Genomic DNA, 117,350 nt, shown 5'->3' with positions numbered 1-117,350 from the left:
GGATCACCAAAGTCCAACTCCTGGCCCTGCACAAGACAGCTCCAAGGCTCACATCATGTGCCTGAGAGTGTTATCTGAGTCCTTCCTGAACTCTGACAGGGCTGGTACTGTGATCATTTCCCTGGACAGCCTGTTCCAGTGCCCAACCTCCCCTGGGTGATAGAGACTCGATTGTGTCAGCCTTACTAGCACAGCAGGCTTTCTGCAGAGGGGCCAGGCTCTTAGCTGGTAGTGATTTATATAGCCAGAGATGGTGATGGCCATCCATGCTTGGATGAGGAGCATTTCTTGTGGTGGACCTTCATGCTGGCCTGGAAAGCTGATGAGAGCATGAAGACAGTTGTACCACAGTAAAAAGGAAACAGTAAACAGCTGAGGAAGGGAAGTACCTCGAGCCTTTTCAGGAAATTCAAACCTCCAAGGGCAGCAAGGGAGCAGCCATGGGTTTGGGTGATAGAGGAGCAGCTGGAGGTTTAAACCGTGTCTCAGTGAAATCCACTGCTGTGTGTGATGGCAGCCAGCCTGCTTGGCAGGAGCAAAGGGCTGTGTCAGTTTGCCACTGCCACAGCACAAAGGCTGCCTGTAACCTGACATGCTGGCACAGGCTCCTTCTCCTCCCAGGTACCATTCTCCCCTCCACCTCTCCCGTCTGCAGCAGAGCTGTGGCTCCCAGCTCCTACCTGGTACTCCCAGTCCTGTCCCCAGGGTACGAGCTGGCTGACATCTGCAGAAAGAGCTGCCCACTGATGTTCATCTGTGCTCTGGCTCTGTTAGAGCAGTTTTCTGCCTCACCACTCATGTTGTTGGCTGAGCTGTGCTATGAAACTAGGACTGCAATAACAGAGAATTGCAGTTAGGACATGCCTCAATAAAAACCCCTGTGTTGTCTACTGGGCACCACACAGCCTTAAAATGGCTTTAAATATCATTATCAGGGCAATTTTTCCACACAGGAGCACTGTTTAAGCTCTCTGTTACACTTTGTCATCCTGCCTAGTGCATAAAGGACAGACAGAAGCCTTACTCAGTGGCCACTTTGTGCAGAAGGGCTCTGAAAGGCTGTGGCTGCACAGGGATTGCCTGTCCTGGAGCATCCCCAGGGAGACCGAGCTGCCATGGCAGGGCCACCTCACCGCCTGCACAAGGCTGCAGCTGCCCCTCTGTGCCCCTCCTCTGCCCTCTGCCAAAGAGCAGCTCACTTCAGTGGAATACCTGGCAAATCCTTGCTCTGAGGACTCCCATAAAGTGGCTTTGTGGAGGCAGTGAACAGCCCAGAGGTGGCTTCAGCCCCTCCGCACATGTCCCTGCAGCAGCGTCTGGCGAGGAGCCGTGCTGCCTCAGCTGCACCTGGGCATCAATCCCCCATCCTCTCCTCTTCCTCGTGCTTTGAACGGGGGCTGGGCAAATGGTCCTTTTAATCCCCTGGGCAGCCTTCTTCCCACATGACTAACCCTTCTGCATGCCTGCCATCCGCCTTCTCTCAGATGAAAGTGCTGGCACTGGGATGCTGGCTCCCTGCTCCCTGACTCCCTGATTCCCTGGCTCCCTGACTCCCTGGCTCCCTGGCTCCCTGCTCCCTGACTCCCTGCTCCCTGCTCCTGACTCCCTGGCTTCCCTGCTCCCTAATTCCCTGGCTCCCTGCTCCCTGGCTCTCTAGCTGCGAGCTTCAGCCTGTGTCACAGGGGCTTTGCCCATGCTGGGACACATCCCTGTCTGCAAGAGGAGCCTTTCATGAGATCCTCGTGTCCACTCTCTCGGGGGACCAGAGCTGTGTGACAGGGAGGGGGGCATCTCTCCCCCTCTGCAGGCACACACCACCCATCCAGCTCCATCTGGGCCACCAAGGGCCCGTCCCAGCACCAAGCCTCAGCCTGAGCATCAGCATTTTGGGCTTAGCTGGCTCATCCTCTGCAGAACGAGAAAGGGCAGATGAGTGGCTGGCCGGATTAAATCCCTGCTGCCCAGCAGCAATGGAGGTAAAGGCAGCAAGTGCAGAGCACAGAGACTCCCCACCTGCTGCACCACACTCAGGAGCTCTGTCTGTGAGGGAGGAAGCCAGGGGAGGCTGCTTCCTGGAAAGCACCCACCTGGTTCCACTGCCAGCCACCGCCCAGTGACCTCCTGGGGCACAGGGGGCTTTGTACCCCACTGGGCCGAGCCTGGGACCAATGCCTTGGACAACTAATCTGTACCCCTCCATAACCTCCTGTCCCATTTGCTCCCTGTTTTTCTTTTTCAGACCTAAAAAAGCTGTCACCTCCACTCAGCTCCATTGCACTCTGAGGTTGCCACAGGCTGATGGCTGTTTCCCAAGTCAAAGAGTGCTCAGCATTGCCAAGGGACAGTGCCCCGTGCACAGGGGCCAGCCTCAGATCTGAGGACATCAGGAGCTGTGTAAAGATGCTGTCAGTTTCCTGAAGCGTCAGGAAACCAAAGTGTTTTTGCAAAGTTTAGAGAAAAGCTTAGAAGCGGAATGATTTTTAGGAAGATGAGTGTACAAACTGGCAGGTTAAATCAGGGTATCATAAAGTGTTACTTTGAAGGATAAAAATCAAAACCATACACTATAAAGGCAGAGGAGAGGCAACCACTCAGGTGCACAATGCTCTGCATCCCTTACACTTTGCTCCTTACAAAAAAAAAACACCTTGCCCCAACAATGAAGGGAAAGGTATTGATCCCCTCAAACATGGCTTTGCATCCAAGTAACATGTATTTCTCACTACAGTTTTACTAAGCAAGTGGTCCCAGTTCATTTTACAGTGACCATGTGCTCACACATCAGCACCTGCAAAGTTGTTTAGATACAATATTATCAAGAATGTTAGTCCAAAGTCTAAAATTGTGGTCCACAACTGATAAAAGCTACATAGTGTCATTTGTAGTAATTGCAATTCAAATTATGGGAGAAAAGCAAAGGTGATGGAGAAATAATGCAAGAACACTCTTGCAGTTTCTCCAAAATTAAATGCTTTCCATTTAGTCATTGCTGTAGCTAGCAAAATGCCTTGACAGCTACAAATTGCCACCTCTAAGGGAAAGGGAAACATGGTAGGAAGGAAGAGGACAGACTAACAAAATCAAATTTTACTTTTTGATCTTAGATCAAGTTCAGTTCCTACTGAACCTGCTTACTTTACTCAGAACAAAGCTGTATCTGGGCTATAAGGGCAAAATTACTCTGGACTGATGCAACATCAATGCAGACACAAAACATCCAGTTAAAACACAAGGCTTTCGTGCAAAGTGCATCCACAGTGCTAATGTATTCACAAAACTGAACGTACTGATGTGTTTGTGCTGGCAAGAGTGACCCACTCATCACTGTCAATGTGCTTTAGTTCAATGTGGTTTGAAACATAGCAAGTTCAGTCCATCAAATTAGGCATAGGTAACTGTGCACATTTTTCATTAGCAATTGGCTGCTTGTAGGAAGCTGTGGTGTCACTCCATTGCACACCTCCCTTCTTGCATGCCACATTAAAAGGAAACAAAAACCATGAGAGGCCAAAAGGAGCTGCTCATAGAAAGCCAAGCACAGATTGTTCATTGCTAATGGACTGTGGACAGTTGGTCAATGCATTTTCTATAAAAACCTAGCATATTTAAAGCAGCTTATTTCATGAGTCACAGGTTACTGCACTGATGAACTGATCAAATTTCTGAGGCCATCTGAGCCATGTTTTAAGAGTATCTAAAATCACAGACTCCCACTTTTCACTGAGTTGTTTCACGTCTTTGTTGCACTTCTTCCCTGACCTCAAAAGTAATTTCTTTTGTTTTCCCAAATGTGGGAGTTTACACATGAAAAACTCTTTCTGGCAAGATATGGTAACTCTCCTTGGTTGGTCAAAACTGGAACCCAGTTATTGAAAGAAATTATCCAACCAAAAGTTCTTGTGGTAATACTGTGATTTGTATTAATTTGGGAATTATTTCGTACTCACAGTGATGAAGGAACAGGGCTCGAGACTGCCCTTAGACTTCTTGAGCCCATTTCACACATCCTTTTAGTGAATAACAGCAGCAACAATGGACTGACTTCCCTCGAAATGTAGAATAAAGGTGCTACTTTATGAAGGCTCAGCCAGGAAAGAGTTGTCCAAGAAGATCAGTATGACAGAAGCAAATGTTGTACTGGACAAACAGGAGCAGATAGTATGCATGAGGCCCCTGAGCACATCCCTGCAGGCTCCTCAGCACTGGCTGAGCCCCAGGGGAATACCAGGTCCACTTGGGAGTACCAAGCTGCAAGGTGAGCTGATAGAGATGTTCAGGTCTGAGCACCAGACAGACTCTTTATACCAATGTTCTTCAGCACTCCAAATGTCTGGCTAATGACTGACAGTGTAAACAACTTACTTGTGCATGATTTGTGCTCATTCTGGTGTAGGCATCAATGCTGTCTCTCAAGCAAGCTGAACAGAACTGTGAAAGTCCTTTCTGAAATGTCGACTTGCCAGGGATGTGGAGCTAGTGATAAACACTGCAGATTTTCTTCAAATAGAACTTCTCTGAGTTTATTGCTTCATTTGACTGAATTTTCCTTTTTCCTCTCTTTTCTTAAATACAGCTCTTGAAAATGAAACAATTCAGTCTTGGGCACACCATGCACCTTTTTTCAAGACTCAGTGGCACAGTACAAAAGTAACTGAAAGCAGAACCAACTCATTGTTTCAGGAAGCAGTTCACCATATAGTCTATATTACTTGTTACTCACTTTCCTGTTTATTATCATGGGTTGGATGCTGGTGGTTTAGAGAAAAAAAAAAAAGTGGAATTTACATAAAACATGTGGGCCAGATCCTCAAGGGATATAAATTGTTGTACCATTTACAGGCTCTGGAGGACAGGCTGTACCAAATCAAAGTGTCAGTGTCCTTTGTTTTCTAATAAGATCCTACAGCACAGACTTGAAAAAAGATTTATTTCTTTTGTAGCACTGTGACCTTGATTAACCTCATTTGTAGTGTCTCTTTCAGTGAAAGAGCTAATTCCTACACTGACTTCAAAATATTGCTAGATGTAGTATATGGCTGCTCATGTATCATTTGCTTCTCTCAAGCCATTTTCTGTCAGCAGAGAGGCAAGCTAGGTGTATGCTCTGGGTGATTCCCATACCATCATTAGCAGAAAATTAAGCCAAACTGCTGTAAAAGGTGAGCTGTCAGGAAGACACTGATTAAATACTTACCACCACAGTCAGCACACATTGCATAATGTCTTGTTTACAGGATTTCAATTTGTTTTCAAATTGGTGGCCAGTGCCATGGGCTCAACTGAACCTTCACTCAGGCCTTGAGAAGTATGCTCAGATAAGCTTCGCCCTTTTTCATCTCAAGATAATTTTATTTCAGTATCATATAGTACAATACAGGAAAACAACAATTCTTAATCTGTAGCTTGAGGTTGCTCTTGCACTACTAAGCTGTTCTCACCAAAATCTTTCACAGGTTCTTGCAGAGGTGCTGCAGACACAGCAATCCATTGTGGTCACACTGAGGTGTAGCTATCTTTCATGAAAAGAATGGAAAAGTGTGAATATTTAGAAATGATGGGATCTGAGTTACCTCAATAAAACTTTGTCTGCATGAGAGACCTTGGAGCAACAACTGAGGCAGTAATAACAACATTGTACTGTATATTTCCCCTCCAACACTGGCAAGCTTCATCTTCAACATTCCTGTGAGAAATACATCCACATGTTGTGGATGGTAATTTTGAAGCACTGAGATATTATCACTAATAACCAACTTTATTAATCCTTTCCAGAATGGAGCAGCACACACTAGGACACAGAGATGATGCAGTCTTTGTCCAGAGGGACCCACCAGCAGGACATCAAAGGCAACTGTGACAAATGACACCACTATGCAAATGATTAGTGGGTTCCATGGCTTTATTTTGTATTTGGCCTTCCTCTCTCCTGCCTCCCCTAACCTTGGGCTTCCCTTGCTCAGCTTTCCCCCTTCACCCTGCTGCTTTCCCTTCTCCTTCCCATTCCTCCCTTTCTGCTGACACTGGTCCTAAGAGCCAGTATTGAGACAAGTCAAAGGTGCTCAATACAGCCAAAAGCCTGAAATATTTCCACCCTGGGAAACAAGAAACCTTTGAACCCTTCAGGACACTGGATGGTCCTTTATGAGCACTTTTCACTCTGTTTAAGCCTGTTCCTGTTGGTGAGGAGTCTGATGAAACAATCCTAATAAGCAAAGAAGTTTTCCAATATTGCCTCTAGACATGACACTGGAAACAGGATGGTTAATGGTCAAATCCTGCCTCCAGTGATGTGGGCAGATGCTTAGTGACTGCAGATATTGTATTTTGCTTCAACATGCTTCCTTCATCTTTTTACAGTTACCCACACACAAAACTCTCCTTTTCTGTTGACCAGTGCTTCTGAAGACAGCCAGAATTTTATCACTTATCCAGATCAGGTGCACCAAACTCAGCAGTTGGTGTTTCACACTTTGAATCCTTTCAAAAGTTGTCTACCTATCACATGAACATGAAGGTTCATCTGACCCCAGGCTGGCTATGTTGGAAATCTACTATCGTTTTATTATTAAAAACTGTAAGCAAGACATTTCCAGAGAGCTGTTAAAGACTATTTACAAGGGCATGTAGTGACATGACAAGGGGGAATGGCTTCAAACTGAAAGAGGGCAGGTTTAGATTAGATATTTGAAAAAATCCTTTCCTGTGAGGTTGTTGAGGCATTGGAACAGGTTGCCCAGAGAAGCTGTGGATACCCCACCCCTGAAAGTGCTCAAGGCTGGAGTGGATGGGGCTCTGAATAACCTGGTCTAGTGGAAGGTGTCCCTGCCCATGACAGGGGGATTGGAATGAGATGGGCTTAAGATCCCTTCCAACCCAGGCTGGCCTGTGATTCTATGATTTAATGAGAGCTGGGCCACAAAACACTGACTGCACCTGTGGGAAATCTGGCCTTTGTTGCAACTTTTACTTTCAACAAATTTCAGAGTTTTGCAAATTTCCAGTTCACATAATTTGTAACCTTGACAGTTAAGTGAAAAACACTGCTAGTACCAGATTTTTGCTAGCCCCAGAGCTATATATGATCCAGGTATTTTGACCTGGTCTTACAGAGGCTGTGAAAGCTTTTTTGTTTCTCAATAAATGAAAACTTTTATGCACTGATGACTGTTCCATCTAAAGGCATACTACATAGCAGCAAACAGAAGTAATTTTACAAAGAAACTTTTGCATATGGCTTGAAAAAAAATCCATCAAGAATTGACAATGACAGATGATCTCTCCAGTGACATTCAGGAATAATGCAGTTTCACATTTATGTCAGGAAAAACAAACAATGGAAATATTTAAATAATCATTAAAAATGAGATGCCTGGCACAAGGCAGGTTCCAACCCTGTTCTGCCAAACATCTTCTGGAATCTTTTCTGGATATTATCTGAGGCCTTCTTATTTGCATTGCTCATGAAAAAGAACTGTAATGGAAGTTCACCCAAACAAAAGGTTCTCTCAAGGGAAATCACGTCAAAGGACATTTTTCTTGTCTTCATGTTTGACATTCAGGAGTAGTGATGAGAAAAGGCAGGCACAGGAGTCTTTCAGAAATCCACCAGAGAGCAGTGGCAGCATTTCATAGGGATGTGAACCGGTCATCATCTGCTGCAAAGACTCCATTAATGTGGCCTGCTTTTAAATCCAGTGCTTCACAAGGAATCCCATTTTCTAGTGTCACTTCAACTTTCTCTTCTAAATTTTCTCTCTCTGTTGACTCTTTATTCTTTCTAAAAACAAGAAAGAAAAGATCATCTTATTCAGTTGACCTGTAGCATTCCACCATGATCCCACAGAAAGAAAACTGCATATTTAGTTAGAAGTTTGTCATAGGTTATGCTCCTAAAGGCACAACCCAGTGTACTTCCTTGCTGTAGTAAATACACCAGATGGGTGTATCTAAATGCAATAGCTGGGAGACCCACAGATTGGAAGCCCTAGTTTAGCAGTTTGAGCTCAGAACTGGTGACCAGAAAACCTTAAGTAGACATGTTGCAAGTACGTTTTAAGTATTATTTCACCTTCTTATTCTGCGACATGACTTGAAGGTGCAAAAGAAAAGCTGGAGCAAAACAAAATTTGAAAAAATCTCTAAATCTGTTTGGGTTTTTTTACATCAGAAAGGTCTACACTAAGCATGTAATCTGACCCTGCAATGTATGTCAGAGATCACACCCCATGATCCGTACAAAATAAAACATATTTTTTAGAAACAGATCAGTCTTAGATTAACTATAGCCTCCAAATGTGGAGACATCCATGACATCCATGATTACCTTCCTCAGAATATTCATGATTACTTTCTTAGGTAATCTCAATGCTGCAAATCTGCATTTTTTTCTTCAAATTTCATTAGTAGCCACTTTCCTACCCAGTATTTTATACTTTTGTTTTCTAGATCAAACAATTGCATGGCTTTCACTTTTCCAGACTCCAGCTGTCCCAAAAACATAACAGTGGTTGAATAAAATTCTTTACATTAAAAAAAAACCCTAAAAAACATTATCTAAAATACAATCAATTAGAAGATATAATAAACAAATATCAGGTCGTGATGTTCCTTTAATTCCAGATTTATTCTGACCTTGGGAACAATTAGTTCATAGTTGAAAAACCTGCTGTACTTTATGGCCTGCAGCATCAGCGGTTTCAGAGGACAAGAAACTCAAAGGTCAGGTGCACTGCTTCTTCCTATCTCACAACATGCACTGTAACAATCTGACTCAGGACAACTGTAAAAATCTGACTCAGAGTAACTGTTAATGACAGAGATATTAACAATAATAAAATTTTATAGGCCTTTGGGAGATTCTTCACATTACAGACTTGTTAAAATAAACTTGGGGTGTAGTAGCGGAAACCTCTGTCCTCTGGCTGCTCTTACACTGATAAAAAGGAGTGTTCCTTAACACAAAACTGTGGGGGCAGAACATAAAAGTTACTAAGAAGGAGGTTCAAAAGAAATGAGAGGAGTAGAAGATATGTGAAACTCATTACCAGAGGAATTCAGAGAAGCTAAAAATTTCCATGCATCCAAGGGTGACTCAACACCTTAAGTTAAGGGAAGTTAAGGGAAGAGCAAGTTAAAGGAAGAGAAAACATACAAGAAGACCAAATCCAGCTCAGGGAGGCCCACACCCACAATTTAATTCCTAGTAGAACTAATACAGGGAAAGACTGTGTGCTGACTCTGTTTTCACTCTTCCCAAGGCAATTTTTATGGCCCCTGCTGCAGATAGGATTTTGGGGGATAAGGGGAGACTTTGGGCTAGTTCAGGATAGACTGCAGAGGATGATCCTGCCCTGGGCATGTGGCAAATCAATTGCTGTAGGGGGAGGTGTCCTATTGCTGCAAGGATAGGAGAACAAACACAAGGCTGGGAGACAGTGTGTCTGACCCAGCAGAATTCACTGTAGGCACTGAATTCAGCACATCTCTCACTTCAATAAATGATGCATGAGTCTAACTCAATACTGAAACTCTTCCGTAAGCCAACTCCCCTTCCCTGACACCCTGAGCATGGACAGTCTGGAGCACGTGCTTTTGGTCTTATCTGAACTGAGGTATTTACATGGCATTTTAAAGGCCTTTAAAGACAAAATGCCAGATTTATGAGAAGATGACACCATCCTAGGGGTCAGATTTCCAACACAGCTTACTAGGCAACAGGGATCCCATTACGTAAGCTCTGGACAGATCTCTAAGAAAACTAATTATTGAACATGCTGAAGCCTTTGAAAACCTGGTCACTTACTTCACTGTCTGACAAAGAGATCAGTGCTTTTGAAATCCTTTTCTCAGATATTTTTCTTTTTCCAAGAAGCCAAATAAGCCAGACCATCCCTTTTACCTTTCCAGTCCTTGCAACAGTAGATAGAAGAAATATATGCCTGGTTTACCCTCTCTCTTAGTTCCTTGCCCCTGCCTGCAGATGTTATTGATGTGAAAGGAGGGTTACAGTTCAGCCACAGATGAGCCTGCTCTGAGGAAAGGTTTTATGTAATGGTAGAGTAGGGAAACAGAGGGAGAAGTGGAAAAAGCATAGCAACTAAAAGGACAAGAGCATGAGACAGAGAGGTGCAGAGGCAGACAGCAACAAGCCATATTAATGGCAGTGTGATGATAAGAACATGCAGTTTACACCATATTGAGGGGAACTGCTCAAGCTCAGCTGAGTTATTTTGAAAATACAGGGGGAAATCCTGTCTTTCAGCATGATATGAAGCACAAGTGATTATTTTAGCTAGAAAAATCCCAGCTATTTATCCTAGTTTATTTTATTACACTTATGTGAAATGTTCAAAGACCCCCTTAAATTTAGCCACTATAAAGAAACAAAGAGCCATGGTACCACAAAGAGCAGGTTTGGATTTCAGGTAGCAACATCACTCAGTTTTACAGAAGAGGTTGCCTCTGTTTAGGGCCTGAAATAATTCAGTCCATGCAACATGGTTGTGATAGGACTTTCACGACCCACAGATTCCAAATACCTTCCCAGACTCTCTCCCCAACAGCATCTTTCATTTATTGTTCGCTGAGTTTTGTGATGTTTTTTAGAAAACAGAAAGGGGTTTTGGAAATTCATGTAACTCCTCTGATTGAAAAATATAACTGAAGGGGTTCTGACTACACTACTAATGGTTCTCTATGAGAAGCACTTAACCTTTCCAAGTGTTGTTCTTCTGAGGTCTTTTTATATTCTTCAAAGTAATAAAAAGGCAGGAAGAAGAAGTCTCTGCAACATACCACTTTTTATAAATTAATTCCTTTTTCTGATATATTTGGGGATACAATCCATTATACAGTCAATAATTTCGATATTATCTGGTTATCAGCAGGAATCTACTGGTTTTCAGTTCTTCTGTTGTTCCTGTATGATCTATTGCCGAAGTCATAATTTTGTGTAAACCTAAACTCTGTGGCAGCCAAAAGCATGGTAGAAGCTGAACTTCTATGGCAGAATCTCAATTCAGCTGAGAAATTTCTATTCCTTATGCTCAACTCAGAGCCAGCAGAGGTGTCAGGATCAAAACTCCACCTGCTCTCTGTGTTGCTCCCACATGCTCACACTAGGGAAGGATGAATACCCTTCTCTTCTTCACCAATGCCACCAGGGCAGAAATGGAGAGGAAAAGAGAGTATCTCTCTCCTACCCTACCACCAGAAAAACTCCTAAGCTCATGGGGAGATCTGCCCAGGAACCTGTGAAGGGCTGCGTATTTTGAGCTCATCAGGACATGAATGATAAATGAAACCCTGCTCTGTTCTGGTGAGCAGGCCCCCTTCAGCCATACATTAATCATTACTGTGTGCTCTACTGAGTCTTCTCCAGCTGCAGCAGCACAGTTTTTTTAGCCCTACCAGTTTTTGACACTACTGCCCTGGAAGGGACACAGTCACTGCCAGCCTTCCCCCTCCTGGTAGCCATGTGGGTGGCCTGTGAAAGGAGACTCACCCCTGGCACAATGAACATTCACAAGAATGACATCAATTGCCTTTTTAAAGCTCATCTCTAGTTAGGTGGCCTCCAGGATCATAGTCTTACACTCTCCATTTCCTCATTACATCATAAAATTACTAAGGCCTTACAGTTAAAAATTTTAAGTCTTTTCCTCAGAAAAGGAGAGATGGGTTATCTTTGCCTAGCTAGGGAAGGATGTACAGCATTATCTGTCTGAGGCTGCTCTGAAACACAAAACCAGCTCAGCTGACCTAACTAATCAGTATTCCATTAAAACAGAAGAAAGGCTAGGCTGCTTACTTCTTGTGTTTCTGAATCCCTGAAACAATGAGAAAAACAATCCCAGCCACAATGAGACAAAGAACAACACCAAATACTATAAGCCAGACAGGTGTAGATGGTTCCACAGGAGGTGATAAGGTTGAGGTTATCTTCAGGAACTGCAATGTTTTGTCACTCAGTAGGAAGGCATTGTTGATTCTGTTCCGGTTCATCCTTCAAGAAAAAGAAAAAAAACAAAAAAAACCATCACAACTCTTTATAAAGGTATTTTACAAGTTAAAAAGATAGTAGAAAATAAAAGGATTTTTCATGAATATGCTGCAAATTAGGCAGGGCTGAATGTCATCCAGCATGATGAAGAAAAGGATGTTGTCCACCTTTAGGGGATCAGCCTCCTCTCTCAGGCAACAGGACAAGAGGACATAGCCTCAAACTGTACCAGGAGAGGTTCAGGTTGGACAACAGAAGAATTTTCTTCACTGCAAGGGTGGTTAAGCATTGGAAAAGGCTGCCCAGGGAGTTGTGGAGTCATCATCCCTGGGGGTGTTCAAGACACAACTGCTCATGGCACTTAATGCCATGGTCTGCTTGACACAGTAGCGGTTTGGTCAAAGGTTGAACTTGATGACCTTGGAGGTCTTGTCCAACCTAAATAATTCTGTGATTCTGTGATTTCTGTGATTCTATGATGTTGGCAAGATTACACAGACCTTGACTATAAAAGAGACCTCAGTAATCCACAGACCCCCCCACACAGAACATTTTGAGCACCAGACTTTTGTATGCATTTATCTGAAAAACTGGGAAATACAGATGAGACCTGAAGTACGATATTATTATTTATTTCTGGTTTGAACCATGTCCTGAAGACATAGCACGTTGTAAGCTGTAAGGCTGGCTCTGTTGCCTTGCTCATGCAGCAATCAAGTTTAGCACAGGAGTGGTAGATCTACCCTTCAATGCTTGCAGGATTTACTTACAGCTGCCCCCTAGTCCCTCAAACTGAACCATCCTGCATGTTATGGACTGGTACATCTGCACCTGCTGCTGCAGATTTTCTTAGATCCATGAGGCATAGGATACAACCTGGTCTGGAAGAATCCCCCTATTGCCAACATGTCCTTCTTCCCTGCAGGATGCAGCTAAAGGGATTTGTACTTTCTACTTTTTTTTTCCATTTCTATATGAGAAACTGTAAGTCTGAGAAATATGCTTTTTCACAAAAGTAGTACAACTGCTATCCTTTAGTGGATATCTTCACCCATTTTCAATGCCTGTAAGTGTTTCACTGCCTGTAAGATATTTCTGGATCTAAATCTATACAGATTTAAGAGTCTTTAGAAGTATCTTTCATTAGCTTTTTCAAAATATTAAAAATTTTTAAGCAAATGGATTACATATATAGATCTTGAGAGATTCTTTTTGATAGCAGTTGTATGAATTAATGTAGCTCTTTCTTGTATACAATTAAATTCATTTACCACAAAGCAATTATTTCCTAAGAAAAGATGTATGGGAAATACGGGTAAGATTTAACAAATTTCTCTTCTTGGAAATGATAATGTTTGGCTGTCCCTTAAACAGGAAGTTCTTAGCCTTAATGGAAAGCCAGCATTCCTGGACAGGACTGAAAGCCATGGCATGTTTTAAGACTCATAATTCCGTAAGCTGTCTGCCATTTGGAAAAGATTTCCTTACTGATATGAAAGGATCATTGTGAACAGCTGAAATAAGCATTGTTTACCCTCATCTAGTGCCTTGAGTTTCAGAATTATGTGCTGAAACACATGCAGGCAACTACAAGTGCATTTCATGTTTACATATGCATAACTATATCTCGTGTATATTTATGCAAAATCTTGAATATCATACAGAGCTCTGACATTGTTTCCCTTCCTCTTTATTCTTACTTTGTAGGAATCTCATACAACAAAACTGTAGTCCATGACTAGTGCTATGTGCTACCCTAGCATGAAGAATTATAATAAAGGTTTTGTATGGAAGCCTGCAACCAGAAGCAAGTGAACAAAAAAAAAAAAATTAGTTTTATAGACCATTTTATTTCTTGTTTTTAAATTAGGTAGGAATTAAAACTTTTCATAAATAGCATATTCTTTATCAGGTGACAGACAACAGTTAAAAACCAAACAATAACACCATCCAATTTCTGTGCCAAACAGGGAACATAAAAGACTTAAATAAATCAGCTTATGCTACTGAATGTATCAAAGAATAACAGAAATGCAAAACCCCCGCATTCCAGCACTCTTACAGAGAGCTTCAGTGAATAAATAATCTGCTTCCTCCACTAATGCTATGAAGCTATTGTTTGGTGTCTCTGTAGGAAATAGTTTAATCTGCTCATAAGCTTAAATTAATCTTTCCAAAAGAACGCATACTCATTCATCAGGAATTAGGCATTACACCTCCATTGCGATAACACGAATTTTCAAGACAGAACAGAATGCCTGAAAACAAAGAGATCCATTTTCCACTCCATGCTTGAGAAATATATGTGTGTTATGCTGCTTGAGGGACTCATCCCTATAAACCCCTGGTGCAGTTTTTTTTGGACCATTGAAGTCAGATTATCCCATTTTTTTCTTTTTCCCTTGTCAGCTCCAAATTCTTCCTTTTACTTGCTCCAGAATGTGATAGTAGAAGGCAAAGTGATTTGTAGTGCACTGTACTTTGTACAAGCAATGCTCAACTGAGATATTGACTGGCATTCTAGAAGGAGCTGGTATGAAAAGAATGTGAGCACAAGATTGCTTAAACCAAGCTGGGACACAGCCAGCTCTGCTCATGAGGAGTTCACACGAGCTCTTCTCACGTGAAAGCTGACTTCTAAATTAAGTCAGATGAATTGTTAGTGAGAAGCACTGAAAGGGAGCCTATGGTCATTGGCCCAGGTGTAGATGTGCACGTACCATGCAGTAAAAGCTGAACTCCATTAATCCCACCCAGAAAGTGTGCCCTTCCATCACCTGTCTCACTGGGAAATGTGATGAGAGCTGGATGAGAGCAGTGTGCCACACACTGGACAGCACATCACAGGTGGGGCTCTGGAAAGGGATTCGATTTCTTCAGAGTCTCCAGCATCAACAGAGACTCTTTCCAAAGTTATAATCCCAAGGCTCACATTGTTTGCATTCTGTGGGACTGTTAAACATCCTCTAATCTCACATTCATTAAAGAGTACTGTGCCCTCAGTGTTTTAGCAACTTGGATTAGTTCATCCTTAAAGAGGCAGAGTGCTCATTCATAAAAGGCCCAGAGAGAGAAAACATCCTCAGAAGACAAGGAAGAAAACATTGCAAGAGCAGTGACTGTACCTGATGGCTGCCTCTACCTCACTTCCAGGAACAGTGGTCACATTTTTGGAAGAATCTGTGACCACAAACCAAAAGGACACCCGGTCTGTCACATTGCAGAGCAGCACATTGGAAATTCTGCAGACAGTTAAAACAAAAATCATCATTAAAGAAGCGTGGAAGGAATTATTGAAATGTTCTAGATTTTCTTAAAATATTGCTCTCAATTAAGGGGGAAAATTTCTTATTTTTAAAAAAGCTAACAGTTAATACTCAAGAAAGAAATACCACACACACATCTCCCATTTCCAATATGATTTTAAAGAAATCAAGCTTATGAAGACCAAATCAGTCTTCAAACAAATTTCTAAATCTATTACAGACTTTCGTGGTCTTAGACATACATTTAGCATAATCAAATGAAAAAATACATATTTGAATAACAATCATCATTGGCTATGACAAAGGCCATATAATGGAGGAAGTGCATTGGTGAACTAAGAATTCGAGTTTTGACAGCCAATACCACAGAAACCAGTCACTGAGAATTGCCTACGTGATTGTTAAGTGAGTGCAGTTCTTCTACAAGATACATTTGTTGGAGGGAAGATCAGTGCAATTGATGTTATAGTTTTTGATATCTTTGTTCACAGTCAGCCACAGAGTGCATGGAACAAGTTTAATTTAGTCATTATAGTGGCACCGGCCTCTTCCTTTTAGCTTATGCTGTATCAAATATTTATATTATCTACTTTAAAGGAAGATTTTTCAGTTTCATGTGAAGTTAAATGTGGAGGGGCACAGGCAGGCAGCTTCTCATGGCATACTAAGAAAATAGTCTGCAAAGTGCCTTTTAAACGCTTTTTTTTTTTCAGATTTCTACTGGTAAATGGTGGAAACATCAGAAAACCCTTCTGGAATGACACAATCACGAATATTTAAGCAGAGGAAGTGAAAACCGACCCGTTCCAGGACTGGGACAGGGCCCGGGCGCGCCCCGCGCTCTGCTCGGCAGCGCCGCCTGCCGGCCCCGGGCAGCACCGCCCCGGGCCCGCGGGAACCGGGACTGGGGGCACTGGGGGCACTGAGGACACTGGGAGGGCTGGGGGCACTGGGGGCACTGGGGGAATTGGGGGCACTGGGGGCACTGGGGGGACTGGGGGGAATGGGGGGAATGGGGGGGCTGGGAGCACTGGGGGGACTGGGGGCACTGGGGGCACTGGGGGGAATGGGGGGAATGGGGGGTCACTGGGGGCACTGGGGGGACTGGGGGCACTGGGGGGAATGGGGGGAATGGGGGGAATGGGGGGGCTGGGAGCACTGGGGGGACTGGGGGGATTGGGGGCACTGGGGGACTGCGGGCAGTGGGGGGACTGGGGGTGAGAGGGACGGGAGGGAGAAAGAATGCCCATGCCTGGGCATTCCCCATCCAGCCAGGGATCTGCTTGTAAGGCAGATCACAGTGCCTCATTATGGATATTTTGTAGAAATGTTTTACTTCCCGATGGAAACTTTTTTTGAGTGATGTTTTGTGTGCACCAGGTAGTGCAATAGATCATTTTACAGAGGTCTGTCTGTCTATCTATCTATCTATCTATCTATCTATCTATCTATCTATCTATCTATCTATCTATCTATCATCTCTCTATCTATCTCATGAATCATAGAAGTGTTTTGGCTGAAAAGGACCTTAGAGATGTATTCCAACCCTCATGCCATGGGCAGTGAGCCTTCCACTAGACCAAGCTGCTCAGAGCTCCATCCAGCCTGGCTTTGCATAATGCCATGGAAGGGGCATCCACAGCTTCTCTGGGCAACCTGTGCCAGTGAGTCACCACCAGTAAAGAATTTCTCACTAATATCTAATCTAAACCTACTCTTTCATTTTGAAGACATTCCCATTTGTCCTGCCATATGCCCTTGTCAAAAGTCTCTTTCCATCCTTCTTGTAGGCTCCCTTCAGGTATTAGAAGGTGCTACAAGGTCATTCCAGAACTCTCTCTTTTCCAGGCTAAGCAAACTAAGTTGTCTCATCTTTTCCTGGAAGGAGAGGTGCTCCAGTCCTCTAATCTGAAAATCACAGAATATTCTGAGTTGGAAGGGACCCACCAGGATCATTAAGTTCAACTCTTATGGGAGTGATCCACACAGGGATCAAAGTCACAACCTTGGCATTATTAGCACCATGCTCCAACCAACTCATGGGAGCATGCCCATGATTTCATTTTGGCTCTTTGGAGCCTGCTCCAACAGTTCCATATCCTTCCTGTGCTGGGGACCCCAGAGCTGGATGCAGCACTCCAGCTGGGGTCTCACCAGAGCAGAGCAGAGCAGAACAGAACAGAGGGGCAGAATCCCCTCTCTTGCCCTGCTGGCCACACTGCTTTGGATGCAGCCCAGGATGCAGTTGGCTTTCTGGGCTATAGGCATCCATTCCAGAGACATATGAAATAAAATGGAAAGCACTGATTTTGCAGAGCCAAAATGACCACTTTTACCTCTCTAGAACAGTATCAATTTTACAGAGAATTTTTATGGATAAAAGAGGAAAGCCATCCTCTGGAATTTGAAAAGATGTTCACATCAGTTGCTGGCAACAGTCAGAAGATGAAAGCAGATTTATTCTTTGCAAAACAAAAAGAAAGCACAAAATTTACAGGAGAGGGGGAAAATGCCTACTTTTGGCTGGTGGCTGACAAACTCTTGCTGACTTCACAGAATATTTAAAATTGCAACTGCAGAGGAAGTTTTCTGTCTCAGTGTTTATAACAGTAGGACCCAAAAGTTCATGTTGCCAAAGCTCCTAAAGCTGCAGTTTCTATGGTGCAATCAAAAACCGGGCCAGGTGGAAAATGTGAGTTGGTGTTGCCCTACAGATGTTCTTCAAATGGGGTAAGAAAGATTGATCCCCAAAGAGAAAGATAAAGGCAGCCAAGGACTGGCAGAACACTCTGACTGTCATACCCTCATTCAAGGACTCTTCAAGCCAGGGTCTCCCCTAAATTGCCATGTTTTTTTAGCATGAGACAAGTCATTCAGTCACCACAGGGGTAGCATCTCTCTGTAGAACAATCAGCACTGAAAAAAGGGGCAGCAAGGACTGCACTAGGATATGTAAATTTGGCTTCTTTTCTTTTCCCTGTTCTCTCTAAAATCCCTCTCAATTACAAGCATCCAAACTCTGGTTTCACCATCACCACTTTTTCATCAGGGGAATACAAATGCCATAAACCCTTCCAGGCCCCAAAGAGAATAATCCCACTCATGAGAAGTTCAAAGGGAATGAGTAAACACCAAAACAGACTGGTTCAACAAGCACCCATGTGGCAATTTCTGTTCAGTGGTGCCCTTTTTTTTCTTCCATGCCATTTGCTTGCAGGTTTGATTCACAACACAGATGCCATCACACTGTATAGATCCGAGAAACCTGGCTGCTCCAGGCACTAATGAAGGGTATTTGTAAATATATATATGTGCACATTTTTTCCTTTCCTTAGCAGTTGATAGACTTTTCACATGGGATTATAGGAGACTGTTATCATCAAAATGACAAAATCCTGGTTTGGCCTTATGGCACCATGGCAAAAGTCCAAAATTGCATTTCCTTTAATGCACCAGTGAGTAGAGTGCAGGAAACCCTGGCAATTCCTTGGCCTGAAACACCATCATTGCTCCTTATGGAGATTTAAATGATTGCTTAGGGGTAAGAAAGAGCTGTCAGAGAGTCAAAGGGAGCTGAGTGCCCACAATGGCTGTTAGCTCATGGAAGAACCACAGTCCCCAGGTGCCTATCTCCAGCTCTCCCAAAAGCATCATGCCTCTTCCAACACAGGGCTCTGCAGCTGCATCTGCAAAGAAATATTGTTTTCCTCCCAGCAGCCATGGGATTACTTTGATTTAACAGCTTTACTCCAGACTCTTTATTTTGTTGTTCTAAATGGTCACAATATTTTTAGTATCAAAAAATAGCCTGTCTTAGGAAGATGGATAATGTTGATGAATTTTTTTTCTGATCGCTTCGTAAGGAAAATTTCAGCTTTTTTTATCTATAAATGGGAGAAAGATGTACCAAAAGTAGATTCTGTTATTTGAATGAAAACAAATGTGTTGACATTCTTTCTGCTCTAAAGATTAACTAGTCTCAGGCCCACAAGAGATGCATATTATTTCAAATGAGTCACAGATTAGAGAAACCAGGGTTACTAACACAGGCTACAACAATAATTTTTTAACACTGAGAGATCAAAGGTTGCCTTATGTAGTTCATGACCATATGAATTGAGAATGAATTGAAAGGCCATATATAAAGTGGGAAATAATGGGGTAATAATTCTCCATTGAAAAAGAAATATCTATTTGTAACTATTAATAGTTACTGAGTAATGTGACTGATTGTACCTTTCTTCTGTTTTGTGCAAACTTGAAAATTTGACAAGCCTTTCAAACATTAAACACTGCTCCATGATTTATTAAATTTCAGTTTGGAAATTAACTTTAGAGAGCTCGAGATGTAACGTGCAATCCTCCCCATTCTGTGCTGGGTCATTCAGTGGTTACACAAGGGCAGGAACAGCACCAGCTGCTGTTTGCAGCAGCACATCGAAATGCTTGTCATCACAGCCTGACTTTTATCCACCTCCAGAAACCTAACAAGAGGTGACTTCAAATATCAAAAATTATGGGGCAGACTGCAACAATGGCTATCCTGATCCACCAGACAAATTATTCTGGGGCTTGATACAGTTTGCTGAAGTTAATGGCATTTGTGTCTCATGTGGAAGTTAGTTGCGGCTGTGAGTTACTTCAAGGCTGTGAGTGTGTTAGAAATTAATGAGTGTGTTAGAAATTAATGAGATTTTAAAGCAGAGGTTTGTCACATCCTGGCTATGGCCACATGCATAATTTATACCCTGGCAGAACCGGTATTTAGTTACATAAAATAATAGCGATCTTTTTCATAGGTTTTATTTTGAAAAAAACTTCAATTAACCAGATGCAAAATTTCCTTAAGTTTAGATGCTACCAGAATGCAATCACAGGCAATTTGTTTGTCCTTATATGACAGAATAATTGGTCATTGGTCTTTTACATCTCCTGAAGAAAATCTGTTGACTTTTTCCTGCAAAAGCTCATGTAGTGAAATGCAATTTATTTGCCAGCAGTGCAATGTAATTTATTTGCTACAAGCTCCTGCTTGTGCCTCTCTCTTCACCACAGTGAAGTGTCCTCACCAGCTCTGCCAAGGGGCTGTTCCTGTGCACAGCATCTGCTGCTCCCTCTGGGATGCAGGCTGCTCCCATACCTCCATGCCTGCTACAGAGGGGATGGAGCAGGACTGCATTCCTTCCTTCCAGCTGCCAGCCACTCCTTTCCTTTGTGGGGAAAGGAGTGTGTTATTTCCAGGACATCTAACAGGATGGAGGCTTTCACAGCCTTCCTGCTCCATGTAACAGGCAGATTATTTGAGGTGTACTGGGAGGTTCATCCAACCTCTCCACCGCTAAACAGGGATTCTGAGGTCCCTTGGGATTTGAGAGAGATCTGTGCATAGGAGACTCTTCAGCCTGTTGCCTAGGAAGTTGTGTCAGATCTCAAAGCTGCACAGCTCCACTTCAGGTGGCATGCTGTCTATAATGACTCCAAAGGTTTCTCTAAGTCCTACATGAGTTATCAGTTGGACTGATATTCTCCAATATACACCCCATGAGGGGTGTACCCAAGTTATACCCCATGAGAAAGTCAGATACCATCCTAAAAAGAGGCAAAGAGCCCCACAGCAGGCTGATTCCAAATATTATACTGACTTCTCTGACCAACTTAGTAGCAGGGAATTAGTGATGTATGCAACACCACCTCCAAACTGGAGTAACACTGGCATCATCATATTTGTCCCTAGGAAAAACTCTCTAGATAGGAAACTGAATTAATGAGTATAAATTCTATGATTGCCCAGAGTGGGTACAGATAACTGCCATTAAAACTTCTACTCCTTCCATATTGGCTTGATTTTTTCCCATTCCTGCAGCAATCTTACTTTAATCTGCAGAAGACTACAGTGTTTGAAGAGAAAAAAGATCACTTGCTTCTGACACAGATTTTTGCTGTGTGAAAGCAGCATGACTTTGAAGGAAGAGAATAATTTTTAAAAAGGACCCAGGACTAAAATAAGTATACAAAAGTGAATCTTCATGGAGCAGATGCTGAATGAAAACTCTGCTGCCTTGAAAACCTGAGAAAAGCCATACATAATCATCTGTAATTAGCTTGTATCTTGAACTAATTTTTTTAAGTGCCATTTTAATTGGGTTGAGTAGCACACTTGGCTGTTTTTGTTAAGCTTGATGTAACAGCTCTTTTGCTCAAAGGAGACCACCTCTGAGGAATAAAAATGGAACAGCAGGAATCAAACACTCCTATCACATGGAGGGGGAAATCCTCTTTTATTTAAGAGAAAGGCAGCAGCCCCAATAATCTTCATGAAACTAAAGTTAACTAATCTTTTCAAATGTGGAATATGCTTCACCTGATGCAATGACAGCCTGAAGCAGTTTTATTTTTAAGTAAATTGAAAACCTTATCCTTGTTAGCCTACCAGAACTGTCAATATTTCATTTCGGACTAAAAAACAATAAAAAAAATAATAGGCCTATGGAAATGCACTTACAAGGTTTTTCTTTTAAGAAAGATAAGAACATCCTGAAAATACAGCTTGCTAAGTGCTCTGTCTAATCTGGTATCTAATTTCATAGAGTAGCAAGGATCAGAAGCCAGCAAAGAACATTCAATACCTCAGAGCAGATTTAATCCCAAAACCAATTAAAGGCTGATTTCTATCTGCACTACAACATCTGAGACTTGGTGATGGTAGGTAACTCAGCTGCTGTGATACCAGGAATAGGAATGCAGAGCACAGCACTGGCACAGCCATCCACCTCCCAGAGCTCTGAGTCAGCTCATCTTCAGCACAATGCTGAAGCTGAGCTCTAAGGAAGGATGCACCAGAGCTGCTCCCTCAGAGATCTGGGCTGCCTTTCCTGACCTCCCAGGGTGTCCCTTCACCTCCTCCCAGTACAGTCTCCAGAAGGTGCCAAATCTTCCTGCTGCATTCTGCTGAAAGTGAACTGGCACCACCCCACTGAGATCCACAGGGACACTGGTTCAAAGATTGAACACTGTTGCAATGGAGACGGTGTGATGTTGAATATGTAACTGGGTGTCAGAAGTACAGTGGAACAGCCTGCTTTTAGAATCTCTATATAATGATCTCTCCAGCTCAGTACAGCAGAGGACAGGTCACTACATGCAGCATCGTTAATATGTATGAGGCAAATCCAAGCAGATGCTTACTGAGTTGTGCTCTTGCTGGAATATCTCCTCATTGCAAAAGCCACCATTGCTTTGAAGAGGTACTCTTCATTAGCATCCCAGGCATACTGTAAAGGGAGATGAAAAATAATTAGTTTCAGCTCCAGTGCTGGCAGTACACAGAGGGAAAAGAGTTGCTGTACTTGAAATGCTGTATTGATCAAGAAAATGAATAAATTCTCTGGTTGTGCTAAGAAAATGAATGCCCATTATTTAGTGAGGACAAAGGACTTTTTCTAATGGAAAAAAAAGTGTAATAGAAGCTTTAATATAAATAATATAAACTGCAAAGAATGTTTCCAAAAATTGAATTAACTGAATATTTCTGAAAGCTGACCAAACTGGAGATGTAAAGTTTGTAATACCAAAGACTAGACATATTATTAGAATTCTCCCCACACAACTGCACTCATAGCCTTGCCTCTTTTGCTAGAGAACTCAGTTAAAGTAGAAAGTTTAAATTCACCCTCTAAGACTATTTGGCTCTGGCCAAAAATAATACTAAAAAACCATTGTTTAAGGTAGTCTCTGGGAGTTGGACATTAGGACACCAGGAAATAAACTGAGATTGCAGCCTTATTGCTGCACACTGTCCTGATTACAAGACGACTCAAATATATTAAAAATTATTATACTGCATGTGAGATAAAAGAGAGAAAATAGCATCCTTACTACCTCAAAAAGAAGAAGAATGTAGGCTCAAAAAACTATTCTCTGTTGTCTTGATGAAAAATCATGCTTTCATAATTTAAGTTTTCTGGGACAGCTTCACTGGGTTCCCCTGGGCTTTCACTCACATATGCAATTCTAATGACCTGTAAGAACTGCATCTATTACATTCTCATAACAGGAGCCATGACTGAGGCATACTGATTGAATTTCTTCCCCTTTCAGCAGATTACAAAGATTATTAGTTTCTTGGAATTATGTTAAGGGAGGTTAGAAACAGCTTTCTTCAGTCAGTCAGAACACAAATCTAATCTTTAACTTTCAGCATAAAAAAATCTGCTCTGTAATCATCCAAACCAGAAACCCAGTGGTGTGGACACTTAGCTCTGTCCTCAACTTGGACCTACTTTTTATGGTCTTTTATAACACATTCAAAAAACAGAAATGTACACCAAAAAGCAGTAGATAGCATTGAAAATTCCAAGTCTTAATTCTGGTTTTTAAATTCTGATTTTGGGTGCACGGAGATGCAACCTCTCCATAAAAAAAAAAAAAAAGAGAATCCAACTTTCAGGTATCTGCAGCCCTCATCTTGTACTGGCATCCTGGGAAACTGAACAGGGATGGATGGAGTAATTTAAAGGGCAGAAAATTATCATATTTATCATCCCTAGATGAATGTTGAGTGAAATGGGCTCTCTGAGATGAGACAGGACAGGGACAACAAAGCTGAGGCAGCAGACAACTTGAGCAGCACCAAAGTGCAGCTGCACTGCTGAGAACCTGGGCTCTGACTCATCACTCTTGCCTTGTGAATGAAGGGGATTGTGATCATACTGTGATAAGCTTGCCAACCTGGGAACTAAAATTGAAAAAAAAACCCAGAGAGAAACTCCTTGGAAAAAAAGTTATAAAAGTATGTGTTTTGATCCCACTGCACTGATGAAAATGTGACAGTAATGAGAGCAACTAATACTGAAAGAGATTGTATAGTAAAGGAATTAATACAGATTGGAGCCATAGAACTCTTTATCATCATTTTAAAGATATCTGTATTTAAACCATGAAGCACAATTTGCATTACTAAAAGGGAAGATCTGTTTTTTCTCTGTGTGGCACTATTGACTGAATCCCCACATGCCATCTGCAGTCTTTGAGAACAGGTCCAAAAGGACAGAAAAGACGTCATTTGTTAGCCAGTGAATTAAACCAGCTGTAGAGATAATTTAATCAGTTGTCTTGAAAATAGATAATGATGAAGCACATTCCATTTCATGCTCACATGGACACAAATACAATGCAGCACTACCAAGTGCATGTACTCAGTATGTTTATGTTTAGTGCAATGCATATATCCATGCACAATTTGTCACAGCTCTCATAAATAATGCAGCAGCCTAGCACTTCTTTAAGCCAGAGTAACAAAAAGGGTATCTCAAATCAGGGAAGATAATATATAGTGAGGAATTCCAGGCCCAGTTGAAAGAGTAGGCACTTCAAGAGTAGGAAAAGAGACAGAATAAACAGAAAATTGTGAGAAAGAAGGGGAGGAGACTGGCAGAAAAAGCTCAGCAGAAATCAAGGGTCTGCCTGAGTCAGAAGATATTGCAGACAACCTTGTGGGCAGAAGGGCAAGAAGACCTGAGAAAATGGAGACTAAACAGGAAGTAGAGGAGATGGACATGGCTGTGGGCTCCAGGTGAACAAGAACCTCTCTACATGACTGCATACAGGAATATACAAGGGGGAGGTAACATAATGAGGAGGAAAAGTAAGGCCAGAACAACTTTGAGCTAACTGTATGAACTCAGGACAGGTGGGCATGAATTTCCAGAAAACTGTTTCTAATCAGCAGCTTTCTCTGATCAGAGGTGCAAAGAAACCTTGAATGATTTGGATTGGAAGGGACTCTGAAGATCATCTAGTTCCAACCCCCCTGCCATGGGCAGGGACACCTTCCACTACACCGGATTCATTCTACGATGGGGCTTTCTCAGCTTCATCTTTATCCTCCAAATGCAAAGGCCTGGAGCACAGCTGATAACTGAGGATGTCCCTGTGCACTGCAGATATTGATGCACACTTTCTGCTGCTCTAAAGGAAACATTAAATATGATTTGCAACCATATTTAAATACCATTTGGAACCACATGCTGTAAACATAACTGTTATCAATGAAACACTACATGATGGTATCGGAACTGTTAAATTTACCATCTTCATTGTGCTACAAAGGGACCAACACAAAAACATTGTCTCAGTTGTACTTGCATCCTTTATAAGTTAAGGAGGAGCAGAATTGGACACAGCTAACTGTGAAAGGCAGTCTTAAATGCCTCTTGCTGAATGAAGATGATGAGATAATGCATGAAAGATGATGAGATAATGCATGAAAGATGAAGAGTGTAGGTTGCTGATGGGGTGAAATGCTGTAATAGTGCTGTAAAAGACCAAATTTAGGATATGAGAATATAATATTACAAGAGTGCACTGAGCAACCTGGACTGATTTCAGTGTTGACCCAGCTTTGAGCAGGAGAGGACTAGAGACCATCCAAGATCTCTTCCCTCCTGAATGGTTCTGTGCTTAACTTTACAGCCATTCAAACTGCAGAGTGGCTACAGACACACACTTCTGGATCCCATCTGGTGGCAAAACACAAGGTGTATGTCAGCCTTCCTCCTCTTCATCCTCTACCCTGGAAGCAGCCTGAATACAAGAACCAGAAGGGAAGTGCACTGTCTACTTCAGCGGGCTGCATTCCCTGAGGAGCCAACTCTTTGACTCTTATGGTGAAAATGAGTGGTGACACCAAGTTAGAGAGACTTGTCAGTGCCTATCACTTCCTCTCACTCTCTAGTTGCCTCTGTCCCTTTTGAATTTTCTCTCTACCCCTCTGCTGGTTCCATGAACAGAAAGCAACTAGTGACTAGCAGCTATTCCAGAAGCCACTCATAAAGTCAAAACCATCCTCAGAGAGACTCATAAATCACTTTCCATTTAGGCCTACAGGCCCTGTGTTTCCTCCCACAGATCAGCAAACAACACCTCTGTCAAGTACACACATTATTTGCAAATAAAATGATAACAGCTGAATACCTATTGCATCAGAGCTGGTCTTTCCAGCTCCATTGTGATAAGAACTAAATAAATACACCAAATGGAACTCCCTGCCTCAGAGTACAGCTTACCTGGTGAACAAATCAAAAAATGGTGTCCTGTTTTCATCAGTCTCACACACAGGGGATGGAATGCACTGCACCATGAGAAAACCTGCACCAACCTATTTCCTATGACCCTGAATGTACACTGGAATTATTCTGCCACTCCTAGAGAAAAATTTCCACAGCATCTTGGCTTTCCATTATCATGGAGCTTCAAGTGACCTGGAAATGAACCAAGCTGACCATGTCCTGCTGTGACACAATGATAGTATTACACTTCTCTTTGCTAAAATAAACAACACAAAGAAGTAAAGTGCCCCAAATTCTTTAATGAAATGAATTTCAGTTTCATAGTAGTTTCAGTTTTCAATTTCAGTCATTCACAGAGAATGACTGTGAAAAGGAACTACTACCACCTGTGTATTTAATAAATGGTTTATTATTTGTGGATGATTTTCTATGGCATCATCCCACTTTCAGCAAACTGTTGTTCTAAAATACTGTTCTTGACTGCCCCATTCTTTGAGCTTTCACACACTTTGTTCTATGACATAAACAACTACAAAAAACTAATAGACTCCTCAGTTATGGCTTTTTTTCCCAGCAATACAAAGTGCCTTCAAGGGTAATGATTTGTCTCATACCCTTTTTGAGCAAAAAACAAAAAAAAATTATAAATGATCAAACAACCTCCCCTTATTTTGCTACAGCTGGAAGAGGAAAAGGCACTAAAAAAGGGCATTACCAGGAACTGCAATTTTTTTTCTTTGCTACTACGTTGAACCAAGATTAAATAAAAATACTAGCACTTATCATCAAGGGGAGCTTTAATAACGATTTTGACATATTTTCAGCCATAGTATTACTCTATTTTTAATACTTAAAAAAAACCCCTAGGCTCGCACTATTGTTTAATTAAAGTCTCCCACCCAAGAGAATTTACTTCACTATGAATTTCGAGACATTTACTTTAGCAGGTATCTTAAATATTTCTTTGTATTTTGTCTGGGTTATAAAATTACCAGTGAAATTTCAGTCCCTGCTAATGTTAGTTTAAATTACCTGATCTTTCAGGGTAATTTTACAACAGCTTCTCCAGTCACAGGGAGTTTCTCATATCACCAGTCTTTTAAAACATGTAACCTACTGCTTTTTGTTTCCCAGGGCTCATAACATGATCAGACTTACAGTGGACATGACTGTCCAGGATGTTTCATACCTCATTTTCTGCTGAGCCCTCTTAACATGCTGCAGATTTGTTCCAAGTATTCAAAACTACTACAAAGTACTGGGCTCTGACATACTAAATATGCTTTAGATCAGGAGGGACCACTCAGTCATCTAATGTCCCAATCTCTTATGTAGCTCTCATTGCTCACACCAGTATTTCTACATTAAGCCCAAAGATCTGAATTAAGCCACAGCATTTCATGAGACAAGCCTGTGCACCACAGGCAGAGAAGAAAGGCCATGATCTGCAGCCCTCCATTAGCAGGGAATTGATGAGACATGCTTGAATGATCTCTACAGTTAATGCTTGTCTGAGAGCCGGATATAAAGTCCCGTTTCATAAAGACCTAAAAATCTTTTCCTGCTTCTCTTCCTAGACATGCAGACTTTACAATTAGTACTCCCAAGCAGAAGTACTTTTCCCAAAATGCAGACTTACATTTATGCAGCACTTCTCATGTATAAAGTGTAACATCCCTACTGCTTTTCCAGGGAAAAAAAAAATCTTTGACCAGAAAATTATCTTTATGAACAAACAAGCTTTATATTTCTCCTAAAGGAAGACATTTCAAGAAGTGGGCTAGTCAAATGTCAAGAAATGGAGGCCTGGATCATGACATGAGCAAACTATTACAATTAACATTGCAGAATAAATTGCTTGCATTGCATTCACAAATTTTACAGTATACATTACTTCTATTTTGGCAGATATTGAGTTAGGAAGAATATGTGAAGATATTTTACTTACTGCATTATCTCCCAAAGCTGTTTTGATACTAATCCGTACTTTGAAAGCATTCTGTGCATCTGACAAAAAAGAAAAAAGCAAACATATTGGTAGTCACTCAAAATAGGATTTTAAATCATTTACTTCCCTGATTATTTCACAAATGTCAGTTTCTAAATGTGTCTTAGGAAACCACACGTTTAGGAGAACAGAAGTTACCTGCATGAAAATAAATCCAGCACGGTCTCAATGAGGTTTACAATGACCTCTTGAAGTGCAACCAACTTCCATACTTAATTTGCAAACTCATAAAAAAAGAAGTGAATACTCAGCATTTCAATCTTCAAACTGAAGACCACCAGTTAAAATAAAAATCTTAGAAGCTGGCAGCTTTGTAGTCTAAACTGATAGCTACTTTACCTAAAGCAAGATGGGAATCAGCTCCAAATCTTACCTGGTTTGCAGAGCTCAGCATGAGCAATGGCAACTACAGAAAGTATAAGCAGCAAAGCCCGTAACATCCCGTCAGCATGGAAACGTTGAGGCAAAAAGAAGTGAGTCTCCCCTGTAAAGCACTCTTAAACTTTGTGTGACCCAGGATTAAAGCATCAGGAGCACAAGCGAGCGACCAAGTAAAAGGTTTAATAATTAACCCCCGTTATTTTAGCTAAAAACAGGCACTAGAAACAACTGTGTCTGTTAGTTATTTACTACCTTTCTCTGTAGTAAAAAAAAACAAAAACAAAACCAAAAACTGCAACAAGTATTTAATTGTCCTTATTCCTTTTTAGAAAAATATAACATTTTACAGAGTGTTCCAGGCCAATCTTTTTTTCTCACAGGCGTAGTGTCAGACACACAAAGTGTCTGTGGCATGTCACACCAGAGCATCTGGCAACTGCTCCCACAGCAGGTGAATCTGAAACTTGGCTGCCACTAGATCCCAAAGGAAGCTGCCACCTTTCTTCCAGGGGAAACTGTCTGGCCCCACTGAGGGTCCTTGAGGACAAAGGAAGACTGGGCATCCTTTTCACCTCACCAAAAGAAATGTGTGATGAATATAGAATACCTGGACCCAAAAACCAGGGCTCAGGCATTGCCCCTCACTTTCCCTGTAACCCACAGCCCTTGGAAAGGGCCAGCCTGATGGGCACAGTGCCAAGTACCCCCATCCAGCTCCACTCCTGTGTCCTTGCTCAAGCCCAGCACAGCAAATGCCTTGCTCTACACAAAAACACCTTACATCTGAGGCATTGCTTTGCATGAAAAGAACTGCTACATATAGGGAGAAATACTTTTTTCCTGTCAGAGGCTTATTATGGTAGCAACTAGAATAAGCAGAGGTGCAATAAAAGACTTAGTAGGAAGCATGTTGAAAAGGAATAGATTTTTGTTTTGTAGACATGACCCACTGTGTATATGTGTACACACGTGTGAAAAGATTTTAATGCACTCTCAACTATTAATCAAATGTTTAGCAAGACAAATAAATAAATATGGAGCAAAAAGAATTCAGAAACTGAAATGTATTGCAGGTATTTGAACAGTGTCTGCAATCTAGGCAGCAAGACAGGATTACTTTATTTCATTATGTTGCTGTATTCCCCCTGTAGCCACTCGGATAAATGGTTAGTTCCTACCTTGAAGATCACTTCAGATTTACTTTCAGTTGGTCCTTTAGCACCAAGAAGTGTGTCTTGAGACTGCAAACCCAAAGAGCTTCACATGAATGACAAACAGTAAGAAAATCTGACTTAACTGTGGGCTGAATTTATGAAAAACAATAACCAATATTTACTGCATTAGATACTCAGACTTTTAGGTAACAGAGAACTTACTGTTTCAGTAATTTAAACTGGTTTTATAGGCCACTGTTAAAGGACTTGATAGCCCATCTTTAAAAGTCATTCACCAAGTTGATTCTCAGGCACCTCTTTGCTCTCACTAGGCAACCCAGCCTGGGTACAAAACTATTGGATACATTATCTGCTCAGATGTTCAATCTAGGCCTATGAAAACAAAAAAGTGATGCATTCATTTCTAATGACAGCTTAAATTAGCATGCTGTGTGTATGCACATCAAAAGGAGCACACTGAAAAATATACAGATATATGAAGGACTATCAGGTTTCTGTAGCATTTTTAACTTAGAAAAATCTTAAAAGAATGTGAATGCAGTCAGTTTCATGGTAAATTCATGTGCATTGCTTCAATAGCAAACACATGAACTTTTTTGTACCTTTGGGGGAAACACTGAAGAACTTGGCAAGAGAGAAGAAAAGCCAAGCACTCTTTCCCTGCTGCCAGAAGTCAAATGGAACTGAATGTGATACACAGCATCACCACTTCTTCCTGCTGTAAAACACCACAAATCAGTTCTTCCCCTCAGAATTGCACGGAGCCAGTGTCAAAGTACAGCAAAGGGACACAACACCCAGCAGGAACAAACTCAGAGGACATGACTGGATTCCCTGATCAGAGCTGCTGAATTCCAGCCAGGATGGCTGATTTTCCCCAATTTGTCTTGCTGGCAAGAAGCAAGACAAATTATTTTTTCCAGCAGAGAGGGGAGGAGGCCAGGAGAAGAAGCAGTGTGATAAACACCCCAGCTCAGAGCTCACAGGGAGAGCATCATGCAGTTGATATATACGTGCACAGCAACGTGGATGTGTGCCAAATGCATCCAGCTGAAGACCCACGTGCATATCCAATTGTACATGCACAGAGTGCTGCACATCAGCAACCAATTGCTACACATCTATAAATCTTCTCCCAAAGCCAGCACAGTTTTTAAATATGCCAGGTGGACATGCAAGAATACACCAGGTGTTAGCAGGAAGATAACTTTGCTTCAAATTAAAGGTATTTTTAAATAGTGTCTTAAAAAGCACTGCAACTTTTCAGTTTACAAATGGAGTATATCTGTATAATCTAAAAGGACAGACAGGCATTCTGCCACTTCATATCCTTGTAATAAACCTACATGCATGGATAACTTTCTGCAGCCTCTCTGCTTCCATTTTGGCCAGATACACAGCACTGTTAAGCACGTCTGCATTTGTGTGCCACTGATTAATCAGTCAGGCATCAGTTTGCTTGAATAAATTACAATCTTCAGGCACATATGCAAGGCATGTTTTTAACTGACTGCTTTGTGAGGTGTTAAGATTTCTAAGTAGTTCCTCTTTTATACTATCTTTGTTTTTCTTAATACTGTGGAGCTACAGGTCATAGCCATGAAGAACTTCATGCACAATCTGCATTCCATAAATATCACTGAACTAGTGCAAAAAATTATTTCTCTTATTGTACCAAATGAATTTGTTTGCCTCGTTGAAAATAAGAGTATCTCTGTAATTCTTTTTTCAGTACTTTTTGACCTACAGAAGTTCATGTATAATCTGTATGTACATATTTAAAAATACATCAAAATTTGGACTACTGAACAAATCAGGAGAAATTTGTTGAAAAGTCAAGAAAGCATGTGACTTGGTAAAAAAAACAAACAAATCCCTTCAATCTTCTCCATGTGATTAGCAAAGTACTTTTTCTGCTCCTTTCAATGTCTTTGAAATGGAAAATCCCAGGGCAGTAAAATATTGATAGCTATTGTATAAGTTAATTAACAACTATGGCTAAACTTAACCTCAGTTTTCAAATTTGACAAATTAACAGTTTTAAACTCTGAGAAAGTTAATCTTTAGTCTCAAAGAGTTGTGTCCAATTCTTAAGAGGAAAGAGTCCATGTGTGACTGTCAGCTTTAGTCACTCATGGAAATGTACCTGGAGAACTGCAGACCTGATCTGCAGTGGTGCACAGTGCTGTGCAGTTCCCTGGGTGCAGTGGAAATGACAAAACACTGCATTGTCACCTCCAGAAGACATGGGGGAACACGGTGTTGAATGAGGACTGCCCACAGTCATCACTGTAACAGTGCAGAAGTGACCTGGCTGTCACCAAGCTTTTATCAGCGCTCACAGAAGCAGAGACAGTGAGTGAGAAATCATTTAGCTCTGCAGACAGCAGTGCAGGTGGGGCAAGGATGCACTTGCCAGCATTCCCATCTATCACCTTGGAAAGGGCACTTTGCAGTGGAAAGCACCAAGGACAGCCCACAGCGGGGCTGGCACTGAGAGTGAGCAGAGACTTCCAGCATGGAGAGGGTCGGGGGGAGGATGGTGCTGCTGCCACCCCTTCATTGTCACGTTTATTATACAAACACACCAAGAAGTGTCAATGAAAACTGACCCATCCCAAACCCACACTTCCTGGATGTCTCCTACTTAGCACATATCCTCTGGGTCAGACAAATCCAAGCTAGTGATTTTACTGACATTTGACTGCCCCTTGTATTTTCTTATTTGCATTTGCATCGTCCAGGAAAAAAAACCAAAACCAACAGATCTACAATTCCATGAGGAAAGGTGCCACTCTCCTCCTGGAGCATATGGCAAATATTACAGTGAGGACAATTTTACATAATTTGTATGCTTATCAAATGTATCTTTCTTTTTTCCACAGAGGGCTGGGGCATACAACAAAGAGAGTGAACCCTTCTCATCTGCTTATGTGACTCTACAATGGCAGAAAATACAAGAAATGGAAACCAGAAGAGCCACAGGGAAAGGAAGTTCAAATGTGTGCCAAAGAGAGTCACTGCACTCCAACAGAGAGCTGCTCTACTGTGCATGCACAGTTCTGAGCATACATCTGGAAAGACATGGAAAGACACCAAGAGATTTGCAGTGCAAGGTGGGACATGCATGGTAGTTACTACATGCATGGTACATAACTACAAGTTGTTCAGATAAAAGTTTCTCTTTTCTAGGCTTTCCATACAGTACAATCTGTGCATCCAGTATTGACCTTCTCATGAGAGGGATCATGTGGTACTGGACCATGAAGGAGTACTTTTCTTTAGAAAATATGGAAGAGTGAGTTCCGAAACCTGAAGGTTGCCACAAAAATAAACTATGCTTGTGAAGGCTTGTGGTCTGTAATTCCAGTGTAAGGACTAACAGCTACTGACTGGAATGCAGTATTACTTTGGATATGTGAATGGCTTTTGCCTGGAATTGCCATATCTTTTTCTTTCTGACACTCTAACAATTAAATTGTATGGAAGTCTGCACCTACACTTGAAAACCAAGCTGCTATATGTGTATAAACTAATAAAAATAAACAGAGAAAAATGCAACTGTGTATCCTTGTTTTGAAAAGAATGACAGCTTTTTCCAGCATCATTCTGGATATCTGTAATAGCTGTTATGTTTTGTGTTTTCTTAAAATGAGATCGTACTTTTAATTGCTGAAATATATAAGCTTAAGATGGTGCCTTCCCCAAGAACATTGGAAAAATGCCATGATGAAGTGTAGCATACCAAAAGAAACAAATGATAGAATTTCTCAATTTTGACTCATAAATAGCTTAAAGGAAGGTTAATATTATGGCATTTCCTCTGTTGATGGGAGGATGAAAGCTATAATTTCTTAATGAAATAAGATTATGAAACACTTGGTTGTTTTTTTCAAAACTTTCATGGGGGCCAATGGCTCATCAGCTGTTAAATGCCCAATACTGCCATCTTCTGTATCCAAGAAACAGCAAATTATGTGTTACTTTACATGTATGTTCTGCACAAGGAGCAGGGGAAGTACTCCTGATGACAACTCCTTAATTTTAAGAGAGTCTAGGATCAGGCACATGGTTAAGTAACAGCAGAGAGGTCATGGTCTGAATATTCATTGGTCAAGTGGCAAATGTAACTGCTGACTACAGCAGTCACATGCTTGCTTTGAATAACTTCACTAAGCTTCAGAGTAAGAAAGAGGATACTCATTATGCTGTTAATGAACAGCACAGTCAATTAGTCAGATTTTGACAGAGCCTGCTGTGGGTGTGCTTCACCGTCAGCAGCTCTGGCTGTTTCTGCAGTGCACTACCTCCAGGATGTAAGAAATAAGCTCCTACGTTGTGGTTTAGGAGAACAATTTAGACCTTAATCAACAATGTACTTTATTAATGGCTATGCAAAACATGCCCAAATGAAAGCTACAAGCACACTGCCTCTGAAGGCTGCAATCTATCACTCCTGTCACAGAGAAATTGATTACTGACAACTTGCATATTTCCTCCCATCACACCCAGGAGGGTCTGTGTGGAAGAGTTTCCTGCATGAAATGCATTTATAATCAGGTCAGGTACAATGCCTCAGAGATGATGATGGGAATACATCAGCAGTGTGAGCTAAATTGATCAATACACTGGAACTGTGGCTTCCCCCAGCTCTCAGAGGCTGTGGGGTAAGCAGCCATGCTCACAGCAGCCAAGGACACAGTGAAAGCTCACCTCATGGCAGGCACTGAACACCCTGCTCCCGCACACAATTCCCAACACAGTCAAGACAGCTCCCACACAGAGCACAGGCTGTAGGCAGGGAGTGACTGCCCGGTACTGCCATGTGCACCAGCACCCCAGGCAAGCTCAGGCACCGCTGCACGGGCACACAGGTACCCAACAGGACTGAGGACATTGCACAGTCAGGAAAGGCTGAGGGAATTGGGCCTGTTCAGCCTTGAGGAGACAACCGAGAGGAGACCTCATCAACACGTATTAATATTAAAAAGGAGCTGTCAGAGGATGGGTCCAGCAGGATTCGTATTCTCGGCGGTGCCGAGCAATAGGACAAGAGGAACAGGCAGAAACTGATGCACAGCAAATTCCACCTGAACATGAGCAAGAACTTCTTTAATGCGTGTGACCAAGCACTGGAACAGATTGCCCAGAGAGGGTGTGGAGTCTCCCTCACTGGGGATATTCAGGAACCGTCCGGACACAACCCTGCGCCCTGGGATGGCCCTGTATGGGCAGGGAGGTTGGAGCAGATGATCCACTGTGGTCCCTTCCAACCTGATCCACTCTGGGATTCCGTGACAACGGAACGTCCTCTGCACTCCCTCGCTTGCGGTCCTTGGGAGAGTTCCGTAAATGAGGCTCCTCGGCGCTGCCTTTCCCTGCCCTCAGTGCCGTCTTTCCCTGCCCCCGGTGCCGCCTTTCCCTGCCCCCGGTGCCGCCTTTCCCTGCCCTCGGTGCCGCCTGTCCGTGCCCCCGGTGCCACCTTTCCCAGTCCCCGGTGCCGCCTTTCCCAGTCCCCGGTGCCCCCTGTCCGTGCCCTAGGCCCGCACCGGCCCCGCCGCCCTCAGCCCCGGGAGCTCGGCGCACGCCCAGCCCCACGCGCGGCCACCGGAACCGATTGCGCGCCCTTCCGCCGCGGGGTCATGTGACGTCCCGTCGGTCCCGCAAGATGGCGGCGCCCATGTTGGTGCCCGAGCCCCCCCTGGGGAAGCCGAGGTGAGGCCGCGGCCGGGCTGGCGCTGGGACCCCCCTGGGCAAGGGGGAGGGCCCGCGGGTCCCTGCGGAGGGTCGCGGCCCCGTCCTGGCCGGGACCGCCCGAGCGCACGACGGCCGCGGCTGAGGCCGCCCCGTGGCCGGGCCCGGCGGTGGCGCAGCCCCGCGCGGCCGTGGCCCGGCGGGACGGGGTGAACTGGGCTCGGTGGTTCTCGGGACGGGAACGCGGCCGCGCTGGGGGCGGCGAGCGGGCCCGGAGCGGCGGAGCCGCAGGCGGGGGTCGCTGCCGGTCCCGTCCCCGGGCGGATCCGGGGGGAGCGGGGCCGCCGTGCCGGCCCGCCCCAGCTGCGGCGGGGCGGAAGAGCGATCCGCGCCCGGGAAAGCGGCGGCCCTGGGAGATGTGCGGAACAGCGGAGGCTGCGGTGCGGGGAGGGAGCGGCCTGTGCGTGCCCGGGCTGAGCCCCGTCCAGCCCCGGCGCGACCGTGGGCAGGGCAGCCGTGCTCACAAGGGGATTGCCCGGCCGGGGTCTGCAGGCGTTTGCCCAGACCTCGCTCCGGTGTCCTGCGGCTGGAGGAAAGGCGATGCCCAGCCCTGGAGCGGCTTGGGCGCCGCTGCTCCTTGCGCGTCCTCCCTGTGCTGGCCTGGGAGTAAGGGGAGTCCCTCCGTCCCTTCCTTCCTTGGGTTTCAAGAAAAAGAAGTTCCCAGGACCTGGGAAGGAGCTTCTCGCTTGTCAGCCTCAGGCACTTGCTGAGGGATTCGATCCATTTCAGGCAGGGACACGAGGTGAGAAGCGGCCAGGCTGGCCGGGGCAGAGGCAGAGGATCCAGGTGTGACATTGTCTCTGTGGGCAGGCACTGCTGCCGGGACAAGCACCGTGGTGTCACAGGTGTGCAGGTGGTGAGGATGTGAGCAATCCTGAACAGGATTGGAGATGTGCGTGAAGTTCTGTCCGGCTGAGTTACACTTGTGGAATCTTTTAAAATTACACACTCCAAAAGGGGAAGGTATTAATCTCCCATCAGCATTTGGTGTGGCACGATGACAAGAGCAGAAGATGATCCCTCCTTCCTATTTCTCAAATTATCACCTGCCTAGGAAGAGGAAAGATAGAATGAAACGTGACAGAAAAGAGCTTGATGTGAAAATGCTTTTAGACATTAGAGGTGTTTTAGCCATAGTGAGAACATGGTGCTGCTTGTAGGCAGCTGTTCAAAGGTGTCAGACAAGCAAGGAGGAGTCTGGCCAAGCTTCTGTAGCAGAAGAGCCGTGCTGAGCATTGTCTGTGGGGGCTGTGGAGTGTGTTTTGTTAGCTGTGCATTGAGACTGCTGCCTGTGGAAAATAACAAAGGAGAAAAGAAAGGACTTGAAATTTCATGTCCTGTAAAAGAAAGACTAGAATGTGCTGAAAGTTGGACCAAAATTGTAGGGTAGGAGATCCCCAAGTTTTTCTCCCTTATCTAGTGACCAAGTTTCAGGAACTGAAGGAGATTTCATGGAGTTGGTGATGATATCAGGTACTGCAGAGCTTAAAAAAGATGAGACCCCATGTGTGGTGTTCTTGCTGCTGCCCATGTGCAAGTCTGAACAGCACAGCCACAGATTTACAGATTTCATTGTCACATCAGATGCTGCTGTGCAGTTACTGTTTCATATAAATGCCTGTTAATTTTGCAGTTTGTGGGATTTTGTATTGCTGAAGGAAATTAAGTGCATGTATGACAGTTAAAATTATTTGCTTAGCTGTTTTAACATAAGCAATGTTCTCTCATCCTCAGCCATCAAAAGTACAGAGCTATTCTGAAGAAGGAGAAGAGGAAAAAAAAGCGGCAGGCACTTGCCAAACTAAGGGACTCAGGTAACTGAAATGTTTGGTACTGTCAGTGGAACTAGAAGTGATTGGGGATTTTTGGGGGTTTTTTTAAAGATATCATTTTGTGTATCTGTGATTTGCCGTAGTATGCAGTTATGTAGATGTGTTGAATTGTGCTTTTTTTCAGAAGCTGCAGAAAAAGATGAATCTGTGTCTGAGGAGGAAGAGGAGGAAGTAGAAGAAGAAGAGGAAGAAGAGGAAGAAAAAAAACTTGAGGCAGAAAGGTGAGAAATCTAGAAAATGGTATATGTGCAATAAACACTTTTCTAATCAATTCTATTTTAGTACTTTGAAAAGTTCAAATATATTCTGTGAAACACAGTCTTTATTGAATATGTCAGGCTACACAGTCCTTTCCTCTAAAGCCTGAATGATTTTTATGGAAATTTCTCTTTTAAATAAGAGTAAGTTACAGCTGTAACTTAGGTAAGTTGCAGTTGTTCTTGTAGTAATAAACACAGTACTGAATTGTTTTTATGACAGTTGCATCAGTCATGGGTAGTTTTTAAGTTGGTAGTCTGAGTGGTGTCTGGTTTCTTTGGTAGACAAAAACTACATGAGCAGTGGTTGCTGAGAGAAGAGAAGGCCCAAGAAGAGTTCAAGCTAAAGAAAGAAAAAGAAGAGGCTGCAAGAAAGCGTCAAGAGGAAGAAGAGGTATAAAGATGTAAAAACCTTAGAGTTGTGCTAGGCAACAAGGTAGCTTAGTGTAGTAACTTTCATTATTTTGTGATGGACCCATTTTTCTTGATGCTGGAGTGTTTGAAAGCATAGACTCTCCACTCTTGTATAGAAAAGCAGAATTGAAAAGAAAACAACAGCTCTTAAAAGGGTTTTTGTCAGATTTAGTTGCTTCTGACTAGATGAAAACTTAATGGTCAAGAAGTTTTAATGCAACATGATGCTTTTGACTTTGATTGTAAAGCATTGTTCCTTAATTTATTTTTTTCTGTCATAAAGAGGAAGATCAAAGAAGAATGGGAAGAGCAGCAAAGAAAAGAGAGAGAAGTGGCACAGCAGAAGCAACAGGAGAAGAGAGAGAGAGAGGTGATTCCTGGTGGAGGGAGGATATGTATGTTATATGTCCTGTGACATGATCAGATGCAACAGTTATGCATGTTGAAGAGGGATTTTTTTATAATTAGCAAATGCATTAGTTAACCCATTTTGTCTTAAGTTCCTAAACTATTGTTCAGTGTTAAAGAGCATCCAGGGTCTCCATATACTTGAGGTATAATTCCTGTGAACCCATTTGGTTGTTCACAGTTTGTAATTGTTTACATCAGGTAAATACAGAGGTACTGTGCCAATGCAGGTTCTGATAAGTGCACTTTCTGCATCATGTGTTAAACATAATCCTTCCTTAATGTCCCAGTTAAACACAGTCAGTGCTGAAGAAAATGCCTAAAGAGGATATGGAATATGGAAGTACATTGCTGCTGTTCCTTAACACAGTTCTTAATCAAAAGATGTGTTACAGCTCTTCTTTACCTGACTCATCCAACAGGACGTATCTTTTTTCAGAGCTCCTTGGGTGGAATAAAAATGATATTGAAGATACAAGTCATTAATGACATTTCTGTTAACGATACATTCATCTTCAGTTTTACAAGTTCAGTGACCTGGATGAAAGGTGTCCTGTACAGTAATCCAGTGTGAGGACTGACCTCTTACTGCCACTGAAGAGTGACTGCAGCTTTCTAGGATCTGGTCATTTTAGATTCTCCACAGTCACAAAGTTTCCAGTCATTTCTCTGGGAGCTGTGTCTGATAGCCACAGCAGGAGAGGAGCCATGAGCAGACAGTTGTGGCTGTCTGCAGGTAGTAGTTGGTTGTGCCAGTGATGATGTAACACTTGAATGAGGGATGCCAAAGAACAGCAATTATTGTATTTCCTGCCTTCCTCTGGTGGTCAGGTGTCCATTTCTGTCTTTGCAGAGTAGGGAGAGAAAATTATGCTCATGTCCTTTATTTAAGGTTGAGATACAGTTTGGAGAGAGTTGAACCATGCTAACAGCAGGATTTTAATCCTCCCCTCTATCTTTGTGTCTGGGTGTGCCCAAGCCCTCCATGGGATAACTGGTGTCCCTGAACTAGATGGAAGCAGCTTTCTTTTTTATTTGGTTGTTGGATTCTTTGCTTTGTGTTTTTCTGGGTTATTATTTCTGGGGATAGTGAGTTAAATTGGCTTATAGAGGGTAATGACAGGCACCCAGAGGGAAACTGATTACCCAGCTAAAAGCAGAGCCACCCATTTTAGTAGCAGAAAGTTGTTTAATTGGTTTTGCCTGTGTCTTGAAACAGCAGTTTATTCAAGGTCTAACAGTGATACAATAAAACTAATTTCCCTCCCTAAAATGAAGAAATAGATTTTCTGGTTTGATGGGTGGTGGTGATTAGAGTCTTTTTTGGAGAGGGTGAAGGATTAGTTTTGGCTTTGATTTTTTTTTGTTTGTGTGGTTCAGGGAGTTTTGTTTGTTCTGTTTAATTTTTCTTTATTAGGGTGGGTACTATCTAACATCCTTGGTGATCAGTACCAGGTACTGTCTGGGTCCTCATCTGTAATTGCATTTTTGAATTTTTATTTGCTGTTTTTAAATTTAATTAATTCTCTTCCAGTCCTAGCATATTTTCTTGTACTGATTATATTAAAATATCTTTTTTCTAGGAACTTTGTAGAGCAATTTATTAGAACCAGTGTCCAGCCAGTTTTGGAGAGTTGTATTGTTATGCTCAGCCCACTTAGAAAAATGAAGGGAAAGAATATCCTCATTGCTTTCCTGTATTTGGAAGGCTAGATATGGTTAACTTAAAATGTTTAGGTTTCTTACCAGTTACATCTCTTGCTTTAACAGAGGCTCACTAAGCATTGCATTTTTCTGTGTATTCCATAAAATGTGTAAGTTGAAAACATTTTGTGCAACTAAACGATTATGGATTTACCTGTGTGCTATGGACTCAGGCTGTGTGCTAGACCAGGAGATAGATTTAAGCATCAATAGTTCTATGATAGTTTTAAAAAAGAAAATTAAACTTCTCTGTTGTCTGTCATTTAGTTTAGAAGATCATCTGCGTGAGGGTCTTGTCTGATGTATCCTTTAACAGCTTTGTAGTACCTGAATTGCTGCAGAGCCAAAGTAAATCTCCTGTTTTTAAAGCAAACCCCATCACACTTTCATTATGCATAATCACTGAGCATTGTAAATTAGGTTCTTAACTAAAGAAACCAGATGTTTTGTGTGTCCTCAGGGTTTTCACTAGTCCTGTGTTTGCACCATTTATAGGCAGCTGTGCAGAGGATGCTGGATCAAGCTGAAAGCCAGGTATGCTCAGAGACTTTCTGAAAAAAGAACTGAAAAATAATTTAATTTCCATCCAGTGTTTGCCTTCTAGCATGCTGTCCATCTGCTCTCCAGAACCTAATGGCCTGAATAAATTTAATATATAGTGGCTTGCATGAGCTGTAAACAATTATTTACTGGGTGGAACATAATTAAGCATATTTCTGGCTGGTTGGTGGCAGTGCAGTTGTGCATGCTGATGACTGTTCAGGAGGTCTGAGTGAAAATGAACCTGGAAATACTGCTGTGTGCTGTTAAAAACCACTGTGCATGATGGTTTATTTTGTGAATTGTAATTCTAAATAAATCTGTCAGTCCTGGGTGGCAAGATAAACTTGTCTTTTTAAGCAGATGTCAGGCTCTAAATAAGAGGATTGAGTGGTAGAGAAGGGCACAGATCCTTAATGAAAAGAAAAAAAGGTGGGGGAGAGAGAAGCTTGACTGCTTGGATGCCTGGAAGAGCATGGATCTCAAGCTGGCAGTGTGTAGAAAACAAAACTGCAGTTTTCATGAGACTCTTAGAGATTACCTTAAAGAATAATTTGGATTTTTATCCCTGTCACATAGTTAAACTTGTGAAGATTCTTGCTCTGTTTAAACCACTGCACGAATTGGAAAAATAAGTTTTAACCTAGTTATCCATTGTTTATTGACTGCCATAGCTACATTGGAGTTACATTTGGTTCCAAATCATGTTTAAACAGTTCTTTAGGTAGGGAATCTGTTTTATAAGATGGGTAGGAAACTGCTCTGAACTGCTGCCTGCCCAGAGCTCAAGATGCATTAGCAGTCATGTCTGCAGAGGAATAGTCAGAAATGTGGTATGTTGGAGACTGCATTAGAGTAGCAGTTCAGGGTTCATTTACTGCTGACATAACAGGGCTGTTCTGGTGATAGAAAATTATGGCTGCAAGTCATGAGCAGAATTGGTAGCTGGGTCAAATGCTGCTTGTGAGTAAAAAGAATTTTCAGTTGATTTAAAATGAGAACTTAGGCCAGTCAGCTTTACAGATTGTTTGGTTAGAATGAAAATTCCTTTTAAAATATGTGTCTTGGTTGTAGTCATTGAAGGCTTGCTACTTGGTGAGGCCATTTTGAATTAGAAAATTTTTAATGACCCAAGATGATCAGTATGGACACTTACTTCCAGTGCTAACTATGAATTTCATTTTTTAAAATTCTGTCCTTTGGCAGGTTACTTCTATTTTAGCCTTTTCTAGATGCACATAGCAGTGATAATGATGAGCTTACTGAGCTTTGGGCTGTTGCAGAGAAAAATAAGTAAATAGTCTCAGCTTTCTTTCTGCCAGGTTGTGGTGGTTTTGGCTGGGGTAGGGTTAATTTTTTTCACGGTGGCTAGTATAGGGCTTTGTTTCAGATTTATACGTAAAATAGAGTTGAAAATGTGGAGATGTTTTTGTTATGGCTGAGCAGGGCCTACACAGACCCAAGGCCTTTTCTTCCAAGGTCTTTTCTGCTTCTCATACTGCCACACTGGTGAAGAGGCAGAGGGTGCATGGTTGGTTGGGAGGAGACAGCCAGGACAGGTGACCCCAACTGACCAAAGGGATATATGTCAGGGATATCTGACATCATGCTCAGTATATAAAGTGGGGGAAGAAGAAGGAAGGGGGGGACATTTGGCATGATGGTGTTTGTCTTCCCACATCACTGTTATATGTGGTGGAGCCTTGCTTTCCTGGAGATGGCTGAACACCTGCCTGCCCCTGGGAAACAGTAAATTTATTCCTGGGTCTGCTTTGCTTTTTTGCCTGGCTTTTGCTTTCCCTCTTAAATTGTCTTTATTTCAATGCGTGAGTTTTATATCTGTTACCCTTCCATTCTCTGATCTCACTTGGTGGGGCTGTAAGCAAGTGGCTCTCTGGGGCTTGGCTGCTGGCTGGGGTTAATCCATGACACAGATGTATAAAGTGAGACCCAAGGCACAGGGCAGCTTTGAAAAACAATGCTTTAAATAGGTTCAGCTTGCCTTGTAGAAACATAGTGCTCATAACTGCATGTGAATTCAGTTGTTAAGTTTTATTTTTGACACTCCATTTCTTTACTGTTTTCTGACTTTTGTCTATTTTAATGTTTCTTCTACAGCTGGAGAATGGTGTGAGTTGGCATAACCCAGAGCCCCCAGAGAATCTGGGAACAGAGAAGGATAGAGCAAATTGCCCGTTTTATATTAAAACAGGTTCCTGCCGATTTGGAGACAGGTAATCCATTGAATATTTACCAGGATAGAAGTGTGTTGGGGAGATAAAACAAAGGCAACTTAATTAGGTCATAAGCAAACTGAGGAAAAATTGCTGCATAAAAACTTCTGTGTATTTGGATGTGGACTGAGAGCAGAGCATTGCCTGGCTGGAATTGAGCTGTTTATTGTTATGGCATATTACTGATGGTGCATTCTGGTTACATTGGTGAGACTTGAGTTTTCCTTGGTTTAGACTCATGCACAGATATATTCTGACAGAATGTATATGGTTGTTATTAGTACAGTAGATGTCTGATATGTCAGATGCTAGTTTTTTATATTTTCTAATTTGCATATGTTCAGATCCCAAATGGACTAAAGAAAGTAAGTTAAGGTAAATCTGCACACTTGGGAAAGTTGTCAGGTAGTGTCCAGAGTTCTCAGTATTTGAATGTGTGATGCATTCAGTTGTGATTCTGGTACACTGACAGGGTGCCTCTGTCTCAAGAGGGAAGTGCAGTAAAAGGGAAGAACAGAGAAGCTCATGAGGATGATGAGAGATGAGGAGCACCTCTGTGGAAGTGGCTGACAAGTCCAGACTCTGCTTTCAAAGAGGGGGATGGAAGAGGACTGTGGTAAATAAACAGCAAACTCAGGACTAGGGTGGGAATGATTATTATCATTCATGCAATTTAGTCAGGTGTCTCAGAATGTTTGAGCACCAGCTTTGACACAGGAAAGACTTTCTCATATGAAACAAATGGCAAACTTGTTCCCAGAGGATGCAGAGGAAACTGGAAGTATAAATGAGTTTATGGAGTACATGTTCATTGGCATCCAGGAACAATGATGACCCAAATGCAGCTTCTGGTTGGAGAATCCCTGATTTTTTTTTGTGCTAAGGAGAAACAACAGCTTAGCAGCGAAGGACTCTGATATTTATTACATGAATCTTCAGCAAAAACTTACAAGGTTATTTTACTAACTTGTATCACTGAAACATGTGCAGTCTAGCTATTGTAGTTTTCTTTATGCTGGGAGTAATTTGTTCCAGTGTGATGTATATTGTGGATAATTATAAGATAATTCAACTATATGGAAGCTTCAAGTTCACATCTCTTTTTGTTTTTATTCTGAAATACGTGTTGAATTCAATAATAAAAATTTCACCAGCTATATCACTGCAGACAGCATTTTTTTCAAATGTCTGGGTCTTCGTAGTTTTTGCAGTATTTTTGTTGTAGTGATCTTTAATGGAGATAACTTCCGTGGATTATTTATGGATTGCATAAAACTCAGTTTTGCTCTGAACTTTGCATTTGAACTATGAATAACCCTTGGAAAATAAATACTGAGAAACATCATATTCTGCCCTTCCTCTTTCACCCCTATTGATCTCAGCTACCTCCCTTTAATCTTCCTTCTTTTTCTTCACATACCTGCTTCCTTCATAATCTGGTCATTTTAACATCTGGTGCTGTCTCTAAGTTGAAGGACTGGTACAGCTAGGATAGGACTGGAAGGATGGATTGAAAGGAGTCGTGAAAAACTAAGAGCCAGTGTTATCAACAAATAACTATTGAATCTTGTCAAAGCTCACTATGTCCTGAATAAGCTGAAACTGGCTGAGTTTGCTACTGCCAGTTTCCCCAGTAATTCAAACCCTAACATTTTGCAGTAATATTGGATTCTTGGGTCATTCATTTTCCTCAAGGTTCCTTTTTTTCTGGCATGTGAATATATCATTTTGTGTACAGACAATATTAGGGGGGTTTCATATTTTCTGTTCTATTATTGAAATTGAACAGCAAAAGGAGGCAGCTTCTAAATGTAAAAAACAATAATCATCAAATTAATTGTTTCCTGGTTTAGTTTTGGGTTTGGAGATTGGATTTTTTTGTTGTTGTTGTTTGCTTTTTGAAGTCTAAGGGGCCAACCAGAAGGTGAGAGTCCATTTCTGATTGACTGGGTACAGAAAAACTTCCTAGCTGAAGTCTGGGTTGTAATTGTCCATTTTGAGACATGACCTCCCTGCAGTTCTTTTGTGCTGCCCAGTGACATAAAGAGACTAGACTAGTCTGGATGTTTTTCTGGTCATGTCATGAAAAGGAGAAAGTGTTGGAGAGTGCATGACCCAGTTGCTTGGGGATATATTGAATGGGATTCATAAAGCACAGTGAAATAAACATGGAGAACATCTGTGTTCTTACTGAATCTAAAGATGTCTAGGGGAGAACTGTATTTCAGCATGTTAGCGAGGTAGCCTGAATATGATGGATGGTGAGGGAGATCTAATGTTTTTATGGCTGCCAAGAAGCTGCAGATTAAGATATGACTGATTTAGAAGAATTTCTTTTTTTTGTTTGGGTTTTGGTTTTTGTAGGTTTTTTGGTTTGTGGATTTGTGGTTTTGTGTTTTTTTGTTGTTGTTGTTTTTTCCTTTGTTTTGGTTTGGGTTTTTTTCTATTGGAAGTGGAAAAATACCAGTCTTATACTCATCCAGGTGCAGGTCTAAATGTGCTATTCTTCCCACATTCCCACCTTCCACTCCCACATGATGAAAACAACTTCAGTAAAAGTTCAGTTTGCAAAAAGAAGAGCAGAGACTTGCTTTAAAATCTCTTTATAGAGATACTCCTGACAATCTTTTAAACCCTTCAGAAAATGGGAACACATTAACCCTTGTAGCCTAAAAGAAATTACTTCAGCTCTCATTGTGACACTGGTATCTATAACTTTTGTAGTTCTGCCTTCCTAAGCAAGAATGTGTTTGTTAATGGCATTGAGGAAGCCTTAAAGGTTATGTACAAACTCACTCCAAAATATTTGGTTTAGTAATTGAAATATCTTGATCTTCCATTAATGGATTTTCTTTTATAATTACTGTAACTGAAAATGACAAATGTTTGAAGCTTCAAGAAGTGTATCTTCTGCTGGAAGTGCCAATCTTTCCACTTTTCTTTCTTCACTGCACCTGTGCAGGTGTTCTCGCAAGCACAACTACCCCACATCGAGCAAGACGCTGCTGGTGCGAGGGATGTTCATCACCTTTGGCATGGAGCAGTGCCGCAGAGACGACTATGACACGGATGCCAGTCTGGAGTACAGTGATGAGGAGACCTACCAGCAGTTCCTGGAGTTCTATGAGGATGTGCTCCCTGAATTTCAGAATGTGGGGAAGGTGGTTCAATTCAAGGTATGCATCTAAGTGCAGTTTATGAGCCTTATGAGGAATTCTGTCCAGCATGCCCCAGCTAGATCCTGTGGGCACTATGCTGTGTCCTTACAACAAACTGTGCATCTCTCATGGCTCCTATAAACTTGTCACTGCTCTTACAGAGCACCATCTTACTCTGGGTGAATCTTCTCTCCCATTCCTCTGAAGTGTTACAAAAGCTTGGGCTTCTATAATGCACGTTTTTCACAGTTCTCAACAGTTCAGTTATCTCATGTTTTTTCTTTTCTTATCCTGTGCTAAGCCCCTGAGGGTCCATTAAGACTGTTAGACAATATAAATACCTCTGAGCTACTGTATTTGGGCCTAAGGAATGAAATAGTTTGGGTATGAAATGCATTTGAGTGTACACCCAAACAATGTCATTTTAGGACTGGCTGAATAAAATAAAACCAGATTACAATGAACTGGAAAGATAGCAGATATTTCAGTAGGAAGAATTATAGAAAGGTAAGTTGCATAAATGGTTTTGAGATTTGTCATCCATCCTTAGTTTGTGCATTTGATTTGCTCAGTGTTTTGTACTGATTTTTTTCCCATTTATATTGTTGTTTCTTATGGGGATAAAGAGGGATCTGTAAATGGAGACCTCAGAGATGAATGATGTGTGCTAACAGTCCCATGTTGCCCCAAAAATATGCAGCTTGGAAGGTGCAGTCTCCTTGTATCTGAATCTATTGCAGGATCCCTTTCTGCTTTTCATTCTTGAGTGTTTTCCTGCAGTCACCAGGAGGCATACAGTGCCTTTTCTTCTTTTGTGTTCATCTACTGACAGCTGCCTCAGGACTGAAATGGCATTAGCATTTCAAGCAAGAGGAAAGTAGAAGGAGTGAGTTTTCAGTAGTTGTATAATGAGCTTTATAGGCAAGAAACCTTCACTTGTTTGGAGGAGTGGAGCATCCCCTCCATATTTTGACTCATGGAATAATAGTCAGTTGTCTTCTACTAGAAAACAGGATGCAGATTCCCTATGGAGCATGGCTTGAAAAGCCTTATCAGCAAAGTCAGATCCTTGGCTTTGTAGCATGGTTCTGTGCAGGTGTGCTAAGCTGCACCTGCTTGGGTCCCTGTGACTATTAGTGTGGCATTCCTTGGCTTCTGAGGCAATTGTGCACAGCAAGATGATTCTCATGCACATTTTCACTACATTAGAGATGCTTCAGAAAAACATGTTGGCTTCAGGGATCTTAACTGTGAGTGAGCTGAGCCTCTGTGACCATTAAGAATCAGATTACACACACCCCCCTCTGTCAGCTTACTTACTTTTCCAGTGTAGCCCAAGGTTTTATTCTGGCTGTTTTTTCTGGGAAGCTGCTCCAGAATCTGGAAGGTCCTGATAAAACACTACCTTAGAACACTAGGGTTCTTTTCCTACCATTTCGTCTATGGCAAAATCATTCTCACTTGTTCTTGTATTGACACTGTTTATCTCAAATAGTTGGACTCCTTATCCTGTAATACTTAATTCTACAAGTGCTTGTTATTGTGGCTGAAGCCCTTTGCTGATGCAGCACACAAAGAGGTATTCCCTGAGGGTCAGTCAGGGTTCAGGGATGAAAGGAGCAGCTAACTTTGCTTGCTGCAAATATTGGAAGAGGCCTGCAGGCAAGAGAGGCTGGAATCACTGTTTGTCCTGGAGAACTGGGTTCCACCTGCCTGGACCTGCGTGTTGGAATCTTTTGTAACTAGCAGCAAATTTCAAAGTTAATTTTTAAGAGCTTTAGATCTACTTTGAATGCTAAATTATTACAAGAAAGGTTTTTCAGAACTGTACAGTGAAAGATGGTGTCACCAGCTTTTTGAAGCCATTTTAAAGGGATGCTGTGAAGATGTATTGCTCTAGAGTCTCTTACTGTAATGAATCCCTCATTTCCATGTGAGGATACTAATAATTGTTGTCAGAGCAGGATTTGGCTGTTGTACATAGGGTTGGCCCAGACAAGTGCAAGACAATGGACTACAAGCTTTCTTGTGGCTTAAGTGAGCCAAGGTCCCAGAGTTAATCAAAGCATAATTTAAACATAAGCCAGAAAGGCTTTTTTTGGGTTTTTTTTTTTTTCTTGGTTAACACTTAGTGTTTTGAAAAGCATCATCTCTAAGTTGATATGGATGAACTGTCTTAAATGAGAACTGCCCATCTCAGAATGTGTGAGCTGCTGTACAGCATAAACCTTCCACTGCCCTGACTTCCCTGACTTCATGTTTCCATCCCCTCAGGTCAGTTGCAACTATGAGCCCCACCTGCGAGGAAATGTGTACGTCCAGTACCAGTCGTAAGTACTCCCAGTCTTACCAAGGGCTAAACTGCAGAGCTGAGTAATGAGTAAGAAGCGTTTGTATCATCCACGGAGTTCATTCTCACACTGTAGTGGGAACCCAGAATTGGTAAGGGGTGTCTGAAATGATTGTGTGATGGTCATGCCATCTGTTGTTTTTCCTTTCTAAAGGGAGAAGGACTGTCAGGCAGCTCTGGCTCTGTTCAGTGGACGATGGTATGCAGGCAGGCAGCTTCATTGTGAATTCTGCCCTGTGACGAGGTGGAAAACTGCCATATGTGGTGAGTCTTGGAAAAGAGAATATGTGTTACTGAAAGAATACTCACTCATGGAAGTGAAAAAGAGGGATTAGGCTGTAGCTTTCAGATCTGCCTAAGTTGTATTCATTTCTGTTTGGAAGACATATGTGCTAACTTGCTTGTGTAGATCCAGGAAAGAAAGGGAGTATTACACCATGTCACATAAGTGTCTGAATTTTTCTAGTGAATTTATCATGGTCTAGGAAAAAAGGTTTGGATTCTAGCTTTGGAAATAATAATCTTAAGGTGAAACTCCAGGAAGTACTAATTTGTCTCTTGAGAAGCAATGGCAGTTTCTGGACTATCAACAGTTCTAAACAGTAAATATAACGTGTTCCTTATTTACCTTCTTACATTAAGGTAAATAAAATTTAATGAAATTAAAAGTTAAGTTTGTTATAAGCTAAAATCAAATCTTCATAGCAGTTTAAAAGCTAATTCCAAGAAAAGTACACAATGAAAATTAATCCTGTGTGAGTTAAATTGATAGTGGTCAGATGCATGTTATTCTGTTTGGAGACGCAAAATTCAGTTTATTACATTTCTTCCAGTTGGTACATAATGAAGAAAGAGATTTAACAGGTCTGGTTCATAAAAAAGCAAACCCTAATCTGTTGCAGGTTTATTTGAAAGGCAGAAGTGTCCAAGAGGGAAACACTGCAACTTTCTTCACGTATTCAAAAATCCAAACAACGAGTTTTGGGAGGCCAATAGAGACATACGTATTTCTCCTGAACGGACTCATCAGTTGTCTAAAAACTCTGAGAGGAGAAACCGATCGAGCCATCGTGACGACTATTACAGCCGCTCCAGGAGGAGGAGCAGCCCCAGCCCGGACCATTCCCACCGCAGAAACGGAGAATCAGAGAGGAAAAAGAGTCGCCGCAAAAACAAGAGGCGGCGCCACTCGGGGAGGTCCCGGAGCCGAGAGAGGAGGAGGTCCCATAGCAGGGGCAGGAAGAGGAGAGGCCGCAGCCGCAGCAGGAGTCACAGTCGGACACGCAGCAGGAGCAGGAGCAGGAGCAGGAGCTCCTCTCGATCCAGGAGCAGGGGTAAAAAGAGATCAAGCAGCAGAGGAAAAAATAGTGAAACTCCCAAAACAAAGTGAGAATTACTTTCAGAAATCACTAATTGATAAAAATAGAGCTGAAAAAGAAATCTTCCCAATAGGGTACCAGATATATATGAATTTCAAATAAAGTGTTCTTGCACATTAAAATGTTTCTTCCTAATAAAGGAACGTAGTTTACTGTGTGCAAAGCTTGAGAAAATTTAAAGTTTTCAGTCCTATAGAAGGTGTGAATGTCAAGTACTCTAGCTACTCTGTCCCTCTGAACAGCTGCCATACCTGGATGCACACTGAGTACAAATAGAGAAGTGAAGCCTCTTTGGTATATGCTTATTTCTGTTATGTGTATGTTAAGTGTTTACTGTTCCTGTAAGGAGTTAGTACAGAACAGCCAGTGTGCAGTAAATTCACACCCCAGCACACTGCAGATCCAGGTCTGTGTAGATGATTGCCATTTGTATTTTTCATCTGTTTATTGGAAATTACTTTCTAGACAAAGAAAATATAATTGTTTTATGAGTTGGAGAAAAGGGATCTCAAAGACATCAGTGTTTGATTGCACAATACTTGCCCAGTAGGAGCTTTTTGGTCACGAGTGTTGGATTTTTCTCGGCCCTGACTGAGCTGCTGAGCTGATGGCTTGTAGGGATTGCAGTAGACTAAAACCAAGCAGAAAGTACCCAGAGAAACAATCAGTTTATTCAGTTCCTTAATCCCCAAGTGAGACTGGAGACAAGGATTACATGCAACTGTAATCCTTGAGTGAGGTCAGAACTGCTTTGCATATCTCTTGGTTGCACACCATTTGTAGGTGAAAAGGACCTGCCTGACTTGTGCTGGAGGGGTGGAAAGTGTCCATCAGGGAACCAAAGATGTGATTGTGGAGGCTCAGTCAAGATGGCTGCAGAGTGGCTGAAGAAACTGAAGGGTTTATACATGAAAGACTATTTCATGGTTTTGGGAGAGGAGGACTTGACTTAGAGCCTTTTGAGGTTTATTTTACAAATAGTTTAAGGCACCCTACTGCCTTGCTTTCCTACAGCCAAGGTGAAGAGTAGGGTACATAAAAATGAAATAATTGGGACAAAACCTCCTTGAAATGACAGCTATATTAGCGAAGTACCTGCAGTTAGATAAATCCTTACCAATATTTTTTCACTTTTATTTAAAAGATTTGTGCTGTTAGATGTACTGTATTTCACATGGTTTATCTTCAGGTTTTAACTTGGGCACCTCAGTGTCCTCAGATGCTTAGAGAGAGCTTGTAGCACCAAAGGTGCAGGTGCCCTAATGGTCTCTAGAGATACCTCCCTGTCTTTAGCCTCTCCAAAGAACTGGGCTCCTGCCTTCAGAGAGCCAATCAATCCCAAGAGTTAGGAGCCTAAAGCAGGCATGAAGTGCTCCCAAATAGGAATTCATTACAACTCCCAGCAATGTAACATAAATTCCCTTAGAAAATCTATGTATCTGAACTTTACAAACAGCATTCCTCACAGCAAGAATGCTTTTCCCCAGGATAATTAAGATCAAGTGAACATTGCTTCTGGATATGATATATATATTTTTGCTTTTCTAAATGCATAGTGCACCTAGCATGCTGATTATATATTTTTTCCTTCTTTCTTCATGTGTAACTTGTCCAATATGGAGTAATACAACAAAAGTGATGTTCAGTTCAAACCCAACTTCCATGATATATTGTCATAACTGTAGGCAGAGCTGTAGCTTAGTTAATTTGATTAAATGTTTTAGTTATTAACAGATGTAGGAATTGTAATTAATTAGCATAACTTTTGAAATAATAACTTTTTTAAAAGGCATATTTCAAAGGACAGCACGAAGTTTTTAATTCCATTTGAAAAATTTGTTACTGCCAGTTTCTTATCATGTACCTTTTTCTCACCACGCCTTAGAGACAAATCTTCCCTGAGGTTTCTATTTTTTTATAGATGCTCAATTGTCTCGCTGGGTCACTTGCACTGCATGTGGCAAACTCTGGTTCAGTTGGCCACCACAGGCTGGTTCCATCCTCCATTCCCTGGGCTGCCCTGCTTCCCAGAGCTCTCAGGTGGGAGAGCTGGCTTGTGCCCCTGCTGTGCACGCCGTGTCACACGGACAGATGTCACGGAGCATTAGCGCAGCAAAATCAGCTGTCCAGCTCAAGGAAATGTGGAGTGGGTGGTGGGAACCTGTGACCAGTCAGGTGAAATAAGCAACCAGGCCTCCAAGGGATTAGAAACTAAGTGCCCACTAACAACCATGTGAGAATTCCACAGGTGATTAGGCTCCTTGTCCCCACAGTTCTGCAACAGGATTTCAGGAGATAAGTCGCTGTATTTAAAAAAAAAGCAAAAAAAACCAAACTTGCTCAGAAATGCATGTAAAGATTTAAATATACTTTATTTCTGCTACTACAATGGCTGAAGCTTCAGCTTGTTTTTCTTGAGGTCTGGACCCAAATGTGCTGGCTGTATCTGTACAGTGTAGGACTGGTAGCTGTGATTGCCCTCCACTTTCACACACTGTCTGTTTATTACACAGAATTTGAGTGCTGTAGATCTGACACATTTAGCTTGCATTTATTAGCATGAAACCTGGGATTGCACCAGTTCTAACTTTGGAGTTCGTATTTTTCAGTATTGTTTCTCTGCTTCATAATCTTAAGTAGTGTTATATGCATGGTTTTGTGTTTCCTTATTATTTGAGTGAGCTATTTTATTCTGGAGAGACAAACAGACTAGAAGTTTTTTAATGTTAAGCTTATTTTCTTTCCCAAAGGGAAAAAGCCCCAGAAGAACATGGAGAGGATTTAAATTTGTAAGGAACAGCCTATTCCCATTGCGTGTTATTCCACATATTTCACAGGAAAGGACCTTATAAAGTGAATTAATAGGGGCCGAGTTTTGTTTTGTCTTCAACGACTATTTAAAAGTAGCAGTATTTCAAAATACTTTTTTTCAGTTGTGAATTCTGCAGGGATCACGGAGGTGCTTTGGAGTAATTCTGGCATTTACAAAGAGGCTCAGGGTGGCAGTGCCAGGGCCTGCCAGATGCCCTGCTTCAGCCAGGACGGGGAGCAGGTGCTGCCGTGCCCTTCAGTGGAGGAGGAACAGCCCAGGCAGGCAGCAGCGCTGCCTTGTTCAGCAGCACAGGGGGAACAGCCCCTGTAGGCATGGGCACTGTTGCTGCCCAGCAGAATTAAAGCATCAGGGAACTGGGCTTGCCCCCTCGCAGCCGAGAGCCTTCCCTCCAACTGTAGCTGGTGGCCACTTCTGTGGGATTTCATTCCCTGTCTGCCTGTCCAGAGTAGCAAACCCCCGTCAGGGCCTGAGGAGTGGCACGTGTCCGTGTGTTGACTGCAAGGCATTTCTTGTGGACACCCAACAAGGCCTTCCCTCTCTGGCCCCAGCCCTTGTGTATAGGGCACATTGTCCAAAATGCATCCCAAATTACTCCTCTCCCACTTTTATGCCGTGTGATGGCAGCATGACCGTTTTGCATCCAGTTTTGCATTAGCACGTTCAGTGTACTGAAACTGCCCTCCGGTTTACCAGTGACATTCCTGTGCCCTAAATGACTTGGGGTTTTTTCTAAAGATATGCAAGAGCCTGCTAAAAGATGCTATTGCTTCCTGTCCTGGATCAGCACTTCTTACAAAACATGAAAGATGGAAGTTTATGATAGTTAATAACCTAAAAGCTTAATTTACTTTCTTACATCATCCAAAGAGTGCAGCTCATTTTGCTTTCACTGTTAGCTTGTAATTAAAATGAACCCCATTTATTCTACATACACTCCTGCTCAGCAGTGATGTGAACTGAGTATCTATGGCTGAAAACCAAAACTGATGTGGCATGGACAGGTGACGCTTTGTCGAGCTGTGGGACAGACTGCAAAGCAAGCTGGACAGCCGTAACCCACGGTACATGGGACCTTGACAGAGGCAGCCACAGGGTGAGCATCACTGTGGCCTCGCCCCAAAAGGAACAGCAGATGTTCAGGAAGGCCTCTTCAAGTTAAAGACTTAAGTCAGTGAAGTTGAAGACATTTAAGACAACACTCAATCAACTTGCCTGAACAATCCAGAAATTCCTACTTACTCTTTAGCTCTCCCCAACCCTTCCGCACAAGACAGGAAATTCAAAAACCGGAATTTCATTTCAGATTAAATTCAGAAATGCCCAAATATGTTAATTTTTCCCCATGCTTTTGCTGATAACATCAAGCAGTTCAGTTCTTTTGGAAAGGTGGAGAACAGATTCATTTGACATATTTTTAGTTGAGACCAGGACTGTAAATATTGCATTGACTTGTTCAGAATTCTATGAAAAGAACTGAATATTCAGTCTCTATTATCCAGAACTCTCTCTGAACATGTGGTTTAATTTTCAAATGAAGTGGTACTACCCCATCAATTTAACTTTCACTTAAATAAATTTCATGTTTAATGTGGCCAGCTTTCCAAAAACTTGCTAATTTATTGCTTTCTCTACAATTTAAATGGATGTAAATAACTAAACTTGGACACAGTATCCTCAACATTTTTTAATGAAGTGCTCAAGAACAGGTTAAGCACTGTAATAAAATTTCCCTTTTTTTTAAGCCAGCACTGAGTGGCCTCTTCTTTCCTCTGTGAATACAGGCACTAATTACATATAAACACAGCAATGGTGTAAAAATGGACATTTATTACAACTAAACCAATGTGACAGACAGAGGTCAAACAGTTTGTCACAATCACAACGAAGCTTAATCCAGCCAAGCACATACAAGTGACAGTGTAAACTTTAAAAACATGTTTAATACATATAAAATTGCTTCTGGTTTGACTTAAATCCATTTTACCACTACACACACAGGGTCCTTTCACCACCCCTCTACCCTCATCTACCCCTGCCCACTGGGGAAACGCCCTGGGACAAAAAACAGTCTCTGGTCATCTGGAATCTGTGTGTAAACCCTGGAATGGGCATCCATAGACGAGTTCTAATGGCTTGAGTTCACAGGCACCACGCTGGTACTGCCACAGGAGTGGCACACACAGCCTGGGCCTGGCTGGCCACTCTTTTGGCTCAAGTATTGGTGCTGAGGTCTGGATCAGGGCCTTAGAAGTGGCACCACTGCACCTTTCCTTTGGCTGGTACTACTGAACCCACTCTGCAGCTGGCCACTGCTGGAGCTGAGCTCTGTGAAAACATGGCACCACGCAGGTGAACAAGCCAAAACTCCTAGGGGAAGGTGTCTGGGTGGAGAGGGAGGGGACAGACAACAGAACTTGGCTACTCTCAGGTGTAGACTCCCCCTGTCTCCCTCAAAATCACAAATGGATCACATTTCTGCAAGTGAAACAGGCTCAGGCCTGAGAGTCTGTTCAAACTGTCAAAATATTTCTGGATATCAGTTTACATGATTTGTAGTGAATATACTATACAAATCTAATGGTTAAGAGCTCTCACTGCAAATTAGTTGGTTCAACTACATCACGCAGGAGTACTGTAAGGGATGTATCACATGTTTAATGTGTTGATCAAGAAAAGCAGTAAAATGACTTTGACACTTAGTGTGTCCTAAAAGTACCTATACACCCAATAAAGCATAACTACGAAACACCAAAAAATACAAATTAATTGTTAGACTTCGAAAGAAAATAATAAAAGGTCCCTTCTGTAAAGCTTCTTCTTTCCCATCTTTGAAAGTATTCAGTTTTCATTATGCATCTCTCTATTCAGTTAGAAAGCTTTCCTTGTGTTCATGGTCAAAGCAAGCTAATATCAGACCTAAAAACAGTTTCCTTATTCAGTCTGGGCAGGTTTTCCTTCTCTCCTACATGCGTTCCCTTTGAAGTATAGTAACTTGCACAGTTTTGCTCAAGGTAGCTACATTAAAATACACCTTCATCTCTAGTGAGTGGATCAGTTTTCTTAAAAAAGCAGTTATCACCTTAACAGTTTTTTACCAGTTTGATATGCAGATCCTGGCAGGATTCTTTGGTATAATGACAAATTCAGTAGTAAACAGATATTTCCAATCATTATGCAACAACTGAAATAAGCAGAATAATCACAAGTGGTGACTAAAATGTAGATGAACAAATTCTTTGGTTGCATAAACACAATTTCTACACCAGAACATTTCATATTTGGAGTTGTCCATGTAGTTTCTTTTCATTTAGGTAGACTATGCTTATGTCATAATAATACATTTATTTCCTGAAGTCAAGTTTGCTTATAAAAAACAGTAGGCTTATCGAAGTCAAATGCAATTTTCCTATAAATGCAGTGAAGGGAAACACTGAGTCAATTTAAATCTAATTCCCTTTCATTTAGAAATTTTGAACTTAGGTTTCTTGTTCCCTTTTCAAAAAAAAGTATTTCTGTATTTTTCTTGTAGGCCTGAATGAAGCAGCTTAGCAAAACAGTAATACTGACAAACAGCATCTTACACCATTAGCTAAACATTACAATGAAGGCAGTGAACATTTACAGTATGAAACACTGAGATGGCATCAGCTGAAGAGAAGATTTATGTCAATCCAATTTCTTCAAGTACACTACGTGGGGTCTCTGCTTCCTACGGAGGGAAAATTTGAGACAGTAGTAAATGAACACTGTTTCTACTGAGCAGAGCTGTACATGAGTTAGTATGGAAGGTGCTGAATTGAAAAAGAAAGCTGAGAAGACATGAAAACATGGAAGCACTGCAGTTTGCAAACATGGTATTAGCTGCACTTTTCACAGAGCTGTTAATTAGATTGCCATGGTTCACAAGGATAGCAGGTGGATTTTATTGCCCTTAAGCATAATAAAAATAAAACAATTTAGGTCTACCAGCAGGGAACAAATCACAAGTGAGTAACAGAGATAGGAGCTAGGGAGGGATGGGGAAGGAGCTTGCAATGGAGTCAGTGAATTTTGTGGTGAATTGTTTCCAGGGTTTCAAAAATCTCTTCAGGAATAACAAAGAAGTGGATGAATGAATCTACAGATGCAACTAAGATACAGTATCCCTTAAGATCTTTATAAAAGAGTTTGGGTTTGTTTGGTTTTTTATACAGTAATCCCATGTTTTTAATTAATAAAAGCAGGTCACAGTACCTTGGTACGCCTGGTGTGAAATTGATCCCTTTCAAAGAGGGAAGAGTTTTTAGGACAGGAATTTTATTATTCCACTCCAGGCATAAAGTTTTAAGTTAATTCTAATCTTAGAAAGCTTTCCTTAGATTCAGAGAAAGTTGTTTAATACCAAATTCCAAAAAATTATCATCAGTTTTGTATTCTTTACTTCCACAGCCTCTGAAAATAAATGGTTTAAACCAGAAACATTAGGCTGAGCTTTTTTTAGTAACTATTAACAATGCCATGATAAATAAAAGGGGATACTGTGTCCGTATCAAAACAAAAGCTTTAACATAAAGAGTATGAATAAACTTACTTTAGCATCCTAAAACAAGACATATCATGCAGCAGAAAAAAAAACAGATAACAGTTAAGGCAGCCAACAAATTATTTTTCAACTGCTTTGCAAATATTTATTAGAAAAATAATGTCAGTAAAACACAAAATTAAACACCTCAAACCTTGCAAGTAACATCAGAATATTGTCTCTATCAGCCTTGACTATGTGGCACAAAATGAACAAGTTTACTATGATCATTCAGCTCATGTATAAGGTGATTCAGCAGTGAAGGAAGAAGCTATGATACTTTAAGTCAACTTCATTAAAAAATCAGTCAGAGCTTGGAACAGGCATATTGAGATGGCTTCTAAAATCCAGAAGGAAATAAAAAATTGCAATAAAAAGGCAAGTTAAATCTGAAAACAAGATACTTGGTGTATTAAAGATGTAGTGCTGGCTTGGTTTTTTTCCCTCACAGATGCAATATTAAATATTCTTAGAACTGCAGTGACCTTGACAAAGCCAGACAGGATGGCAGGATTAAAGATTTACACGTGTATTTTAACGAATCCCCAAAAGGAGGCACTGACTGAAGAAATGGCTATGTAGCATTTCTAATATAACTTTTTGTATTATATTCCCAGATTACTTTGTTGCATTCATTCTGGAAGACACACACCTCCCCTATCCACCAAGGTAAGGCATTTTACTCAAGAAATCCTATGCTGTTAACTAACTGTGGCACCAGAACTCAAGAGCATACAAGAATACAACTTCTCAAGCACTTCAAGGTCTTCAAAATATTTGAAATAAATTCACTTTTTAATTTTAAATTGATTAGACAGCAGTGGGCACTTATGAGTTACACAGGAGTGCAACAAGATATTTACAAAGTTACCTGAAAACAAAGTTCTTTATAGCTGTGAAGAAGTACAGAGCAGTGCTGCCACTGTTTTTAGAGCAGTTTAGTATTGTTGTTTTCACTGCCATTTCAAAGTCTGAGATGATTTTCAGCAGGCATAAACTTAAACTCTACATTTCTTCAAGTAAATCAAGGTCACTGGCTAACCATTAAAAGCAACCTATTTCAAGGACATCAGCTACTTGTCCACAGATACATCACCCATAGAACTCAGACATATTTTAATGTTTTTTATTACTAAAGCAGTAATCTTGAGACAGATGTGCCTTCCTCATCAACAATATAATCTCAAGGAACACCTAAAGGCTAATGTCTTTTGCTAGAAGAATAACTTTATTAATTATTACTTTTAAGAAACAAATAGAATGAATTATGTTTTGTTCACATAATTTGTTTTACTAAGTGTCAAACATTTTATCCAATTCTTAGGTAAAACATCCTGCAGTTTATATACTCAGAATCACCTAAGGCAAACAACAAATTTGAAATATCAGAACACAGATGAGGAAAAAAAGTCATTCACATGAGACAAAAGTGCATGCAATACTTTATTTCAAACATGCCAGAAAAGCTAATTCATTACCTAGTCATTTAGAAGCAAGCAGCTGTATACAGATAACAAGAAAAACAGCATCTCATTACAGCTCAATGCACAGCATTTTAAGCCAACAGGCATGAAATAATGCAGGCTAAAGCAGCATTAACCAGACATCCAAACACATTGTTAATGGCTTACAGAAAAAAGGCAAACTTGGAAATGGAAAACCACTCCTATGATCTTGTTTTCTAAAATTTCAGAATGCTGCAAATCCAATCCAAATCTTTTGTCTAATCCCCTAAATCTCCCATTTTTTTTGTCAGTTTAACATTTGGAAGGTAGTGCATTACCACATATAGTACAGGGAACTAAGCTTGTTTGAGGTTCATTTTAGTAACTGCCTCCTTGATAATTCATGGAAACAATTTTCAGAATCAGCCCTGGTTTTAGGTTACAAACAGGATGCATTACATGGCCTCTCACTGGCCACTTTTCAACTGAATGCACTTATATTCACCCTCGTGGCAGTTCTCCCATACACAAAGCAGCCTGCATTTAATTGCAAGTATACTGTTAATGGACTGGGATCTTTCCAACCCTAATCATTAATGGCTGGACTCAATAGGCTAAGAGGTCTTTCCCAACCTTAATGTTTCTATAATTCCATTATTCATTTGTCAAGCAATGGTATTGTTCTCTCTTTCAGTGGCAGTAACTTAAATTACTCACAAGAGCATTCTGCACACTTAAATACTAATGTTTTAATTTCAGATTTACCCATCATTCTCTTTAACCTAATCAATTATGCCCCTCTCCTTTTTGTAAGGTCAGTCACACTATTGTGCCAGTCTTCAGAAAGGGATAGTGTTATTTGCACCTTTAATTAAGATGCATGGTCTAGGTAAAATTTAATTCAGCATCATTTAATACTTGTGTGTATACACATTTCACATGATACTTCTCCTTCACTACTTTCTCTGTAAGTCTTAACTTCACCTACAGACTTAATTTAAGAATATGTTTAAATACCACCACAACCTATTTAAAAGATAAATGTGGGTTGAGTAATGTTACAATATAGGTATTGCAGTATATAGATGTTTAGCTCAGAAAATGCTACAGAACTCTTAAGCATAAGACTTCAAGCTTACACACAATAAAAAAGTTAAACCATATGGCAACAAGCACAAGTTTTGTTGAAATGAGACATGTGAAGAGACAACACTGTAAAACAGAGGGGGAAGAGGAAAGTACAACAGCAGAGAATGGTTGTGGCATTCTATTAGATTCAGGATGACTGGATTCAGCAAGCTGATGATAATGTTCTGTCATGAGTAAGTCACAGGTCTATCTCCTCTGAAATTCTGCATGCATGATGAATGAAGCCATTTAGTACACTGGTACATTAAAGTATTCATGACGTGGCTACAAAAGAAATGTACATATTCTTATACATAATAGAAAGGTGGACAGATATGCAAGAAAACAAAAATATTACCTTGCTGCTATTGTATCTCTGACATTAAAAGGACATTTGATACAGAAATACAATATGGTATTTTTGACTGCTCTAGATGTCCAGGGGGCGAGGGTAGTGGGGAGAATCATTGTTTTACCCCCCCATACTTGCATGCTGTGTCCAACAACAGACAGAGGAACTTCATATCATAAATACTTTATTACATAAGCTCAGAGTTTCTTCTTAGCCAAAAAAAGTTTGAAGCTCCAGAGATGGGCCACCCTATCTGTTACTTGTCTCTGCATCAGGCATCAACTGTTGGCTTCTGTCAGAGACAGGCACTGAGCTAAGTGGCATCTGACATCACTCACCACATCTGCTCTAATAAAACACACATTTAGAGGCATCAGGCCTCCAGAACATGGCTCTGAACACACCATGCCAGGGTAGTGCAGCAGTGGCATTACTGGTGACAAAAATTCCTTTTTTTGAAAGAGAGTCTGTTTAGAAAAATGGAGGCCTCTGATACACCTCTCAAAGCAGGCAAAGTTTTCTTTGCCTTTGGATTATGCTGCTGAACTCAATACACTCTTGTATGATTGGCATGAACATTAGTATTCAATTTGCTGAAAGATGAGCTAGAAAGAAAGCAACACTCAATAATGGAGTAACAGGAATTGAGGAGCATCAGCCCCATATATGCAGAATTAACTTCTTCTGAGATGAAAACACTCAAAACTCAACTCTCTGCATGTCAGTTTCCATCTTTGATCCTGTACCAATTACAATCTTCAATCTATTTTAGTATCCCACTTCCCAGAATGACGGAAGTTTTAAAACAGAACTGAGAAGAGTTCCCATGGACTTCTAAAACTGTCTCCTCTGTGCCATCTCAGTTTATTTGCATGTCCAAGCTTGCATGTTTTTAAATTCTACTCTCAAATCACGAAAAAAGCACAACAAAAATATTCCAGAAGCTGCACAGTTTTTTATTCTGTTTTTCAGTATCAGTAATCTGAAGATCATGTCACAGTAGTTTAAATTACCCTGACCAAGCTAACTACAAATCCAGTAGTTCACAAAATAATAGCACCTAAATAACTCTGTGACAGTTACAAATAAGTTATATGATGCATGCTGTAATTTTTAGATTCAAAAGAATTTGGTATATAATAAAGAATTACAAACATAAATTTCAACACTTAGCACCTCTCGCATGGCCTAAGTAGAAATCATCAGTCTACATTAAAAACAAAATGCTGATGCATATTCCTAACTGGAAAAGGCATTGCATAGTAACAGTGTATGTTATTAGGGAGTAGGAGTTTTGACTAAAAAGAATAAAGTACTAAACTTAGAATTCCCACAGACAAATATTCCCAGAAAGGTCCCTAGGGAAAACTTCTGCTTTACTTACACTGTTCATGAGAAGACAACTGAAGAACAGGCATATTGTAATAATCTAAAATGTCCAATTTTTATCTGGGTTATATATGCATACACATGATTCCCCTCTTCCTTGAAAAAAACTCATGTGTTCCAGTGTTTACCATTGGAAATGTGGAGCCATTGAAGTTGGTGTCTTCACTGAAATGCCTGTTAAATCTCCTAATAGATTTCTCCTTAACTTTACATTAGCTCTCTGGACAGAAAGAAGAACAAGAGCAGCTCATTCTTTTTCTTATGAAGCTGACTGCAAGCCACTGTTGTATTAAAGGATTTTGTGTGTACACATTCTTAGGCATCCTCTTTGGCCTGGAAACACTGACCATGTCCCATTTTACATATCTGTAAACATCAACAAATAAGGCCATGGAAGTGCTCACTTCATGTCCTTTCCCAATTTGCACAGTCCCACAGAGTCTGGGGTATTTCCCACCCTGATTGTATTTTCAGTGGTTTAAACCTTGAGGATTTTGCTGTCTTTGATGTTAAAATCATGGTATACAAAATTAGAGGATTGACTCACATTTCTATTGTGAGATCAGTGCCTCATCTTTGCAGAAACTTATGGTTTACTGATAAAGCAAGACAGATGGTCAGACAACAATAGGAAAAATGTGCTTATTTCACTCCATTTTAGTTAACAGAATGTGTAAACATCACCTGCAACTAGACTAGCAATAAACTGACCTTGTAGAAGTAAACCTAAAGGATTAAATGGAAGACAACAGTAATGGAGATACAAAGTGATAACACAGCAATATTGAGAAGGAAAACTGGTGTTTCAGTGAGGCCTCTGTACCCCACCAAGGACACCCAGGACAAGCCACAAAAGGGCCTGGCACTGTGGGCTGCCTGACAAGCAACCAAAAGCAAAATAAAGTTTTGACAAATTGTTTGCCATCACAGAACTACAGCACCTCACAACTTTCAACTCTGACTGACCTTTTTTTGTGCCCCCCCCCCCACTGCCTCCAGAGCAGTTGGTCTGCTGGTCTGAACACCAGGAAAGACAATATGGGGAAGGGACAGTTGTCAAATTCCACAATCAGTAGTATCTAGACTACCTTGCTTTCCTTTGGTGGGAATGTGCAGACCTCAAGGACATGCTTCACAGGCTCAGATGTTGTTTAAGATAACAATTTAGATCGAATAAGTTTATAAATTAGTTGATCTAGAAGCTAGGGAAGAGACAATGGTATCCTTACAGTACAATGTAAGGGCAAACTAACATGAAATACACCTCTGAAAAATCATCACGTAAAACTTTGGCTGTAAACCATTTATCTGACTTTAACACAAAGGTTTTAGATCCTAGTACTGCCAGAAAAGTAATAGCTCTACAACACAATCTGCACATTGTGGAATTGCAGTATTTTAAAAGTTACTAGAATTAATCTTCTTCAAAACGACATCTGTGTTGACAACTCATTTTAAAAAGCTAATAATACTCTCTGAAATTGTCAGCCTGAGTCATTGGAAATTTTTTAAATTAGAAAAATGGTAGAGTTGATCTGAGCAAACAGAACTATTTAGCCAGTCCAACCCAACTGACATTTTCTCAGACAACTCTGTCATGACCCAAACTAATTAAAAATCATAGCTAAAATAAAATTAGAAGGGACTTCATTTAATCCAGTCCCCCTAACAGTATACCTATAACTTTCCTGAGAGATATTTCATCTATTAAAGGCATCCAGTGATGCCTTTTTATTGTGCCTCAGGCAATCTACTTAAATGCTAAATTATTATCTCCACTGGAAAATTTGCCTAACATATACCTTGAATTATTTACTTGCTGCAATTTAAGGTATTTTAAGTCTGTAGTGGACAAAAAAACTGTGCTATTTCCTCAGGCAAGAGAGAGAAAAGAAATTCTTTATGTCTATACCAAACTGTCTCAAGTTCAGTGTGTTGCAGGGCTGCCATTTTACTGATGACTTCTCATGGCAGTGACACAGACTTCATCAACACTTCACACAACTTCTTTTTCAGGAAAAGTTTGCTTAGGTTATTATTTTAACTTCTTTCCCATCAAACCCAGCACAAAGTCTGTGAAGGCAAGCCATGTTAAACTGCACACAAGTATTACAACTGCCATTGTTTGATAAAGACTTGTTTTTTTTCCTCATTCAGCATCTAACAAAACCCTACCTTGAACAACATACAATATGAGGGTCCATGGAGTGCATGGAAGTTTGGGAAGAATTCTACAGAAGCAGGCTATGGGAAAATTAAGAGAAGAGGATGAGAATTTATGTTTAGAAACATGAAGTTTTTGCAGTAGGAAGAAATTCACATTTAACAAGTACTTCCTTAGCAATTTCAAAAGCAATTACTTTTACACTCTACTTCTGAATCATTATTAGGCAATATTTCTAATGAACAGCTGCTTTAGGAAATTGCTGCTGTTCACTTGCCTTTTCAAGGATTTCAAAACAGGAGAGTACCTGTTTCCCAATCTTTGGTTAGCTAACTGTTCAGAGACTTCTATTAGAAAGATAAGTTTGGGTTGGAAGAGATATTTTAGATCATTTAATTCCAACCCTTGTGCCATAGGCAGACACATTCCAATAGGCCAGGTTGCTCAGGGCTCATCTAGTCTGGCCTTGATATTTCCCACTAGGGCATTTTTATTACAAAATTCTATTTTTACTTTCAAAGAAGACCCAAGTGTTATCTCAGAGAACTTAGAAACACTTAGGAACATCTTCAAAGACAAGTATTAACTATAATGCTCTTACAAAAGAAGAACAAAATACAAAAGAACCCACAAGCAAACAAATAAAAAGAAGAATACTTCATCAATACCAACTCCTAGTCAAGATCTTGTCTGCAGCTTTCTATACAGAGAAAACAAAAAATCTTCAAGATTGATCAAACCAGTCAACAGAATTCTCAACTAGAATATGAAACAGCAAGTTGTCCTGCAAATGTTACTCAGCAAAACATCCAAGCATATGCACAGACTTCAGCTCTAAAACATCACCTCAACAGACCAGAGGGGTATGACAGCAGTGCCTGCCTGCCTCTCTCCCAAAAGCACTGCAAAGATCAGCGGAAGCTTTGTGCACTATAACCGGATAATAGCAGGCGCTTCCTGCCTCTGAGCTGCTGCTCCGATCTGCCAGCTCAGAGGTGATAATCGCTCTGGGGCTCTCCTCCACATGTGCCAATCAGTTGCTATGCAGCGAGCCAGGAACAATCGAGAGCCCAGCCTTCAGCAGCAAGGATGGTTCTAAGGATCCATCAGAGGCTCCACCTCGCCACCACAAAAGCACAAATGCTTTAAGCACGTATTACGGCTGAACACTTTGTATTGTGAAGTTAAGAGCCAAAATTATTTAAAAAATCACTGACTTCTCCATCAGATAATCTGACAGTGTCTGGATGCTTGGCAAACTGTCAAACTAGGCACGCAAGGATTTATTAATGCTTTCTTTCAGCACTGCAGATACAGGTTTGCATGGCTTATTCTCCTTTGCTCAAGGAAGCATTTCTTAAACTGCAGGGCTGTTATCTTTGAAGAGCTGACCAGAATATACTGCTGCAACAAGCCATGTCACGTCCAATACTATTCAGCTTCCATGGCAATGGCATTTAAGCATCTCCCTTCCTTCCTGGCACTGCAGCACTTTGCATTCTTACAATTGTTTGGACAAATGTTTGCAGGCACAAGTTGTAAACACAGAAAAGAAAAGCTGCTGACTATATGTTTTTTAAAATAAACAATTTGAATTGGATTAGTTTAAATGGATCTGAAATCCAGCTCTAGAATGGTTGTATAAATAGCTTTCCTGGCACAAGGAAAGAGGGAGAGAAAGGACAGCTGAAAACTCCCAAAGTCAATACTGCTGCTGAAGCTCCTCACTACACTCCTATGACTCAGGCCAACAGCAGGGGTGCAGCATATGACAAGTAAATTAGACCCTACCTCTGCAGGCTGACTTGGGGGTTCACAGCACACCGTGAGTCAGGACAAGATGTGTGGAACACTGGCTTTTTAAAGCACTTAGATATTGTGATTCTTTAAAAAATAGGATGTAATTTAAGCTGTACTATCAACTTTAGCAAAAGTCTGGCTTGCCAAAAGCAGCTGCTTTTTACTTCCCTTTTCAATGCCACCGGTTTTCTCCTCCTGGCACTTCCCTCATGCTCCCTTCTACATGAGCTCAAGATTTGGCTAACAAGCTAGGAGCCCCAGAACCACAGGTCAAGCAGATCAACACAAAGGTCAGAGTGAGAATAGATCCAGCTTTCTCAACAACAGTCACTGTAGCATGAGTTTGGGTGATGAGCAACCTGCCTCCTGACTTAAGACTATGACTTTACCACTGTAAAATGCTCTCTGTAGAAAGCAGAATTTCTACACAGAACAATTTGAATGTATATCAAGATTTCATGTGATTTCTCAATATTAAGCAAGGCTTACCATAAATTTCACCACATTCTCTATGAAACCGACTACTTCTGAATATGTGGCTTATTACAACTGCCACATGGAGCACGTAGTACTCAACACCCTAGTTTACAGAAAATCTCTCTAAGACAACCAGAAAAACAAGTTCTACTCATTCTAGGCTTGGTTATGCCTCAGAGTAACAAGGATTAAAGTAATTTAAAGTTGTATAACCAATTAGTTAAACATCAGGTTAATCCAAACACCCAAGCTCTGAGGCAAACTCCTCCCCTTGCCCTAAGGCAACCTCCTTTACCTCAGGAGATCTTTCTCTAACCCAGATGAACTTCATTCCTATATACAGCCTGCAGCTCCTTACTGCAGGCTATCTATTCCCCATCTCTGATTATGTGCAACCATCTATCTCTCCCTCTCCACCCAGCCCAGCAGATGCCATTTCTATTTCTCCATATTCTGAGGAACCACAACAACCTTGTAAATTAGGATCTGAACACAGCAACTATTCCTTCACTCCTTCCAAGGAACAGTACAGGCCAAGAAGTAGCATTCCATGGGCATCAGATAATACAACTGTGTTTAATTTCATGGGGACAAAGCACATTGCTTCAACCAAAACTATGCCCACACACAGAATTCACCCAGGGACATATTGTAGGTAGGTAAACTGGATGCACACAATTATCTAAGCCTGAGTTTGTATGTGTCAGAATTGGTCTTTGTAGCCATCTGAGACACAAAAAAAAAAAAAAGATTAGGATTCCTAAGCTCTGTTCATAGCATAGGTACTGAACAATGTAGGTAATTTTTAAAGTTCTAATCACAAGGAAAGTTTTACAGGCACAGTTTCAATTCTAACCTCACCATAAGAATCACACTCTTTGTACATGAACTTGTTATCAAGAACAGCACAGAAAAAGCAATAAAATTGGGGGGGAAATGTAGAAAGTATCAAGCTTGAGCACTTAAGTTTTTCTTACAGTTGCTTTAGAATATGTCCAAGCTCATAAAGAAATCTTTTTCAACAAATTGCTTGTTGACTGCCCTAATTCTTCAGGTCTAATATGCAAGCAGATTATTGGCTGCTCTCCTCTTCCCAACACAAATCAATGGCTCTATCATATACCAGGAAACTCTTAAACGGTAAAAATACCCATACACCAGCTCTGAATCTGGTTTTGAACATATTACAAATACTTTTGCCTACTACAATTGTTTTTTTTTTAATCTGGAAACTAAATCCTGGTATTTATAAATCTGCATATGAAATTAGATCTATTACCACAGTTCCACAGTACAAAAGCCAATCTGTTTACTGAACTACTTGTTTATCATTATATCAAATAAGTAGCAGACTAATTAAGTTTTTCCCAGCAAATCATTTTTGTGTATGTTTTAAACTTGCTTTATGCAAATTAAAATCTTACCTTTATTAGTAGGACTGCCACAACGTATTCCACTTATGCTTTGGACAAAAATATGTTGCAATGCACTATATATGCAAATAAGCTTTGTTCTGTCATGCAGCATCCGGCATTTTGATACACAGTCAATTGCAGCAGCACCCAATCTTTTTAGGGCCCATTTTCTTTGCATAGCAGATGTAAACAGCTCATTTTCCAATAAATACATGTTTATATGGGCTGATTGTAAGTAAACAAAGCCAAACATCTGTTTAGTTATTAGCTTTGGTATCCATTTCTCTAACTTGCATTATCCCACTTAATTACCAACACCAAAGAAAGCCAGTAGAAGTCAGAGATTTCAAGTTGATGCGGTTAGTATATAAAAGGAAAATAAAAAGAAACACTCAAAGCACTCTTCAAAGACCATCATGCAAGTGTTGCAGAAAGTTAAGCCCATCACCCATTTTCTGTTTACCCTTGCAAGGACTTAATTACACGTGCAGCACTCTTTGCATAGCACCCATTTAATCCATGCCACCAAAATGGTAAACTTGGTAGTTACCAATCATTTAGATGGGGTCAAAAGGGCTAATGCCTTAGATTGCTCTTAATCATAAGATATCCTCAGACAAACCTCCCCAGTCTTCGTTCTGGCTCTACAAACAAAATCAAGCAGCAGTGAAAATGTAGTATCAACTACTAAATGAAAAAAAAAAAAGGCAAATAAAAACCCAACATCCACCCAATCATGTACAGCTTATTTACATTTAAAATAAGACTTAAAAATATTCTAAACAATATACAAAAATAATTTCAGTTATTTCACTTAAATCTGTTTCAGCTGTTATTCTTTAGATTAATACTATTTCAATAGGTTTTCCTAAAAGTCCACTGTTAAGAAAGAAAATAGAAATGCACCAGAAGAAAACATCTATTCAAAGACTTCAAGGAGATGCATTAGAAAAACTCTAAAGTTTACTTTTCATTTCTTAACCGGGTACAGGATATTGGTACCTTAAAAGAGTATGTTGTAAAGAGTTTTTTAGAAAGCTTCAGTTGTGCATGAAGGAATTTTAATTCAAAGATTTACTTTTTTAAAGAGCAGTCGTTCATTACTGGAACAGATTAAAAGCGTAATAGAATACAAAATTTACATATATTTCATTCAGTGATTAACTGTCACACAGTATTATTATTAACATTAATAATAAGACTTGTTTCATGAAGAAAAGTTTCATTCAGCCTATCATCCTTGAAGTAATGTAACAATTTAATTCAAAATTCATATTTATTAAGTCACCATTGTTACTTGCTAGTAGTCACTTTCATGTTGTATTGCTTAGTGCAAAAAGTTCAACATTTTCACTTGAATCAATCCATCTGTTAATCAAACATACTTAGAATTCTCAAAGAGCTGTGAACAATAGGTCTTCTCAGATTTTTTTTTGCCTTTTAATATCAAGTTTTCAGCCTTTATAAAATTTAATATATACACTTTTATTGTATCGTGATATCCATCACCAGAACTACTACTGTTGCTAGACAGCTTGGCAACAAAAAATATAGCTTCTCCCTTAAAAATAAATAAAAGCCCTAAAACACATACCAGCAATGTGCCCCAACATCTGTACAACACACAGAGAAGACCACAAAGAAATGAGAATCTAAAACCAAACACAACAGGATGCCGCCTGGGGACATTGATGCTTTTTTCACCTAATATTCTCTGGCACTCTAAGACCATCTCACAGGTAGTGAAAATTCTAGGAAGGGGTAGTAGCACTGCAACATGATACATCTCAGAAAACAAGAGTAAAAATGGAATTTTCTCCTCACAATCTCAAGATCCAAACATTAACATTGATCTTTTCAACATCCTGCCACATCCAATGAACTTGTTCTATTAAAATGCAGATTAATGTGAGCATTCAGAAAGAGCACCTGATTTTGAAGATAAGATACTCCTTACTCTCAAGCGGCCTTCTGCAATTGTTCCCTGAATTTACTATGCTAATTGATGAGCAGCACATGACTAAACTCCTGAAAACAGCTATGGCACATGCAGCAGTGCTAAAATTTTCCTTGCATCACCCTGACACAGTGCTTCTATTGCTGAGGACAGGAGAATGTCTCTGGAAAAAAATCTACCAGTTGAATGTACAGAATAAATACATCCTTATTAGAATTATAATCTACAAGAGTTCAGTGTATTGTTAATATACCCTCAATGGTGCTACAAGAATTGCTTATATCAATAAATTATCAAGGTCACTGTTTACAAACTGATCAGTAATGGAATTCACATCAGAGAGGCTACTGGATAGTTAGGAGACAGCAAGGACTGCCTATGCTAATTTGTCTTATTTTTAATTGAAACTTTCTGATGTTTCAATTTGCAAAGCCTAATGAATGCATATTTAAAACTTTTATGAACGACTTCTTCAACTTGTTGAGTCCTAAGATCTTCTAATTTTGATTTCTTTGATGTAATAGAATTAGTCATATCTTACACACTTAAAGAAACAACAAAAAAAATCACTGAGCATGGGAAGAGGTCAAAACACGATAATGCTAACTTCCTGGATACTCAGTGCCACTTTTTCAAGAAGCTATTTAAATCTTAAAATGTTAACCTCCTCTTCCCCCATTACTATTTGGGAAAAAGAGATGCAGGTTCTACTGTTCATTTTCTGGAATACTTTCTATTACTTTAAACACAAAAGTGTGATTTGGTCAGTATTTGCAGGAAAGCCTTCTCTGCAGTGCAAGAAGGACTGTTTAAAATGATCTATTAAAAATACAGAAATATCAAGGTTTACAGACCTGTCTGCTACAATTAAATACAGAAACCTTTAGAGGTTTGCTCCTAAGAGCTGCATGAAGCACTCCAAGTGGGGTCTCACCAGAGCAGGGTAGAAGGGCAGAATCCTCTCCCTACCTGCTACTGATGCAGCCCTGGGCAGAACTGCTTTTCTGGGCTGCACACACACACACAGAGGTCGTGTCCAGCCTCTCATCCACCAGCACCCCAAGTCCTTCTCAGCTGCTCTTGACCTGTTCACCCTCCAGCCTGTACAGATAACAGGGATTGCCTTGACCCAGGTGCAGCATCTTGTATGTGATCTTGTGGAACTTGCTGAGATTCCTAGGGGCCCACTTCTCCAGCTTTTTCCAGGTCCCTCTGGATGGCATCCCATCCTTCATGTGTGTCAACTGCACCACTCAGCTACACCACCACACCTGCAAATTTATTGAGGGTGCACTCAATCCCTCTATGTCATTAACCAAGCCATCAAACAGCACTGGTCCCATTACTGACCCCTGAGGAACACCACTGAAATGCATCAGGACACCAAGCCATTGACTGCTATCCTTTGGATGTAACTGTCCCATCAAATCCACCCCTCTTGAATTTAGAGAGAGCAATTGTATGGGGAACTGTGCCCAGATAAATGACATCTGTAGCCCTCCCCTGGCCCACTGACAGAGTTGCTCCATTACAGAAGGCCAACCCAGAGAAGGGGTTGGCAGGACTTGCCCTTGGTGGAGCCATGCTGGCTGTCCTAAATCACCTCCCTGTCTTCCACAAGCCCTAGCACAGCTCCTAGGAGGATCTGGTCCATGATCCTTAAGGTATGGACAGCAGTCAGGATGACAGGTTGGTAGTTTCCAGAGTCCTCCTTTTTACCTTTTTTAAAATGAGTACAAAGCTTCCCTCTTCCCAGTCACCTGGGACTGCATCTGATTGCCATGACTTTGAGTGTCATGGAGAGTGCCAAACACTCTAACAGCACTATAAGCCCTTTCTTCTATAAATACATCTCCAGAGACTGAGTTCTGAAAACACATTTTACAAAAGCATCAGCTACCAAAACACTACAACTTGTTCTTCTGTGAGTTGGGAGGGATTCCAAATCCATAAAAATCATAGCTATTTCCTAATCCCTAAATAATGAACTAACAATCTATCATTTCTCATTCACAGTTAACTCTCATAGGTCTCCATATATATGTATCTACTAATACGTAATTGTAGATCATTATCAGTGCCTAAAATCAAGCAGATACATGTCTTAAAATTGCAGTGACTAACTGATCAACAAAGTTGACCACTGAAACTGACACTAAAGTTATATGTGAAGAGTAGATGGCAGTCAAGGCAGTTGGATCTCCATGATAATAAAGATTCCATTATTCATTCTTGTTTCACATTTAGGGGAACACAGGTACAGCCAAGGCAAATAATGCCACTGCCAATTGAGGAAGGCAGTCCGTTTCAACAGTCCATATTTAAGAAAAAACATTAAGTGAAGACTGAATTGACTGCATTCATTGTGGTCAGTTTCTCAGGCAAATGGTAATAAAAAGGTGCTTACAAAGGCTGTTTCCTAAACCAGACAAAATCCCTTATACTCACTCCCACCCACTGGAGGCTTAAATATAAGAATTTTGCCAGTGCTAATGACAAAATGAAGGAGTTTTGGCACATCTCAAGAACAACCTAATACCTACAATTATGCATACTTTCAAACCTATGGTTTCCAATAAGCACATTTCATCTCCAATAAGAAAATTCTCATAGCACATGCAGGAAATTCACCAGAGTTTCATTTCCAAAGATGCTCATTCTAAAACCAAAAGCTTAAATCTATGCACCAACCCTAAGCATCTGAGGCAAGTCAGCCAACATGAACACTGTCAGCACCCTTCTGGATATAGGATGAGGCAAGGGTTTGAAAGCAAAGAAAATAAGGTTAATTGATAGCTTATCTCTTATTCTTCATGTGGAAGGACTAGTAAATACTGCCTGAGGCCAAACTGCAAGCGCCTAAGAAAAAAAACCATCCACATAGCTTTTAAATTTTTGATCATTACTGAAGTAGTGACACAAACAAGCAAGTCTGATTTGTGGACAGACTCACTGGCCTTTTTATTTAGAAATCTCTTAAAAATACGTATTTTTAACTATTTAGATGTTCTGCAACCAAGTATTAAAAATTATACAAAAAATCCTGCAAAAGAAGGGTGGTGAACAAAATGGGGATGATTTCCAAAATACTTTTCTAAAATTTACTTAGGATGATCAACAAAAACCATTTTCATTCATAGCCAATGTTTAGGAAATTATTCTTACTTCAAATGAAGAGGAGCAAGTCTGTACAGATTTGCTTTAAAATATATACATGACTGCTCTGTTTAAATATTATCATTGTTAACTCCTTGATTTCAGCATTTTAGCACAAGAAATGACCACAAACCTCCAAGCACCATACTGAACTACTGAAGCCATCCAAAAAAACCCAGAGAAATTAGACTTTTGAGAGAAATAAATCAAATCCTCTCTTTTGTATAGAACATCTATCATTGGTAGTTGCACGCCTTAAAAAACTCAAGTGTCACAAACTGATGCACAGGCTCATCTTTTAGCTGCTCCACACATCACATGTATATATTTAATTCATGCAACAACACACTGCAACTACCAATTTCTTCAGTATAATTGAGTTGTTCACACAAGCAAAAACCACCTTTTCAGCAGTGCATGCCTTTGTAATCACTAGTTAAGTATTAAAATCTCTCTAGCAAACAAGATATTAAATCATCAGCATTCTTTTGAACAGAAGCATTTCTACAAGAGAGAGACAAGAAGAATGGAAGCACTGGAGTTAATTACCTTTTACTACCCTTCATCTGGGTACCACTGCCAATATTGATGACTGACTGCTGATAAGTTATCAGGTGGTAATAAATATGGGGGAGGGGGTAGGGAATGAATACTTGAACTAAGTACATTCTTGAAGAACTAACAAGAATGTGAAGGTGAGAGGGGTTAAACAAGTTGGTGTGTTTCCATCACACAAACTGTAGCAGTTAGTGAAGGGAGCTCACAGCACCAAGAACTTTATGACAAATTGAAGAAGGTGCTCAGACACAGAAGTACATCCTGGGAAACTTCAACAGAAAATACAAGTAGGAAAGGCTATTAAGAACTAATTCACTACTCAGCAATTCGTGCCTTAGTCTATTTCCTCTTAACATTACACAAACAGTCACTTAATGGATCTGTAATGATTTTCTTTTGTTTAAGTATTCTTTACAGCTCTTCATCTTTAAGGTACTTCAGACACCAATGCCTGTAACATTATTAATTAATTTTGTTGTGCATTTAATTAATAATATTGTGTATTTATCGATATATATGTATGTGTGTACATATATATATTTGGCAATATGAGTATTCAGGGCCAAATAATTACTTTGTTGCACATAATTAAAATCAGAATGGTCAGAAACAAACACATGACAAACCTGCTAGAAATATGTTTTGCATTTGGAATCACACCATATTTCAGTCTGGTAGTTCTGAAGTATTCTGAGAAGCAGATACTAACTCAAAATACTAAAAATTCTCCACATGTGAAAAACGTATTTTAACAACTCTCTTCATCAAACCCAGAATTTACATAGCAGCAGTTGACACAAAACCAAATTTCCATAGAAAATAGTCCAAATTGGAAGTTCAATTTAATATAAACCCTGACTTTTACAGGATTTATAAACTAAAATACAGGTATAGGGAGTAGTTTTATACTTGATCAACAGTCAATACAACTAAGAATGAAAAACACAGAAGCCCAATGTGGGATTCCAGTGGTGCTGTGATAAACGGCTACATTTCAAGTTAATCAGAATTATTTAATAAACATTGGCAACTGAAAATCTCCTAAAGATGGGGAAAGGAAGGGTAATCAGAGTAAAGCTACCAGGGTTAAGGAAAGTCTCACATTGGAAAAAGCTATATTTCCCTTGGCCAAAGACTTTTAACTTGAAGTTATATTAATCTGAAATTATATTCTCTGTAAAAAGAGAATGTTTGTTGCTTGGAAAGAAAAATAGTAATGAATTCCTAGAAATATATTTTTTCTTTAGACCAGCCCCAAAAAAGTAGTGAAAATAAAGTTCAAAAACAGTAACAATGAGAAAAATATAGTTATTCTACTTTATGTACAATTAACTGTATTTGCAGGAGACAAACTGGAATATATAACTAATCTGTTACATCTGTTTTCATATAAAGAGCAAAAGATTTTAAGAGAATGAACAGATTATTTTTCTCCCATCTTTGTAACCTGCAACAGGACTTCTGGTTAAAATAATCCCTACAAAGAGTAAAGAAGGACTTAAACTGAATCATAACACAAGCAGTAAATAAGTGCATGTATTTCCTTTCTAGAAAAATAGGGTAGCAAATCTGTGTGTAATGGCTGACCTTGTTCATGACAAGAACTTTAATGTGCAGGGATCTGCATGTATTCTGAAGGGATTAAAAAAACAGCTACCAGGGTAAAGCATACCTTGTGTTTCCCCATCCTACTAACACTACGTCCAACAAAGACTACCAAGTGGAACACAGACGGCTTGTAGAAGAATTAAGCAATTAATTCATAGGAGAAAATAAAAAATTGAAAGTTCACATAGGGGGAAATAGAGCAACTTGGATCTAGCAGCTAGGCAGTAAACCTCAGTACACTTTAAATAATAAAGGTGAACCATCCCTGTTAAAACATATGTTCACTGACTTGCACACAACACTTGATGATTCCCCCAGCACACCAGAATTTTTGATTCCCATTCAGACAGACGTTCAAGGACCTTAACAGTGTACATTTCAGTAAGGAAAAAAAACACTGAACAAAATCAGATAAACCCAAAACAACCAGCATAGGATGGAGAAATATGGAGAAATGATGTTTTTCTATACCACTGAACCCCTTCACATCAAATGTTTTTTTTTAAAATGGTAGACATGCAATCCATCATTCTTCAGTGATAATAACAAACAACTAAAGCATTCAAAGTGAAAAAAACAATGTTCTTATACTTTATTCTGTATGTTTCTATGGCACTACTATTACTGCTTTGTCAGCTTGGAAATGTTCCACAGTAAGCAGCCTATAGCAGAAAAGCAGGTCTAAGAACTAATCAGAACTATACCTGAGCAAGTCTCAAAGAAGAGAGTCTAGCTTCTGGATTTCAGCAATGAAAAAGTAAAGAAGTGAACATGCATCAGGTATGAGAAAAAAAATTAATGGTTAATAAATAAAAAGAAGGAATGAAAGACACATGAACAACACTAAGTTAAATTAACATGATCTACAATCATCTAGGTGTGAACACAGAACAGCCACTTGCATTTACTAGCAGAACAAGAAGTCACAGTAGGTCACAACATCAACATGCCAAACCAAACGAAAAGAGCAGCTAACATCATCCTACTGCACACTTAGGACAACTAGCTGAAACTACATGCTAAGCATGCTGAAAAATACCTTCTAGAAGCTTAGAGGAACAGGAGGTTTCTGAGTCCCAGCCTACCATGCTGACACTTAGGCCAGAGAAGGTGGATGTGCTTACCTCCTGTAAAAGATCTGCTTGTTCAATGGCTTTAAGAACATTTTTCTTGGATGTCTCCTGAACTTCCCCTCCTAAAAGGAACTCATCCAAAATGAAATAGGCTTTTTCAAAATTGAAGATGATATCAAGTTCACAGACCTAAAAAGAACATCAGGCATTATTGCAAAGTGGAAGGATACTCTCACTTGAGGTATATCCTCTCACAAAACTTAACTTGTTCACAGCTTCACCAAACTTTACCAAATCAAGATGTTAGCCTAAGGCTGTAACCTTGTAAGGACTGGGGCAATAATAAAAATCACACCCTGGAGGAAAAAAAAAAAATCAGATTTTTTCTTCAGTTAAAAACAGCTACAGCAACCTCTGCAAAAAGCTTTCACTGTTAAAAAGGCTTCAATTCACAGCAGTCTGTAAGACACAGCTCCTCAAGACACAAAAGAACGTTACCTATAAAAGTTCTCTTGCTGCCAGCAGTATGCAAAGGCAGCTCACACAATCTTACAGAAAGATATGAAAATAAATAATCTCAGATTTCTTGTTCAGTCTGCATTTCATAGTCAGAAGGACTACGAAGGAAGGCAGAATGAGCACCAGTTTTTCCAGGAGTGTTCATGTACATTACTGTAGCAGTTTGTGTTTGCTGTCTGGGTAAGCAAATGTCTCTCACACCTTTCCTTACCATTCCTGCCACTTCACAACCAGCTGCCTCCTTTGGAAGCAGATGTGAGAGGTGCTCACACTAAAGCAGTGCCAGGGAGAAGAAAAGCTTCCTGCTAAGAGTAAGATTTTACCTGCCCCAAGCAAGACTACTATGAAATGAAACAAATACAGGCAATTAACACCAGATTAATGAAAGTTCTTCTACAAATCAATAATTTCATTTTGTATTTTAGTAGAGGCAACCATCAGCTTAGTTTGACCAAGCAAGCCACACAAAATGTATTAAATACACCTTTCAATTACTAGTTGGTTATGTTCTTGTAAAAATGTTGTGGGCATAAAAAGAAATGACAAAACATAAAGAAACTTAACTCACACTGCCAAAATACTTGTCAAGAAGTTCTACATAGCGATGAATTATTTCCAGAGTTATTAGTTCATTGTCCTGATCTTCAATAGCACAGCAGAAATAGAGGCTTGCATATCTGTAATAACAAAATAATCCTGACGTTAGCATACAAGCATAAGCAAAATGAATGCACTTGAGGAGTATCACATTCTCAGCAGTCCTTCATACTCAACTCCAGCATACTGGCACCCAAATCACAACCAAGCAAGTCCTACCAAAGAATGGCTGACAGACCAGAAGACACACACATGTACATGGGAGTTATGTCTCTGAGTCAAGCATGACTTCACTCTTGGCCATCCTTTAGCTGACAGAACTAAAATAGCCAAAGAGGTGGGTGGAAAACTAAATATATTTGATTTTGTGGCATCATGACAGAGTTCTGAGATGACATACCTTCTCTTCTCTCTGTAACATCCATACACCAGTATATTAATCAACTGATCCCATGTTAAACTTTCATCATGTAAGCTATACATAGATAATACCTCAAGAAAGATAGACTGAATTAGCAATTAGGGTTTGGTCTTTATAGAGAATTTTAAAAACTCAAAAACTCCAAAACCAACACCAAAGTCATCCACCCCAACTACTACTAAGTCAACAATGCAATCCCTAGTAACTGTCCTAGCATCAGATAGATGAGAGGCCATCCAATAGTTTCTAGCAATCCACTTCCATCTTGGAAGACAGGGAAGTCATAACTTCAGATATGATCCAGTTCCACTTTAACAAAAAGACCATCCAATTCTACTGTGCTCTATTATATATTTGTTCAACCCAAGTTTAAAGAAATCTAATTAAAAAAAGAAAAAAACAAAGCAGGAATGAAAGCTGAAAATCCCATTTAGTCTTTTCTAACATGCCAAAACCATATGCCTTTCAGTCACACATGGCACAAACCAGATTTCAAGTGCCACCTGTTGTAACTGCTAATTTACATAAACCAGAAACAGCTTTTGTTTGCCTCTAGAGGGGACAACTGGCCCATTAAGCACTCCTGTGCAGCCAACCCTACTGAAAAATAAGTCATCCAGATATGAATATCTAGTTTAAGGTGCATAGTTGTTTCCCATACAGAGAAATCCATCCATCTTTTAAACATTAAACACATTTTATCAGCTGGGACTTGTCAGACTTTTAGAAGTTAGAAATTCTGAAAAAACCCTGCTGTATTTTCAGTTATGTTGAAATTTATCTCCAAGACACCTATCCAGTACCATTTATGATCTGAAAATGTCCCCCCTTCTCCCACTCTGCTCCAAATCAAATTGCTATGGCTTCAACATGAAAGATTAATCAGATAGCTCTTATACAAAATCTTTAAACTACTATAAAATATTATTGCCTATCCTACCACAAAACATGATGGGGGAAGAGAGGAAGACACCTCCGGTGAAGGACACCTTCATTCCCTCTCTTTCATCTATTCACCACGGGGATGCATCAGCTCATCACAAGTCCTATCTGAGCACAGTTCTTTTGATTTTGCATTGTTCTGTTTATGCCTCACTAATTTTTCAAGGACATTTACAGTCATTGTAGTAGCTTGCAACATTCAATCTGTATAAGGAACCTAAACTATTTCTAAAAGTATTGGAAAGAATTATTATAAAGAAAAAACATGCTTTCAAACTTACTGAGAAATTTGTAAGTCAAGCTCCATGTTATCATATTTCATTGTAGCAAAAAAGAGCATTGACACATTATTTGTTATTTGCACTAATCACCAGCACTCAGGCCAAATCCATCTAAACAAAGCCTTTCATCACCTGCAGAAGAGCAGCACTGATTATGATCAAGTGCAGTTCAACTGTTTCCTTATAGTGCTTAAACACAAGTTGAACCATGTACCAGCAGACCTTATCAAATCAAATTTGATTCAAATATTTTAAGTTTATCCACATGGGACTCCCTCTCTGCTCCTCTAATACTTAGGAGTCTCTCTTGACACAGAGAACTATTTTATGGAAAAAGAAGGGAGGAGGGGAGAGAGGGAGTCCAACACAAAATACTTTCTCAGATCATGGTCTGCTCTCAGTGTCCTCATTTAAGAGAGCACAAAACATACTTTCAAAAGACTGTGTTTGGCAGCTGGAAAGTAGACTGCACATTCAAGCCCTGCCAACTGCAGTTCTGGAGAAATAAGACTAAGAAACAACTACTACTCAGTGGATATCAACACAAAATGGAGGCCTGGGTATCTATTATTATAAGCAGAGAATATTTTGGTATTTATTTTTTAAGTAGCAACCACGACTAATGGATCACTACTCAACAAAAGAAAACAAATGCAGATTTAATGAGCCTGAATGGCAAAAGGCAGAAGAGTAAAAACAAGTCATACCAAAGGGCATGAGCATACTACAAAGGAATGCTTCAGATCCAAATTCTCAGAGGCATAATTTTAATTTTTTTCCCCTGTAGGAAGGGCTTCAGAAAAAAAAAAAAGTGCTCACTAATAATCCACAGCAGACACTGGAAGTTTTGCCAAGTGCAAAAGTTTACATGGACAGTATCCACACAAAGACAAGTAGATTACTCTGGCTCAAAAAGATTTCTGCTCTGCAGAAACAGCTTCTTCCTAATGAGCCTGACAGAAACCTTTCAGATGCACCCAAAGGCAAGGCAGCCCTGATAGAAAAGTACATACCCAGAAGTAAATAAAGTGGAGTCTGTAAGAAACATTCTGCCTTTTTTATTCCTATTGTAGTTCTGGTCTTTTTTTTATCTCACTAGACATTATTAAAATAATAATCAGACTCAATTCAGCTGCTTACCCTCATTTAGGAAAATATTTTATGACAAATATCCTCCACCTATCAGAAAGGGGACCAAAACCAGAGAGACCAAAAACTGTTTGGACCAAATCACCTGAAAATGTAATACAGGATTAAAGAACAAAAAGGTAACACAGCAGGTATAAATACTTATGCAAATTCCTGCCTTTAGACAGATGGCCTCAAGATTATTCTTTTTTGATAGGAAACAAATCCATGCATCTTTCCTCAAGAGTTGCAATAATTCAGCAGTGGGAAGCCTCAAAACAGGCAGGCAGTATTTCAGCAGAGTTCTCCTCTTCTGTTCTCACAGCCAAGTTCAGTAACTCTGCTGAGAGATCAGGTCACTGTGGGCACAGCACAACTTACAAATCCTACCAGCTCGGTGGCGTTCTCCTTCTAGATGAGAGAACACCCGCTTGAAGTCATCCCTGCAAGTTCAGCACCAGATAAGCCTGCAAACAAGCCCTAAGTCTGTCAGCATCTAAGTCACTTTGCATGTAGGTCCTAATTGTGGAAGTTTAAAGCTTACAAAGCTTGGTAGGAACAGAACGGAACTCCAAATGACAATGGGGAGGCAGACAAGTGTTTAATGAGCCCAAGAATCTGGGGTTGCTTGATAGCTAACCCAATGAAAATTGGGACAACTAATAAGCTGTGCTTGACCCAAGTTGTTTTTTTTTTTCCTTGTCCCACAACTTTACACATTTCTTTAAAAAAACATGAACTTCTGAGGCTCCAGGACATAGTCTATCAAAGTGAAGCACTTTTCCAGTTCCTTATTTCAGCAAGGCCATAGCCCCCAGCAGCTTCAAAATGAACAAGAATTTGATTCTGCTAATTCTCTAAGAAAAAGCTGTTGCCTCTTGATACTGAGGTCCTCCTGGTGCCACACAAACTAAAACTCTGTACAAAGAAGACTTGATCTAATTAAATTTATCAAGTCCAAGTATCTAATTCACTAAAATCACTGCATTCAGCCAGTTTTACAAAGCTACCTAACTAACATCATAGTAATACTTTCAAGAGGTACGACTGGCTGCTAAGTGATACATAAGAAAAACCAGGGATCATGCCAAGCTGGGCACATCCCACTGGCCACATGGCTGTACCTTCAGTTCACAACACTTTAAGAGACACAGTACCTGCACAATGGGCTCTTTCATTGCTTCTTTCAGTGGAGGGACAGTAGAAACAAAGTTTTAAAACTTATTCAGTTTTAAGTCTTTAACATAACCTCTGATTATGGTTATGTGGTGCAAAAGTAAAAGACAACTGCCACATCAAGAACAGCAAAAGCTATTGTAGTTTCATAATATCCTACTCCAAATACAGTTCCGAACTGACACACAAAAGCAAAGCCACAATCCTTAATCAAATAACTAAATAACTAAACTATGTCCCATGAATGAAGCTAAACAAATGCTAACAAAGTAAAAGTTATATAAAATAAGTTTTTCTTCAAGTTCTGACTTTAACTGCAATATACTACACAGTGAAAATAACTCATATTGCCAGAAGTTAAAATGGTTAACAGAAGAAGTCTTCCAAGAAAAAAAAAATAGAAATTTTAACATTTAACACATTTTTTCTGTCATGGGGGGAAAGCTACAGGAACTTCTACCCTATATGCTCCAAAACCACTATGTTACTTTTTAAATGACAAACTGTGAAGAGCAAACACATCAGCTGTGTTTGTTAAGTTTCTAATCAGCTGTCTGCAGATGACTCCCCCTCTATTTTCATAAAACATAATTGTGGTTGACTTCCCATATTTAATTTTTTATTTTCCCAGCAAGTCACTTCAAATCTCTATGCTTCTTGAAGTTAGAAGCCCCCATTCTCTTTTTAATCTTCTGGTGTCTATCAGCCTGAAAAACTATCTTCCAAAGCAGCTACAGAATACATAGAAGCCAATTCACACACCATGACAAAAGCTGGGCACCTTTCTGTCTGTGTTCTGTAGTGCTGAAGGAAAAAAACTTTAGAAGGCAAAGACTGAGCCTGTGTTGCAACCATTATAAATGGTACATGTATGAAACCAGAGGGAAATAAAAGCTACATGACCTACATTTAGATGAATTTTAAGATCTATTTCCTTGAAAATTCAGAAAACATCCTATAAAGACAAAATGCTACAGAGCTAAGGAGGCTAATCAAAATAGCCCAGCAGTCTTAATAAATGTTAAGTATCATAAGGAAGTCAAAGCTAATGTCTTGCCAACTGCTGCATTTAAATTCATTTTATTGCTTCAAAAAGGTATGATGAGACCCTGAATACAGTTCTGATACTGCCAATCATTCTTTGAGCTGCAATATCCAGGTTCAATTCTCCTACATTTGAACATTTGAACAACAAACACACTCTAAAAACAAAAACAGCACTAAAATTTCAAGAATTTAAGATGCAAAATAGCAATAAGCACATACTTTCAGAACTTATATTGTAAAACATTTGCACCATCAGGTTCAGATCATTCCCAGCAATAGATCAGACAAGAACAAATCTTAGCAGAGATCCTCTAGAGATGCTCAAGAGGAACTGCGAGCACCTTTTGCAATTTCTCAAGCCACAGAGTTCCTTTTGGTGTGTTTTGCTTTGAGCTACCACCTTCTCAGCTACAAAAAGCCACCCTTTACAAAGAAATCTAGCTGGTGCTCATCATCTTTAACTATGATGCAATGATGGGAACAAGTCCCACAAACCTAAGAGCTGTTAGTGTTACCAGATACAGACATTTAAACTATCACCTCTTACACCTAGTCCTTCTGGTGATGTTTCAGTGAAAAAAAAAAGTTGAGATGTTCATTAGCTTGGTACAAGCTCATCTTCAGCAGTTTCACAGGCTCTCTGTGCCAGACTGGTCTGCAGAGAGTGAAATAAGCTACTGCAGTCAGCTGTGCACACCAGCAGTCCAGCAGACAGACTGCAGCACTTAGACCATTTTTAGCCAGACATAGATGTCTCCCAGCAAATTTCTTCATTCTCCTTGACCACAGGACGCACAACACACCACTGAGATGCAAGAACTCCACAACATTGAGCAACTCAAACAGTCCTACCCCAATTTCCACCAGCTCCCTAAACACAAAAGGACATGGCAAGGAGTAGCTAACAGCAACAAACTGGGAGGGAAAGCAGCTGTGTGGAAGCATCCCCAGAACAACTACTGCTGTTCAAGACTGGGTAAGGAGGGAAACGGACTGGCCTACTAATGGCTCATTTTTCTGATTTAGTCCCATGAAAAGGCACTTGCAGGCATTAATACAGAAGGAAGCACAGCAAGTGTTTGAGCAAGCTTGTCTACATACGTGTTCAAGGAGTTTTGTGAGGCAGTCAAGAGGCAGAAGAAACTGTGTATGCTATTAGCACAGCTTCATGCATTGTTTCTCCTCTTTTCTCCTCGTGTTGAAGAACTGCATGCACCAGGCAGACCAGCAATACTCACATGCATATCTTTACACAAACCAATGTATATATGAGAGCAGCACTGAAAACATCTAAACATATTTGATACTACTCATTTCTTATCCTGGAGAAGAGTTACAAATTGCTCATTTCTGCTCCAGTCCTTTCTGTCCTATCTACAGAGAATACAATAATATTTACTGTGGGACACAAACTATCTACCATCTCCACGAGAAAACAGGAATGCATAAACATTCTCAGGTTTACAACTAACTAGGGAGAGAGATAACTCAAGGCTTTGTAGCACCACCTTTAGCTGGAAGAGATGCAGCATACCACATCAGGAGGAGGATTACTGTTATTTCTGGAGAAGAATTATTCTCACACCACTACACTCTGATACATTCTAAAGATCAGCACAAAGGTAAAAAATGCCTGCCTAATACTCCTACAAAGGTTAGGGAACACTTGAAAAATGAAATTATCATGAAGAAAATTATACAGTACTTTCATCAAAAGAAAGCTAGCCATTATTTTTTCAACAATGAAAAATCGTTTTCTGTACATACATGGGGAAAAAAACCAAAAAAAAAAAAGCAACACCCAAACCAAGTACTATGAAAAACTATGTCCTTATTTCTAGAAGCCTTTAAAAGCAAGTTACATTTTCAGGTGATTTATGAAGCCACTTCTTGAGGTAAATATTTATGAAATTTTTATCACTTATTAAATCTGAAATGTGTACAAATACGAAGCATGTACGTACTGCGTGAATCTAAACAGACTACCAAGAAGAACTGCCACTCCTTATAAAAATAGGAGGAAAGCTCATTTCTTCAGTACATTTCTAAATGCATGAGTGATTTTCCACACATGAATGACTCCTGCTTGGTTATCAAATTAGATGCAAGAGAAAAGTCAGTCTTCTCTGTAACCAGCAGAGGGAAGTAAAAAAAAAAAAACAACAACAAAACAAGAACAACCTTCATTATTTTCTTGCTACTTAATACACAGTTTGTAATGTATGGCAATTACGAGGTTAGTGAGACAGAACCACCTTTTGTAGACAATCTTCAGGTCTCTCCATTCGAGGAAGCTGCACATTTTCGGTTTGCGGGCTAATACTGTTTGGACAAGTTCCCTTGTGATCTTCTTCTTTTCTTTGTCAGATAATGGGACATACCACTTCTGGAGTCTCAGTTTCCCCTGGCGACTAAAAAGCAACATAAACTGCATCTGTTGAATTGGAAGGAGGGAGAAAAAAGAAAAGCATTAATCTCAGTCTCCGAGTTTCAAAAAGATCTGAGAAAAACCAAGCAGAAAGCAAGTCGGACATCCAAAACCCTAACTACATTACATATTTCTATAGCACTGGCAGATGTTACACAAGATTTAGAAGTAGCAATGATACAAAGGATTCTGCAGAGCAAGGTCAGTCAAGCCCAAGGCAGAAGAAAGCGCACACAAGTTTCAGAAGGGGTGTCAGAACCACGGGCTGGGAGTGAATATACCCCAATTTCAGACCAGCGACATCCAGCACTCCTATGGTTTTATTTGGGTTTTCTACCCAAAATGACAGAAAAACATTACAGCAGACTCTTCCAATACCCAACCTCATTTCCAATTCAGCCGATTAGAGCCTTAGAGGAGCAATTTGCACTTAAAATCTTTCTGAAAAGCCTCGGAATACTTTAAAAGACATCAAACCTCCCAGCGGAGAGTCCTACGGCACAGAAAAGCCAAGTCTTTTCCCACGTTACACAAAAGGAGAGATTAAGGGCTTTCCCTGCGGTCCTATGTTCCAGCTCTCGCTTCCTCCAAAGGAGTGATGTTGCAATTATATTTTAAGAGGAACTTGCCGGGCTGTGTTTTCCAGCAGCCGTAACATTAAATGAAAAGGCTCAGGCTTTTTTCTTTTGCCTTTTTGCTCGAAGTTGTATCGGGCTGGAGAAGTTTCCCAGACAATACGACAGACATGAAATACGATGCTAAAGCCCAGCCTGGTCCCGGGTGACAAGCGTGACCAGCGCCAGCCGCGACGAGCGGCGGCCGCGCCCGCAGCGGCTCCGCGGTGCCAGGGCGGGGGCAGAGCCCCGCAGCCCCCGCAGCCTCCCAACATCCCGCCTCGCCTCCCCGCCGGCCCCTGCACCGCCCCGGCTCCCCCGGCGCGGAGCGGGCGGCTCGGGAGGAGAGCCCGGCTCCGCGCGGCTGTGCTCACCGTGCCCGGGGATAGCGGAGCTGAGGCGGAGAAGAAGCAGGCACCTCTACCCACAGTGGTACTGCCGATGCTGCCGCCGCGGCCGCCGAGCGGGACTGAGGGAGGGGTCGGGAGGGGACGGGAGGTGCCGCCGCCGCGAGCGCGCGCGCGCCTCAACGGCCGCCCCCCCTCGGGCAGGTCAGGGGCGGGGCCGGGACCGCGGGGGGGCGGGGCCGGGACGGAGGGGGCGTGGCCCGAGCGCCTCCGGACAAAACTTTATCAGCGGCCGCGGAGGGGGGAGCGGGGAGAGCTCGGCTGTCATCCAATCGGAGAGCTCAGCGCGCGGGCGGGAGGGAAGAGCGAAGCCGTTCTGGACCAATGAGAGGCGTGAAAAGCGGGGAAGGCGGTGCTGGTGTTGACGGCAGGAGGGGCTGGAGCAAGAGGTGGGGTTTAGATGCCCTAATCCGCGTGGCCCGAATTGCGATAAGGCAACGGCCGGCGCGGCAACAGCCAACCAGGCGGCGCGGTGCAGATAGCGGTCCGAGAGCAGCCAATGGACGGGCGCGGCACGGAGCCGGGGAAATGACATCAGTCAATCAGGCGCCCGGAGACTGAGGCTCCTCCCCCGGCCCCGCCAGCCCTGAGCCGGGGGGGGGGGGGTAAAGGAGGGGCGGCCAGCCGCGCATGCGCTGCGCCGTGTTTGCTTCCAGCACGTGCGGGCCCGGGGGGCGGAGGCTGAGGCGGCGCGCGCCGGGCGGGAGTGGTGGGGCTGCCTGTGAGGGGAGCGAGCCTGTGAGGGGAGCGAGCCTGTGAGGGGAGCGAGCCTGTGAGGGGAGCGAGCCTGTGAGGGGAGCGAGCCTGTGAGGGGAGCGAGCCTGTGAGGGGAGCGAGCCTGTGAGGGGAGCGAGCCTGTGAGGGGAGCGAGCGATTGTTCTTCTGAAGGGACCGTCCTTCTGAGGGGACCGACCCTGTGTGGGGATTGTCCTTCTGAGGGGACCGACCCTGTGAGGGGATTGTTCCTGCAAGGGGAAGTTTTTCCCCTAAAGTCACCTTGATTGCGAGCTGCAATTAGATTGGCAGGACCAGCCGCCGACAGGGCTTTAGCGGTGTTGTGTTTCATTAGTGCTTGGTTTTAAAATTATTCATATGTGTCTACAGAGGCTTTGCGTGCTGAAACAGCTCCGTTTGAGGGTTTGGTTGGTTGGCCGGTTTTGGTTTTGTTGTGGATTGGTTTGGTGCTAAAATTCTAATGGAGGTGGGCTGAAAACCCATTAGTTAGCTGGAAGAAACAGAGCGATGTGTCTGCAAGCCGAAGTCGGAGCCCCTTATTGTAAAAACAATGTTTCGAGCACCTAAAGCTCTCAGCATCGTCGCTGCTCACCACCACTCCCAGCAGTAAATGAACAGCAGTGCTCTGACCGAGCTGATCCGAGAATGGTGTGACAGTGACCGACAGAACCCGGGAAAGGGTCGTGCTCCCAAAGCAGCTCTCCCTCAGGAGCAGCTCGCAGTGCCTCAGGATGTGTCACGCTCTTATTACTTTCTATTATTGACACTTTAAATAAGCACCCATTCTTCTGGCTACGAAACGGCTAAGGCAGCAGAAACTGGGGCTGGAAATGCTTTTGTGTAAAAATGTGCATGGTCTGAAAGGAAAGCCAATTTTCTGACGTTTCAAGGAATGCTATAGTCAATTGTACTTGAGGAAAACTGCAGATGTATTCCTGGTTTTATAGAAGAGGTTATAATTGTAAGAGTGAAGTGGCATGAGGACAAGGAGGCGTATGTGAAACCAAGCTGAATGGATCAGGCAATTGCAGTATTAGAGGTCATGTAGAAAATGAGAGCTGCTGTTGTAGGGGCTTGTTCCTGTCACATTTAATGTTCGTTGAGCAGCTGTCCCGTTCTCATGTTAACCTGCCTTTCATCAAGCACAGGAACAGTTGTGCATGGATCTGTTACCTCAGAGACTCTTGCCCTTACACCAGGCTGTCACTTTGTCCTCAGCAGTTGCCAGGCTTTACAGTTCTGCTTCCTTCCTGTGAGGTTATTCCATGGTCTAAAATACCCTGTTTTTCAGAAAACTTTCATAAACAATCTCTTTCCTAATCAGCACTTCGCTCATCTTTGAATTCAGCATCGTGTATTTGATGATTCTCTGAGTGCATGTACACTTCAGGGGCTTTGAGACTTCTCAATCATAATTTAAGCCGGCAACCAACTTTTATTTCTCTTCATCTGTGCAATTTCCAGTTTATTAGCATTGTTATGGTAATGGGAGCTCCAAAATGAATTTCTGAAGGAGTTACACCTGTGTTATCATTTGTCACTTCCCAGCTCAGTGAAATATTTCTGCATATGGATCAAACTACACATTTTGCAAACACATAGTTGATTGAAATCAAACTACCCAGATAGTTCAAGAAATGCCTATGTTTTTGCCGCATAATGTCTTGAAGCTTCAGCTTCAGATTCTTTTCTTTGTTTTTCAGTCCTGTTTTTCCTTTTTTCTTCCTTTTTTTTTTTTTCAGATTTTACTGCTCATTTACAGTGTATAGTTTCATACAGTGATACAAGGGCAATTGTTCCACTACTTTTCTCCCTTCTCTCTTTTACTTGGCTGGATTTCTTCAGATTGTAGCCTGGAGTTTCTTCATTCCATCTGGGCAGAAGGACTCTGCTATACACAGTTTTGGGTGCTGTGATAGGCATGTGAGACCTGTGCTACATGCACTGGTGGAAGCACTGGTCGAAACTCTAGCCAGGTGCAACTTGGCAGAAGCTTTCTGTCTTCCACAGCCTGTCCTGCCTCCTCGTCCCTATCTCAGACAGAGAATGCAATGTTCTCAAGCCTGCTGGGATTGCCACTCATATGATCATTCCTTATTTCTCTCAAAATGTCCCTGCTTATTTTAAACAGTTTAAGGTGTTATTCCATGTCAGTTTCACGTCATCTAAACACCAACTTCTCCCACCCGTCTCCTTCCATTCCCACCTCTGTGTTCCCATCTCTTTTCCTGTTCTGGCACTTTGGTGCATCTCCTATTGCCAACAAGGCTGGTTTTGGCTGTACAGGTGACTGAGGGAGTTGGCTTCAGGACTGAGCACCTGTGTTGGGGGACAGTGACAGAGGTAATGCTGTCCCTTCTGTTCCTGCTGTTTCTTTCAGGAACTTCAGAAGACTTGCTGTTCACATTTTTTTTTCAGTGTTAAAAGTTGCATTAAGTCTGCCTCTTAATACCAACTCCATCATTTTTTCCTCTATGAGATTATCCTGTCACTTACCCATTGAACTAGAAATGTACTGAATTAGCTCTAATTATCAAATTGATAAAGATATATATGATGCTTACAACAATAATATGCCTTTGAGTATTCCACAAACCCGTGACAGTGCAAGTGTCAATGCAGTCTAATTTTAGCATGACACAGTGAGTCTTCTGTTCATTAGCTTTTGTTCATTGTCTTATATCCAGCCTGATAATAATCCCCTGGTTTCTTTTGGATGGATTTTTTTTTTTAGCTGCTGTAGTTGGAGAATCTTCGTATAGTTGGAGAATCCTTTGTATTCCATTTTAGATGTAAGGCAAGTCTTCGGGGGATTTGTTCATTGACCATAAGACATTTGGGGTCTTCAGCCAAGAGTTTGCTTTGTAAGTTATTTCCAGCATGACTTGAGACACAGAAGAGAACAGCCTGGAGCTGGGGAGAGAGGCAGGAAGGAAGCTTACATCAAACAAGATTAAATTTGCTTGGGTTTGACTGCTATGGTTTATGTCAATTTTGGTGGATTTGTTTGTTTGTTTGCTTTTATTTAATTAGACTATAGTTGTTTTGTCTGTAATAGTGAGTCTTATACAAAAATTAATGCCATAACCTCCTGGCATTTGGCATTTCATCCATGTTGTTATTGCCAAATCTGAAGCTCATAAAATAATTTTGTTGTGTTTTCACTCTCAGCCAAAATGATGGGTAACATGAACTTTATAACATGAACTATTCAATAATTGCAATGGAAAATCTGCTTACTAAATTGTAACAACTTTTTTTTCTTCTTCACCCAGTATTTTGTAAAGAAAGGGTTTGCTCCTGCCTCCTTTTCAGCCATCTCAGCACCTTACAGAGGAGGGCAACATACTTTAAGAGTACATGCTGTGTTTTTGCAGTCCTCTACTGAAGTAGGGCGTGTGAGTGACTCGCTTTACTGATAATTTATCTTCTTGATGCTCAATATCAGGCTACATTTTCATCGACTGAATAACTGTGGAGTCATTATGAAGGCAATAAGAACTGAGTTACTACCCTTGGAAGTGATTGCTGCTGGATTTTTGCCTCTTAAGCCTCCAAACAGGATGTTACGTTCCTATATGCAGTTCCCTTCCCTCCCTGATGTGCTGTCTAAGTATTGGCCAAGCAATCAGTGTCCCATTATGATTCATGCAGAACACTAATCCCAGTGGAACCAATGGAAGTATAAATGAGACCACAAAGGACAGTTTTCATTGCTCTGCTCCTTTTTCTATTTTTTTTTTTCAGTGAGCAATCCCTCTTGATGAAATACTATTAAGTGCAATCTAGTAGCCTGATTGCTAGGTGCTATTAAATTATCAGATCGTGGCTGGTGTCCTTACTCCTCTGTCTTTTCTTTGTAAGGGTTACCAGTTTGCCTGTCTTCTTCTTTTAAACACAGTTGGTTTTCAACAGACACATATGGCTCCCAGGAACACAGATGCCAGGTCACATGTGTGACAGGCACAGCTCCAAATGATCCTCATGGAGGTTTATCCCTGAAGCTGACTTTTCAGAGCTGAAGGAATAGTTTGAAGCTGAAATGTGCAGCCTGGTTATGAGAATTACAGTCTAAACCATGCCTTAAACGTGTCCTTTGCTTTGGAAAATAAAAATTTGCTTTTGAAAGTATCTGCATATGTAGAAATGAGGAAAGGGAGTATGGTAGATTCCAGTCAGTGAGGGCTTCCTCTTAGCTACCATATTTATTAGCCTCAGCTTGGTGCAAGACACAGGAGCCATTTGAATAGGATGCGCGCAAACCAGCTGGCAGCACTGGCTCTGTTAGTGAGCAGCAGATTTCTCTCTTATTTAGGTCATGTTCTTATCTTCTGCTTATCCATGTTTATAGTGGAGTAGTGCTCAGAGGCCCCAAAAGTGAAGAAAATAGCTGTACTGCAGACATTTATGAAGAAGTTATGACTGCTAATGCTTCCTCCTGCTCCACTGCTACAAACTCTGCCATACTGCAGCAAAGAACTGATCAGTTTCTGAAGGAAGTGTGTGAGGAAACCTGAATTTTTAGCCTCACAAGAAAGTGGCTGAGAGGAATAGAGAGGGGAAAGGAGAGGAGGCTGACATTTCTGAGACTGCATCAATACTTTAAAGAGTTGTTCGATACCACACCTCACGTATATCTTGCTCCTGCCTTGGCAATCCTAAGAAAGCAGGTGCTGCTGCCACTGCGGTTTCTCAAGTGGCTGATGCGGCAGGTTAGTGTGTTCGCTGTATCCATCCCTTATATGAAGGAGTATCTGGACAGGCTTGTGCAGAACTACTCAATATTTCCCAGGATGAAGATTTTTTTTTTTAATATACTGGGGCATGACTTTGGATAGGACACTGGGGAAGTCTGACATTCTGAGGAAGACACTGCAACAGGTTTTCTGGTATGTAGTTTGGTCATCCAAAATCCACTGAAGTCCTCATTTAGGCATCTGTGTCCACTTCTGTCCTTGCTTTGGGACAGGCCCAACTGGTGATCCTATAAGGCCTCTTGGTCTGTGTATGGAGACTGATCTAACACACCTCAGGAGGCATTGCCTTTTGCACCAAGGAGATAATCCAGTTTCCAATGTCTGACTTTCCCAGACTGGCACATTGATTTGCATAGCCACGATATATGGACTTCCACAGCAAGTGTCTTAATTTTCAGCATGTAGAAACTTTTCATGAAAACTTGGAAACTGCTCTGACTCTGAGGTGGCAACCTGAAATCAGAATTTTTCATGTTATAGTCAAACTCATAAATCTCCCAAACTTCCACACTGATTCTACAGTATTACACTAAGCTTTCATTTCAAGTCATTCTGGAAGACTCAGTATAACTTCCTCTATTGCTTTAAAGAAAATATACTGCATGTTCTGCTACTTCCATAAAGGGATCACACAATACATAAGGTCTTCATTTACTGCTATTTTCTTCTTTGGTTGAAGTGTTTTAAGATGATGAAACTAGGATAGTCAAAGCCTGTAATCCATTTACTCTCTAGTTTTAAAGGCTTGAGAAGAATTTAAATGATGCATAGATATTGTGCTGGCTGTGTCCACTTGTGACAATTTTATCCATGTGAGTTCTTGTTCAAGCTGCCTAGACCACCTCTATTGCCATGGCTTTGTGAAGCCAATCTTTGCAGTGCAACCCTCAGTCTTCCACAAAGCTGCAGAACAGCAGTGACAGCAAACTTCTCTGCCAGGGGGATACGTGCATCATTTACCTGGGAACTCGAGGTTTTGACAGATTTTGAAGAACTAGAGTCCATATCTATGAGTGTGATAAGGCTCATAGTGTCTCATGGAATGGGAATGTGATTTTATAAACAAAATCTCTTTGACCTGTTGACTGTTTCTTTTTATGCTTTCATACCCACATGCTGGGAAATACCAAAATGTGTGTGTTTAATTGGTCTGGCCAAGATCATGTGTGGGATCATACAGAAAATAAGGATGCTGTCTGTTATTCCTCATTGTGCCTCTGGGTTTCTTGGTTGGCAAGTGAACTGATTTTGAACTTTTTATATTCTCTGGGAGGGAGTGGTGTTTGGGATGCTTTGCCTCACTATTTTGTTTCACTTTTCACAAATCAATGAATTTCATCAATGTGTGTTGCCTTTGTGTATTTTTTTGCCCTGGACTTGTTCTTTGTCTTGTTTGATACCTTATCTTTAGGTCAGTTTGTTCTTCCTCTCTGTCCACATAACTTTTTAACACATCCACCTGCTTCTTCTGGTACTTTCTCACACACACACACTTCCACTCTCACACCATTAATGCCAATCTTATTTTTTTTTTTTCAAATCACTGTAAAAGAAACAAGTAGCTCCTCCTACCCCCCTGAACATTTTGTTCACGTGCAAGCCTTACTCTTTTTTTTTAATCATGATTTATTTAATACCGCAGGATATCAAATACACTTAGAAGACCAGTAAGAAGGGACCCCATTTACTCTCTGACTTTAGGATTCTGTGCTATTCCAGAGGGTCATTAGTGGAACAGAGCCAAAAGGACATTCAATTATTTGCTCAAGTCTGAAAGGCCAATGTTTCACAAGTAGAGAGCATGCTATTAACAAGGATGAATCCTTTGGCAGTGTATCCTTTCTACTGCAAAATACTTGCAGTGTGGAACCCAAGGCCCTTATTATAAATTCATGAATTATTTTAATGCATCCTGGCAGCTTTCAGAAGCATTGCAATCATGTGGAAGCAAAAAAGAAATAAAAAGATCACTGGTTTGTACAAAATAATACAGCTATGTTCATGTTTGATCTAGTTCTCTAGAGGAAAAGGAATAATTGAACTTTTTTTTTAAAACATGGAAAGATATTTCTACTACATTACATCTGACCAGTTGATTTAGAAGTCTTGTTCACGTAAGAGATAACTCAATGTAGGTCATCAATAAAAGAGAAAAGTTGTCTAAAACGAGCACAGTCCTTGTTGTATTGGAGAGTTGTAAAATTATGTTGTAAACCTTAACTACCCCTTGCCAGAAAGTTATACCCTAGCAGAAAAATCTAGCTTTCAAGAAGCCCTTTCCTTTCTTCATCATATTTTAAACACTCTCCCCAAATTGAGGATTTTGCTTAGAGCATTCTTAGCTTGGAGGCAGTTTTTGTTGCAGAGACAAAGGTGTCAGAAAGGAAAGTGGAACTGAGAGTGAGCAGCATTTGTTTCCTTGGGGCAGTCTGTTGCAAAATCATAGTCACGGTCAACAAGTAACATTTTTTGTGGTAGATGCTTGAAGAAGTATCCAGTAGCTGATTTCTAGTACAGTTTTCATAATAATATTTTTCCCATTAAGCATCTGTTATGGAAACAAAAGAGATATTATGTGATCACAAGCCAGAGAGGAAGTATTGAATAGGATGCATTGAAATGAGGAGTGTTGTGTATAACACAGTTGACCCTCATGTAAGGCTGAAGCTAAAGATTCAGACTTTCAAAATTCTGTCCCTCCTTTCTATAGAGCCAAACACGGCTGAGCTTTGGATGGGGCTCCTAAATGCTTTAAAATTTCTTCCTTTTGTAAGGAGATTCCACTTGCTCAGATTAAAAGACAAAAATTATGTAAAGAAAGCTTAAAATTAATTTCTCTAACCAGTCTTCCATGAAGAATTCAAAGTTTAACAGTTTGCTTTGACACTGATAAATGATGTCAATAATAATCATCATCATCATTGCCTTCAGAATTAAGCATCTTTCCTCTCCATTCAGTCATGAGTAATTTGCATAGAGAGGTACCAAAAAACAGTGTAGTGAAATCCCTCCCAGGTAGCTAAACAGTCTGAAAAAATTAGGCCTGTACATAAACTACAGGTAAATTTTAAAAGGTTCCTCAGACAAGAGACCCATGCCTGAAACAGAGCAACAAGCCAGGAAATATTTAGGTTGGTTTATATTTATTTACAAATGTTTGTAGCAGATGGTTACCAACATTTCATCAGTGTGGCTGTTTAAGCAACTTAAAAGCTGTAACAAACAGCCCAATTTATGGAGCAGCTCGCCTGCTTCAGCCCACTCTCACTTGCATTACCCAGAATGGCTCCCATTACAATTCATCACAGCTAAGTAGCTGGAAAAGGAAATAGTGCAAAAGCAGGAGAGCAGCATGGTTGTCCAAAGCTGGAGATCAGTGGTTTCTCCATCACAGCTGCCTGCTTTGAGAGATACTTCTGTGCACAGCAGTTTTCAGAAGATTTCTCACTCTCCTATGTACACAGTGTACCTGGGTTATTACAGCTTGTAGAGACTACAGATGCAGACACTACCTTAGGTGCTAGTTAGGTGTCACTTACCTCACCACTTTCTTTTTAAGAGACCACATTTAGCAGATGAACTGAGCTAGTCTGCTCTTTCCCCACATTACCTTCATTTTCATTCAACTGCCGAGGTGGCTTTGATGAGGTGGTGGCTGACAGGTGAAGGTGGCTCAGACTCAAATGGGTGTCCGTGGTTGGGTATTGGTGTCTATATATTGGTTAAAAAATACTGTCTGAAGAAAAGAGATGGAAATTAGGGTCTCAGTTTAATCTCCCCCAAAGAAGGCCTCATACTTAAGAATACTGCATTTAGAATTGTCATATAGAATATAGAATGTACAGTTTGTATACCTCCTAATGAAAGAGAGAGCTGGGCTGGTCTCTCTTAGATACCTAATTTGTTCACAAATTCAAGAATAAAGATTATCTCTTCATAGGCAGCTAGATGAAACTACTTGTGATGCCAGTGTAGGTAGAAGAAAACATTAATTTTATCACCATAAAAAGGAAGGACAGTATGAGTAAACAGTGATTTAAAAATGGAAACAGGAATGCTTGTTTGTAAACATTTATTGTGAATCTGACTTTCCTGTTTCTTTTCTAGAAAGTGGTAAGGAAAAGAGTAGTCGCTGGTTGAGGAGAATGTCACTGCAGATGGCTCAGAGCAGAGTGTACCACCATCATTTCACTGACTTGGCCTCAGGGGCTGCCTGGCATCAGAAACCCATGCTCAGCAAGAGCTCAAAGTGTGTGCTCCCATCAGTGTCTGAGAAAGTGTTATTGAATGTACATTTGCACTCATTTCCTGGGAAATAGGTTCCTTCCTGAGAAAATTCTATCCACAGTGACAATGTACAACATCATGCAAACCAGGTGGAGTCTGAACTGGAAATGGTTGTAGTTTATGCTGATTTAATTGATTAGGTTGAAATTACTGAAATGCTGAGAATAAAAGGGCTTTTATTCCTTTTCTATCTTTTCTATCTCTTTTATATATGTGCTCAAAACAATTTTTATGAGAAAATTTCTTAAATTAGGAGTGATGTGCTTTAAAAGATCCTTTCTGTGTGACTTGGCATGTTCCACAAGAAGTTTCATTTAAGACCAAGGTGTGCATGCTTAGATCTGATGCTTGCCCACTGCACGCATTGCTGAGGTCCCCCCTCAGCGTTGAGGAGCTCTGAGCTTACACATTAGCCCAGCGTGGGAACATTTCCATGTCAGAGCATGACAGATGCTCCCATTGACTCGCTATTGCTGTACCCATTTATGTGTACTGGAGCATTGAGCCAGTAGCTCTCTGTGTGCCAGGACCTGCCATTGTGCCACCCATGGGAGCCCTGGCATGCCTGGGAATGACAGGGCTGTGGGTCAGGGATGCAGGACTGCTGACACTGGCTTGCCTGAACCCTCCCTGCAGATGCACCCAGTCCTAGAAACACACAGACACTAGGTTAGTTTTGGGTCTTAAAGCAGTGCCAGACTGAGGAGGGGACGATGGAAGTGTGCAGGCTGGAAACTGGCTGGGAGCCCTGAATAACTCTCCAGTGTAGACATCAATGCTTTGGAGACTTTGGCAATGTCTCTGCTTACCTTCTACTGAGTGCTGAATCATCCTGCTCAGCTGGGATGAGCAGCACCTGGCCAGGGGGATGCAGGGATGCCACTGTGCTGAGAGGCTGTGCCTGACTGGGGCTCAGGGTGAGCTTTGAGATTCAGGGTGAATTTTGGGGTTTGGGACACTCTTGATTCCTGGACATTCCACAGACATTCTCCCACACACACAGGGCAGGTGCCTCTGGAACCAGACAGAGCCAGGCATGCAGGGTCCATACCAGAAAAGGCAGATTCACCAGACACCAGGCAGGCAGACTAATGTGGTTGCCCTTTTCTCCCTTTGCTGCAGAGTGGAGCCAGTGCCTTGCCATCTCTTAGGAAACAGGAGCTGTGGGCCTTGCTGCTGGTGGGTGCAGACAGTGCTGTTAGACTTGTCTTAGAAATTCCTGGTAATGACATATTTAAAATAGATCAGATTACATTTTCATTAGTGTTGCCACTTCTGGAGAGAGAGGGATGCTGAGTGGTGATCATTATTATTGCTTTAACAGATTGTGTCTGTGCATGGCTGCCACCTGCCACTCTCAGTACTGTGATGTAAAATTGTTTGGGTGATGCTATGAAAGTACTAAATTTTTTTGGGGAAAAGACAGTGCTCTGACCTTTGCCTCAATACCCAACTTCCCTAAGACTTGTCCAGGCAGTAACCTGGGTCAGCATGAGATATGGCATAGATTGTTTAGAAAGTGTGGCATTGAGTCCTTATGTTGTGTAAATCCCTACATTCAGCAATTTAATAGGGATGTCCAGATTTGCACCAATGGCAAGTTTGGCCATGTCTTTAATTTAATTCAAAATCTTTGTCACAAATCCAGAAAACATTACTCCAAACTTTGATCTTCAACACTAGAAACTGTTCCCATGTAAATGCAAACTGTGGATTGTCTGTGGTCAGAGGCTTGTGATATGCATTGCTTCTATTTTAAATGTGTATGGAAATAATGGATTTTGTAGTTGAAAGCCTGATAATTCTGTTATCCTTGTTCAGTTTTTTAGCACCATCTGTTCTTCCGAATCAGAAATTCCTGACAAATCATATGAGCAAAAGCTTACTTTATTTCTCCATGCAGTAGACAAATCATTAGAATCACCAAAATCTGGTTGGGGAAAGAAATATGTTTATAAAATGATTGGTTTAAGTCTTTGTTGTCTGAGAAAATGGCTTCTTAATGTACTGGCAGCTGTCTCCCTCTGGCATATTTTCAGTTTAACAGTTTATGTTAGAGCCAGATCATTTGTTTCATAACTGTCTGTAGCGTAACAAACAGCACTTTTAAATCTCCCATCAGCCCACACACCATATAAATGTTATCTGTCCCAATTGGGATACTTTTCCAATCACTGTTTTCTTAATTGTGCCTGAAAAATGCTTAAATAATATGGTCACATGATAATGCTCTTTTAAGGCCCACAGAGTCATCTGAAACATATTAGGTCATTTTAATTTAGTCAAGGAAGATACCCAGCACATTGATGCTGAGTAAATAAATAAATAAATAAATAAATAAATAAATTTGCTAAAGTAGTTCTATTATGCTTATTTAAATCCTACCTAGGAAAAAAACAGTGTTATTTTCTGGTCCCTAGACCTTCCAAAACCTAGTGTGTTAGGCACTGTGCAAATACAGTCTGGATGCTTACAGGCTAAATCAGGGTTTCAATGAAATATTTTCATACTTTGCTTTCAGATATGAGACCACTAGGCTTCATGATCTCCTTCTTCCTTTTGTATCCAGTGGTGTTCAACAGATCCATGCTGGTTTTGTAAGTGCAGAAGTCTGCACAGGGTTAGCTGTCCATGCTTCCATCCCTTGGGCATCGTACAGGACATCCTCACCACCACTTTGGTGCAACACCTGCACCTTAGATTGAAAACTGCATTCTGAACAGTGAAATGAAGTTCATAGGAGTGGCAGCTGGATGTGAAACAGAGAGTTCTCTTCTTTTCCTCTAATTGGTCTTCTGACATCATTTGATCTCTTTAACTGTATGTTGTGGATATGGCCTCAGCATTGGATTAATATTTCTGTTATTGGCAGTGTGGTGCTCCCTTTCCCTGTTCCGTAGGGAGAAGAGAAGATTATAGGCCAATTGATCTGTAGTACAGTCTGATGCCACCAATTTGCATTTGTTATTTGGTAAGGGTTCCTTACATCCTTTTGAAGAAATATTACTGATTTTACTAATTGATTAGATCTACTCATTATGGAACCAGAGCAGTCCTCAAGCACTGTAAGGCTTAAAGATGTTCTTTGATCATAACAATAGCATTTTTACCATCTCCTAAATCCCATTCTTATAATAAATTTTGCAGCCAAGTTAGAAAGGATCTATTGTAAATAGAAAATTTTCTTGCTAACCCCACAGTAAATGTTGCCAGTCTCTGGTATATTTCTGAGATGCATCTGTGTCCATGATCTGTCCCCCACGCTGTACACATTTGGAACTGAAACAATTATTCTGTGTCACAATAATGTGCTTATGAACCATGAAAAAACAGAACAAATATTAAAAACTTTGCAAGTCTTGTACCACAAATAAATTGATGCATAAGGAAGGGAAAATACAAGCTCTCTCTAGGAAGAAGTGTATGGATAAAACATCTGTGAGGGAAAATGTATATGGAAGGTGACTTTTTAGGTGAGAATGTGAAGCCCTGTAAAATAAGTATATGTTGACAGGCTACTGCCATGGTGAGGAAAGGTGGTCTTCTGGTCTGTGGCTTCTGAGATAATATAATCTGTAACTACTGATGTGATAATGGTATGAAATGTGGAGTTACAAAGGCAGAATTGCCAAAGTTGTACTGTGCATTGCATCCCTTCCCTTCCCTTCCCTTCCCTTCCCTTCCCTTCCCTTCCCTTCCCTTCCCTTCCCTTCCCTTCCCTTCCCTTCCCTTCCCTTCCCTTCCCTTCCCTTCCCTTCCCTTCCCTTCCCTTCCCTTCCCTTCCCTTCCCTTCCCTTCCCTTCCCTTCCCTTCCCTTCCCTTCCCTTCCCTTCCCTCACCTCTGACAGCTGCCAAATCAGACCTAACCCTGACTCAGGGTAGATCCTGGGTGTTTGACTGCATTGGGCCCTGGCAGTTCTCATTGTACATGGTGTTGGTTGTGTGCTCATCACAACTCTACAGAATATTGCAGCATGTGGAGCCACATGAGGAGTTTGGGGATGAAGGGAGAGTCAAGAGGTCTCTTTTGGCAGGAGTTCTGATGAACAGGCAGATCTTTTAACCTCAGGACTCACCATGTCAGGAAGGCTGATGTTCAATGGCAAAAGAAGCATAATGGTCAGAAAGGGAACTATGAGACTTGTGTGAATATCTTAGATGATCCGGTTCAAACTTGAAGACATACTAAGTCAGGAAAGTACCTGTTTCATTTGTTATTTAATATATCTCTCTGAATTATTTGGATAACCTTAGCAAAGATCCACTAATTTTAGAATCTGAAAAGCCTGCATGTATTCTATTCTATGTATGTGACATGTCTTTTAGAACATGGGCTCATATTGAACCTCTGGGAGAACATTCCATGTAAGCTATTGAAGCTGAAGTTGCACCTGTATTTACCTGCAGATACATTGCAGCTCTCATCAGAACATTCTGTCCATGGGAGCCAGAGTGGAGGAGAGACACCTGTTCATCACTGGTTCAGGCACCAGAGCGCCAGTGTGCTCCCAGGTTTGGTAACAGAGGTGAAAGCAGGGGTAGTCTTCAGGGCTAAACAGTTTTATTGTGAAGTCCCAGCTCTTAAGTGTTAGTAAATGGAGGAGCTGCTGGCAAGACCATGTGCAAAAATCTCAAATCTGACTAATTTTTTGCTTCCTCTCTGACTTGGGAAGTTCAGATTCATGGTAACATAGGCAAAGCAGTCATGTCTACCTGAGCAAGATTCAGTTCTGGGGAGCTCTGCCAGCATATTGGCATTCAGTGTGGGCTTTTCTCCAAGTGTCAGGGCTTTGGTGCAGCACAAGATGGAACATAGCTCTCCTGGGGGAAAGCAATGCTGATGAGAAAGCTGAAATTAAGCCACAGTACTAGAAACAAAATATTAATAATTCTGAGTACAATTTTCATAATTAATTTTAAAAAACCCCTTTGATTCAATGTTTTAAATCATGGAAGCTCTTGCAAGATGCTCTCAGCCCCGAAGTGTGTCCTAGAGTATTTTTTCATCTATTCAGATGGCAGTGGAGTGTCAGGAACGTCACATTTTGTGTGTGCAGATGTGTAATAGCATTCATGAGCTTCCGTAATGACACAGGTTTTGTTGGATCTCTCTGACTATAACATCTCAAATAAGTGATTGTTCTGAGTAAATTGTCTATGCTATTGTTTTCCCACTGCAAACAGAACAGATCCATTTTTAAACAGGCTAGATAAAAATGAGACAGAATTCAATGTGGGAAAAAAAGGACAAAATTCAATTATATTTTCCCTGATATTTTCCTGAGCTCTTGTCATAACTGTTTTTATTTTTTTTATTGCATGGGTCTTTCTATTCAATAACAGGCAAAGCTTTGGAAAGTGTTTCCTCCCATTAATAAACATGGGAATAATACACAATCATTCACCTAATGTTTTGTCTCTTACACAGATACAAAAGGGGCAGACCTTGGGAGAACTTTGATAAGGCATTTCTCCAAGCCACAGCTGAAGAGAGCTGTGCTTTTTTTTCTTGGATTTCAGTTGCTAATTGCAGAGGATACTTGTCCAATGTATTAGTGAAAGCCTTCAATAGGACAAAGGTACTCCAGCAGTCAATATTCACGGTTGAGCAGGTGAGCTGAAGCCTCAGTATTTTCCTGAGGAGCATGGTGCTGTCTGTCTGATGAGCCACTGGTGGGGGGTGTTCATGACCTCTCATGGTCATTAGAGGGCCCATGTAAAATTTTGTGCAGAGGTGGTGTCAATCCAATACAGATGACAGCAGCCTGACTCTTGAAATGCTCACTGCAGTTTCAGACAGATGGAGTATTGTCTTAGATTATGATTTACAGGGCATTTACAAGATATTTCACTTCAGAGCAAGCAGAACAGCAGCAGCAAGTAGAGCAGGGTGTCTGAGCAAGGTCTCACATACATGCACCCTTAGAGGAGCAGCCTTTGGAAGGACCATCATTTACAAGGCACTCTCTTGCTCAAATAGGCTGCTGGTTTTGGGGATATCACAGGCCGCTCTAACCACCCTTCAGCTCATCTGCTTTCTGTCCACTTGGTCCCACTCCCCTGCTCTTGGGGCTGCCTGTAACCTCATCCACCACCAGCACACAGAGGCATGACCCAGGCCAAGAGGGAGATTTCAGGCAGCTTCTGGCTAAGCAGGCAACTCCTTCTTCCCTGCCATGCCCCTCATCCTATGGCTCCTGTTCGAACGCTAGCTGAAAGCAGATGGTGGTGGATGTGCTGCTGCTGCCATAAAGCAGAGGGCAGTCGGGAGGGAACCTTGCTGCCTTTTCTGTCCCTCTGCTCTTGGGGTTGCCCAAAGGCACTGGGGTCCCTGGGGTACTGCTTCTAGTGCAGAGGTGTGTGGTGTTACTCAGGGAAAAACAAATGTCTGAGGCCAGAGAGGACCCACACTCATGTCTTTAATTAATACGGTGCTTTGAGACTGTAAAGGTTCAACTTATTAGAACACATAAGAAATAAAAGACATTTATGTTCTAGAGCCTTCTGTTTTAAACTGCAGTGTCAGCTAAAATGTGTGTATTTTTAAATTTAGCTTTCATACTATATCAATTCCAGAGCCAGTCACATTTTCCCTGTGGTAATATTACTAAAGTAGCTCTCAGCTTAGCCCATAGCTTTATTTTGTGTCTCATCACTCTTTGATAACTGCAGACATACTACAGATATTATGCATGTACTGGAAAAAAAGAATTATAGGAAAGAGTTGTCTCATCCCTGAGAGTGATGAAGTATTTTCCTGTTCAGAACATTAGCCACAGACTGTCTTTTGGAGTAGTTTACACTGAAAAGGTTCTCAAACCAGTTTTAGTGATCCATCTTCCCTTTAATAGCCCTAAAGTGCCTGCATTATGTTCATGGTAGATTCAGACTTTTTTTTTTTTTTTTTTCTATTTCAATTGCAGCAATTAAAAACATTAGATCACAGCCCCAGTTTGGGTGGGGTGAGAAGAAGATACACCCTCTGCTCCACATTTTACTTCATTCTCATGCCAGCCCTATTCTGGGCAGCACTATCAGCAAATGTCCTATCCAAAATGGTTTTGTTTTACTGAAATGCCTATCACTGCTTCATTTTGTTTTCAGGAATATTCCTGCCCATTGCTGGGTGTTCCTGTGAGAACGAGATGCCATCTTGTGGCTGGATTTTCATCTCCCAAACCTGAGCTTGCTTTTCTGAGAAACTCATTCAACTGTCCTGACAGCTTGAGAATGCAAAATGATTAAAACTGCATTTTTGGATTTCATTATGAACTCAAGTCCTCCACTAAGACCTACAGAGTTTTACACTAAAACCTGGACAGTTTTGAGGTAAAATTGCCTGCTATTAATCATCATGTAGAATCTGACATTTGGAGATAATAATTTTTAAGTTACTGAAACAAAATGCTGATATGGGCAAATTATTTTTTTCCAAAGTCGAGAAAACATATTAATTTTGGAAAGTGTAATGATTTTGTGCAGCTGCTTGGAAAAAGGTGGTGCAAGCATTATTCCAGAAAAAGCTTATGTTTTCCATAATTTAAAATTACATAAATAGCAGTTAGGACTACCTCATATTTTCCACCTAGCTTCTCAACCTCAGGTACAAAGCTGAGTAATAAGAATACCAAAAAGCAAAATCTGCCTAGTGTATAAAGTTGATAGACTTTGGGAATACTTATTTAAATACAGATTTTTGTCCAGCTGGTTATTCAAATATTGCCCATGAAGTTAAAATCTATTGCTTTTGAGATGCTACTCCCAGTGCTCTCATATATTTTGTGCAATATAAAAATCCACTTTCTTATTCCATTCTCTTCAGTAAATGAAGGAAAAGCCGAGGGTATGATTGCAGAAATCTTCTAGCAATAGAGGATAGCTGCTGTCAAGGTTTTTTCACAAGGACTGTACCACGAGCTCTGTAGGCAGAGCCATAGAGCCCTAATTATGTCAGAAACAACTCCAGTCTCTGGAACAGCTGAGAAATGAAAGCAATAACATGGATATGATGCTGCTTTACTTCCCACTCCTTTTGGGCTACAAGCTGAGTCCAGCTTGGTTCTAAAAACCAGTTTACATCTTTTGGACCTGCTGTCAGGGCACAGCTGTGCACAGTCTGCAGTCAGACACTGCCTGTGTTGGGGCTAAATGGACTCGGGGCATGCTGACCATGGACACATGTCTATTCAAAAATGAAGCATGCCCAGAAACTTCCCTGTGAGTCAGGACTGCCTGCTGTGGGACAGCCTATGTTTGTGGCAGCTCACCATCTGGCTGGCAGATGGAGGTGGCTGTGGGCACACTGCCTGCTAGCCAGGGCCACCCTGCTGCCTTCACTGCCAGACTGTGCCTGGAAGCAGCTCTGGGGAGCACTCAGCCACAGCAGGGCAGGTTAGAGTAGACATCTGTGGTCCTGTGCTCAGAAACCTGCTTGGATTGACTAGGTGCACAAACATCAAGTAGTAGAGGAACTATGTGTACAGCCAGGGGAGGAATAGAGCAACATGGATTGTTCTAGACTGTTTATTTGTTATTTGGTGTAATTCTGTGCATTGCACAGGAAGAGACCCCCAGACCTGAGAAGCTTGCAGGATGAGGGGAGAAAGGCAAAGGCTCAGGGATGGAAGTGCCTGGCCAAAGCTGCTGAGAGAGCCTTTGGCAGTACTGTGACCAAAACCCACCTATGCAAAGTGAAACCTGCAGCCAGCTCCCACTGGTGCCCCTGACCCAATCAGCACCTGGCCTCATGCTCCAGCTGAGCAGAGGGATGCAGGAAGGTCCTGCCACTTCCATGTCATATCCACCTCCACACTGGAAGGCAGGTGATCAAGGCGGGTTAGGAGAGTGGAGGAGTGGGATGCTCTCCCAGGCCAGCCATGTAATAGCGCCAGACAACACAAGCTGCCACCTCTTAACTGGTGTCAATTTGTGGAGGAACATAAGTAAAAGTGTGAGTGTAAGCTGAGGATACAGTGAAGAAAGAGCCTCTATACTGCTGCAAAATGATTTTTTTTTTTTTGGCAGCAAAGAGGCTTTTATTCTCACTGCATTGCAATGAGGGCTTCAAAGCCCATTTAAGTGCCTATTTGCCTTTCCTTTTACTCTGCATTGCAGCTGGCATGACCAAGGAAAACAGCTTGCTCTGAATGCATATTAAGGCTTGGCCAGTGTATGTGTAAAGCAGAAGTGCTACAGCACCATTTCATAGCCAGCAGACATCAGGATCAGAGAAGAAAGTGGAGGACACGATGGCAGTTCCATTCCTCCTGGGTGCACCCTCATCCATGTCAGCCAAGGCACAGCCACTGGCACTCTGGGCTTTGCTCAGACATGCCACATGGAAGGGGATGGAACCAAAGGAAATGCAAACTGCCAGAGCTGGGTTATTGAGATCTGACTGACCTCTTTCTTCTGTAGAATTTCTCAACACCCACACATTTATTTTAAAAATTTTACCAAACAGGCACAAAATTTTGTACTAAAATAATTTTCCTCTCTGCCTTTTTTTTTTTTAACTAGCTGCTACACGGATTGGTTTTAGAAAAGAGGAAAACACATTTTTAGTTTTTGAAGTGATCCATTCCCCTCCTCCCTATAACTGTCAAATTTGACAAGCAGCAAATAGAGCAGCACCACATCCTGCCTCAAGTCAGCTTGGGAGCACACACTACCGCAAAGTCAGCATGATCAGGAACTGAAGTGTCTATAAACATCAGGTGCATTTTTCATAGACTGTAGAGGGGAAAGGAACCCCTGTATTTTTTCACTCTGGTCTTCTGCATAAACAGGGCATAAAGCTATTCTCTCCAACTGGATTACAGCCTATTTCGAAAGACAATTTCATTTTAGGAGCCTGTGCATTTCCCCTGACAAATCATTCCAGCTCTTAATTACCTTATTTCAGGGAAATTCTGTCCCATTTAAAATCTGAGTTTATCTGGCAGAGTTCAGCTTTTAGCTACTGAATCCTTGTAACCTGCTGTCTGCAGAATGGAAGAGCCAGGCCAGGGAAGCTGCTCCACTTTCCCAGAGAGGAAGGGGAAATTTGTGGGTGTAGCTCCTGTATCACTAAAAAAAGCAAATGGGCAGCCTCAGACAGTGCTGACAGCAGACTGCCACCCTATTAAAGTTTTCCTCCTCCCTTCTTCCCATTAATTCATGCCTGTAAAAGTAACCCCCAGACCAGCACTTTTTCACGTGTAGATATCTATCTAAAAGATTGTAAGATCTCTTCCCCTTCCTCAAAAACGCTGAATAGCTCAGTTCTAAGAATACCTTCCTCATTCTGGATCCTCTTTTGTGATCTTTCTTTGAATCTCCCTCCTCCAACATCATCCTTGGCAATACACTATTCTAGCAGCAGCCTTACAATTGCCACATACAGAACCAACATAACCTTGCAGCCCTAGCCTGACATTTCTTTTTATGTTTTTTTTCTCTGTTACAGCCCTCACCAAGCCCTTTCCCAACTCATTGCTTTTTGTGAGAAGCAGTCTGTTCCCTCAGCTGACACAGATACGTGGACATATCTCTAACAGGGTGGGTGCAAAGTCTCTCCAAAGACAGAGCTGCCTTGCAGCAGGGGGTTGTCCCCAGGCCAGGAGTTCTTCTCATGCTGTGACATCTTCAGTCCTTCCTTGGCTAGACATGCAGAGCTGTGAGTGCAGGCCTTGGTACCTGGTGGTCCTTAACAGGTTAAGCCCCTGAAGTTTGCATTTCTGCTTCTTTCTGAATCCCTGTATAGTGTCACTGATTATGAGTTCAGACTTATACATTGATATTAGGAAGAAATTCTTAACTGTGAGGGTGGTAAGGTGTCAGGACTCATCCCTGTACGGACTACCAATTGTTGGCATGGGTGCTTGGCACCGATCAATGGTGGATAGAAACTGACTGTCATTGCCAGTTTATTATCTTACTGCAAAACTTTCATACCTTCTCTCTGTGAGTGCCCATGGGCAGCTCCTCACAACACTAACTCCTTTTCTCTTTCTTCTGCATGCCAGCTGACTCCTTCCTGTCCCTTGCACACCTGCCTAACCCTTCCTTGTCACAGCACAGCCAACAATCCCCAGCTCTCTTCTCAATCAGCTAACCCACTCTTTTATAGCACCCATCCTTATTGGACATAGCTGTGGCCTATTAAGGGCAGGGCTGGTCCTACTCTTTGGCAATCAGTACAGCTGCAACTCCTCAGGGGTGAGATTGCCTTCAGCACTGTCTCTCTTCTGCTACAATCCATCCTCCCACAGTAAGGCACTAGAACAAGCTGCCCAGAAGAGCTGTGTGTGCCTCATCCCTGGAAGTGTTCAAGGCCAGGCTGGATTGAGCTCAGAGCAATCTGATCCAGTGGAAGTTGTCCCTACCCCAGGCAGGAGGGTTGGATTAGATGACCTTTAAAGGTCCCTTCCAGCCCAAGCCATTCTGTGATTCTATGATGTATGAAAATTTGCATGAGCCATATTAAGTGACCTAAGAAGCTTTCAGGAGTCCAAAAATGGAGAGAAATGCTTAATCTGGGTGCCACCAGCACACAACAGCCTGGAGAACCCACAGCCTCTGCCCCCAGACACCCATCATAGCTCTCAGGGGAGATTCCTGTGGCAAAATAACCTGTGAGTATAGTCAGAGTTTGTACCAGACCCAGCCTTGCTTCCCTGCTTGCAGTTTAGTTTGTAGAAGCTGGTCAGGATTATTTTGCAACTCTAACAGCATGCATGATACTAACAAACACCACTGTACCATCTCAGTAACTCTGTCTGAAGTGACACTCCTGGAAAGATCAAAACAGAGAACAATTAATTGAAAACTCATAAGCTACTCCCATCCTCCCACATGCTAGAACAGATTTCTTGTTCCCACTAGTTAGATTTCTTGTGTAAAAAAGCCATCACAAACTAGTATTCAGATTTTTTGTTAAATAATTTTTAAAGTGTATTTTAAAGGAATTATTCAATAATGTTTATCTACAGTGTTAAAACTGCCAAATGTGGGGCACTGCTGCTTACAAACCTGAAATTTTCCTGTTATTCCCACTTATTTTATGTTCTGACAAAAAGTCTGACCATTTTGAATATCAAATAGGCATCCACTTCTCTGCTTTCTCTCAGAAGTGTAACAAACACTGTCAGTCCTAGTCAGACCAGCATGAAGGGCTTGTCTCTCACTGTACCTGCTCACAGCCCAAGCTGATCCTTTCGTAGCACTTGTCTATTAATATTTAACAGGCTCCAACACTCTGGATCCAGTGACCAAAACTGGCTCTTGTAAAGTCATCCTGTAGCTGGATTTTTTTTTACTTTCTAATGCTTAATCATTGCCATTGTGAATTATTTTTGATTACTTAGAAATTCTGATGTGACCTTAATACATCTTTTGTAAAGAATTACTGCAGAAGTGGCAAGTTGATTTGCAGTGCAAAATATGAAGACAGTAGTAATATATTATTGGGAGAATTCAGTCACAAATAGGAGATAATTCTTCTGCTAATATAATCATAATTTTATACTTCAGTTATTAATTTATATTTTACTTTATTTGAATATTTTTGTTTATTTAATTATTGCTTTCTACCACTAATGAACAAACATAAGATATTTTTATCTATAAATAAAATATCTGCATTCAGCAATTAATGGCAAGTAACACCATTAGGACTTTAAATAATTAAACACCAGAATTTATTTCTTGCAATAAGACATGAACTAAAACAGACATAAAGTCAGTCTCAGGCTACTTTTCCAATTTTAAATATACTTAAATACTATATTCATGTCAGGCTCATAATTTAAATGCATTCTTTGGTTATCCATTGTAAAAATTATAATCTCAGTAAATTTGCTTGGTAATGCTGCAGAAGCTCCCAAGTAGCTGTATCATAGGAATTGCACAGCATCCAAAATATGACAGAGAAAAGAGAATCCCTTTATTTTTCAGTGCATTTTCACAAAAACAAAAGGCATTTCAGTTTGTCTGGTTGTCATTTATGTGTCCTATGGAAAAAAAAGGCTAATTAACTATGCCATACATCTGTCTTCAGGCTTTTTATGGAACCTGCAGCTGTGAAATCCAGTCCCTGAGTATGTCCTTTCTTTTTCTGTGTCCTTTCTCTTTCTCCAGTCTTGGAAGAGAATTATGTGAATAGTTTATTGCCTAAAAGTAATAGGACAAACAAAGGTGCATTTACCCCCCTGCTGTAGTGGGGGGCCTGAGTTTTCACTCTTGCCCTTAAGGTGGAGGACAAAGAGTAGTGATGTATCCTCCTTTCTTCCACTCACTCTTTGTGGACCCTGTCTGATGCCTAGATGGGAGAAGTGGAGCTCCCACGTTCGGATGTTTGGGCAAGAGAAAAAGGGCTCCTTGGACAGTTTCATTTGTGGAGACTTCCTGACCCACTCCTCATCACTGCTGCCAGCTGCTGCATAGGCAGCCCTGTCTCACTTGGAGATCTGGTTGGAGAGCTGACTGCTTTTGGCCAAGGAAGATGGACAAGGTGCAAGGAGCACTCTGCAAGGTGTGTGATAAAATCAAGAAGAGGAAACAGTAGTGAAAAGTACAAATTAATCAATGTCTACCTTGTTCTGCTGCTGGTGCAGCTGAGGGAGCCTTAGAGGCCACTGGTGGCCCTGGACCCATGCCCAGGAGGCCACTAGTGTGGATCAGGAGAGTTGCAGCTGGGCTGAGAGATTCTCAGTCAGTGAGGATGTTCACCCTGCTGGCAGCAGCTGAGGCTGGGCAGGGCTGTGGCTGCACTGCAGGGTGCACCTGCATTAGTTCAGCTTGGGGGAGATGTTACAGCAAATATCCCAGCCCAGAAACCCCTCCAGCACAGCAGTTCAGACATTACAAAGCACTTATGGGTTGCAGAGTCTGGATTTCCTTGGAAAAACTGGAGGGTTGTACTGTGCTCCTGGTGCTGCTCCAGGAGCACAGTGAATGTGTCACAGCCATAGATGTGCTTTCAGTTTGCAAAGCTGGGCTGGAGCTGGAAAGATGCCCATACAGGACGGGTGTAGTATAAGCACCAGATCCTCAGCACAAATGTTTCACTCTAGACACCTGCTCCTATGGATCCACAATATTTACTGATACAAAACCTTTTGGAAGAGTACCACCCCCTCACCTCCTGCCTGCCCACCCCTGCCCTTGCTGTCTCTGCCAGCCAAGGTCTGAGCTGTGACTGGATTACAAAAGAACCTGGCTCGAGGCTGAGAACATGGGTTGTGTTCTGTCTTGAGCTGAACCGCTTGTTTGGCAGGACTGAGAGGGCAGGATGTGCCCTGAACACAGGAAAGAACAGCTCAATACTGGGGAAGGGCAACATCACCTTAGTGTTGCTGAGAGTTTGCAGAAAGCTTTTTCCTGTCAGCCTGACAAGAAGCTGTAATATACTTCCAAGACACATTTTCACATCAGCCTCCCTTGTCTTATTTAGTCCAATTAGTAGGAGCTTTTGAGGTCAAGTCAGGCAATTTAGGAAAAATACAAACACCGTTGACAACTGACACTTGAAGCTCAATAGCTGTGCAAAGGTTGCTCAGTAAGAGTAGGTATTATACTCCTCATTATTCTTCTGTGACCTGGCCCCATGATCCATTCATGAGAGCAAAAGTATTTTAATACATTAAGTGGAACCTCTGCCAGCTTTTGGATTGATATAATTTGTGGTTGATGAACTCTTGTTCATCATCATTGAATTCTGTAATAGGTTCTTTCACAGGCTGCTGTTGGGGAAAACTTGCCAAGTTTGAACTATTTTTTCTTGGGGCTTTTCTGTATGCTTCTAAACCCCTGGGTGAAGCTTTAAAGGTTAACAGAGAGACCTCAGGAAATAATTACTGTTTCTCAAAGGACACCCTCTGCATGGCATCTTCCTGAGTTACTCAGTGAAACTGTTGAAGGCATAAAATCCAGTCATTTTAAAGTATCTCCCAATAGATGATTCCACATGTTATAATTATGAACTGAGGTAAAAAAAAAGGTGTCTGTTACAGTGATGAAGTTGCCTAGTTGACAAAAGTTTTTCTTTTAAATTATTTTTTGATTATTAAATCTGTTTGATGTGGAAATCAGGATTGAAATATTCCCCCATCAACTTTCTGAAAATCAGGCAAACTTGCATCTTGCCAACACAGCTGGAAACAAAATTGGGATGATACAAAAAATGACACAAATAAAGGATTTTCTAGAAAGGTTTTGTACAGATAAAGGCCTATTGATCAAGTGATATTTGTGTAGAAGTCTTACTAGAAATGACAGCAATTATAATTAGAAGTCATAAAAGCTTCTAAGAGCTCCACTCCTTTGTAGATACATATGCAGTTGTATGTCTGCCTCTTCCCCTAAGAAACAGAATAAAGGTTTGGGTTTGGTGTTGGTTTTTTCTGTTGTCGTTTTATAACCCTTTATACCATGAAGAGTTCCTGAAGCCATAGCTTACTGGTTGGTCACTAACTGATCTATGTCAAGAGGAACATAGCCTTGATAAGAGATAAACATCAGAAGAAAAAGGAAATTTATGCTCTAAAAGTATTATGACAATTGATTGCAGAAATTGGTATTAAAATGCATGAAAATGAAAAAGAAATCTATGAAGTGCAGTTCTCCATGATGTTTAGCAATCTGAGCTGCTCCCACATCTCAGGTAATCTGAGGGCCTGGCACTCGACTCCCCCCACACCAAGGAGTGTCTTTTGGGACTGGATTTTCTCTCTTTGTTCAACATGCAGTCTTCTCCCTACCTGTCTTGTCAGTCTGCAGGATGCCCTTCCCACCTTTTCTTCCATTCTTCAGCACAGTTTTAACATCACTGAGCTCTTCTCTCCCACCTGCCTGTGATCATTTATAGATCTTCCCTCCTGAGCAAAGGGACTCATCCTCCTCTCCCTTCCCCTGGAATTGGTTGTGGATATTCAAGTGACAAAGGCTTTAAATAGGATATGTCCCAATCCTGGCAGCTCCTCTGCACATGCACTGATGCTGCAGCCATTACCCAGCAGATCTTTCCTGTTTAAAGAGCCTCTCTGCTTCTCATATAATTTTGAGGATTGCTACAGCACTTTATAAAGCCTGTGCTATGAGAAAAGTGCTGTTTCACAGTGCTAATACCTGATTCTATCCACAGCCTCTGGTTCAGTGCTAACACATTGCCAAGGGTACAGGTGAAAAATTAGTGACTGAGGTGACAGACTCAGAACTAAAATGAAACTATCCAGCTTTTCCAGCATGTCCCTTTTCTCCCTTCACCTTTTGCTGGTTTTAAAAGTTCTGTTTATGTTTTGTAATTGGACAATCCCAGCTCAGCTTCAGTGGCTGCACAGAGCAGGACTCAGGCTCTGGAGGACTGGAGATCTGTTTAAGCTCTGGTATTGCTGGCAAAACTGAGCAGCCACTTCTTGAAGGTGCAGAGTTGTGAGAAAGGGAGGTGTGGTAATCCCAGGCAGGAGCTTCACAAGAGCAGGGAGTCAGGAATGCCAAATCCTGCAGATGGCAAATCCTGCTGGTTTTGGGGGTAAGATCCATGCACCTTCTCCAGCCAAATCCTGACATTAATTGTGGCCCTGTGGGGGGAAGTTTTGCACCTTGCAGAACTCTTTTCAGAGCACTTGAGGAACCAAACCCCAACAGGAGGGAGGTACCAGGGATTCTTGTGTTGGTGATATCCTGCTGTCATGAGAAACAGAGCCTTTTTGACCAGTTTGCTCCATGGCACTTCCAAGAAGTCAAGCTAACCAGCAGAGTTCCTGGGGGCTTCTTGAATACTAGAGGTGTCATTATGGTAAGCATAAGGGGAGCTGTGGATCTTGTTCATTTGGGTTAGAGCTGACATCCAGCATGTGCTGGGTGCCTTGAGTCTGTCTCAACCTGTGTCACATATTAATTGTGTGCAGTGCTAACTGATGCTCTGGGAGAGGCTGGCATTGCCTCCTGTTTGAATTTGTTTGGTTCACAAAGATTAATGGGCAGGAAATGATGCTGCGTCTTTTCACCAGTCTGTGAAAAGCTGATGACAAGTTGTGCCAATCTGGTGTCTCCCAGAAAATGTAGATCAACCAAGGAACTGGAAAATACAGTTGGCCTCATTGCTGTCAGAACAACTGTCCTGGCAAAATTTACCAGGGAACACAGTGGCTGCAGAGCATCAGTGCAACCTCATACACCATGGAGTGCCATAGCTGAAGATTATGCATCCTTGATGGAAGTTAGAAATCCGTTCTCAGGGGGGAAAAAGTTCACTCTGCCCTCAGTGAATAATTCAACTAAGGAATTTTGCTTTGGGCAACTTGTGAAAGTAGCAGAGCTCCATGTATAAAATGGTATTTCTGAAAGCTTTACCCATTAATTTAACATGACTTAGCTCAATTCCAGCCTCCCTTATCCAGCACAGTCCACCTTCTGCTTTGCCAGTCAGGACTGATGTATTCCTCTGTGGCACAAAGTGCAGTCCCAGCACTCCCAGCTGCCTGCAGACCTCAATAACTTGCTTCCATTGCAAAGCAGAAGAGGAACTTTAGAACTACAAAGAAAGTCATACAGATTTTCCACTGCACTCAGCAATTTCTTGTTCATTCAGTGCTGTGCAGTATTCATTGATGGATAAAGATGTTACAAGAACCATTAAAATATATGAGTTTAGTAAATACACATAATGCTTTTTTGCAGATTTTTTAGAAATTTTTTAGAAATATTTTTTAAATACTAGCAATGGTATTTCAGAAATTAATTTCTCTGTACGGTTTTAGAGATACTGATACTTGTGAAAAGCAAGGAGCAAAGGGAACTGCCTAACTGTAAGTGACAGCAGAAGACCTTCACAGACAGATCATGCTTGGGGCTTATATTTAAAGAAATACTAGATGGGTTGTTGTTTGTTTGGGTTTTTGTTTTTAATGCATAAATACATCACCTTAATTCCACTCACTAATATTGAGATGTTCAGTACTAAAATAAAAGGAGACATACAGAAGTCTGCTGAAGAGTAGTTCTAGGAAAAGGGAAATGGACAGTGCAAAAAGAAGGGTCTAATGCAGCTTTAGGACTGGCATGGGTATTATGTGTTGTGTTGTGTCTGTATAAGTTGGACTGTTCTGTTCCCCCTATCATGCAATAGTTCTGCCCTGGTTCTCCCTTCCCTCCTTTATGCTGCCAGTTATCCCAACTCCTCCCCAGTTGCCTTGGAGATTAATGTACCCTTTCTCAAATCCCTCCTCAGTGCCCTGTCCGTCACTCGGCGCTCCCACCCTTCTCTCTAGAACTCTCTAGAAACTTCCAGCTAGAGCGTCAAGTGATTGGCTCAGGGGCCGGGGCCCCACCCTCAAGTTATCCCCATTGGGGTTTTCCCTAAGTCAATCTTTTGTATCCCACTCCCCTCTGAAACCCTATTTGTCCAAGGACTGACTCCCCCCCCTGTGTCCCTCCCTCCTTATAAGCTGTTGCAACCCCTCCCTTGTTCTCTTTGGTTGTGGGTTTCCCCTGGGGCCTCATAAACCTGGATTCACCACAGCTGGAGATCACTCTCTTCTTATTTCTGCTGACTGTAGCCACAGGCCAAGCCACGTCCTACCACAAGGTCACGCTGCTGTCACAGCACAGAGCGTTTGCCTCAGGTGCTGTCCCGAACCACGGAGATCGGGATAGTACCCCCGTACTGCTAGGAGTGCTGGATAGCCAGCTGGGGCATCCGAGAAGGACAATCTTTCTCCAGCTGGACCACTTCAATTATGTTGCTACCCTGCTGCTCTTTACATGTTACTTCAGTGTAAATGCTGAATGTTTGCAGGCTGTTCAGGCGTTCAGGCTTGGCATTTTGGGGGGTGGTAGGCTGGAGACTCCAGGAGAAAGAGAGTTTCAAGAAAAGTGGTCTGGCTGTTTTCAGTACTGAAATTAGAAAATAATGGATTGTTCTGCAGAGTTGAAATGGTTTTACAAGTGATGCTTTCAGCACTGTCAGCAGGCTTTGGAGCAGGGACTTGGACTTTTCCAAGAGCAGAGAACTCACCCAAGATGTGGAGGCATACCTTTTTCTTTCATTGAAAAATCACATACAATTGCGGAATTGAAACATGTAAACTGGTAGAAATTTGCAAATGCTGAAGACTTTTCAGCTGTACTCTCTGAAATCTATCCAGCCCAAGTGTGTTCCTGCTTTTCAGAGCTGAAATTGGCCTGGTATCACAGGGGCAGTCATCCTCAATGCACTCAGTAGCAAAAGAAGTTTAGGAGCAAGAATATGGAGCAAAAGAGGCTGGAGGACAGAAGAGAAAGGAAAAAAGAGGGTCTGGAGAAAATGCAGTATAATGAGAGGCTTAATTCTTTCAACCTATTTATCTTATCTAAAAACAAGTTAGTGGGTGATGTGATTTCTCTGATTATTTTAACAAGAGGAAAATGCTAGGTACTAAAGCAGTCTTTGTTTCTTGAGAGAAAGATTCAGTGGTGAAGTATAACTTACAATAAAACTGGATTCAAATAAAAGATTAGGCAGAGATGTTGAGAAAGGAAGTGAAAACACTGGAACGAATTCCTAAAAGAAGCAATAAATTTACTTAGAAGTGTACTGCTTTTGGTATCTCATCCAGGCTTGATGTCTCCAAAAATTGTGCTTTGACCACTACAGCATGTCCAGCTTCCTGTATTTTTTCAGGTGACAGTCTAGAGCTAGTTTTATACATTAAGTAAGAACTGGTGTCTTTTATTCTTGAAGCCTTTAAATGTACCAAGTGGAGAAGTGGTAGGGACAGATGAAGACACAAATTGAGAAAGAGGAAAGGATGAGGAGAAAAAAGAATGTATGAAGAAGATGAATGATGAAGAACAGGAACCATACAGGAAAGAGGTAGCTGGATCTCAGCTGTTCAGCTGGATTGTTAGATCATAAACCAGAGAGGACCCAGACAGACTTCATGCCCTAAGATTTCCCAAAACCATCACTATTTAAGCCAGCTCTTGTTGCTTCTTGTTTTAGAAACAGAAGTACCCCAGAAATGAACTTTTTTTTTTTTTTAATATTGCCAGCAATTGAGTAGCACCACATCTGTTGGCAGATACTTCTGTGGCTAAGTACATTTATTTTAAAAGCAAAGGATATAGTTTCTCTCCAAAATGACTTAATCACTGGTCATGTGATGCAAACAAGAACAGAAATATTATCTGCACAAATGAGAAATCAAATGTTACATTTTCAGTCCATTTACTATGTTTTTCTCTCTTCTTATATAAAACATTCTTTTTATGATGTAGTGAAGAAATGAATACTTAAAAATAGCAAACCTTGACTTCAGTTTTACTGCTTCAAGCTTTCTATTAAAAGAAAATCAGCAGGAGTTTCTTCAGTTTCTTCAAATTATGACTCCCTTTCCCAGGAGTCTATTTCTGTAAAGATGTTTTTATAGACTCAGAATAGTTTTGTTTGCAAAATGTTGTTAAGACCATAGAATTCTATCATTAACACAACACTGCCCATTCCACCACGAAACCCCGTCCCTAAGTGCCACATCTACATGTCTTTTAAATACCTTCAGAGATGATGACTGCACCACTCTCCTGGGCACTCTTTTCCAATGCTTGGCAATGATTTCAGTGAAAAATTTACCCTAAGAGCCAATTTAAACCTCCTCTGGTGCAACTAGAGGCCATTTCCTCTAGTCCCATCACTTAATATCTGGGAGAAGAGGCTGACTCCCACCTTGCTGCAAACTCCTTTCAGGGAGTTGTAGAGAACAATAAGGTCCCCCCTTGCCTTCTCTTCATATTCTTTCTCATGTTTGAAGACCATTTTAAAGAAAAAGCCTGAGAGATTCAGGTTTTCAGGACTTCATTAATGAAAATCCTCATTTGTTTACAATTCAGCACATTGCATTACATCCTACCAGTAATGATCTTCAAATTTGCCTTTCCTCTAGAATACTGTTTGCACTGACAGCAAATTGCAAATAATTAATGAGACAAATGGTAGAAAAGTCAGGTTTGAAACATCAAATTTAGGGATGATACCAGCAGAGTGCAATACATAGACACTGTCCCTGGTACCCAGCTCTCCTGCAATCTGGAGGCTGGGAACTCAAGACCTGGCATCCACTGTTTCTGGAGAACAATCTTACATTCTTTCAATAAATTAAAAAACAAAAGTCAAAAAAGAGACTTTCCTTTACAAACTCTGTTTAGTTGTTCCACAGTCTTTTTATAAAAAGTGTTTGGTAAGTTTTCATAACCAGCCACAATAAAGACCAGTAAATAACAGTAAATAGTACTAGGTGGAATGAAAATCCATGAACCATGGCATTCTTGAGTGAAGAAATTCATACAGCTGGTATGTGCATATGCAGCAAAGTAAGTGCTTCATCTACAGCTCAAGAAAAGCTTTGTATTAATTTGATTTACAGAATCTCCTTTGCTTGGAAACTACATCACAAACAAAAATGGTTGCTGAAAAAACTTTGTAATTGCCATCCATGGAGATACAGAGCTCTTCATGGCCTTCAGTATGTTTTCTTTAAAATATAACTTCTAAGCTGAAATATCTCTTTTGTGTACACAGCATCTGCTGGTTTTACTCTTTTACTTCAGTAGGATTGTGTCAAGGGACCATTAACCAGTCTTTAACTTCCAGCTTGCACATTTTATTGGTTGTTGAGGAGACATTTGCTGAAATAGGAGAAAAATTGCATTTCTATCCTAAAGAGGCAGAAAACACTATGGAAGGTCCCTTGGAATCTTGTTTAGATAATTAAGTGCCTTAGACTTACTCAGCATCACCAAACTTTTCAGCACTTAAAATTATTCAAGGGTAGTTAAGACCAAATGTTTCATCCACCATCAAAGGGGATGCTCTATTTTGTCTGTCTTAAAGATATTTTAAGGCAGATTCATTAATCTAGGAAGACTTGCAAACATTCTGGTCCGTGCAACCCCCGTGGCTAATTCCAACTTTCATAATGCAAATCAGGCCCTAGACTGTTATTTAAGGATATGAAGCAATAGCAAAATAATTCTGCTGTATCTCATGAAAATCATAGAATTCCAGGTTGGAAGTGACCTCAAGGATTATCTGGTCCAACCCTTGGCAAAATCCAGTCCAGATGGCCCAGTACCTTGTCCAGGTGAATCCTAAAAGTTTCCAATGTTGAGGAATCCACGACTTTCCTGAGGAGATTATTTCAGTGACTGTTTG

General features: G+C 41.2%; 3 protein-coding genes across 5 annotated transcripts; 1 reads left to right on the top strand and 2 right to left on the bottom strand.

Annotated features, from left to right (window-relative positions):
- Positions 1–5,343: 5,343 nt before the first annotated feature.
- Positions 5,344–28,781, bottom strand: CLTRN (collectrin, amino acid transport regulator). The gene is made up of 6 exons (XM_036386021.1): positions 28,715–28,781; positions 28,282–28,340; positions 22,453–22,538; positions 15,127–15,243; positions 11,810–12,004; positions 5,344–7,777 (listed from the first exon to the last, which is right to left on the bottom strand). The coding sequence occupies exons 1-6, from the start codon at positions 28,779–28,781 to the stop codon at positions 7,627–7,629; spliced, it is 675 nt and encodes a 224-aa protein (XP_036241914.1). The 3' UTR covers positions 5,344–7,626.
- Positions 28,782–35,538: 6,757 nt separating this feature from the next.
- ZRSR2 (zinc finger CCCH-type, RNA binding motif and serine/arginine rich 2) lies at positions 35,539–54,505 on the top strand. The gene is made up of 11 exons (XM_036387625.1): positions 35,539–35,612; positions 37,386–37,465; positions 37,608–37,704; positions 38,026–38,134; positions 38,438–38,524; positions 40,762–40,800; positions 42,925–43,040; positions 46,003–46,216; positions 48,473–48,528; positions 48,703–48,812; positions 49,451–54,505. The coding sequence occupies exons 1-11, from the start codon at positions 35,566–35,568 to the stop codon at positions 49,936–49,938; spliced, it is 1,443 nt and encodes a 480-aa protein (XP_036243518.1). The 5' UTR covers positions 35,539–35,565; the 3' UTR covers positions 49,939–54,505.
- A 62-nt stretch (positions 54,506–54,567) lies between these two features.
- On the bottom strand, positions 54,568–85,499 carry AP1S2 (adaptor related protein complex 1 subunit sigma 2). 3 transcript variants are annotated; one of them, XM_036387656.2, is made up of 6 exons: positions 85,371–85,499; positions 84,210–84,388; positions 76,931–77,039; positions 75,895–76,032; positions 68,042–68,135; positions 54,568–56,469 (listed from the first exon to the last, which is right to left on the bottom strand). In XM_036387656.2, the coding sequence occupies exons 2-5, from the start codon at positions 84,386–84,388 to the stop codon at positions 68,091–68,093; spliced, it is 471 nt and encodes a 156-aa protein (XP_036243549.1). In that variant the 5' UTR covers positions 85,371–85,499; the 3' UTR covers positions 54,568–56,469; positions 68,042–68,090. The 3 variants fall into 3 exon arrangements, with proteins under 3 accessions (XP_036243549.1, XP_036243537.1, XP_036243556.1); XM_036387644.2 differs by lacking the exon at positions 68,042–68,135; XM_036387663.2 differs by lacking the exons at positions 54,568–56,469; positions 68,042–68,135 and adding an exon at positions 58,752–60,179 and having other exon boundaries at positions 85,371–85,498.
- Between the last annotated feature and the right edge of the window lie 31,851 nt (positions 85,500–117,350).

This window comes from Molothrus ater, chromosome 2, assembly GCF_012460135.2.
Source record: "Molothrus ater isolate BHLD 08-10-18 breed brown headed cowbird chromosome 2, BPBGC_Mater_1.1, whole genome shotgun sequence".
Lineage (NCBI taxonomy): Eukaryota > Metazoa > Chordata > Aves > Passeriformes > Icteridae > Molothrus > Molothrus ater.
This window is presented reverse-complemented; position numbering and strand designations above follow the sequence as displayed.

Bases quoted from the DNA above. Each gene is read 5' to 3' on its own strand.
- CLTRN (XM_036386021.1), bottom strand. From the start codon at position 28,781: ATGTTACGGGCTTTGCTGCTTATACTTTCTGTAGTTGCCATTGCTCAT. The intron at 28,341-28,714 runs GTAAGATTTGGA...CTTTTTTGTCAG, and splicing joins TGCTGAGCTCTGCAAACCAG to ATGCACAGAATGCTTTCAAA. The intron at 12,005-15,126 runs GTACAGTCACTG...TTTTTCTTGAAG, and splicing joins GAGGTAGAGGCAGCCATCAG to GATGAACCGGAACAGAATCA.
- ZRSR2 (XM_036387625.1), top strand. From the start codon at position 35,566: ATGGCGGCGCCCATGTTGGTGCCCGAGCCCCCCCTGGGGAAGCCGAG. The intron at 38,525-40,761 runs GTGATTCCTGGT...CACCATTTATAG, and splicing joins AGGAGAAGAGAGAGAGAGAG to GCAGCTGTGCAGAGGATGCT. The intron at 48,529-48,702 runs GTAAGTACTCCC...TCCTTTCTAAAG, and splicing joins GTGTACGTCCAGTACCAGTC to GGAGAAGGACTGTCAGGCAG.
- AP1S2 (XM_036387644.2), bottom strand. From the start codon at position 84,388: ATGCAGTTTATGTTGCTTTTTAGTCGCCAGGGGAAACTGAGACTCCAG. The intron at 77,040-84,209 runs GTGGTTCTGTCT...TTGTTATTACAG, and splicing joins CTGAAGATTGTCTACAAAAG to ATATGCAAGCCTCTATTTCT. The intron at 56,470-75,894 runs GTAAGCACATCC...TTCCCTCCGTAG, and splicing joins AAGCAGATCTTTTACAGGAG to GAAGCAGAGACCCCACGTAG.